Here is a 118,178-nt window from a genome sequence, read left to right on the forward strand (position 1 = left end):
TGTTTGTCACTCACTAAACTTGGAATCATAAAATGTTCCTGCACTGATATTGGCCAAGTCGACAATTGCTGTTACCTACTTGAGCAACAAAAAAAAAATATGAAATGCTAAGAAATCAGGCAGTTTTAACAGCAAGATAATACTGGTCAGTCTTTGTTAATAAGTTGTGTGTACAAAAAAAAAAAAAATCTCTAGTTCACATTTTCTACTTCTTTCTTCTTCCATCATTACCATATTTAGATTATCTCACTAGTAGAGCATGTGTCCCCTGGAAGGCAGGAAATTTATTCTTTCTGAATGCCCAGTATCTAGCCCAGTGTGTAATACAGAGCTTAGCAGATACACCTCCTAGAGAACATTACACAGTTTCCCATATCCTGTATCCACATAGAAACAAGGAAACTCAGTATTTGTATTGGGCCAACCTCAGAATGGACAATTTCCATCTCTCAACCAAAAGAGTAACACTCATTCGTTTATTTCTTCATTCAACAAGTGTATTAAAAGCCAACCATGTACTGATAGAGGAATGGCAAGATGGATAGATATTCTATGAAGAAAGCATCGTAGAAACTAGGTGGTAGGTATTCACATGTTTGTTGTAAAATTCTCTCAACTTTACTGCATGTTTGAAAGTTTTTATTGAGAAAACATTGGAGGACAAGTCTACCATGTGCTAGTTGTTGAGCTTGCCACTAGGAAACAAAGATAAATGAGACAGAAACAGTAACATTCCCAAACTCATGAATCATACAATCTGGTAGGGAAGATGACACAAAGAAAAAAATAAGCAAACAAAATATTTACGAGTTGTGGCAAGGTCTTATGAAAGGAACAGCAGAGTGCTAGAGAGGAAGAAAACAGAGGGTTGAGGCAAGTAGAGCAATTGGGGGACCCAGTGAGACTTAAACCCAAACTTCTCTTACTGTAGGAGGTTAAGCAGGGGGACGATGTGGGAAAGAGGTGATCTTACCTTGTAAGATGGGGACACCTGGCTGCTGTGTGAGGGCAGATGGGATGGGCAGGGGTCAGAGCCGGGATACCCCATGCAGGAGAGAGCTGGACTAAGGTGGAAGCATCAGAAGCAGAGAGACAGATGGTCTGATTTCACATGTATTTTGTAGCTAAAAAGCCAACACGCCTTGATTATAGGTTGGATCAAAGGAGTAATTCCATGAAATACTCACAACCTTTTTCTTCCTTTTTTTTTTTTAATTTTTTAAATGTTTAATTTTATTTTTTGAGAGACAGAGACAGAGCATGAGCAGGGGAGGGGCAGAGAGAGGGAGACACAGAATCCGAAGCAGGCTCCAGGATCTGAGCTGTCAGCACAGAGCCCCTTACAGGGCTTGAACCCACCAATGTGAGATCATGACCTGAGCCAAAGTTGGATGCTCAACCAACCTGAGCCACCCAGGTGCCCCTCAAGACCTTTTTCTTTAAACATCTAACCTACCCAAAAGAAACTTCCTTCTCATTTTGGTAATTTCCGGAAATGATAAACTGTCCTAAGAGAGACTGAAGGAAACCAAGTTCATGTATTTTTACTATTTTTTCCAGCTTTTAAAGTTTCACTATATCTCATCAAGAATCCTTATCCTTTTTATTTTTAAGTTTATTTTGAGACAGAGAGAGAGACCATGAATGGGGGAGAGGGGCAGAGAGAGGGACAGAGAATCTCAAGCAGGCTCCACGCTGTTGGCATGGAGCCCAACACAGGCTCAATCACACAAGCCCTGAGATCATGACGTCCGCCGAAGCCAAGAGTCAGATGCTTAACCAACTGAGCCACCCAGGCACACCAAGAGTCTATACTTCTGATTGGAAGAAAAGACTCCTATTTTCCACCATGAAACAGAATGTTATTCTCTAGGTACTTTGCATCATCAGACTAAAACCAAAAAATCAGTAGCATGGTTCTTCCAAGGGATTAAATTATCCCAACACTAATTCTAGAGCTTGAAAAGGCTTTGAAAGAAAACTTCAGGGCTTGGGGTCTCTTTGATTCATTCCTGAATTATTATGCTGACAACAGTGAAAGTAATAGTACTGAGAAGATTTAATGGCGGTCTTATCACACTGGGCTGACCAATTTTTAATTTTAGCTATTTGGTTGGAAATTATAAAGAAATAGGGTACAGAAGGAGTTCCAAAATAAAATGACAGTTGCCTTTACTATTATGGCAAAGCCTATTTCTGTAGCTTTTTTGTGAACAAAATGATGATGTATTCCATTAACAATATTCACACTTCTCATCATTTCCAGATGGAATTCAAAATTCAAATTGCTGCTTTTTATTATTGTACTTTTGTTCCTAAAAGAGGCAGCATTTAACCCAGATGTCTGATTATGGGGGAGGGGAGATTGAAAAATAGAGGAGAGAACCCCAGGTTCCACCCTCCCAGCCTCCACCTGCCAAAGCCACACCCACACCGAGCAGCCAGTAAAGTCCCTGGATGGCACCGACCTGATCAAAACGGACAAAAAGGAAGGAGAGAGAGAGAGAGATTGGGGGGAGGGAAGGGGAGGGAAGAAGGTTTATCCTTTTGTTCTTTAAGTTTATACTGGGAAAGTCTCACTTCCAAGCAAAGGGCAATCCTTCTCTGTCCTCATTCCTAAAAGAACTTCCCTGATCTCATATTTTTTCCTAACGTGAGCAATATCCAAATGTTTTACATCTTGTTCCTATTAATATTTGTTTCTTTTGTCACAATAATTCTCCTTTTCCCTCAGTTAAAATAAGCCTTCTGAATAATCAGGCAATTGATCCTCTCTCCATCCTCCAGTGGGTCTTATGTCTTCCCTCCTCTATAGCCTGGCTTCTAAGTTTCACTCTGCCTCACCCTATCCCAGGCCTATTGTGTCACTATTTTTCAAAGTTCAATAACCTCCTTAGAAAATTAGAGAATGGACTTGGGTCTCTCCAGGGATTCTTCAAATGAAAGTCTACAGTCCATGAAATTCTAGTGACTCTCAATATTTCAGCTTCTTGAAGCTTCCCCTGGTTATTTTTTAAATTTTTTAAATATTTATTTTTTGAGAGAGACAGAGACAGAATACAAGCAGGGGAGGGGCATAGAAAGGGAGAGACACAGAATCGAAAGCTGGCTCCATGTCCCAAGTTGTCAGCACAGAGCCCAATGTGGGGCTTGAACCCACAAACTGTGAGATCATGGCCTGAGCCAAAGTTGGACACTTAACTGACTGAGCCACCCAGGCACCCCATCCCCTGGTTGTTGATAGGAAATTCAGAATTTCTCTGAAATTCTATGATCTCTGTAACCTTAGCACTGACCATCATTGTTGTGGGAGAAAGGTAATATAATCCATACATAAAAACAAACAAGCAAACAAACACACAAAATCCCAAAGAGTAATCGGTCAGTCCTTCACCTTAGATTCAATTGAGAAAATCTAGTTCATTGAATGGATGGTGGGTTTATAGGAGAGGCCTTCCTGGGGGATTCAGCTTGCATCTTGCATTTCAGTAGCCACCCCTACTGCACAGACCTTCCCCATCACCTCCCAGACCTTCTCAAGGTCCTCCTGCCTACGCCTACTTGGAGCCCCAGGAAAGTTTACTGTCATTCTCAGCAACTTCCGTTTTCACCACTGGATGAACACAACGGACTGGGGATAGGCAGGGCAGCTCTGAGGAGAATCCAAAAAGAGAGAAGAGGTTCATGTCTATTGGTCTAGCCAATAGACAAAGTGTCCAAAAAATCAGCTGTCAATGTAACCTCTGGTAGCTTATCTTGTGCACCTTATTATGCAAAGGCACTACCAACCTCCTAGCCCTGAATTGTATTTCTTCTAGCCAGAGAAAGTAAATGGCTCCAAGGGAAAGGGGGAAAAAGGAAAGTCCATTACTCACATATGCATATTCCATGCCTCTCCTATGTCAGTTCCCACAGAGGTATGTGGGTGTTGCTTCTGGAGAGCACAGACCACGTGTTTTGCGTGTGTGTTTGGTTTTTGTTGTTGTTGTGGTTTTCCTCATGTAATTTTGTAAAAGCTCATTGAATGAACTGATGAATAAATTAAGTCCTTTTTACAATTCCAGGTTGAAAGGCATAGAGTAATATTCCAGATATGATTTGTCATTAGAGTTTGTATTGAGTGATTCACATATAAGGAGAGTTTCTTTTTTAAAAAAAAATTTTTTTGAGAGAGAACACGCATGTGCACTTGAGCCGGAGAGAAGGGCAGAGGGAGAGAAAGAAAGAATCCCAAACAGGCTCCATCCCAGGCTGGATCCCATGACTCCAGCTAGATCCCATGACCTGGGGGATCATGTCCCCAGCAGAAATCAAGAGTCGGATGCTCAACCGACTGAACCACCCCAGGTGCCCCTATAAGGGAGAGTTTTAAACTCTAAATAAGGAGGTGAAGGTTTTGAGAAATTACTGACCCTTCCTTATATTCTCCTACCTGTTGCTCATCTTCTGCTCCTACATTTCCTTTCGTGGCAATCCCCGCATGTGCATTGCTATAAGATAGAGGGTTTTTAAAGGTTAATTGATGAATTTCCTCCTCAAGTACTACACCATTGGTTCTCATCTGTGGCTATACATTAGAATCATTTGGGAGCTCTAAAAACCACCGGTGTCTGGCCCCACCCCCAAAATTAAATCAAAATCCCTGGAAGGAGCCCCAGCCTGGTAGTTTAAAAAGCTCCCCAGGTGATTCTCATATTCAGCCCAGACTAAGGACCACTTTACCAGGTCATCATGAAGTGCTAATTAAGTCACTAAAATCCAATTTAGAGCCGGATTCTCCATTACTCTCTCCCACTTGCCAGGTTCCTGAATATGTCTGTGATAGGGTCAAGGCTCCACTGTTTCTCTAGATACAGCTTGAATTGCAACAAATACTACTTCCCTACAGTTTTTCTGTAAAAGTACTTAACACTCCCTTTAGAGCTCGAAGTGCGAAATAGTTAAGAACATCACACTCCCCACCGGGTTTGGTTCCACATAATGATGTCTTCAATCATTTCATCATGCATAATTTAGAAGCAGTAAAAGATCACAATTTATGCTTAGAGGCTTGAAGCTCTAAGTACACTCAATCTGCCACTGATGGGCTTGGTGGAGCTTTTTCATTTGCAACCTGAGTACAAGATCATGTCACAAGAATTTGGTTAAGCCAGATAGATAGTGCCATCAACACCGCAGCAGAGGGTGGAGCAAGGCTTAGACATTTCACCAGAACGTTGGAAGGCATCAAGGCATCATGTGGATGAATGATGGTACCTTGGCTTCCTTTTGTTTTCAATTACTTGTAGTTACCTGTCTTTCATGTAATATACACATAATAGAAGATGTTGTTAAACATCAAAAACAAACAGAGACCAGCCTTGAAAATTCTCTGAGCAGACAAAACCAGTTGAGTAATATAAGCAAAGCTTAATTTAGCTTTTTTTTTGGCAAGACTAACTTGACCAGGTCATTTCTTGCTTGTGCCTGTGGAAATCATAAACAAGTTTCCCAAAGTTGATATGAGGTAACCACTAACTAATTCCTTATCGTTTAAGAAAATTATAATATTATAAACCAATCACTGTGAAGAATAAATAGTCACTGCCTTTCTACGATATAAATTGCTTTATAACGATACACGTCTGAGTGGTTTGGTTTGAGGGTTCTCAGTTTGAGGACTTTCTGGTGTGTGCACAATAAACTTTTACTGGTTACTATTTAGGTGATTCCTGGTTTTACTTCTGCTATTTACGAGCTCTTGACAATTATACACACACACATTTTTAAACCACCTAAAGCTATAGCAGTGTGGGTGGTAACAGAAGCCATTTTAATTAGAAACTAAGTTAACCAAGTGAAAATGTGTAATTGAAAAATAAATACGAGTCATGGATGGTGAAAGGATAAATACCAACCAGAGAGTAGAAAAGCCCAAGTTCTAGTCCTTGCTCTGGTAGCTGTGTGTCACCTTAGGCAGGTCACTTTCCTCTACGCTCCAGGTTTCTCTGCTGTGAAATGAGGGACTCACCTGGGGATGGCATATATGTTTTTTGTCTTTTTTGGTTCTTCAGGCACTGGCAGGGCCTTCCTGGAGAGGGCATTGAGAAGCATTCTGAGGCTGTATCAGCTCACTGGAAAGAAATCCATTATCAACATATCAGTGTCTGTCACGAGGTCAGAAGAAGGAAAGTGAAGCTCAAGTTCCACTGGGCCAAACACCAGAGAATTACTTTCCCAACTCTACAATGGATGGAGGGGCGCCTGGGTGGCTCAGTCGATTAAGCATCCGACTTCGGCTCAGGTCATGATCCCACGGTTCGTGAGTTCAAGCCCTGTGTCGGGCTCTGTGCTGACAGCTCAGAGTCTGGCACCTGCTTCAGATTCTGTGTCTCCCTCTCTCTCTACCCCTCTCCCACTCACACTCTGTCTCTTTCTCTGTCAAAAATAAATAAACATTAAAAAAATACAGTGGATGGAAACCAGTGGAAATAAAATGAAAACAGCTATTTACACCACCTTACTGCTAATCTTTATAGCCATATAAAAATGCGTACACACATACTGGCACATAGTTGTCTTTACCCAGTCACACTTACCCTTCAGCTCCAGTTCAAATCTATCTCTTCTAGAAGAGGTCAACCGCATGCCATAATAATAAATGATAACATTTGTGTAGCATGTACTATGTGTCAGGCACTTAATTCACTTACCCCTCCCAGCAATCCATTTAGGTAGATATTATTATTATCCCCATTCTACAGATGGATGAAACTGGGGCACAGGCTGTTTAAGTGACTTGTTTAAGGTTACACAGTCAATGAGAGAGCTGGAATTTGAATTGAGGCAGTCTGCAGTGGAGAAAATGTGGTTAACCATTGGATGAAATGGTATCTTCTTCTGAACATCTGTATCAACCATTCTCATTCACCATATTGCATTCTATTATTTATTGATTCCATGTGATTACCAGAGATCAATCAATGTGGTAAGCACTTTGAGATTTAGACAGAATTTTATAGAGGGTAATCATACATCCTGGTTTGTCCAGCCAGTGTCTTCGGGTGGAGGTGGGAAAATTCAGAGGCTTTCTACCTGAGATCATATCTGAGTTACATATTAAAGAATAAATAGCAATTGGGCCACATTAAAATCAGCAATTAAAATCAGCTTATTTTCTAATATAAAAATTCTTCCATTCTAGTTGGCTATATTGCTTGGACCCCAAAATACATTATTTTATAAATGGAGTGACCACCCCTCCCCAAAACTCAAAAAGAAGAAAACCCACACCATTAAGTTACATGCAAGACTAAAGTGCATTCCTATCATAATTGTGGTAATTTGCTTTACATACAAAAGGCTTAAAACGTCATTTCCAGGTGATGTTCTGGGTTCTTAGAGTAGAGAGGGAGGGAAAGATTTAATAAAATTCTTGATTCAGAAAGGAGAAAAGATTTCAGGGCACCAGAAAGTGAGGAAAATTGTTCCGCTTAAAGCCAAGAGCTTCAGAATCTCCAATAAATCAAAGGTAATGAGCTGGTAACTCCATGAAGATGTGAAGGAAAAGATGCTATAGTTTGGTGAGTTTCAGACAAATAAAGATTTGTTCCACGTATACACTCTGAGCCCTAGTTTAGGGATGGTTGGGCCGATAGGAAAGCACACTGATCAGAGAGAATAAAAAGGGACTTCACTGGAATCCTGTTTTTACTTATTTCTGGTTTAGTGATCATGCCTTTTATTTAACAGCCATATTTTTCAGATTAATTATAATAATGAACAACTTTCAACCTGACCATGACGGTGACTTTATTCCACAGACATGCAAAGATACAAGCCTTATAAGATACATTTACCTGTAGCACCTGAAAGCATCGAGAAGCTCAGGGAAGAAATGTCAAGGAGGACATGGTTGCTTCTCACCTCTTCAAAGCCTGGGTTGACTCTGGGTTAATTATCATAATGGGACACTCAAACGGAGCTAAAAAGTTGATTTAAAGATAGTCATATATCCTCTAAATTCCCAGATGGGAAGCAGGAGAAAAAAGGATGCAATCTATCAGGGTGGTGGGAGCCGGACTCTTCCAGAGACAGAAACCAACTTAGAAAACACAAGAAATCATTCAGAGGTGATCTCAGTCTACTGGGCCAGAGTGAAAAACCAAGATCAAGATCTGGGCAAAAACAAATAATAATCAGGAACCAGGAGAACAGAAATAGGGTGTCAAGACCCAGTGAGAAACACCAGAAGCTGGAGGGGGAATGCTGTCTGGAAACCCCATGGTTTCCACTCTTGGTGAGGCATGTCTGGGGTTCTAAATTTCACACTGCCCCTGGGAGGCTGGGGTGGAGGGGACATTTGGTCATCCTGATCCCGCTTCCCAGGCTCAATGCTAAACACCAGCTCCACTCTTTCAGAGCACACACAGAGCATAATTCTTGACTTTGATAAGTTGCCTCAGATGAGTCAGAAGATTCAGGAGGGCAGCAGAACAAGTTTCCACTTGAAGTCACCTAACATCAGTGCCCACAATCAGAGTTACAGCAAACCCAGTGTGCTCATTTGCACACTTCTCTGCAAGTTAGAGCATTTTTCATAAAGATGTGTCATGGCCTTTCCTTTATTAATTTGTTTAGCAAAATTTTTGTTCACAGTACAAAGGTGAACTGGAACACAGCCCTGTTTGATTACAAGTCCCATAGCAAGTACACCTTGTTTCTTTTTCAACTTTTCATACCGCGTGACATGATTTATTTAATGTCAGTTCCCCCCTTAGAGAGTAAGTGCCAAAGGGGCAGGAACTCTGTCTATTTTTGTCCACTATTATATCCGTGTCACAGGAAACACTACCTGGCACCAAGTAGCCCTCAATAAATGTTTGTTGAAGAGACACTACCCACTCAAGAAGTTGTGAGGGCTAAAAGAGAAAATATATATGAAGCACCCATCACTGTGCCTGGCAACCAAATCAACATTTTTTTTTTAATGGAGTGAATGAACGGAGGAGTTTTTACTTCACTCTCTCTTTGTGCTCTTTCTGGTTATCTCCCTATTTTTTAGGTTTCTTTTATTACCATACTTTTCACATAAGTGCTGAATGCTTTCACTTCCTCTCTAGTTCCTCTCCAACTTCTGCCATTTGAGCTCTGCTGAAACCATCCCCTTAAAGCTCAAAGCTGTTTCAAAATCTGAACAACTGGAAAACTCCTTGAAACTCTCTCTTTAGTGTCTGTGACACCACTACATATTCTCAGGAACTTTTCCAGTACTCTCTCCCTGTCACTGACACTCGACTTTCTCCTATTTTCTCTGTGTCACAGCAGGACTCACACTTTGACATCCTGTTTTTTGGCTCTCATTAAAATTGGATCTAGCCAATCAAGGCTTCTACTTATCACTTCTTGCAGATGACTTTAACATTTTCAGATCCTCCATATTTTGTCTGACCTGTCGTCCCGTATTCCCAACACCTTGAGAAACTTGCCCCTCCTTGATACCCTTAGAGCCTTTTCATCCTCTCTACAATCACAGCATGTATATCTGTCCCTACCAGACTCCCTTAGAATAAAATGTGCAGCACCTAGCATAAATCCTGGCACAAAGCACATGATAGTTTTTTGAATGAACGAATGAGTTTATAAAACTATTACCAAAATGTTTTCATTTGACTCTCTTACAATATGTCAGACTTTACACCAAAATGATGTCCTTTGCCTCTGAATTCTTTTGCCTCCTGAATTTCCTGTTGTCAATAGTACTGACATCCACCTACCTGAGCCTAATTTTCAAGTCCTCTATGACTCCTCTCCATTTCCCTCACATTTATCAAATCTTGAATGTTTCCTATGATATTCTAGGTCCATTCTCCAACCCCACTATCAACATGCAAACCTCACAAGGCCTCAGGTCCCATCTGGATCGTTACGACAGACTCTGTGTTCCCAAATGTGCAAAGATTCTGTATTATCTGCTATAGGCTTGTAATCTAATATTCTTGACCTGATTTTCAAGAATCTACATAATCCAGTCCTCCTCCTTCCCCTACTGTTGGCTACTGCCACTCCAGACAGGCTGTGCTTGTCATTGATCACTCAAGTGGTGGCTTGCTGGCTTATTCTCTCCCTGTCTGAAATCCTTCCCTTCTCTACCATCTATGGAATTCTGCCCACAATTCAAGACTGAGATCAAATCATGCCTTTTTATTAACAGCTCTATTGAGATATCTTTGACATATAAAAATTGTATATACTTAATCTGTACGAATTGATGTTTGGATATTGAAATAATTTCTTCTGTAGGAAAGTTATTGTGACCATTCCAACCCTCTGACCACCTCTCCTAACACAGCACTTAAATTCTCTACTACAACCTCACTCAGGGTTTCATTGAGGGTTTTTTCCTGCTTTCTCTGTGTTCACCTTGTTTCTCCAAGGAGATTGTGAACTTACTGAGGACTGCAGCTATGTTCTGAGTTCTCAGCAAGTGGTAAGTGGACATTTGCTGATTGATTAATTTTATCAGATTTGGATGCAACTGTGACTCATTTAAAAGATGAGATATAGTCACTAAAAGCAGACTACCACAGATAACTGTGGGAAGCAAAACTCATTTTATTTCCCTATAAAAGTTTGAGATGAGTTCCCAACAGGAAAAATTGTGTGTTCAGAATTTTATAATGACAACTACAAAATACAACACAATTTTCAAATCACACTTATCAAGGAAAAACAGGCTATTTTGGCAGAAAAATGGGAAAGGGAGGACAAAATCAAATCAGTACAATTCCTCACACATCTTCACACAAACTAAATATACAAGTGTTCTCAAAGATCTTTATCTCCTCAACCTGCCTGACACTTTAAAGATGGTCCTAAAGATTGAATTTTTTCTTCCCTTCTCAAGAAAGACTCTCTGTTCTGAGTATTTTTTTTTCTTTTGTATTTAACTTTTTATTTTGAAATAATTTTAGATTTACCAGAAAGTTGCAAAAACAGTACAGAGAATTTCCATATACCCTTCACCCACCTTCTTTTACTGTTAATATGGTGTATAACCATTGCACAATGATCAAAACCAGGGGCTCGATCTCACAGAGAACTGTGAGATCTTGACCTGAGGCAAAATCAAGAGTCGGATGCTTAACCAACTGAGCCACCCAGGCCCCCCTAAAACTTGAGTTTCTTAATTTACTTAATAAATTGGGATTTTGAGGGGGCACCTGGGTGGTTCAGTCAGTTGGGCAGCCGACTACAGCTCAGGTCATGATCTCACGGTCTGTGAGTTTGAGCCCCGTGTCAGGCTCTGTGCTGAGAGCTCAGAGCCTGAAGCCTGCTTCCTATTCTGTGTCTCCCTCTCTCTCTGCCCCTTCCCTTCTTGCTCTCTGTCTCTGTGTCCTTCAAAAATAATAAACAATTAAAAAATTTTTAAAAATACATTGGGATTTTGATATGACATCATGAAAATGAATGTGCAGTAACATACTCAAATGCAGCAAGCTAATGAGGAAAGAATTCAAACAGACCTAGAATGGAAATGAGAAACCAAGTTCAACAGGAGGTCAAATTACCTCATCTTGTGCTATGCAAAAGCTTAACATCTGGAGAATCAAGTCAATCTATCCACAGCAGTTTAGATGTAATGGTATGATTGTTAGCACCACTCAAGAAGCAAGATGATTTTTTGTATGTATCCTCTTCTATACCAATCAGCTTGCAAAAGTTTGTTGTCAGATCGTGTAATTGAAGAGATACATGGAAAATATTTTTGTTCAATTGTCTTTTGTAAAACAGGCATGCTTTATTACATTGATTGGTCATATGATCAAAAGAGAGTGTATGATTTATTGTTTAAAAGAAAAAACAGGTGTGCCTGGGTGGTTCAGTCGGTTGAGTGTCCAACTTCGGCTCAGGTCATGATCTCACGGTTGACAAGTTCCAGCCCCGCATCGGGCTCTGTGCTGGCAGCTCAAAGCCTGGAGCCTGCTTTGGATTCTGTGTCTCCCTGTCTATCTGCCCTTCCCCTGCTCATGCTCTGTCTCTCTCTGTCTCAAATATAAATATAAACATTAAACATTTTTTTAAAGAAAAAATAAAAATGATGATGATGACATAAAGAATAGTCTACCATACTCAGAATCAAAAGGATCAAGCCAACAACTCAACAACTGAAAGATAAAGAGTTACCTGGGTGGTTCAGTCAGTTAAACAACCAACTCTTGATCTCGGCTTAGGTCATGATCTCACAGTTCGTGAGATCAAGCCCAAGTTGAGACTGGTGGGCTCTACACTGACAGCACAGAGCTTGCTTGCAATTCTTTCTCTCCTCTCTCTCTGCTCTTTTCCCACTTCCCACCGCCCCCCACCCCTACTTGTGTGCATGTGCGCATGGTCTCTCTCTCACTCCAAATAAACTTTAATAAATAAATAAATAATCAAACATCTCCCTGTTATTCAACCCAACCATCTTTATAATGTAAATTACATTAAACCCAAACATCTATATCATTTAAGTTACATTAAACTGCATTACATCAATGCTGATAATTTTTTATTTTTGTGAAATTTTGTTGGTCCTTAATTCATTTGGGTTTTATAGTTGTGTACCACTTAGAAGCACAAGGTGCTAGGGGCGCCTGGATGGCGCAGTCGGTTAAGCGTCCGACTTCAGCCAGGTCACGATCTCGCGGTCCGTGAGTTCGAGCCCCGCGTCGGGCTCTGGGCTGATGGCTCAGAGCCTGGAGCCTGTTTCCGATTCTGTGTCTCCCTCTCTCTCTGCCCCTCCCCCATTCATGCTCTGTCTCTCTCTGTCCCAAAAATAAATAAACGTTGAAAAAAAAAAAATTAAAAAAAAAAAAAAAAAAAAAAAAAAGAAGCACAAGGTGCTTATATAATTTATACCTAATTATATATCTGTATGTATTGAAGCCACTACATAAAAAATTCAAGTCACTATGGTATGAAGGGGTCCAAAGTTGGGGTGGGGGGGTAGGCAGAGTAAAAAAGAAGTTACCAAAATGGGTGCAGGGGAGCAGGAAGTACAATCTTCCAGTTATGGAATGAGTAAGTCACGGGGATGAAATGTACAGCATAGGGAATATAGTCGATGGTATTGTAATGGTTTCATATGGTGACAGACGGCAGTTACGCTTGTGAGCATCGCATAATGTATAGAGATATCAAACCACTATGTTGTACAACTAATACAGCATTGTGTTGTCAATTAATTATATATCAAAAAATTCATTAATTTCTTTAAAGTTGAAGAAAATTATAAACAAAATGATATGATTTATGTAAAACAGAGGAGCAACATATGTACATGTATATTTGTAAATGCATCAGAAATGTTTGGAAGGAGACATACCACACCATTAACAGACTTCTGAGATCCGAGGAGGTAAGTGTTTTGAGGGATAGAGATGGGAAGGAGCAACCTGAACTTTGACTTTATAATTTCTCTATTGTTTCAATGTATATGTAAATTTATTCATCTGACAGAGTAGAAAATAAGTAAATGCATAAATAAAAGGGATCGGTAGATTACTCAAGTGATAAAAAGGGCACGGACTTTGGTTTCAGAAAGCATGGGACTAAATTTTGATTCAGGTGTTTCCTTTGAACTATGGTACTTTGGACAAGTCAACTAATCCTCTAAAGCCTCAGTTTTCCTAATCTGCAAAATACCAGTGGTAGTGACTATAGGAATATTGTGAAAATTAAATGAATTAAAGCATGCAATGTGCTAAGCACAATGCCTGGCATAGCACAGTGCCCAATAGATAAAAGGCATGTTTTTACTATACCAATTATTACTATTAATATTAATCACAGCTGTTTTATGAGATTATGTTAACTCTGAAAGTAGCAAAATGCGCTGCTTGGCCAATGCCATGGTTTTCTGTTTCTGCTGGACATCCATTATTTGCCCCTTCAGGTTCATACCTCTGTGGACTCCACCTGCTCTGTGTCTTGGGAAGGATGACCTTTATGGCAACATCAGCAGATCCCTGTGTCTTTCAGCCTCCAGACAGGCTCTGACAGTGGGTGCACTGGCAGAGTGGGGAGTGTGGGGAAGTACAGTATTCGTTCTCACAGTTCACTCCTTACCAGAGAACCACGGGTTGGGTGCCCACTGTACCAAAGCCCACAGCTTCTGTCCTCAGCCCTTTCTGGGTTCTGGTAAGCTCTACCTCCCAGGCCTAGGGTGGTCAGATCTTCCCAAGTTTGCTCGTCTTAGAGGTCTGCACTACCTTTGCTTTTTTTTTCCTGACTCTGTAAAATGGTCCCTTTCTTACCCTCTTTTCAAATTATGCAGTTGGAATGTAGCACCTGTTTCTTCCCAGACTCCTATACATTCACTGTTCTGTAGTTTGGCTCCAAGGGGATAATCTAGCACAACCCAGACAACTCAACTGCAGGAAGCATCCCGTGGCAATTCCTGCAAATCTCAATAGATCAGGGAACAGAGGAAGATTCTTACACTGTGCCATTTCAGTAGGATGGGAAAAAAAAAAAAAAATCCCTGTTCTGCTGGTCTGAAATTCTACCTCTATAACTATAGGTTGTTCACTAACTGATGGTTATAAAAGATGAAAGTTTTCTAATTACAGGTTATAACTCCAAAGCGCCCATTCACAGCTGTCTGCCGAGGCAGAGGATGGAATCTTTGCAATGTAGTCTTGTCATCCCTGTTTTCAAGTTTTTTCTCTGCATGTGATTTGCACACTTATACAGGCAACACCCCTTGGGTCAGTGACAATCAGCTTCCTGACAAAAACAGTACCTTTCGCTGGACCACTGGTCCTGCCTTTTATTTATTTATTTTTTTAAGTAGGCCTTATGCCCATCATGGAGCCTAACTCAGGGCTTACACTCATGACCCTGAGATCAAGGCCTGAGCCGAGATCAAGAGTCAGATGCTTAACCAACTCAGCCACCCAGGCGCGCTCCTCGTCTTGCCTTTATTACAACCTCTCAGTTTGCTCCAAGAATGCCACTTCCCTGTTCAGAAACCTACAGTGGACCCTCCTCCTACTTACCAATTACTGCTGTAGAATTCACTATGTGCTGGATCCTGGTCCAAGTAATGTATAACTATTAACTCATCTACACTTCACAATCTCCTTAGATAACTATTACTTTAGATAAGAAAATTGAAGCATAGAGATACTAGGTAAGTTGCTTCGGGTTACACAGCTAAGCACTAGTAAGTAGAACTGACCATTAAATCCAAATACTCTGGCTCCACAGTTCATGTTTGTTTGTTTGTTTCCTAAATAAAACTCCAAAGCCAACATGGGGCTCGAACTCACAACCCCAAGATCAAGAGTGGCATACTCTACCAACTTAGCCAGCCAGGCACCCCCATAATTCATGCTTTTAGCCCCTTCCCCCTAAACCTCTTGCTGAAGAAATTGGTGCAGACTTTTACAGACTTTTTACCAGACTTTTACATTTCTCCAAAAAATGGCCCTATTGAGCTTTTCCAGTATGATCTCCCATCACCTACTCAATTTCCACTCATCCAATAAAACTGTTTTGAACGCTGTGTGGAGATGCAACCTAGTGAAATGTCAAACATTTAAAAACAATCCAGCAACAGTGAAGTGGATGGATAAATTGTGGCACAGTCACACAATGAATGCTATACAGCAATGAAAATGAGCAAACTATGACCGCAGGCAAGAGCAGAGCCCAGCTAAGACTGGGACTGCACACACTGGGGCAGGAGCAGCAGTCTCAGCTAAAGGTAAATGTTCTCCCGGGAGGAGCTAGAGAACGGGGCCTGAGTGGGGGAGGTGCTGCTTCCTGTGCGTCTTACGCCACCTCCACCCCTGGGAACACAGAGGCGTCAGAATGTCTTTACTGCCCTTCCTTGGTTATTACAGCTCATCCATTCCTCCTGGAGAAAAAAAACACCAGGAGGTTAACAAGATCCGTCTCAGAAGGAAAGAAGGAAAAGCCCAGTAAATGATATCAATATTGAAATCCTGTGTTTCACTAAAGCAGCCTATGGCAGCCTATGGCAGATGTTGGCATTCAAGACCTACCCTGCACACATGCCTGCATTATGAGTGAGGTAATAATCTTAGTGAACTGACAGAAAATAATGTAGGTCCATCACCGCTGAAGAAGAAAGAGGTATTAATGATAATGAATTAGCATCTAAAGCTTTTTTTTTCTTTCTTGTTTTAAATTTATTTTTATTTATTTTTTTTATTTTAGAGAGAGAGATTGAGCATGTGAGCAGGGGCGAGGGGCAGAGAGAGAGAGAGAGGGAGGGAGAATTCCAAGCAGGTTCCACGCTCAGCATGGAGCCTGGCAAGGGGCTCAATCCCACGACCCTGGGGTCATGACCTGAGCCAAAATCAAGAGTCAGACACTCAACTGACTGAGCCACCCATGTGTCTAAGATCAAATGCTTTTGTATGCTTCAAAGTCTTATAGCAATATTTGCCCATTCTTTGTGTATCTAGAATCCTTGTATGTATCCAGAATCCTTGAAAAGGTAGTCTGAATTATTATTACTGGTTAATTTTTTTTCTTGTTTCTAGTTCGATTGAGGCGGTAATTAACATCATTGTATAAGTTTAAGGTGTACCACAAAATGATTTGACTTACATATACTGTGAAATGATTACCACAGTAAGTTTAGTTTAGCATCCATAATCTCACATAAATACAACAAAAAGAAAAAGAAAAAGAATCATTTTCCTTGTGATGAGAACTCTTAGGACTTACTCTCTTAACAATTTTCCTATATATCATACAACAGTGTTAACTATCGTCATCATGTACATTACAACCCTACTAATTATTTATCTTATAACTGTAAGTTCTGACCACCTTACTTCAATTCCCCCTACTCCTCACCCCCCACCTCTGGTAATCCCAAATCTTATCTTTTCTTTTCTATAAGTTTGGTTTGGGATTTTTGTTATTTTTTTCTAGATCCCACATATAAGTGAGATCATACGGTATTTGTCTTTCTCTGTTTGACTCATTTCACTTAGCATAATACCTTCAAGTTTCATCCATGTTTTCACAAATGACAGGATTTCCTTGTTTTCTTATGGCTGAATAATATTCCATTGTGTATATATATACCACACCTTTTTTATCCATTTACCCACCAATGGAGACTTAGGTTGTTTCCATGCCTTGGTTATTGTAAATAATGCTACCATGAACATGGGGGCACAGATATCTTTTCAAGTTAGTATTTTTGTTTCCTTTGTATATATTTCCAGAACTGGAATTGCTGGATCATATGGTAGTTCTATTTTTAATTTTTTGCAGGAAGCTCCATGCTGCTTTCCATAGTGGCTGTACCAGTTTGCAATCTCACCAACATGCACAAGGGTTCTCTTTTCTCCACATCTTCTCCAACATTTGTTATCTCTTGTCTTTTTGATGACAGGCATTTTAACAGGCATGAAGTGATATCTCAGTGTGTTTGATTTGCATTTCCCTGATGATGAGTGATGTTGAGTATCTTTTCATGTACCTGCTGGCCATTTGTATATTTTCTTTGGAAAAAAATGTCTATGTAGATCTTTCACCCATTTTTTAGTTGAACTATTTGTTTTATTTTGTTTTGTTTTGTTTTGCTATTGAGTTGTATGAGTTTTTTATATAGTTGGAATATTAACCCTTTATCAGATGTATGATTTGCAAATAATTCTTCCTGTTCCATTGGTTGTCTTTTCGCCTTGTTTTTTCCTTTTGCTGTGTAAGAAATAATTTATGTCCATTTATTTTCTTGGTACACTGTTTATATTTGATACATTGTGTAGCAACCATTCATGTAGAAACTAAGTCTCAGTTAAGACTTATGAGGATGAATATTTCTTCTAACAATAAAATCAACATTTCTGGTTTTAATTAATTGTTAAAATATAATTTAAAAAATTGATACAAACTATTTCTTTGAATATCAATATTTTCAATAGAACATATACATTTTTTTAATTCCCATATCATTAAATGTATCATTTTCCAGGGGAAAAAAAAGTACAAAGGGGTATATACCTTATGATGTAATTTATATAAAATTCGAAAAGCAGACAAAATCATTCGCTACTGTCAGAAGTAAAATAATAAGTACACCTGAGAAGTGACTAAAAGGAAGCACAGTGGGGTTCTGAGGGTCTGAATCATATTATGTGTCTTGATCTGGGGCTGGTCACATGTGTGTGTTTTATTTATAAAAATTCACCAAGCTGTAGACTTTGATTTGTGCTCTTTCTTGTATATGTAGCAATAAAAAGTTTACTCACTCACACAAATTTACAATTACTAATTTTAGTTCTACATGCCAGTCACTCTATTTACCTCTTTATGTATATTATCTTTATTATCATCACAAAATCCTCTGAAGTAGGCTCTGTTATTTACAGAGTTTATCTCCTCCTGCCAGCCCCCAGGTGTCTCCCAGATTACCCTTGTTTCCTTCCTAGCATTTAACAGAATACATAACAATTTTATGTTTCTTTATCATCTGTCCCCTTACCCGAATGTACAGACATGAGGTTTGACTTTTTTATTCACTAATATAACTACTAGGTGAGGCCAATGCCTGGAACACAACAGGCCTTCAATAAATGTTAACAATTGCTAAACAAATGAGTACCTAAATTTTGTAAAGCCAAAGAATACAGTACAAGAGAGAATGGCAGATGGGACCTACTTGAGTGTGGCTACCCAGAGACGTCCTCTCTAAGGAAACCATATTCCCAGATGGCCAGCATTCAGGAGAAGGAAGAGCAGAGAGTGGGAGGAGGAGCACTTGTGAGGGTACAGAGCTGGGACTGGCTTGCTCACTGGAACAAGTAGAGACCAGGGGGCCTCGAGTGTGGGAGCAGGGAGCTGCGGAACCCAAGCTCTCCAAAGCGTTCTACACATTTCTGCCACCATGCCTTTCCTCCTGCCAGCCCCACTTCCTGGAAGGCTGTCCTCTAAAATTTTATCCAACATTCAAGGTTCATCTCAAATCCCACCTCCTCTAAGAAATCTCTCCTGACAACTCCAGTCTGGAAGTAGGTGCAATGGCATTTATGTCACTTTGAACCCTCCATATCAACCTGCACTTCTCCCATGACATTGTCCTTATTGCACTTTGTGTTGCAATTATGTGTGCATGTATCTAATTCTCCCTTCTAGAGAACAAGGTACTTTAAGACAAAGAACTTGTCTTACTCATCTTTATAGGACCCCCATTCCAAATGCTAGCATCATACCTTGCAAACATTGTCTAATAGGAACGGAATCAGGGTGTTGGCATAATTTGGCAGATGTGGGGAGTACAGAAATAGTGGGAAGCATTGTCCAAATATGAATGGAGGGGAGGGAAGAAGAATGAATCAATAGGAATACCTATACCTGCAAGTAACAGAAAAGCTAAACAACCATGACTTAAATGATGAAGGATTTATTTTTCTCATATAATCAATCCTAGGCAGTTACTGGCAATTGGTTGAGCTACTCACCTGTACCCAAGGCCCAGGCTCTTGCTTTATTTCTGCTTAGTATCCTTCACAAATTGGCTTTTGCCCCTGTGGCTGTCTCCTTGTGGGTACAAGATGGCTTTTGCATCTCCAGAGAACTTATCCATTTTCAAAGTGGGAAGAAAGGGGTAATAGTAAGGGGCCAAACTCGTTGCACCTGTTCCCTTTTACAGGGAAATAAAGTCCTCAGCTCATCAGCATGTTCTGCCTACATCTCATTGGTCAGAACTGGGTTACATGGCTAGCAACAAGGGAAGCTGAGAAGAAAGGGTTAAATGTGGTTAAAATTTTTGGCATAGACCCAGCTGTGGGCACTTTACCTTCATTAAAAAACTCAAGAGTTTTGGGGCGCCTGGGTGGCGCAGTCGGTTAGGCGTCCGACTTCAGCCAGGTCACGATCTCGCGGTCAGTGAGTTTGAGCCCCGCGTCAGGCTCTGGGCTGATGGCTCAGAGCCTGGAGCCTGTTTCCAATTCTGTGTCTCCCTCTCTCTCTGCCCCCTCCCCCGTTCATGCTCTGTCTCTCTCTGTCCCAAAAATAAATAAACGTTAAAAAAAAAAAAAAAAAAAAAAAAACTCAAGAGTTTCACTGAAAAGAAAGAAAAAGTAACTGTCTCTTGGAATAAGAAACATATTATTTTAGCCTCAGGGGTGATCTGTGCCCAAAGATGAGATCACAAGTACAAAAGTTAAACCAGGCATTTTAAACCCAAAGTCTGCAAGGGAACAAATGAGTAAAACAGGCAGGTGATTTCTATACAGATTTATTTTATATGCATATGAATCCCTAGGGTACTCTTCACTTCCACAAGGTAATTTGCTTTCTCCCATCTTTCTCGAATTATGTGGCATCTTGGTCTATATCACACTTTTGATATAGACAAGGTTACAGGATATATTCTAGTATCGTATTAATTCTACCATAAGACAACTGTGCAATTACATAGATGGATGGCAATTGACAATCAGCCTCCATGTCTGAAGAAAACAGAGGGGTAGGAAGAAGATGGACAATAGGGAGCAGCCCTGTCCCCAATGAGCAGCAGCGATTTAGTGATAGTTGCTATGGTGAAATGCTACCAGATTTTTTATTTATTGTTATTATTTTTTAAGGCTTATTCATTTTTCAGAGACAGAGAGACAGAGCATGAGCGGGGGAGGGGCAGAGAGAGAGACACACCAGAATCCAAAACAGGCTTCTGAGCTGTCAGCACAGAGCCCGACGCGGGGCCCAAACTCACAGACAGTGAGGTCATGACCTGAGCTGAAGTAGGACACTCAACCGACTGAGCCACCCAGGCGCCCCTGCTACCAGATTTTTTAAAAGAAATCAGAAATGTGGATTTTTATTTGAAATCTCATGATTAAATGTTAATAACAACTGTAGAAAGTTTTAAATGGGCTAAAGGTTTTGTGCCCTCTGAGAGCAGCTCAAGGATGAGAGCTCCCACTACAGTCAAGCTCACCCAACCCCTTTGGAGCTTCTTTTAAACCCACATCTAAATCTCAGCATTATCCATAGGCACCTCTCCCACCTCCCAAATATGGGTTTTTTTTTCTACTAACTTTGACCAACAAAAACGTTTTAAATGAGGACACTTCATTTTAAAACTGGAGTTCGGGGGCGCCTGGGTGGCGCAGTCGGTTAAGCGTCCGACTTCAGCCAGGTCACGATCTCGCGGTCCGTGAGTTCGAGCCCCGCGTCAGGCTCTGGGCTGATGGCTCAGAGCCTGGAGCCTGTTTCCGATTCTGTGTCTCCCTCTCTCTCTGCCCCTCCCCCGTTCATGCTCTGTCTCTCTCTGTCCCAAAAATAAATAAACATTGAAAAAAAAAATTTTTTTTTAAAAAAATAAATAAAAAAAAAATAAAACTGGAGTTCGTTTATAAGAGCATTTTTTTTTTTTTAATTAAAGGTTGAACTACCTTTGTTTAACCTTTAGGAAAAATTTAGAAAATTTTACATCATCAGGCTTAAAAAGCAAAACCAGATATTTCTGGTCACCTTACAGAGCAAATACTGACTCACAGAATGATGAGATGATTGCTTCTTTGTTGACTTTTCTGTTTATTTGTATCCATTTAGAAAGTGCTCTTTGCTTTATAAGTCAAACCAATGGTCTGCTTTCAACTCAAAAACAAAACAAAACAAAACAAAACACTTAACTTTTTTTACTTTCTTAAATTTTCCAACGTAAAACTTTGACAAATAAAGCTCTGCCTTGTCATCAAGCATTTTGATTTTTCTTTTTTTCCTGTTGCTTCATGTTTTCCCATTTCACTCTGGCCCTAGGCTTTCTGGTAAGCCTATATAACAAAACCAAGAGTAATTTGACAGAGAATATCCTCCTCACCTCACAAAATAATATTCTTGTTGATTTATGTCACTGTAACTAGCCAAGGCAACTATTCCCCAATCTCAAATGTAATATTGTTTTTCTCTCCTCATGATTGAGGTGCACCTTTCAGACTCTGTCTGACCTTGGTGCCTGTATCTTACATCTGCCTTTCTCATGATTGGACCACAGAGCAGCTTTCTCACCAGGTCTATAATATTCCTTTTCCTCTGAGAAATCCTTTAGATTTTCTATGTCCCTTTCTCTTTCTCCTAGATATTAAAAGAAAAAAAAAAAAAACTATTAAAAACTGAAATAAATTTTTCTTTTTTTTTTTAATTTTTTTTTTCAACGTTTATTTATTTTTGGGACAGAGAGAGACAGAGCATGAACGGGGGAGGGGCAGAGAGAGAGGGAGACACAGAATCGGAAACAGGCTCCAGGCTCTGAGCCATCAGCCCAGAGCCCGACGCGGGGCTCGAACTCACGGACCGCGAGATCGTGACCTGGCTGAAGTCGGACACTTAACCGACTGCGCCACCCAGGCGCCCCTGAAATAAATTTTTCAACATGATTCTTCTAGCTACATAATATCCATCTGTGCCAGACAACTTTAGCAACTCTCCTCATGTAAATGTACCTGTTTGAAGTTTATACATCAGCAGTAAATTCTTTGAATGATCCCCATTGGTCCTTCCTATTGATAATCACAATACATACCACCTTCCCATGTTTATCTAATGCTTATTGCTCCGTGATTTTTCTCAATGTTACCATCATGGTGATTAGGTTCAATATGGTGAAAGGCATTGGTCTTCCTTAAACATAAATCCAAAATTTGCCAAGTACGTTATTTATAATTTATGTTCTTTGTAGTTCTAAAAAGCATTTGGCATTACTTACAATAAATCTATGTAGTCAGGTTAATTTAAAGAAAAATAAAAATGGAAGTAATATATCTTTCAGAATGAGGATGACATAGTTATTGTCACAGAGCATAAAATCTGGCTTGAAGTCTTCTGGCATGCAAGGGAAAAGAAAACCAGAGTATTATATAAAGCTCTCATCATGTAATCAAAAAAGTGTATGAGTTCTTCCTTCAATAAATGAATCCATTTAACAAATATTTCTGGAGGACTCATAATGCCTCAGAAGCCATGTTCACTGTGTTGGATACAAAGATTGAAGATATAAAAATGACCTGAAGAGCCCAGCAATCAGTGGGGTAGACAGACACATAATGATAATAGAATGAACTGAATTTAGCAGTTGAAATATGTGCAAGATATTATAGAAGCACTTACTGGAGTCAGTAGTTCTCTCTTCCGAAGAAAGAGCAGGTAACCACCTAGGACTGAAGTCACAGAGAAAGTTTCCATGTACTAGATACCCAAGCTAGAGGACAACACAAGATAGAGGAGCAAAGAATTCCGGGGGCTGCAGCTGAGAAAATCAGTGTAATTTGTATTAAGTAAACACAATCCATTTGTGTAAAATTGTGTTTCCTCTTTGGTGAGTGACATTGTATTTGAGGTATTTCAGGTTCAAACTTTAGTAAATTCAAGGATATGTACCTAGAAGAATAAAAACCTATTCTGGGCTATATAAAATAAAAAATGTGGGCCATTCTGCCTTATTTAAAAGCAGTTCACACAACCTGCAGTTTTAAGACCGTGCATCACCAATTGACATTTGGAGCAATCTGACCAAGAGGGAATTTGGTCAGTAGAAACTCAGCAATTATCCTGGATTATGCAGGTTGACCCAATAGAATCACAATGGTCCTTACAAGAGGGAGGTGAGTGATAATGAACTTTACTTTATATAATATATATATTAGTTCAAGTGGGACTTGAACTCATGACCCTGAGATAGAGTCACATGCTCTACTGACTGAGCAAGCCAGGCGCCCTATGGAGTGATGAGTTTTAAAGATAAGGAAGGGCCACAAGCCAAGGAATACAGGTAGCTACTGAAGCTGCAAGGAGAAAGTTGGTGGATTCCCCTGCCAAGCTGTCAGAAGGAATCAGCCCTGCCAGTACCCTGACTAACCCAGTGAGACTGACTTAGGTCTTCTGACCTCCAGTACCATAAAGGATAAAGTTGTGTTATTTTAAGGCACTAAGCTTATGGTAATTGTTACATTTAGGAAACTAACACAAACACTGTCTTCTCCCTGTCTGACACTGTGGACTACCTTAGGCTTGGCTCATTTAGGAACAGACAAGGCAGCAGTGACACAAATTTCTGTAGTAGCACACGTGAGGAAGAGCAAGCCATCCACTCGGCACCTGTGATAAGAACTGAACTGGGAATGTAGAAAATTAAAAAGGCACTGTCCTCTGAGTTGAATGTGTGCTCAGGGTAGAAAGCCTAGTTTCAGCAGGTTGATTCACAAGCCGGGGATGAGGAAATCAGATGGCAAGTGAGTGCAGACCATGTGTTCACACTGCTCGTTGTGAAAGGGAACTAATTTAGCCATACATTTTAGAACCAACAAAGCATTGGATTCTTATACGAAGGGAAATTCGTAATGTAACAAGTAATGTCCTCAAGCAGCAGACTTATAATGATGTTCTTAAAACCTCAAGAAAACAAGAACATATTCTTTGGGTCACAGCCCAGGAGAAGCAAATTTTATAGTAGCAACACAAATTGAGTCAGAATACATTATTTGTGGCGATCTAACTTGATAAAAAATCTAGCGAGTTGAGAGCACCTGGATGAATTACAAACAGTGATTCAATGGAAATGGTCTCACACCTTTAGAAAAGTTGGCTTTAAAAGTATATATTAGTTTATTGTCTTCGAGAAAGAGAGAGAGAGAATTGGTGGAGGGGCAGGGGGAGAGGGAGAGAGGGAATCTTAAGCAGGCTCCATGTTCAGCACGGAGCCCCCAGTGGGCTCCATCCCACACCCCAGGGATCATGACTTGAGCCAGAATCAAGAGTCAGATGGTCAACTGACTGAGCCACCCAGATGCCCTGAAAAGTTAGCTTGTAAAACCAACAAACATATTAGCAGTGACTTCTAATTTGTTTTGTTTCGTTTTGTTTTTTAACAGAGAGAAACTGAACAGGACAAGACCTGCCTCTGTTTATGCAACCACCAAGTGTCTGCATTCTAACAAGTAGGGTAGATTTGAAAATCTCTTCCCAGCATGGGTTGCTGGGGGCACTGTCTCCAGGCAGTTCGATTCTACACTGCATACTGCAGAATTTACACTCTACTGCAGATCCTGGTTTGTGTTTTGTGACAGAATCAAACGATTGGATTGATGTATTCATACTGACTAGAGAGTAATTATATTGCACAGTGTGCATTTTTTAATGGCATGTCGATAGGCACGCAGAATATACCATACCCATGTGGAATTCCAACAACTCGTTGCTCTGTAAAAAAATGAGTGAAAATGCTGACTTGAAGAATTTCCATCTTAGCAATCATGAAATACGAGTCCCCCTGTGCAGTACCTCAATTCCAGGTGGGAATGAGTGAAGGGACTGGGATTTTTAACTCCTCTCACTAGCTCCACATAGCTTTCTCTAAACCCCACACAAGAATATATAGCTGGATCGGGGCGCCTGGGTGGCTCAGTCGGTTAAGCGTCCGACTTCAGCTCAGGTCACGATTTCGCGGTCCGTGAGTTCGAGCCCCACGTCGGGCTCTGGGCTGATGGCTCAGAGCCTGGAGCCTGCTTCGGATTCTGTGTCTCCCTCTCTCTCTGCCCCTCCCCCGTTCATGCTCTGTCTCTCTCTGTCTCAAAAATAAATAAAAAACATTAAAAAAAAAAAAGAATATATAGCTGGATCTTAGTCTACAGATTCAGGATTATAAAAACATTTATTCTCTTTCTCTGCTTATTTTTGGCCATTTTTTTTAATTTGGATTCTTTTAATTCAGCTTAATTTCTGCTTGGGCTTCCATCCTGCAGGACAAGGAGGCAAGGGCTTTTCCTCTCTGGTCATGCTGGCATCCCAGAATTTGGAGCAGTGGAACACAGTGAGAGGAAGATTGGCTCAGAGACATCCGCCATCACAGGTAGCAGCCCCTAGAGTTCCAGGTTCTTTTCACTTCTGCCCTAACCTACCTGGGACATGGGAGTCTCTGTGAAACTGCCCCAAGCAGATTTCTCAACACTAGTGTCTTGCCACCCTCCCAAAGCCCTGCCTAAAAATTAAGCAAGCAGTTAAGAGAAATGAATCCAGCTTGTCTGGGTTCGACATTCAGCTCTGATACTTACTAGCTATGAGATCAGCAAATTATGTAACCTCTCTATGTGGTAATTTCCTCAGTTGTGAGCTGAGAATATAGCATCTAATTCAATGGGTTGTGAGAAGTAAATACATGCCATGCACTAAGAATAGTGTCTGGCATATAGGAACCCCATATGTTTTGATATTCACTAACATGTAAGCTCCACGAGAGCAAGGGTCTATATGTATCTGTCCAGCAATCTTAGAACAGTGCATGGTGTGTACAAGAGTTGAGTGAATGAGTATTGAAAGATTCAGGGCATGTTTTTCTCTGTCCCAGGACTTCAAAGCTCTCTGTTCTCCTCCTGCTTTCTCTTTCTAGTCCTGGGAAATCTCTCTCTAGTCTTGGTGAAATCTTTTTTCTTTTGGGTATCTGGCCAGTATGTTGTTTCTGTGCTTTTTGACCCACACCTTCCCCACCTCTGCTCCCAAAGCCAGGGAGACAAGCAGACTGGGCTTGCTCTTCTCTCAACCATATCACCCCATGGAAGCAAAGAACAGACTTAATTACCTGCTTCAATGGAAGGAAGAGAAAAGAAGAAATACAGAAGAGCAAAGGTTAAAAACCTCAAAATAGTACCATCCCAAGAGCTTTGACTCTTTTTAAACTTGCAGTTGCTCCTGAATGAATCTTAAGGTTGTGCAAAATTATAGGGCTTTATCGTATAATCATTACATGAAATGTAACTCACGCCTGCTCACACGTCAACTGAATCTAACCGGGTATGATTCACAGCTTCGTCACCATGTCGCATTACCGGCCAAAACAGAGCTTCCTCCTGGATCCCCTGGACGGGATGGGGCTGGCTGTGGGGCGGCCATGTCATTGGAATCATATCAGTAAGCAATTTTCTATCTTTGGTAAAAGCTCTACTCTAGTTGTTAGGTACACATGCAGCCCACACCCAAGCACTCCGCATACACTTTCTAAACAGAGGTGGGGCAAACACTGTAATGGCAAGTTCCCTGCCAAGTCAGACTTCAAGTAATGTTCTCCTTCTCCACCCTTCTTCCCACCTCGTCCTCCATCTTCAGCTCTAGGCAGAACAGATAGTTACCAGCCTCCAGTGTATTTGCCAAAGCAGTCTGGGCTTCGTGGCCAAAAGACACACCCAGAAATACATGTTTGCCCCTATCTAGTTACACCAGCCCTGATATCAGCTGGAAGCCTCCCCATCCTTCACTTTCAAGAGCCCAGAGATCTGGACCCAAAGTTAACTGGGCTTCCTCTGGGACAGCAGGACAGGGCCTACAAATTTTCACTAACATTTCTGGTGAGATTGTGAAAACTCCATTTCAAAACGGACCTGAAGTTCGTTTAAGGTTTTATTTCAAGGGAGATGTATTTCCTGGTGCTTTGTTTGCCCAGGTATGGCTCAGATTAGTCTAATATGTGCACTGCCTAAAGCTGAAGATGGTGAAACTATCCTACTAGCAAAGACAGCTCTCCCTCAGCCTAACTATTATCCAGGGCTCACTATTATGCCATAGCTACAGGGTAAATATTGATGAGCATTTGAAATGACATAAAATGGAGGTAAGAGCCCTTGACCAAAGTCCAAATATCTGTATCCCACATTATGGCTTTGTCACTCTTTACCCTTGGAAAAGTCAATGACCTTGCCTGGATCCACTTTCCCCATCTGTATGAGATATGTTTGAAATATTTTCAGATCCTATAATTATCTTTGCCTACATTAGCCTACTTACTGACTCTGTACCATCCATCCCTTTGGGAGGACAGATATCCTCTACAACAATGGGTCAGCATCCAAGCCCATAGCTGCTTCTTATTAAAATACATAATCATGCAATAAGTCTAAAATCCCTAAGTATCTTCAGTTTCAAAACAAACCTTGGAGTAGGGTGACCAATTCATCTCAATTTGCCCAGGACATTCCTAGTTTTAGCACTGAAAACTCCACATCCTAGGAACCCTCTCAATCCTAGGCAAGTCAGTATAATTCGTCATTCTACCTAGAGGTCTGGACCTATGGCTTAATTATGAGCCATAGTGTACAGATTACTTAAGGAAGAAAAAGCCTGGTAAGAATGTGAGCTCCAGGAGGAGTGAGTACTCCAGTTATCTATTAACAAACCACTCCAAAAGAGTGACTTAAAACAAGAGAAATCATTCGTTTTCTCATAAATCAGAGCATTGAATGAGCTCAGTCAGGTGATTCCTGCTCCGGGTGTCCCTTGAGTTTGCAGCCAGATCGTGGTTGAAATTGATATCCACTTGAAGCCTTCTTAACTAGCATGTCGGCACCTGGCCTGGCATACTTGAACAGCTAACAGCTCAAGCTCCTCAGATTTCTCCCTCCTCTCTTTTTCCCTCTTTTACTCTATCTCATCTCTCTACATAATCTCCCCAAATGGTGCCCTCAAGGTAGCTGGGCTTCTTACATAGTGGCTAAAGGCTCCCAGAAGCATAGCATTTTCTAATCCAGCCTATGTCACACTGCATCACTCATGTCATGTTCTTTTCATTAAGGAAGTCACCGATGTGCACCCAATTTCAAGGGAAGTGACATAGACTATACCTCTTGATGGAAAGAGTATCAAAGATTTTGCATATGTTTTAAAACTACCATAAGGAAAGGTGCTTACATGGCTCAGTTGGTTGGGCCTCCGACTTCAGCTTAGGTCATGATCCTTCAGTTCTTGAGTTCAAGCCCTGTGTTGGGCTCTCTGCTGTCAGCACAGAGCCTGCTTCGGATCCTCTGTCTCCCTCTCTCTGCCCCTTCCCTGTGCACTCTCTTTCTCTCTCTCAAAAATAAACCTTTAAAAAATAATAATAAAACTACCATAAGAAGGAAGAAAGATACCCTTTCTAGGTCAGAGAATTTGCTAGAAAAAGAAGAGAGGTAGAGAAAGCAAGTTATCAGATGGATATGTGTTATGGATCACCACCACACCTCCCCAGACCATGAGATCAGGGCGGCGGGGGGGGGGGGGGGGGGGGGGCGGGGTATCAGATAGGACAAGGGGCAAGAAGAAAGTTAGGAGTGGAGGAGCTGCTACGACTTTCCATTGAACGACCACAACAAAGTAAAGATGGTAGCAGAGCTCAGTTAGCTAGTGAGAATACTTAACTACTCAGAGACTGCTTTGGTTGCCATATGGCCCAGAAGAGCCCCAGATGTTCCTGCCAGCCTCATGAAGGATGTGAGGTGATGGTGGCGGTGGTAAAGATGCCACAGAGCAACAATGACGTGATTCTGAAGTGCCTTATGTTGGGATTCATAGGCACTCTCCAACCTTAGAGAGAAGGAACTGTGGCATCAGAGAAAATGGAAGTAGGGGTGAGTCTGCAGGAAAGGACTTTGGGCCGACTGAGTCCAGAGAATAGACTAAGAGCCCTCCCAAGACACATCACCCGACTGGATGGACAAGGACAAGCTTTGGCCCCTGTCAGGATGGAGACAAGGGGAGCTTGAAGGCAGTAGACAACTGGTGTGTGGACTCAGAGCCTCTCTCCTCCCCACCACCTTGCAAAGGCAATGGAGTTATCTGAAAGCAATGAATACACCACACATTGGCAGGTTTAAACTTCTGGTCCTTTCTTTCAGTCTCCACTTCTATTCAGGGTAACATCTGTGAGGAAAATCAGGTCAGTGATAGAGGGAGAAAAAGCAATATTTCTTTTGCACCTCTAAGTTACAGTGTTAAACTTGTTCCTGAGCAATACAAAAAATAGGAACCACTCTTTTGATTATCTCATTCCCTGCCCTGCAGTCACAATAGCTCCTCTCACTCATATCTGACTTGCCAAGCCATTTCTTCCCTTGCACCTTTTCACCTGTGGTTCCCTCTGTCTGGAATGTTCTCTTAGCTGGTTCTTTGCACCTTTTAGATTTCACCTTAAATGTCAACTTCTGAGTGAGGCCTTCATTTACTGCTCTATCAAAATGGATCTACTCTTATTTTTCCCATTCTCAAAGACTATTTTTTTTTTCTGATAAACAATTCCTCACTCCTGTCCCTCTCCCCAACCTGCTCTTCAAGGGCGTCTTTTCTCTACAGATAGCTGAAAGGACTCTAAATCATCCTCCTAAAAAAAATTTTTTTAATTTTAGAAAGAGAGAGCACATGTGAGTAGGGGAGAGGTCAGAGGGGAAGAAGAAGAGAATTTCTTTCTTTCTTTCTATCTATCTTTCTTTCTTTCCTTCTTCTTTTCTTTCTTTCTGTTTGGTTTTGTTTTGTTTTTTTGAGAGAGAGAATTTCAAGCAGGCACCATGCTCAGAGTGGCTCCCAATGCAGGGCTCAATCCCACAACCCTGGGATCATGACCTGAGCTAAAATAAAGAATCTGATGCTCAACTGCCTGAGTCACCCCGGTGCCCCTCAATCATCTTTCTTAAGTACAAATTCATATTTGCAAAAATAGAGTAAAACTTCACTATGTAAATAATACAGTTAATACTTGCCAATAAGGTAAGGCAGGGCCAAGTAAAATGTAAGTTCCTCATTACAACAAATGATAGAATAAATTGCCTGTGCTCTGGGTCTATTTATAGCTGGCACTTAGCTTTCCTCTGGAATTGGGCTCCTCTGGGCTGGAGCCCAAATTTAAGTCAATGCAAGAAAATACAGAATCAAGACTCTATTTAAACTGCAAATGGTCTGTTGTGTCCCTACCTGGGGCCATATTCTTTATTGTCAGCAGTGCCTGGCTTTTAATTTTGATTCATTTTTCAAGTTCTTCTTGATAAAAAACTATGAGGATATAAGACACGCTCTTTTATTTTGGCAGGGTTCCCAGCTATGACTGTGGCTTGGTGCCTCCAGGCAAACAGCTATAGGACCCAGGACTTCAAGTTCTCTCTCAAAGTACTTCTATTTGAAGAACTATAAAGTGATGTTAAACACTCTTTGAGCTTCAAAATAAGCACATTTCAAGCCAGTCTCTGTGGTGCATTTTTACCACATATAAACTCATTGAGTTTCATAGGTTAAAAGCATAAAAGAATAAGTTTGGGGGGAAAGCAGAAGTTCAGTTTTAAAAATACTAACCAAAGGGGCATCTGGGTGGCTCAGTGGAGGAAGCGTCTGACTCTTGATTTCATTTCAGGTCATGATTTCATGGTTGTGAGGTAGAGCCCCGCATTGGGCTCCATGCTGAGCGTGGAGCCTGCTTGGGATTCTCTCTCTTCTTCTCTCTCTGCCCCTCCCCAGTCATACTCACATGCTCGCGCTCTCTCTCTCTCTCTCAAAAGAAATAAAATAAAATTTTATTTTATTTTAAAATAAAATAAAAATAAAAAATAAAAATAAAATAAAAATAAAAATAAAAATAACCAAAACAAAAAAATTCTAAGATGTACATGAAAAATACACGTATTTCTAAGCTTTTTACAAGTATTTTTATTCACTACTTAGTTTTTTTTTAACCTTTTAGTTTGAAATACTGATAGGATCCTTCATCCAGCTTCCCCCAATGGTGACATTTTACATATAATAGCAAAACAGGAAATTGACATTTGTACAATACTGTCAACTAGACCGAAGATCGTGTTCAATTTTCAGCAATTTTTACATGCACTCATTTGTGTGTTTGTGTTTCTATGCAATATATGCATATGTAATCCCAAGTACATATATTTATGTAGCCACCACCACAATCAAGACACCAGAATATTACCTCATCACAAAGGAACCCCCTCATACTCTCCATTTATAATCACATCCCATCCTAACACCTGTCCCTGCCCCATCGCAAACTTTAATCTGTTTTCCATCTCTGTAGTTTTGTCATTTTGAAAACGTTACACAAAAAAAAAATCACAAAGTATTAACCTTTCGAGACTGACTTCTTTCACTGAGTATAATGCCTTGAGATACAGCCAGGTTGTGCATGTATTAATATTGTATTACTCTTTATTACTGAGTAGTATTCTACGGTATGAATGTACCAGAGTTTTGTTGTTTTCATTTTGGAGTGATTACAAAGCTGTTATAAACACAACATTCATATACAGATGTTTGTGTGAATGTAGTTTTCATTTCTCTGGCATAAAAATCCAAGAGTGCAATTTCCAGGTCATTATAGTAAGTGCATGTTTAGTTTTTAAAAAAACTGCCAAAGTATCTTTCCAGAGTGGCTATGCCATCCCCATCAGCAATGTCTGAGAAATCTGGTTTCTCTGCATTCTCTCCAGCACTTGGTGTTATCACTATTTTTTTACTTTAGCTCATCTGATAAGTGAGTAGTGATATCTTGCTGTGATTATAACATGCATTTTCCTAATGGATAATGATATTGATATTTTGTGATATTTTGTGTGTTTGTTTGCCGTCTGTATCTCCTTTTTTGGTGAAATATCTCTTCCAGTCTTTTTCCCATTTTCAAGTTGGATTGTTTTTTACTGAGTGTGGGAATTTTGTTGTTGTTTACTCTAGATACAAGATCTTTGGCAAAGACGTGGTTTAAAATGTTTTCTCTCAGCCTGTAGCTTATCTTTTCTTGCCATGAACAGGGTCTTTTGCAGCAAAATTGTTTTTCATTTTAATGCAGTCCAATTTATCAACTTTCCCTTTTGTGGATGGTACTTTTGTTGTCATGTCTAAGAAAGCTTCACTTAGCCCTAGGTCTAAAAGATATTCTCCTGGGTTTCCTTTCACAAGTTTTTATAGCTTTACATTTTACTTTTTTTTTTTAATTTTTTTTTAACGTTTATTTATTTTTGGGACAGAGAGAGACAGAGCATGAACGGGGGAGGGGCAGAGAGAGGGAGACACAGAATCGGAAGCAGGCTCCAGGCTCTGAGCCATCAGCCCAGAGCCTGACGCGGGGCTCGAACTCACGGACTGCGAGATCGTGACCTGAGCTGAAGTCGGATGCTTAACCGACTGAGCCACCCAGGCGCCCCGTCTTTACATTTTACTTTTAACTCTATGGCCTATATTGGATTAATCTTTGTATAAGGTAATGGGAGGTAAGTCATGGTTTATTTATTTTATTTTATTTTTGCTATGGATGCCCAATTGTTCCAGCACAATTTGTTGAAAAGACTATCTTTCCTCTATTGAACTGCTTTGCCACTTTGCCAAAAACCAGTTAGTAGTGTATGCTGGAAAGATTTGAAAACAGGTACTCAAATAAGTACATTTACATGGATATTCATATCAGCATGATTTATAGTAGCCAAAAGGTAGAAATGGATAAATAAAATATGGCACATACACACAATGGAATATTATTAAGCCATAGCATGATACATGCTACAAGGTGGATGAACCTTGAAACATTATGCTAAGTGAAAGATGCTACAAACAAAAGGTCACATATTGTGTGATTCCATTTATATGAAATATCCTGAATAAGTGAATTCATAGAGATGGAATGCATATTGGTGGTCGCCAGGAGCAGGGGAGAAGGATGAACAGGGAGCAATTGCTAAACAGGTATATGGTTTGCTTTTGGGGTGTTAAAAGTGTTTTGGAGCCAGATAGGCGTGGTGGTTGCACAACATTGTGAATGTATTAAATGTCACTTTAAAATGGCTAATTAAAAAAAAAATTTTTTTAAATAAAAAAAATAAAATGGCTGATTTTATGTTATGTGAATTTTAACTCAATTTCTTTAAAAAAAATCAGTTGAATGTATTTGTGTGGGTCTATTTATTATCATCCAGCCTTGATTACTATAGGTATATAATTAAAATCACGTTTCTCACAGGAACCCTCTTGCACTGTGGGTGGGAATGAAACCTGGTGCAGCTGCTCTGGAAAACTGTATGGAGGTTCCTCAAAAAATTAAGAACAGAACTACCCTATGACCCAAAAATAGCAATGCTGGGAATTTACCCAAGGGATACAGGAGTGCTGATGCACAGGGGCACATGTACCTCAATGTTTATAGAAGCACTTTCAGCAATAGCCAAATTATGGAAAGAACCTAAATGTCCATCAACTGGTGAATGGATAAAGAAGATGTGGTTTATATATACAATGGAATACTACTTGGCAATGAGAAAGAATGAAGTCTGACCATTTGCAGCAACGTGGATGAAACTGGAGGGTGTTATGCTAAGTGAAATAAGTCAGTCAGAGAAAGACAGATACCATATATTTTCACTCATATGTGGATCTTGAGAAACTTAACAGAAGACCATGGGGGAGGGGAAGGGGGGGAAAAAAGTTACAGAGAGGGAGGGAAGCAAACCATAAGAGACTCTTGGATACTGAGAATGGACTGAGGGTTGATGGGGGTGGGAGAGAGGGGAAAGTGGGTGATGGGCATTGAGGAGGGCACTTGCTGGGATGAGCACTAGGTGTTGTAACAATAAGTTATATTTTAAAATAATAAATTTAAAAATAATAAAAATAAATTTTAAAAGAAAAAAATAAAATAAATAAAATCATGTGTCTCAACCACTGGTGAGCTGAATGAGTAGACACTTGTTTTCACTAAGCTCTTTCTCTCATTTGTGCTGGAAGCTTTCCCCAGAGGCACAGACTCTTCTGCCCCAACATACATTCACAGGTCCCCTATTATTTCTCTCCTTATTACATGCAGGAAGTAGTTGGCTTTGCTGACACAAATTATCATAGGGTCTCAAGAAACTGGTAAGTAAGTCAAAGTTGATTCATATTATCACTTCTATCTTCTGCTTACCCAGCTAATTATTTAAATAAATCTCCTCCAAGTATTAAATGTAATATTTGTATGTATTATTTAAAATTATGTGCATGATTGAAATGGGGAAAAGAGAGTTATTAATCTTTCTATTACTCTCTAGAGTTATTTAGAATGTGAATTACTAGCTCATCAAGATATTTAGATGTTTACAGCTTAACTTATTTCTGGGTTTTATCCTAGTGAGAAAGCTCCCGGCAGGCATTTTAAAGACACCCATGCACTGTCACCAAGAGCTGTACTGGGCTTGAATGTCTCCACAGAGCCATGGAACATTCCAGCCTGCCCACTTACAGAAGGCTGGGCCCGTAACTGGGTTTCTTAACCAGCCAGGGTGGAGACTAATTGGGTTGTACAGTCCTATCTTATGCCTGTGCTTGACAAAGTGAAGAGCTCAGTTGTTGGGTCAAACCTAAAATTTGCTGACTTTGTGGATCTGGTATGAGGATTGATTTTTGCTGCCTTGTCCTTCCTTTCAAATGCTACAGTGAGACAATAAAGAGAATCTGCTCATGTCAAATCCCTGCTTAAAATCTTCCACTAACCTCAGAATAAAGTCCAGCATCCTGGCACGTCATACAAGCTCCTCAGCTTTCCAGATTCCTCTGACCCCTTCTCCTCTAAACGCAAGTCCCAGTCTTAAATATTTGTACTCCCAACACTTTGCCATGTTCTTGTTTGACCCTTTGCATATGCTGTCACCCTTCAAGCTTGGTTCAAACAATCCCTCCTGGAAAGTTCTCTGTGACCTCTCACAATCAGGATCAGGTGAGGGGTGTCTCCACATTTCTCCCTTCCATGGAAAAGCTTACTTGTGTTGCAATTCCCTGTTCACTTGTTTTTCTCCCTCATAAGATTAAAGACAGACCGTGCCAGGTGTTTTGTAGGTGTTCCATAAATGTTTCTTAAATGAATACATTTATTAATTTATTATCTTTTTTAATATTTCTTTTTTTTAAGTTTATTTATTTATTTGGGGGGGTGGGCAAAGAGAGAGGGAGAGAGAAAATCCCAAGCAGACTCCACACTGTCAGCACAGAGCCTGACGCGGGTCTTGACATCACAAACCATGAGATCTTGACCTGAGCTGAGATCAAGAATTGGTTGCTTAATCAACTGAGCCATCCACCCACCCCTTAATTTATTATCTCATCAGAGATATTTCTTGGACATCTTTTATGTACCAGATACTGTTTTTTATGTGTGGATATAGCACTTTATAAGACAGGAACAGCCCTTGCCTTTTTAGAGCTTATACTATAGTAAGGTAAAGAGACAGACAATAAGTAAGTAAATGAATAAGTATATAATAAAGTATGTGAAGAAAAGCAAAACAGAGGGAATGAGGAATGAATGAAAACCTCTGAGCTAGAAATCAGGCTGTTCAAACTACTGCCACAAAAGCCAATTGTGCTACTATAAGTTCAAACTTGACATTACATGTATTTATTTTTTAATTTGTGTGCATCCTACAAATTTTATTGTCTTCTATACACCATCCATTGCTCTAGGTTTAGGATACCACAGGGAACAAAACATTTTTATTAGGAATTTTTATTCCTGTTCTTGTGGAGCTAACAAGCAAGTATTAGCAAATATATAATGTATCAGACGTGATAAGTGGTTGGAGGAAAATAAAGCAAGAAAAAGACAAATTATTTTTATTTTTTTATTTTTTGTTATTTTCATGTTTATTTATTTATTTTTTAACTTATTGTCAAGTTAGCTAACATACAGTGTATTCTTGGCTTCAGGAATAGATTCCCATGATTCATCACTTACATACAACACCCGGTGCTCATCCCTACAAGTGCCCTCCTCAATGCCCATCACTCACCTCCCCTACCCCCTTAATCACCACCCTTATCAACCCTCAGTTTTTTTTTTTTCTGCATTTAAGAGTCTCTTATGGTTTGCCTCCCTGTCTGTAACTTATTTTTCCTTCCCTTCCCCTATGGTCTTCTGTTAAATTTCTCAAATTCCATATATGAGTGAAATCATATGACATCTGTCTTTCTCTGACTGACTTATTTCACTTAGCATAATATCCTCCAGTACCATCCATGTTATTGCAAATGGTAAGATTTCATTCTTTTTCATTACCGAGTACTATTCCATTGCATATATATACTACATCTTCTTTATCCATACATCAGTTGATGGACATTTGGGCTCTTTCCATAATTTGGCTATCGTTGCTAGCACTGCTATAAACATTGGGGTGCAGGTGCCCCTACGAATCAACACTCTTGTATCCTTTGGATAAATTCCCAGTAGTGCTATTGCTGGGCTGTAGGGTAAATCCATTTTTATTTTTTTGAGGAATCTCCACGCTGTTTTCCAGAGTGGCTGCACCAGTTTGCATTCCCATCAACAGTGCAAGGGGGTTTCCCTTCTTCCACATCCTCACCAACATCTGTTGTTTCCTAAGTTGTTACTTTTAGCCACTCTGACAGGCGTGATGTGGTATCTCAGTGTGGTTTTGATTTGTATTTCCTTGATAATGAGCATCTTTTCATGTGTCTGTTTGCCATCTGGATGTCTTCTTTGGAAAAGTGTCTATTCATGTCTTCTGCCTATTTCTTCATTGCATTATTTGTTTTTTGGATGTTGAGTTTGGTAAGTTCTTTATAGATTCTGGATACTAACCCTTTATCTGATATGTCATTTGCAAATATCTTCTCCCATTCTGTCAGTTGCCTTTTAGTTTTGTTGATTGTTTCCTTTGCTGTGCAGAAGGTTTTTATCTTGATGAGGTCCCGGTAGTCCATTTTTGCTTTTATTTTCTTAAGGCAAAGAAATTATTGAGTATGTGTTGGGGGTGGATGTTGGCGGTAACTGGCATTTTAAATAATCAGGGAAGAACTCACGAAGAAAGTGGCATCAGAGCAGAAAACGGAAGGAGGTGAGGGAACAAGCCAAGTGGTTATCTGTGGGATGAACAGTCCAGACAGAGAGAATGGAAAGTGCAAAGATCCTGAGGCCAGGGTGAGGCCAGGGTGAGGCCTGTAAACCTAAAACCTGCTCCTAAATATGTAGTAGAAGTCCAAGTTATATCTGAGAGCATAGCTCTGAACTAGACTGAGAAATCAGACAGAGCTGGGTGTGAGACTCAGGGACACCACTTACTGGTTGTGTGGCTTTAGCCAAGCTTTAATCTCCTTGGGTCTCCAATTCTTTTATATTTTTTTAAAGTTTATTTATTTATTTTGAGAGAGAAGGAGAGAGAGAAAGAGAGAGAACAAGTGGGGGAGGGGCAGAGAGAGAAGGAAAGAGAGAGAATCCCAAGCAGGCTCCATACTGTCTGTACAGAGCCTGGGGCTGGATCTCACAAACCGTGAGATCATGACCTGAGCTGAAATCCAGAGTCGGTCACTTAACCAACTGAGCCACCCAGACAGGCTCCCCAGGTCTCCAATTCTTCATTTGTACAATCAATGTCTACTGAAGAGTATGTTCGTGCTACTCCAGCAGGATGATAGACTCCATATACTGTGCTCTATAAACTGTAGAGGATTACAAATGTCCGTTTCAACTATCTTCTCATATACCATATCTTCTAAGATTGCCAGAAATGTTATTAACTAGATAATTTGATGATCTAGTTATAATGATCTAGTTATGATGAAGAAGCACTTGTTGTTTTTAATGTTTATTTTTGAGAGAGAGACAGACAGAGCACAAGTGGGGGAGGAGCAGAGGGAGAGGGAGATACAGAAACCAAAGCAGGCTCCAGGCTCTGAGCTGTCAGCACAGAGCCTGATTCAGGGCTCGAACCCACAGATGTGGGATCATGACCTGAGCCAAAGTCTGGTGCTTAGCTGACAGCCACCCAGGCACCCCAGCACTTGATGTAACTAAATGCAACATAAAATTATAGAATTTTCAGCTTCTTATGGTATATTTGCATTATGTAGTCAATTATTTATATAATATGATTTTGACAAACTTTGGATCTCAGTATTTCTTGAAAGAACTATCTTTTTTTTTAATTTAAATTTCATTAAATCCAAGTTAGTCAACATATAGTATAATAATGATTTCAGGAGTAAAATGAAAGAGCTATCGTTTTTAATCACTAACAGTATCTGGACTTTCTATGCCATTCAAAGTTAAATGTTTTTAAAAACTGATATTTAGGTTTGTTCTTGATACCTATATCTATATATCTATCTATACCTATATCTATGTCTAGATAGATAGATAGATAGATAGACAGATAGATATTCTTTGTCGAATTGATTTTGATTCCTGATTCTAGACATTGGCCAGATTATTCTTGTCACAATTTTATGATTTAAAATTGAATTCAGCTCTTCCTTAACTGCTATGTGGAAAAGAGCCTCTATCATTTTTAGTTTAGATAAACATAGTACAAAGGAAGTTTAAGTTCAAGGAAGTTGAGGTCTGAGCCTCTTGAAGTCTGGGACAGCCCTGACAGGGATACATGTGTTTTGTTGGTGACTGGAACAAAGGGGAGGATTCATTATGATCCCTCATTAGACTTTTATACTATACATTATTACATACATTATATGTATCATCACACAGCTCCATATGCAAAGCTACATTTGTGTGTGCTATGGGTAATATAAAGGATTTTTAAGTATAATTTTGTTCTGTATGAGTCCTTCAGGAAACAATGCAGGCAAACATAAAAAGAGAAATCACAGCATGTGACAAATGACAAATGAGTGGCATAGACAATAAGGGTAGAGGAACTTCAGAGACAGAAAGTTAGTTTACTGATTGGACAATCAAGCAAGGCTTTGCAGAAGAGTTGGGACTTGAATTAAGGAAACATCACTCAGAAATGAAAGAAGAGGAGGAAGACATTTCTAAAAAGGTATGGCAAAGGCCCAGAGAGGGTACCTGTGGAGAATGTTTGAGAGACACTGAGCAAAACGATGTAACTAGAACTGAGGGTGGATCTGAAGCAAAGGCTTTATACAGGAATGTACTAGGAATAAAGGTGGAAAGAAAAGTCTGTTAGGAGAAAATGTGGAAGGTTTTGAATGATTTGATCACTGATACAAACACTGTTGGTGGGAGTAGTAAATTGACACAACTTTCTAGGGGGCAGGTCAGCAATATTTCTCAAAATGCACATTCCTTTTGACTTAGCAATCTCTCTTCTAGGAATTTTTTAAATGTTTATGTTTGAGAGAGAGAGAGGGAGAGAGAGTGCTTGGCAGAGGGGAGAGAAAGGGAGTTAGAGGATCTGAACTAGGCTCCAGGCTCTGAGCTGTCAGCAGACAGCCCGATGTGGGGCTTGAACTCAACGAACCCCAAGATTATGACCCGAGCTGAAGTCCGACACTTACCCAACTGAGCCAAACAGGTGCCCCTTCTAGGAATTTATTTTTAAAAATGTATTCCATTTCCAGGAACTTATTTTAAGGAATTTACTTATGAGGTAATTTAATTGATATAATCAGATAAGATCTCAAAGACTTGTGTAAAATGATGTTTATCCTAGTGTTATTTATAATAGGAAAATAAAACTAACTGTCCCACATACCAAACTGGTATTAAATAATAGTATCTTCACAGATGGAATCCCCAATGCAACCATAAAGGAGTATTTTTCAGCATTACCAAAGATATGGAAAGACAATGTAAACATGAAGTGAAGAAAGCAACCCACAACACCTAAAACTCATGTAATATTGTATGTCAACCATAATTCAATTAAAAAATATATATCTATGGGGGCACCTGGGTGGCTCAGTCAGTTAAGCGTCCAACTTTGGCCCAGGTCATGATCTCACGTTTCGTGAGTTCAAGCCCCACGTCAGGCTGTGTCCTGACAGCTCGGAGCCTGGAGCCTGCTTCAGATTCTGTGTCTCCCTCTCTCTCTGCTCCTCCCTAGCTCATGCTCACTCTCTCTCTCTGTCAAAAATAAATAAACTTTAAAAAAAATTTAAAAATATATATCTATGGAATAGTATCACCACACTGATCCCTTGTGTTGCCATTTTATAGCATATTCCCCACCCTCCTCTGTTCTTGACACCTGGCATCCAGTAAACTACTCTTCATTTCTATAATTTTATCTTCTTCAAGAATGTTATTTCAATAGAACCATGATGTCCATGACCTTTTTAGAAAGGCTTTTTTCATTCAACATAATATCCTTGAGGTCTATGCAAGTTATTGTATCTATTAATAGTTTGTTCACTTTTAATGCTAAGTATTATTCCATCGTATGAATATATCAATGTAACCAATCACCCATTGGTAAACATAGTTTCTTTCCAGTTTTTGTCTATTACAAATAAAGCTGCTATGAACTTTAAAAAGAAAAGAAAAGAAAAAAGAAAAGAAAAGGAAAGGAAAAGAAAAGAAAAGAAAAGAAAAGAAAAGAAAAGAAAAGAAAAGAAAAGAAAAGAAAAGAAAGCACACCACAAAAAATCTTTATACAATATGAACCTGCAGGGGTGGAAATATTTTCTCTTTTCCCCTTCTACGTGCTTTGGTTGGTCTAATAATTAAATCAGCATAAGATCGATTAATAGGAGGGAAAAAATTTTAATTTCATACATACAGGAGCCCTATAAAAAATATGAGATTCCAAGAAGGAAACAAAGCAAGCAGCTTTTATAACTTTCAGACAAGGAAATGATAAATTTGTGAAGAATTGACAAGATAAAGGGGTTTGGGTTTGAGGTAGTAAATTAGTGAAGAAGTAACATGTTTTGTTTATCCAGTCTTCTCAACTCTAAATCCCCTGTCTCCAGTGATAAATGCTTCTTCCTTTCTGGTACAGGGAGAATACCTTTCACATGATAGATTTATTTTCTACTTTTGGAGTATAGAGGAGGGTCAGAGCGTTCTTATACTGGCTGTTTCTCAAGTAACTTTAGTTCAAAATCATCAAAATGCCAAAGTGGCATATTTTGGGGTGGCACTATTCTGCCCCATCTTTGAAACTTCAAAGAAGTTTCACAATTCAGAAGCTGATTGGCAAATTTCTCCCTTATCTCATTGAACAAGTCTCTTGTCTTTGAAAACAGGTCAGTTCATTTAAACAGTTGTGTCTCATTTCAGGAGGCGGTGTTGCAGGTAGGCTCCCAAGGTTAGGCTTACATGGTATGAGCACCTGCACCAAGTATTTAATAGGATACGTTTCTATGGAAATAAAATAAAAACAATAGTTAATTATTGGAGCAGACTATAATTGCAGTGTCTGAGTTCTGAAGGCAGCTAGTCAAGAAGATTTTTAGATGTCAGGCTCAAAACATCTTCCGATGGAGTGAGGACAGGCAGGGACACTCTGACAGATTTTCCTGGTTTGCTGTTTGAATATCTCTGGTGATCCTTCTGAGTGATCACACAGCAGCCAGCAGTCATGAAGACTGTCCACATGTGAACTATTATGGTGATTTCTCTGAAGTTTATATCAAGTTGTCCAACTTCAGCACTCATGGCTTTGGGAAAGGGCAGTTTCAGTTCTCAACGATTACAAGTCAAAGGGATGGGAGATGTTAGTTTGGAGAGTTGTAGTTACAAATGGGAGGAAATTAGACACGTTCAGTATCCAGTCCAATTTACTGGTAGACAAAAAAAAACCTCAAAGACAATTAACAGGACTAGAATCTGATATCTATAATGCTGTACTACGGTTTTCCATCAAACATTATTTTTCTCTCTATAGACAACCCCATTTCTCTCAGAGATAATCAAAGTAAGATGAATTTGCTTGCAAATAAGTCTTGTATTAATAAATTTGCCTGATTATTTACATAAGTGCAATAAGACTAGTGATTAACTATATAAACTCTTTTAAAGTCTGCTTTGCTGGAACTTTTCATAACAAATCTCAGATTGGATTATTAAAAGCCTCTTAAGGCTAAGAAGTCAAACCAATAATTGTAATCAGATTTTTACCTGCAATGTCTATAGATTTGGGTGAATTCCTTTCTTCGCAAGGTCCCCAAAATATTTTGAGGTTCCTGGGCCTGCCAGGAAGTGACCTTCCTTACTTGCCTCATAGGGTTTTGGGTACCCTATAAGTAAGGCATCAGGCTGTTTTTGATAAGGGGGCTTTAATGACCCCAATAAAGTCAGTATGATTCATTAACCATATTTTTAAGGAACAATGTGATTAGTTCCTTAAAGCTGCTTTTTTTGTATTTTGTTTTTTTTTTTTTAATTTATTTTTGAGAGAGAGAGACAAACAGAGTGCAAGTAGGGGAGGAGAGGAGAGAGAGGGAGGCACAGAATCCAAAGCAGGCTTCAGGTTCTGAGCTATCAGCACAGAGCCTGACATGGGGCTTGAACCCATGAACCTGTGAGATCCTGACCTGAGCCAAAGTTGGACGCTTAACCGATTGAGTCACCCAGGCACCCCAAAGCTGCTTTTAGTTCTTTAAAGCTGCCCGGTCTATGGACATCTCTCTCAAATGTAAAAGCCAGTTAAAGCCTTAATAATATAACCACTATTTCCAATTATGTTATGAGAAGATAGATTTTTACTGAACTTATGCAAATAACTATATTGCCATGAAAATAAGAGTACTCACTAAAAGTTTTCAAATACTGGAGGGATCAGGTAAGGAGAAAAAGTAATTGTTTCATCTTTGTCACAAAGGTATACTTTACCAAATTGCTGATAGCTTAGGAGAAAAGAGAAAAAGGTTTCCTTAAATCTGGAAAAACAAAACAGTAAAGAACCAGCAATATTTCAAACAAAAGTCATAAAAAGTTATAATCATCTTCATCAGTTTATTCATTTCCATATAATTAATTTTGTTGATCTTGATGTTTTGTTAGCAATTTTACGAAGCCTCTAGTTTCTCCATTAGAGTTCTATAAATTCTTACCCAGTTCAGTGGTATTATCTAAAAGTAATCAGAAACCTGTAATTGTTAGAGTCCTTTCTGTGAATCTCCTTGAAGATGAAGCATTTTTGCAGGAACACTTTTGCAAAAGCATCTGACTAACATAATAACTGTCTATAAAGACAGAAGGCTTTTAAAAGGCCATAGTAAAAGATCTGATGAGAATTTTTTATGATGTAATCAACAAGGTAATTTATTTCTATGACACAACATTTTAAGATGATAAATGCAATTATGACTAATAACATTACCTATCATATTTTTAAAAATTTTATACAATTTCTGGAACATATATGTATATATTTTTAAAATTTTTAATGTTTATTTATTTTTTTTTTTAATTTTTTTTTCTTAACGTTTATTATTTATTTTTGGGACAGAGAGAGACAGAGCATGAACGGGGGAGGGGCAGAGAGAGAGGGAGACACAGAATCGGAAACAGGCTCCAGGCTCTGAGCCATCAGCCCAGAGCCTGACGCGGGGCTCGAACTCACGGACCGCGAGATCGTGACCTGGCTGAAGTCGGACGCTTAACCGACTGCGCCACCCAGGCGCCCCTAATGTTTATTTTTGAGAGACAGACAGAGCATGGGCAAGGGAGGGACAGAGAGAGAGGGAGACATGGGAGACACAGAATCGGAAGCAGGCTCCAGGCTCTGAGCTGTCAGCACAGAGCCCGATGCGGGGCTCGAATTCATGGAGCGCGAGGTCATGACTTGGGCTGAAGTGGAACATTAAACTGACTGAACCACCCAGGCGCCCCTGCAATTTCTGGAACATATATTAATATCTATCCATACAGGGGCACCTGGGTGACTCAGTCAGCTAAGCATTGGGACTCTTGATTTCAGCTCAAGTCTGGGATCTCATGGTTAGTGAGTTGAAGCCCTATGCCCGGCTCTGCATTGACAGCATAGAGCCTGCTTGGGATGCTCTCTCTCCTTCTCTGTCTGCTCTTTCCCCACCCATTCCCATGTGTTCCCTCTCTCATTCCCTCTCTCTCTCAAAATAAATAAACTTTAAATAATAATAATCTATATCCATACAAATACAACACAAAGAAGATTTAACATCACTTCTGATTTAATAATGCTTCCAATGTAATTTAACATATCAAATAATTCCAATTAGTTTATCAACTCTCTTCTTTACAAGGAGAGAGAATATATCTTTCAAGATGGTCCAGGGACCCTCTACAAAATCCCAAAGTAAGCTCAAGGTCAAAAAGACTTCGCTTAGAGTTTGATTGGGGCAGGGGTGCCTCAGTGGGTTAAGCATCTGACTCTTGGTTTCAGTTCAGGTCATGATCTTGAGGTTTATGTGTTCGAGCCCAGGCTCGAGCCCCATGTCAGGCTCCATACTGCAGATGCAGAGTCTGCTTGGGATTTTCTCTCTCTCCCTCTGTTTCTGCCTCTCAACCCCCCTGCTCTCCACGCCACTCAAAATAAATAAATAAACTTAAAAAAAAAAGGAATTTGATTTGGGAAAAGTTTGTCAAAAATATCAGTAGGTTTTAAACATTTGATTAAAGTATCACAGGTTAGTGTGGAACAATATTAAGTTATTCATTTAACCAAAGTGACAATTAAAAACAACTAAAGACTTTGCAGGAAAATACAGCAAGTTACATAGTAGAAAAAAATTTAGTTCTTTTAATAGAGAAGACTCTGTTTTAAGTAATCAAAGACCTCATAAAGGGAACATAACGTGAGGAAATTAAAACAAAACACAAAATCTTTGCCTTCTAGGCAGATTTCTTAAAGGATAAAGAAAAACCTTCTACAATCTTATCAAAAGCAGACCAATAGTCCAAGAAAACTGTCCTGTTAGCAGACAAAAGAAATTTAAGTGTTTTTTTACATAAGTACACTACTGATACACTATTGATATTAGACCTTATTTCAAAAAACGCTTATAATAAATATATTCAATTTTAGCTAGCATGACCATACAGGAAAAAATGTCTTTCCTTCTCTCTATTTCTCTCTTTTTCTCTTAAGCAACGAGCTATTATACTACTCTTTCCCTTAACAAAAATACATCTCCATGTCTCATACCTTTTCTTAGCCAAAACACATCTTTCTTTGCTCGCATAGTTTTCTTTTCCTTACTATTTTATATATTAATTAGAATTCTTAACTGTTAGAAACATTTATTTTTAGTGAAAACTAAGTAAGCAATTGTGAACTATTATACCAGTATTCTGTAGATTGTCAAACCCATTAAGGCATTTCATAACCTCTAGAAGCATATGTTTTCTTGAAGTACAATTTTTTTTAATGTGAAATAAGACATGTTTATTGGTAGATCCAAATATGTTTAGTATCTCTGCAATAAGAAGCCAAAAGTATATAAACCTATGCTCAATAATTAATGTTTCTGTATTTTACCTTACTTAGAAATGACCTAGATATTCAATGAATTTCCATCATTTATACTTAACTTAGCAAAACTCTGAGGGTTTAAGTTGCCAAAGAGATTTAAGAAAATTTACATAGACATATCATTAAAAAATGATTACTGTTGGGGTGCCTGGGTGGCTCAGTCGATTAAACATCCAACTTCAGCTCAGGCCATGATCTCACAGTACGTGAATTTGAGCCCCGCATCAGTCTCTGTGCTGACAGCTCAGAGCCTATAGCCTGCTTCAGATTCTGTGTCTCCCTCTTTCTCTGCCCCTCCCCAACTCACACTCTGTCTCTCTCTCAAAAATAAATAAATATTTTTAAAAATTTTAATGATTATTATTGAAAGTTCACTTAAACATTTTTATCTTCCTTACATTTATTTAATTCACTTATTCTTAATAATCATATTTAGATTACTGAAAATTTCATAAGACTTTAAAGCAGCTAGCCATCATCTTAACTTATTTTTCTTGCTGACAAATTTTGTAACAGGGATAACATGAGCTTATTTGACTTTTAGTAAACCTAAAATACAGTACTATTAACTGTTTTTAAATGCCAATAACTCTAAAGACATTCATTTTTTTAATTACACCAACTAACTTAAACTAGGTTTTATTTACCAAAGCTACCCCAGATGACATGAAATTGAAAGTACGTGGGTTGATTTCTATTACACTTCTGAGAGTTTAGAAATATTTAATTTGATAAGTGCTTATCTTTCTTTAAGCCAATTAAATAGGGTTTTACTACAAATTAATTTTGGTAATACCATTTGCAGACAGGAAACATCAATCACACATTTATAACATATGTGGATAAACATACATAAATTAACACACAGGGCAGACACAAACTGAGAACTTAGAGCTTTCACTCTAAAACTTTAGCCATGAATCAGGAACAATAATACAAAACTCACTAGTTTACAAATAACAGTTGAATCCAAATTGTATTTCTGGCAGTTGGAATAAGGTAAGTTTACCCACTCATGTGGCTAATTTTTTTTACTATTTGTGGAGAAGACTTTTAAGATTTGTATTTGCCCTAGGGGCGCCTGGGTGGCGCAGTCGGTTAAGCGTCCGACTTTAGCCAGGTCACGATCTCGCGGTCCGTGAGTTCGAGCCCCGCGTCAGGCTCTGGGCTGATGGCTCAGAGCCTGGAGCCTGTTTCCGATTCTGTGTCTCCCTCTCTCTCTGCCCCTCCCCCGTTTATGCTCTGTCTCTCTCTGTCCCAAAAATAAATAAACGTTGAAAAAAAAATTTTTTTTTAAATAAAAAGATTTGTATTTGCCCTTGACAAGTAATCTTATGAAAGCTGTAGACTAGAATTTGAACAAGGGAGATTTCATTGCACATTGTATTTTTAAAAACCTCCTACACACACTTTATTTCCTTCAGTCTCACGTGATTATGGACAGTGTTTTAGTTATCTCCTATGGTGTTTACATTTCAAAGATATGGTAAGACTCACATCTTCAAGGGACAGAGAAAGAATGCAAGTTTTATCTCAGGAATTTTGGGGTATCCTTGTCTATTATCTGAAATTTAAGGTAAATACTATTTAAGTCGACTTCATGCCAAGCACAGAGTCCAACAGAGGGCTTGAACTTACAACCCTGAGATCAAGACCTGAGCTGAGATCAAGAATCAGACACTTAACTGACTGAGCCACCCAGGTGCCCCTAAGGTAAATACTACTTAAATTTTTCTCTCTTTTTTGAAATTAAAAAATATATACATTTTTCATTTTATTTATTTGAGACAGAGAGTACAAGCTGGGGAAAGGGGCAGAGGAAGAGAGAGAGAGAGAGAGAGAGAGAGAGAGAGAGAAAATCTCAAGCAGACTCCATGTTCAGCATGGAGCCCAATGGGGTGCTCCATCCCATGACCCTGGGATCATGACCTGAGCTGAAATCAACAGATGCTCAGTTGCTCAATTTGAGCTCAAATAAATACAATTTTAAAAAATATATTTTTTTAATTTAAAAAAAGAGAGAGAAATTTAAGTAGTATTTACCTTAGGGGCACCTGGGTGGCTCAGTCAGTTAAGTGTCTGATTCTTGATCTCAGCTCAGGTCTTGATCTCAGGGTTGTGAGTTCAACCCCTCTGTTGGACTCTGTGCTTGGCATGAAGCCTACTTAAATAGTATTTACCTTAAACTTCAGATAATAGACAAGGATACCCCAATATTTGCCACCCAGATGACTCTAAATTTCTTTTTTTAAAGTGCAGGACAATTGCATTTCCAGGGTCCTGATTTTTTACATTTGAAAATGTCTGGAGGCAAGTAGGAAAGACTCTCTGTGGACTTTGTTGTTCTCAGAGTTATGCTTTTTTTCTCTAAATATCCAAATTGCAAATCAAGAATTGTTAATTTCAACTCCTTTTTTTCTCCTTTCCTGATGGCTATCTTCAAAGAATTGGATAGCTTCTCCCATTATAATGCTTAGAGGTTGACTAGCCCACCCAATCACATTGTTTTGAATTTGCCTTTTTGATATCAGGGAGGAATTTTCCTACCAAGGCAGAAACTAAAAGATCTCTATGTTCTAGAGCTTCAGAATTTAGTGCAGTATGCCTTTGAAAAATCTGTATAAAGTGCTCAACAAAGGCCTTTGGATGTTCTCCTTCCTTCTCAACATACAATTCAAACTTAGACCAGTTCCCCCTAGTGGGAAAAGTTCAACTACTGCTTCTATCAGCCCCTGAACAGTAGCCTTCAGCTGCTCCATTTCCTGATCATTCATAGGAGGACTTGAGAGAAATTCTGGTCATGTGTTTCCTCTTTGAGAGGGGTTTTCTCCAGGGGTCCATCTGACTTGTCTGTTAACTACAGTACAATCAAGGGTGAAAAGAACACCTTTGCAGCTAATCAAGGCTCTTGTGAGTGAAGTTGTAAATGGCCACTAATCTAATTTCTATCGAAATTGGGTAGTATTTTCTGAAAGTGGAGGTAAAAGGGCTTTATAGTTTAAAAGATCAGTGGCTGTCCAGAGGACATGAATTCTTCAGGTGGGGCTGGAGGATTCCAAAATACATCTGCAAAGGATATTGCATAGGAAGGCCTGAGCCTGGCAGAGCCTGATCATAGAGACCTGGAAAGCAGGGGCAGTTTGAAAGGACAGCAAAACAAGTCTGCTAAATTTACTTCCTGCTGCTTTTGCTAAATATACTTCCTGGCTTTCAGCATTTACATGAGAGACCTGTATGCCCTGGACCTAAAGATTAGGCTGGAGTGTTCTCTATAAATCTTGTAGGGGAAGAGAAGTTGAAACAGGTAGCCAGGTGTTTAAGGGATTTTGTGGGGAAGGTGGAGGAGTTTGGCGAGTTAAGGGAATTTGCTGAAGAAATAGAGCTAGATTTTAAGAAGGGGCATTTATGTTGAATGTGGATTTTAACTTTTTCCTAAGTCTAATTTCTGTTCTTCCATCTTGTTAAGGAAGTCCCTAAGGCTAACCATTATACTTCTTTGTATCCACTTTTTAATTTGATATTTCCATAGGTACGAATAGGACAATTTTTCGGAACGAGAGCTCTCTAAAACTTTTTTCAAATACAGAAGTTTTCCAATTCCAAGGACCCATCATTGACAAGTAAGCTCTTATATCCATCTCAATAGTCACTCAAATCAATAACAATTTTATGGCACACAAGACATAAGAGGCGTCCCAAAAGAGAGTACAAAAGATGCAGCACTCATCAGACCCAGAAAGTTCACCCCCAGAGTTAGCCTAAGAAAGCAAAGAGTCAGGGTCACAAGCAGTAAGAATGGTGTAATGAAAATGGTGTCTCCAGTTTCCCATGAGAACATGAGATGACTCCAGCTACAGACCTATACAAGCGCTACTAAAATGAGACTTTTCCAGCACTAACAAGACAGCAAAGGTTCAGACAATAAAGGCCCCTTATGGGCTGGAAGCTCTTATGACAAACTCCCCTAAGAACTGGCATGGCCAGACAAAGAAAGTACTGCTTGTAACTGAGTGCCACAGGACCCTAATATTCAACTGGCCACCAAATGCAAGCTGGTATGTGTATCTTCTGGCTGGCAGTGACCAAACAGAATAGTCTCACTAGTTACAAAGCCAAGCTCTGAGGACATAGAACAAGATGAAAGAAAAACTTTATCTGGTGACCCCCAGCAAAGCTTGTCTAAAAAGATGCTGGTCTGGTGAGAACTGTGAACTCACCAGTCTGTGATGCTGGCTCAAATAACAGGCTTATAGGACTCATGCCTGTGTTCTGCTCTATGGTTTTCTTTGTTGTGACAAATGACATGAAAGACAGAGACAAAAGAAAACAATGACCATCTCTGGGAGAAAAAGGATCAATAAAAGACAAGAGTGCTCACAACAAACTTTTACCAGAGTTGCTATACCCAAGGAACTAGTTCACACAAATTTTCTCTCCTGCTAATCTAAATTTAGAAAAAGGAAAGAACTCTCACCACTCTAGAGTCGTCACTTACCAGACTCTGCAGGCAAAGAACTGGAAGACTGGCATGGTAAGAATTCTTACCTTCTGCTGGCTCCCAGGACCTCTCAGCGGCTGCAGCCAGTGGAGAGCTCCACATTAGGCACCGAAACTACACGGGTAAAAAAACTTTTTCCTTCTTCCCTTCTTGCTGCTTTGGCTGGCCTAATAACTAAATTGACATTAGATAGATTAACGGGAGAAAAAAATTAATTTTGTTCATATGAGAGCCCCATAAAAAATATGAGACTCAAAGAGGTGACCAAAGCAGGAAACTTTTATACCTTTCAGACAAGGAAACGATAAATTTGTGAACAATCGACAAGATAAAGGGGTTTCAGCTTCGGATATTAGTGAAGAAACAACTAGTTTTGCTAATACAGCCTTCTTGGCCCTAAATTCCCTATCTCTAGTGATAAGAGTGCCTTCTATCCTTTGGGTACAGGAAAAGTAACTTCCATGTGGCTTTCAGGGGGACAGAGGAGGTTCAGAATGCCCTTCTTGTACCAGCTAGCTATCTTTTAGGTAACTTTAATTCAAAATAACCAATATGCCAAAAGGGTATTTTTGGGGGTGGCATATTCTGCTCTCCTTCAGCTCCAGTTTCTTAAAGGTTATACAAGATAGACAAAGAATATACCAAAATGTTAACAAGAGTTAATGGGTGATTTTTTTTATTTTTTGGAAATAATCAATAGATTAACTGTGATAACGTGGTTGAGGATGCTGAAGATGCTCGGTGCAGTGCAGGGCAGGTGCCTATGAAAAATGGTTCTTTTACAACAAAGCCCTCCTGAAACCAATGCCTGAAGTCCAAAGCATAGTGAAAGGCCAGCTGTGCAGACATTTTGTTGGAAGGTAAGCTTTCACTTTCTCTGATCACACCAAGTAGGAAGAGGGGCTTTAGTTAACATTCATTTGGGTGTCAGGCTTTGTGCTAGTGTTTTTCATAGATGGTCTCATTTAAATCTCCAATACTCCTATGAGTTGGGTATCAGTGTTATTCTCATTTATATATGGAGAAACTGAGGCCCAGAGTGGTTAAATAATTTGCAACAACATAATTAACAAGAGATGGAGCCAGGATCCAACAATGACTCTAGAGTCCACATTGACTATGACACTCTCTCACCCATGTAATGGAAGACAGGGAGACAAATCCATCGTGTATATCTCATGCCAGAGCCACCTGCTAAAATGCCCGTGGTGGAGAATTAGGCAGCACACTATCCAATGGGAAAATTCTGGATGGGGCCTGTAGGAGCCATTTGATACTGGGCCTGGCACTTGCTAGGTTTGTAACTTTGGACAAGTCATAACCCCTCCAAGCCTTGACTTTCTCATGCATAAAAGGGAAATAATATGACCTGAACTGCAGGCCTCCTAGGATAGCTATAAAGATCAAAGGAGACAAAACACGTGGAAATCCTATGAAAACTGTCAAGCGCCATGCAGGTAAAAACTATTATTAGTCATAATACAAATATGGAACCCTCAGAGTGTTAAGACGGGACACCAGATTGCTCTGAGAAGCTCCCAAAGGGTTATTCTCAAGGAATTGTATCATAGTGTCCCACAGACATTTGCCCTCACTGCGCCCTGATAATAGTGCTGTGCTGTTTGGAACAGGCGCCTGATTTGCACCACAGGCAAAACACACTCTGTGGAAACACCAACCTGTGAGTAATGGACTCTGAGGGTGAGCTAAGTGATAGCATTCCCAAAATGCAAACCCTGGCCTGGAAAGCCATTCAGAGAACTGACTCTGATATTCTAATAGGAAGGTCTTTCTTGGTTCATCAGAAAGAACAGAATAAGCAAAGAATGATGGTGTCCACAACATGCCGAGCCTTGCCTGTACTAGGCCCCTCACAAATATCTTCTCTGAGCCTCATATTATTATAACCCCATTTTGCAGTTAGAAAAACTGAGACTCAGAGTGGGTAAGGAGCTTGCCCACGAGATTGCTAAAAGATAATGAGAAAATTAAGGGATGAAAACACATTTACTCATCAATTTCTGTTCTGATAAAGTTATCTAAACTTTTTTGGTTTAGTCCCTTCAAAATGAAGATAATTAATAAATGATATGATTTCTTAGATTTCTGTTGACATGTTAGGTAAAACTTACATTGATGAAAAATATTTTATTATAATATATGCCATTATTTTGAGACCAATGCATTGCTGCCAGACTCTCATGAAAATCAAATTAATTTAATAAGGTGAAAGATTTATGCGATCTGGTAGAATCATGTTAATTTAATAGGAAATAGTTTTCTCTAATTTTTTCTCAATTAAGAGGGAAAGGTTTTTGATTTTTAATTAAGAGAAATGAAAGTAATACTTATAATGAATGATACCTTATTATTGTCAGTAATAAACAGACTTATATAAATTTATGTTTAACACATAAACAAATGGCCCACAAAATGAGCAGTTCCCAAAGAAATATATATTTTTATCAAACATATCAAAGTTCACTAATAATCACCTACATTCAAAGTAAAACAATGAGATCTCACATTTTACATATTGAATAAGTAGAGATTTTTAAAATTTCAATATTTATTTATTTTAATTTTTTTTAATGTTTATTTATTTTTGAGACAGAGAGAGACAGAGCATGAACGGGAGAGGGGCAGAGAGAGAGGGAGACACAGAATCGGAAGCAGGCTCCAGGCTCTGAGCCATCAGCCCAGAGCCCGATGCGGGGCTGGAACTCACGGACTGCGAGATCATGACCTGAGTCGAAGTCGGACGCTTAACCGACTGAGCCACCCAGGTGCCCCTAAAATTTCAATATTTAATGTTGTTTCGTGTGATGATGGGCATTCTCAAGAACTGCTGGTGGAACTGCATACCATTACAACTTTTCTGGAAATGATTTGGTGATGCGTATAAAGATCCTTCGACAATGTGTTCTTTGACTATGATAGATTAAATATGACCAAAAATTCTTTGTCACTCCCCTCAGAAAGAGATGTGGTCTAACCACTCTCTGGAAACTGGCCTAGGACTGCTCTGACCATGAGAGCAAGCTGGAAGAGACCCTGTGCCAGTTCCATGCCCAGCCTTTAAGTGGCCTGGCAGCTTCTACCTCCCCCATTTGGAATCCAATGGAGAAGACCACCTAGGTCAGGGCAAAGGCCCCAGCCAACAGCCAGCACCAACTTGTCAGTCATTCGAGACAGTCTCCTAGGCAGTAGATCCTCCAGCCCCAGTCAAGCTACCCAGCCAGGTAACATCATGTGGGGTGAGGCAAACTGTCCCCAGGTGGCAAAATTGTGTGCAAATGAATGACTGCTATTGTTTTAAGGGACTGGGTTTTAAGTTTTGAGAACACGTTACATAGCAATAAATAGCTTAAGATTGACCCAATAATTTTACTTCTAGAAATTTATCGTCAGGTACTAATCAGGAATGCAGACAAAGGCTTACATTCCAAAACATTTCTTGCAGAGTAGTTTTGGAGCATTTTAATATTTTAATTAGGAAAATAATTATGAAGATCACAGTATATCCATTATGGAAGTAATTTAAATCTTAACAATGCAGGAAAGACTTATGATATACTTTTAGGTGGGAAAAAGTCATATAAAGAACTATGCATATAAAAAGGAAACAAATTAAGGGGTGCCTGGATGGCTCAGCCAGCTGAGCATCCGACTCTTGATTTCGGTTCAGGTTGTGATCTCATGAGTTTGTGAGATTAAGCCCTGCGTCAGGCTCTATGCTGACAGTGCAGAGCCTGTTTGGAATTCTCCCTCCCCCTCTCTCCTTGCCTATCCCCCAATCACACACATGAGCTCTCTCATGTGTAAATAAACACTTTTAAAAAAGGAAAAAATTAAAAGTTAGTAGTGTTTTTTTCTAGGCACACATGAGCTCTCTTATGTGTAAATAACACTTTTAAAAAAGGAAAAAATTAAAAGTTAGTAGTGTTTTTTTCTAGGCAAAATAATTATGAGTGATTTTATTCTATCTTCATATTTTTGTGATCACTGCAGCATCAGAAAAAAATAACTCTTAAAATTAAGAAAACTATCAACTTGCAAAATCTGTCCATAGATAAAAAAAATAAATTTCCATTAACTATAGTTTCAAAGTTTTTCATAAAATCATTCTCCTGAGGCATTTGGCAATATTGATGTTGAATCATCTAGTTTGCATAACTGACAAGCCAACAGGCAGTTACATTGTAATTTTTAAAGTCAGCAAGAGACAGACCTATTAGCGAAGGGCTTTGATAATCCACAAACTAGATGTAAAAATCCTGAATAATTAAGCAGTTCTAATGATGTGGCACAAAGTAAAATAATGAAGAAAAGGCTTCAGAAAAAATCAGACTAACATCTTTGAAAGTCTGTTACCTGCCAGATTTCCCACAGCCATACCACTTAATCCTGTCAACAGCCTTGTGTGGTAGATAATATTTCCATTTTCAGATGAGGACCCTAAGGCCTTGACTGAAGTTCTTAAAGCCTGCGACTGCACAGCTGGGAGTCAGGCCCAATGCATATGTTCTTCCCACAGCACCACATCACTCCACAAACAGCATGTAAGGCTGTTTGAAAAAGTCTTTCTTTTATTCTAACACAATTAATGAAATATTTAATTGGACTTTTTAAGCCTCTTTCGTAGAATCACTTTCTTCTTGCAGAACTTGAAGTAATCCTAAAAAAGTCAAAGCCAATTTTGTGATAAGCCTTGACTTTTCTTGAACAATCGAAAGGGGTTTGGGGGAGAACGACCGGCTTACAAAGCAGAGATACTTATGACACAGCCCCTCTCCTCCTGGTGCTCTCTTCTCTGGCATCTCTTCAAAGCCCTATTTTTTTTTTAAATTTTTTTTTAATGTGTATTTATTCTTGAGAGAGAGAGAGCACACACGCATGAGTTGGGGAGGGGCAGAGAGCGAGGGAGACACAGAATCTGAAGCAGGCTCCAGGCTCTGAGCTGTCAGCATAGAGCCTGACATGGGGCCCGAACCCATGAACCATAAGGTCATGACCTGAGCCAAAGTTGGACACTTAACCGACTGAGCGACACAGGTACCACCAAAGCCCTATCTTTAGTATGGCTGAGGCTTTTAGTAAGCTGGAATCTGGCTGTGCTTTTTAGTTTCATTCACTATTCATATTTGTTTTGGTTTCCAACAGGCCGTATTCATTTTGGGATCCAAGATGTGAGGAGCCAGTACCACAGAGAGGCCCCACGGGGCATTTGACAGGATAAAATGGAGACAGATGTCAACCAAGCCCAGTGGTGTTTTGTTTTTAAGGGAGTAACTAATAGTAATAACAGCTAAGATTTCCATAGAGCTTATTTGCATCAGCCCTGTACTATGCACTTTACATGTGAACATTATCCTATTTAAATCCTCACAACTCTAAGAGGTACACACTAATTTTGATCTACATTTTACAGGTGAAGATGCTAAGGACCCAGCTACCAGACAGGTGGTGGTCAGGGTATGAACTGTTTGTCTGATCTCAGTCCCTGCTTCTAACTGCCACATAGACTGCATTCGTCAGGGCTGTGGTTTCAGAGAGAAGTCTGCATCTTTACTCTTCTGTCAGCTCCAGAGGGAACCCTGAGTGAGCACTGGGAGAAAGGCCATGGCTGGGAGAATGGAGAAATGGGAATCCCAGTTTTGCAAGGCCAAGCTGGAAGGTGGCTTTTCCCAGGGTGCTTCTCAGTACCAAAGTGCTAAGTACCTTGAGCCTTCTTTTAAAGTGTATTTCTAGGGGCGCCTGGGTGGCTCAGTTGGTTAAGCATCCGACTTCAGCTCAGGTCTGATTTCACTGTTTGTGGGTTCAAGCCCTGCATTGGGTTCTGTGCTGACAGCTCAGAGCCTGGAGCCCGCTTCAGATTCTGTGTCTCCCTCTCTCTCTGACCATCCCCCGCTCACAACGTGTCTCTCTCTCTCAAAAATAAATAAACATTTAAAAAATTCTAAAAATAAAAAAATTTTTTTAAATAATAAAATAAATGTATTTCTATTCATTCACCATTCCCCATATCTAAAAGGATATAAGGGGGGCCTGGGTGGCTCAGTCGGTTGAGTGTCCAAATCTTGATCTCGGCTCAGGTCATAATCCCAGGGTCATGGGATCAAGCCCTGTGTTGGGCTCCATGCTCAGTGTGGAGCCTGCTTGAGATACTCTCTCTCCATTTGCTCCTCCCCTGATTGCGCACACACTCTCTAAAATAAAATTTTAAAAAGTCATAAAAAACTAAAAGGATTTAAGGTAGTTTATTATGGTAGAAAAAAATACAACATGAAGAAAGAAAAAAAAAAAAGAATGGACCTTTAAATATTCAATGGCTAACATAAAATCATGAGCAGCAATTGTCACAGATCACCGTGTTCATTAAATTGAAATAAACCAGTGGCTCAAGACCAGCATAACTAATGCCACTATTAAGATTGGGAAAATATTTTATCCTGAAAGCAAAGTGGCACAGTACAACGTGATAAGCAGCGCCCTCACATCTGCAAATATATGCCTAAATATCAGGCAGCAGAACAGTGTGGCTGAGCACAGAGACGCTAGAGCCAGACTTCCTGGGTTCCACCACTTTCCAGCTAGGTAATCCAGGGAAAGTTATCTAAACTGTGCCTCAGTCTCTTCCTTTAGAAATGGGGACTAGGGAAACATGGAGGATTAAATGAGATAATGGATATAAAGCAGCGTCTGGCATGCATACAGCCCTGTGCCTGTGTGTCCTAAAGTTACCATCAGCCTGGCTTGAAACGTAGCAGATACTTCCCACCATAGGACCCTTGTACCCACTGCATCCTCTGCCTGGCACACTCTTCCCCCATCACACATGTGGCTCACTCCTAACCCTCCTTCAAGTCTTTGCTCTAATGTCACTTTCTCAGTGAGTTTCCAAACAACACTATTTAAAATAAACTGAGATGTTTTCCCTATTCTTCTCCCACAAACTTAGTAGCCTTTATCTCCTGCCCCAGTTCATTTTTGTCCTTCTTCTGAACATTCCTCATGCTCAAATAACCAATCACATTATTTCCTCTGTTTTTTGTCTATTTTCCTCCACTAAATGAAGGCAGGTTTCTGTTTAATTCACTGCTCCATTCCCAGCATCTAGAACAGAGCATGGCAGAGTTAACTTCCAATAAACACGTGTTGAATAAAATCAGTGAACAAATTAATCACTGTACAGTCAATTGCATGATCCCTATGAAACACCTGTAACGGTCAGTCAGTCAAAAAGTGAACCTGTAAGTTGTCTGGACTTTTCAATCATCTCATAATAATTTGAGAAAGAGTTTGAAAGTCTTATGAATTTTTTTGATAACAGAGGTAATTCCACTGAGATTTTAGGTGACATGTACTGTTTTATACTCTTCGGTGAGTTCAGAATTAGTGATTAAGAGTCACTTTCAGCAGGGGCGCAGCTAGATAGAAAAGTCAAAACATGGAGTAAGAATAAAGCATTACTGGAATCAAATCATCATCACTCTGTCAGTTCTTAATGGAGCCAGTCCAAATAAATCATAGGTGTTATCATCCAGTTCTCTCCTGACAGCAAAGCAAGGACAGGGAAGCCAGTTATTAATGAGAACATCTTATTTTATGCATCAAAGGAACTCCATGCTTCCTAACATAAAGGCAAGTGTTAAATGTGCAGAACTTGGGGAGAGACACCAGGACACGTGGGGCTCTTGCTTAGTACTAACAGTTACGTGCCTGCACAAGCCTCAGTGGTGAGCAACCATCTTTTTAGTCAGCGAAAGGCAATCTAGCAGAACGGAAAACATGCCACAAAAAGAGCAACAGAGGTCAATGAGGTGAGTCAGGCTCCAGGTGGAGCTGGGAAACTCTCCCAGTCCCAAAGGCAGATTGACCTGTGTCATCCATTTGTGGTGAAATGCCAACATCAAAGCAGCTGACATTACTATACACGACTTTTAGGCCAAACAAAAAGCTTTGGGTAGCTCTTGGCTTTCCCATGGTTGAAGTATGAGAGCTAAGAATATTTCTATGATAAATGAGATTTCTTTATAAGGTATTTTAGGGAAAAAAAAAAAAAGTTGAATGGACTAAAGCTGCATTCTGAGCATCCTACTGTTAACCTTATCTTTCTTCGTGTAAATTGTGGCCTGAGCACAGACCTCACTGAGGTTCCCAACATGAGAAAGAAATGTGTGGCATAAATTGATGGCTGTGAATGAGCCTGTGCCTCAAGGCCCATAAAGCCATCCCATGCCCTCAGCTCACACCAGCCCAGCCACTTTCCACTTGGGTCTCTAGTCTTCTGATTCTTAATTAAATTCAACCCCATCTTACTCCATTCTTTTTTTTTTTTTTTTTTTTTTTTAAGTGTTATTCTTTTCTCACAGCTAAGCAATAGGTTCCTTAAAGGACAAGGGCTATGCTTTACAATTCTTCTCTTGCACCCATAAGACTGGGCACCACTGAATTGACATATAACATTGTGTAAGTTTAAGGTGTACAACACGTTGAGTTGATACACTTATATACTGTGATTACTAAGGTAGCATTAATTAACACCTCCATCACTTTTCTTTTTAAAAAATCAACTCAGTTTCACTGACTTTTTTCTATTATTTTTCTAGTCTTTATTTATTTCTGCTGTTCTTTGTTATTTCCCCTCTTCTGCTAACTTTGGGCTTGGTTTATTCTTTTTTGTAGTTGCTTATGGTGTGAAATCAGATAAAGATATTTCTTTTTTCTTTTTGGGGTGGGTATTTTCTGCTTTTTTTATTTTATTTTTTTAAATTTTTATCCAAATTAGTTAGCATATAGTGCAGCAATGATTTCATTAGTAGATTCCTTAATGCCCCTTACCCATTTAGCCCATCCCCCCTCCCACAACCCTCCAGCAACCCCCAGTTTGTTCTCCATATTTACGAGTCTCTTATGTTTTGTCCCCCTCCATTTTTATATGATTTTTGTTTCCTTTCCCTTATGTTCATCTGTTTTGTCTCTTAAAGTACTCACATGAGTGAAGACATATGATTGTTGTCTTTCTCTAATTTCACTTAACACAATACCCTCCAGTTCCATCCACGTAGTTGCCAATGGCAAGATTTCATTCTTTTTAATTAACAAGTAATACTCCATTGTGTATATATACCACATCTTCTTTATCCATTCATCCATCGATGGACATTTGGGCTCTTTCCATACTTTGGCTATTGTTGATAGTGCTGCTATAAACATGGGGATGCATGTGTCCCTTCAAAACAGCATACCTGTATCCCATGGATAAATGCCTAATAGCTCAATTGCTGGGTTGTAGGGTAGTTCTATTTTTAATTTTTTGAGGAACCTCCATACTGTTTTCCAGAGTGGCTGTACCAGCTTGCATTCCCAAAATCTTTTTTCTTAATGTAGGTCTTTATTGTTATAAACTTCCCTCTTAGAACTACTTTTACTGCATCCCATAAGGTTTGGTATGTTGTGTTTCCATTTTTGTTTAAAGATATATATTTTTTAATTTTGCTTTTGATTTCTTAGACCCATTGCTTGTTCACAAGCATGTTGATTTCCATATGTTTGTTAATTTTCCATCTTTCCTCCTTTTATTATTGATTTCTACTTTCATATTATTGTGGTCAGGAAAGATACTTAAGATTTCAATATTCTTAAATTTGCTAAGATTTGTTTTGTGACTTATCACATAATCCATCCTGGAGAATGTTTCATGTGCACTTGAGAAGAATGTGTATTGCACTTCTGTTGGGTGAAACATTCTGTATATGTCTGTTAGATCCATTTGGTCTAAGGTATAGTTCAAGTCTGGAGTTTCCTTACTGATTTTCTGTCTATATCCATTGTTGAAAGGGTACTAAAGTCCCCTACTATTAATTGTATCATTTTGTCTATTTCTGCCTTCAGATCTCTATTTGCTTACTGTATTTAGGTGCTCCAGTGATGAGGACATAAATAATTGTAATAACATGTTGATGAATTGACCTATTTTCATTATATAATGACCTTCTTTGTTTCTTGTTACCATTTTTGGCTTAAAGTCTATTTTGTCTGATAGAGGTATAGCTACTCCTGCCCTCTTTTGGTTTCCACTTGCACAGAATATCTCTTTCCATGTCTTCACTTGAAGCCTATGTGTGTTCTGAAAGTGGAAAGTCTCTTGTAGGTAGCATATAGTTGGGTATTGTTATGTTATCCACTCAGCCACTCTCTGTCTTTTGACTGGTGGATTCAATTCACCTACATTTAGAATAATTAATGGTAGGTAAGAACTTACTAATGTCACCTTATTTATTGCTTTCTGGCTGTTTTGTACTTCCACTGTTCCTTTTTTCCTTTCTTTCTGCCTGCCTTTGTGAATTGATTTTCTGCGGTATTTGCTGATTCTCCTCTTTATCTTTTGTGAATCTACTACAGGTTTTTGCTTTGTGGTTAGCAAGATGTGTGTACATAAGACATCTCGTAACTAAAACTGTCCATTTTAAACTTATAGCAACTTAACTTCAATTACACATAGTAGAAGGTCCACCTTTCTACCCCTCCCATTTTTGATGTTACAATTTACTTCTTTTTATATTGTGTATTAACAAATTATACTAACTATACTTATTTCTAGTTCTCTTGTCCTTTGATCTTATACTAAAGTGGTTAACACACCACCACTACAGTATTAGTCTGAATTTGACCATATGCTTAGCTTTACCAGTGTGTTGTCTATTTTCATGTTACTAATTAGATCCTTTCACTTTAGCTGGAAGAACGCCTTTTGGCATTTTTTATAAGGCAGGTCTAGTGGGGATTAACTTCTTCAGCTTTTGTTTGTCTGTGAAAGTCTTTATCTCTCCTTTTCTGAATTTTTTTTTTTTTTTTAATGTTTATTCACTTTTGAGAGACACAGCACGAGCAGGGAAGGGGCAGAGAGGGAGATACAAAAACCAAAGCAGGTTGCAGGCTCTGAGCTATTAGCACAGAGCCTGATGTGGGACTCAAACTCACCAGCCCTGAGGTCATGACCTGAGCTGAAGTCAGACACTTAACTGACTGAGTCACCCAGGTACCCTTCTGAATTCTTGATTGACAAGTTTTGTTCTCTCACCACTTTGAATATATCATACCACTCTCTCCAGGCCTGTAAGGTTTATGCTAAGAAATGCAATCACAGTGTGGGGCATTGAGGCAGTGGGGATACCTATGGGCCAATTGAGGGAATCCACTAGCAAAGAGTCCTTAGTGGTTCATGGGCAATCTTCTTGGCGGAATCTGTGACACAGTAGGATCCACATCTCTTTCATGCTCTCCAAGAGTTCAGACTGTTGCTCTTCCAAGTTTTCCTGCCCCCCTCAGTCATGGAGCTCATGACTCAGTACTCTGGATGGAGAAGAGAGAAATGAGACTCTTTGGCAGTGTCCCACACAGCTGAGGAAGCCAGATGCTCACCCACACATTCCTTTTCCTCTATAGGAGAGATCAAAGGCCAAGAAGATTTCTCTTGGCCCTAAGCTGTGTTGCCTTGGGGTAGAAGTGATACAGATAAAATCAAACTGTTCCTCTCACCCCTTCCAATGCATCCAAACTCATGCTTTTTTTGTTTCTATGGTGTGCTGGAACTTCTCCACTGGAAACCTGGCTCTTTCGTTTGTGGGTGACTGTTGAAGACTGTTTTATGGGGGCTCTTGGACTGCAGCCCAAAAGGGGCTAGAGCCAGTTCACAGTCCACAGCTGGGACCAACATCTATATGCCTATTACGTGATGTATGGATGGGCAAAGACTCCTCCCAGATCCTGTGGCATGTGGTACTGGATCCCACAGCTTCTACAAAGGCACTCTGATGCATGCTACATTGTTGTTGTTGGGAGAAGGACACAAACTATGGGCATCTTATTCAGCCATAAAGCTGACATCACCCTCCCAACAGCCCAGCCCTTATCTCTCAGCAAGCTGAGAAATTCAAGAACAGAAAATTATTGACATCTTACCTCTTTACCGCAAAACTCTTGGATACATCAACCAGCTCTTAACCTCCAGCTCCATTCCTACCTTTCAGCTTCATCTCTGTCCAATATTGCCTCTAAACTTTGAACTCTAGTTTTCTAAACTAAAACAGCCCCCTGTTTTCTATCCTATGCTTGCCCTTTGGATTTGAAATGGAGTTGGCTTCTTGGATTTGATACCCTCCTTACTCTCTGGCTCCATCCACCCAGAGTTTTTACTCCAGGATGTCAAGCCTAGGCTCCCAGGATCCAATCTGTCATTATCCACTGCTACGGAGCTTATCTAGAGTTCCCTTTGGGGAGAGCAGGCAAGAGTAGATGATGATTGGTCATGTCACAATTATCATAAACACAGTCAGAAGGGGAGGGTACAATTCTGCTCACTGTCTGCTGCTTCTACCACCAGCATCAGAAACACATGTCCATGTCCTGGATGAGTGAGAAGGAACAGTCTGGCTTAGCTCACCACCACCAGAAGCAACAATTGATTTATCAGGGACAACAAGGTATGAAAATAGAGAAGACTACCCAACTATAAGCTCCCTGTAAGGGAATCATATGTGCATCTTATTCATAACTGCTTCTTCATGGCAGGCTGGTGTATAACATGTTAGTAGGTTTTGATAAATGTGTTGAAATAATTAGACACTATGTGTTAAGAATTCCACTACAAGTATGGATAAAGTACTACGGGCACACAGCACTGTATGGTATAGTTTGTATATATGTATGTAATTTATTATGTTCATATTGGGAGCCTATAGGAAAAGAAAGTGACATTTGAGCTGGGCTTTGAAATATGAAGTATTTCAAAGAAACTTATAACAAGAATGAGACTGACCATATTAGGACTCTATGAGGAAAAGCCCCAGCCTGACAACAGAGTCAGGTTCAGGGCTGCTAGTGCCTCTCTGGTAGACAGCAAATTGTGAACAAGTAGTCTCTATCACACAGAGTCCAGTATATACTCGAGATGTCCTAGAAGAACCCTGGGGTCATATATTGGGAGCACAAGGTTTATGACAATTGCAACTCTCCCCCAAAGTTGACTAACGATCCGTGCAGCTCAGCCTGGAACATGTCTGACACTGATCAGTTTTAAGGTTCCCTCAGCTGTTTCGGGGCTATTCTGCAGGCCCTGGGGATCTAAGCCAGATGAGAATTCTGGTTCCTCAGAGAGGGCCTGGAACCATTTGAGCCATTAGAGCATGGCTGGCTCTCTGTGGTCACTCCAAGAAGATACCTCCTATGGCAATTTCCTCAGCTCCTCAGACCACCAGAAATAGAGCCTCCCTGAAGACCTAGGCTGGTCTGTACATACGGATGTAGACATAAACTAGGGGATACCTTTTTACCTGCAGTACCTATAAAATCAGTAGGATATAGGTTGGGACCCAGATACTGATGCCCATATGAGAAGAAACAGTCCATGACCAGTAAAAATGTGGTGTATTAAAGCCAGAAAGTTATCTCTCTTGACTAGTTAGAAAATAGTAACTCTACAGAGTAAGAAGCCAGTTATACATAATTAAAGAGGAAGTGAGACCCCAAGCAGCTAACCTGAAGACCCTAGGAAAGTACAACAGGCTGTGAATCAGGATATTCATAGATCTCCCCAAACTTCATCAGGGCCCCAGCTGCAGCACTGCTACTTGCTGTTTGTCTGTGGACAAATCACATTTCTGTTAATTAAATAAGTATTATCCATTTAAAAAAATAAAATCTTTTTTTTTTTCTTTTTTTTTTAAAGGAGGGGTTTCTGGCTGGTTTAGTCTGTAGAGAATGCTGACTCTTAATCTTGGGGTTGTGACTTCAAGCCCCATGTTAGGTGTAGAGATTACTTAGAAAAATAAAATCTTGGGGCGCCTGGGTGGCTCAGTCAGTTGGGCGTCCGACTTTGGCTCAGGTCATGATCTCGCGGTCCGTGAGTTTGAGCCCTGCATCGGGCTCTGGGCTGACAGCTCAGAGCCTGGAGCCTGTTTCGGATTCTGTGTCTCCCCCTCTCTCTGACCCTCCCCTGCTCATGCTCTGTCTCTCTGTCTCTGTCTCAAAAATAAATAAATGTTAAAAAAAAATTTTTTTAAATAAAATAAAATCTTTGAAATATATAAATGTTATCAACAGTATTATCATAATAGAGGAAAGAATCCATTTGCAAAGAATAAATGAGCCTCGTTTAAATTATATTATGAACTAGGGATGACCAGGTGGCTCTGTCGGTTGAGTGTCAGACTCTTGATCTTGGTTTAGGTCTTGATCTCATGTCATGAGTTTGGGCCCCACCGTGGGCTCCATGCTGGTCACGGAGCCTACTTAAGAAGAAAAAAAAAATTATATTATGAACTAGAATTAACAACTAACAACGGTATCTTAAATAGTACAAAGTTTCAATTTCCAAGATACTTCCCCATTCATCATTATATATAATGCTTGTTATCCCTGGTGAGATGGGCCAGTGAGATACTATCAGAGAGGCTAACATGGACCTCCCACTGTTTCACAGCAAAGCAGGAGTCAAGCCCAAGAAGACTAATTCCCAGTCCCATGGTTTCTTAATCCTGATTGTGTGGCCACCAAGAAAACCACTGTGATCCACTCATTTTACTTAGCCATTTCCAGATTTTATCTGCAAGGTGCTTTCCAGCTGAGTTTCCCTGGTGACAAATTTCTATAGCTAACTGCTCAGTACTCAAAGCACCTAACACCTTAATACCTACTACATACTTTATGAAAATGTTTAGTGGTAGCATTTGGAACAAATAATCATCTTTCTTCTCTTTATGATGTGTGTTTCCTTTTGTATGTAGTAAGAGGAATATAAAACAAATGAACTTTACATCAGGCTTGTCTGAAATCACAACTTGGTAAGTGTATGTTAAGGTTGGTAAGACATGCTGTTAGGGAGTTCTGAGGAACAATTCATCACAATAGAGACTTTTAGAAAATTCCATATATTGCCTTATTTTAAAATCTGAATTCAGGGGGCGCCTGGGTGGCGCAGTCGGTTAAGCGTCCGACTTCAGCCAGGTCACGATCTCGCGGTCCGTGAGTTCGAGCCCCGCGTCGGGCTCTGGGCTGATGGCTCGGAGCCTGGAGCCTGTTTCCGATTCTGTGTCTCCCTCTCTCTCTGCCCCTCCCCCGTTCATGCTCTGTCTCTCTCTGTCCCAAAAATAAATAAACGTTGAAAAAAAAAAAAATTTTAAAATCTGAATTCAGGAATCAGGAAGGATGCCAGCGAGGTCTTTAATTTGTTTGCCACTGTATGCAAAGTGCCCAGTGCCCAACCCTGAGCAAGCAGGCACTCCCTCAGTGCGTGCCCACTGGTCTCCAGTGTTTCCTGGGCCGGTCCCACCCACTGTACCTCACCTCAGGTCACCAGCATACTTACCATTATCTCCAGACATGATATGTGCCCCCTTCGCCACCCGGTGTTCCGTTTGCAGCTTTGTCTTGTCCAACTTCCAGCTCTGGTTTCTGTTATCAATTAGCATAAGCTTGAAAAGAAGCACTGGCCCACATGTTGGCTGGGTAATAAATTTACACCAAAATCACAGAGGAATAAATGGAAAATCCAGCAAAACAGCTTAATGAAACTTGGCAGCAAGCATGAAATAAAAATGTCCTGCTCCTCTTTTGAAATCTATTTTTTGAGGACACTTACAAGCTGCTGGTATTACTTGGAGTGCAGCCATAAGCAAAACCAAAGAACAGAGGAAAGGAGTAGGGAAGGAAAGAAGTTAGCTGGCCAGTAGGCTCTAGGTTCACGTGGTTAGTTTTGCTCAAAACTACTAAGTCACTGACCTTTGTCATTTAGTTTAATACATTAGTCTTTTAAGAGTCTCGGGTCAAAATGGGGAACTGGCCTGCGGTTGCAGCATCAAGCCAGTGGCTGGAGGGTATTTGAAAATGGTATTACAATGCTGCAGGGTTCAATAAACTGGGACTAATGCAAGATGATACAACATATGAGAATGATGATGTGAAAGAGGCCATAAGAAGGCTTCCTGAGAACCTTTATAACTACAGGATGTTTCGCATTAAGAGAGCACTGGACCTGACCATGAGGCACCAGGTCTTGCTTAAAGAGCAGTGGACAAAATATGAGGAGGATAAATTCTACCTTGAACCATATCTGAAAGAAGTTATTCGGGAAAGCGAAGAATGGGCAAATAAATAATCATGGAGTTGATATCTGTGGTTGCAGCTGCCCTCAAATATTTTTAAGAAGTTGGGTAAACCCGAAATGTACCATTTGGAACTATTTGAGCTGCAAATGTTATTACTTTAAATAAATGTCTATTGTAATTATTAAGAAAAAATACATTAGTCTTTTAAGAATATATCTAACAGTTGAACCCAAAGAAAACTCAAAGGTTTGATATGTTAATGATAGAATTTAAGAGAGTATGACACTTGAGACTTACAGGTAGGAACTTCCTTGTAAGACCTCTTATACCCTGACACTCCTTTTAGATTTAAAATACAAAGCTCAAACTTGATTGTAAGTTTTCAATAAAAGTTCTCCCAACACTCATTCTAAAAGAAAACCACAAGATTCCATCTGTCATATTCTGACTTTACCACAGTCCATTCCTCTTTGGTAATCCGTAAGCTTTTCTCTGATGCCAGACTGTGCAGACTCAAATCTCAGTTCTGCCACTTACTAGCTGAACCACTTGGAGCAAAGTACTGAACCCTTCTTTTATCACTTACTAGCTGTATAACCTCGAATGAGTGATTTAAACCTCTTCTGCCTCAGTTTCCTCATCTAAATGGAGATAATACTATTACCTACCTCACAAAGTTTTTGTTAAGGATTACATAAATTAACGTATATTAGGCACTTAGAATGATGCCTGACATGTAGTAAAAGCCGTTTGCCATTATTATTTCCTCTTTAGAATAGACATCCTGTAGGTCTGTAATCTCAACAAGAGTTGGTGATGCAAATACTAACCATAAGCCCCAGGAAGAACAGAAGATAATGAGAAAGCAATGTTAAATCACAAATTCCACATTCCATCCAGCAGTTTTAACCAGTGAGCTGCAGTTTCACTTTTTCTCCTTTGATCACCCTTTTGATCTAGAAATACAAGAAAGGTGGTGAACTTGAAAGGCAAACAGCAAGAAGGAGGAAGCGGGGGAAATAAGCTGGTGGACTTTAGACTGGACAGTCAGCTCCCTTAGTGTGGAAAGCTTCACCTGCCCCAGTGCTGCTCTGGCATGGTTCCACCTTTTCCTTCCCTACTTCCTGGCCACAGAAGCGTGGAGAAATGGAGAGAACCCTACGCTGGGACTGGCAAACTCCCAGAGCCATCAGATGTAGAAAAAAGGGCATGAATCGGAATCAGGCCGATGGCCTGTCTGTCTGTGGCTCTGTCACACACCTTTGAGTGTCCTAGGGTGGGTCACCTGAATTCTCCTGGTTTACTTCGTCTTCAGAACGAATAGAGAAAACCTATGCTAAGTACCTCATGTGAAAATAAATTGAAATAAGGCATGTGAAAGCATTATGAAAAGTATAAAGTACTATAAAAAGTTTCATTAATGACAGGATTTGAATTACTATAGCTTTCTCTAATGCTAACAGATACTATGCACAAAAAAAGGTTCTATTATCAAATTAGCTTAGCAAATGCTGGGTTAAGAAAATTCACCAGATTTCTCTACTTAGGATAGTGGTCCCGAACCCTAGATCTAATATGCCTTTGGTATAAACGTCTATCTTTGTAACACCTCCTTTACACCCTGAAACAAAATTCATAGACATATCCTACATAAACAATTTCCAAAAGGACCACCACCAACAAAATATGTATTTTAATATATAAATTCTTGAGAATAACTAAACCAAAAGACATAAGTCAGACACTTGTATGGAGAATCACGTGAATATGACAGTTCAAATGGGGCTACAAAGTTGTGCTGCATCAGTGACTCAAATACAACCAGTTGTGTTTGCTCACCATGTGCTTTTCTGAAATAGTAAATAATTCTTGGCAAGGCTCCAAACAAAATACAATCTTCCCTTGACTGACATGGTCATTCATTATACTCCTAAGACATTCAGTGTCTATTATAAAATCACTACTTTGTATTTATATGTAAAATGGAGGTAGGTCCTCAGCTTAATTATAAACAGATTTTTCAGCTATATGACAATAATGACAAGAGTAAGTCCCAGACAGCCAGAGATAATTCTTGCTTTTGTGGGACTGTCTGTGCAATGCAAGCTAGCTAGTGTCCATAACCTCTAGGCCAATCAGTATGACAATAAAACACTCCCACAAATTTATAATTTATAAAATACTCCCTAGGGGACAGTACCACTCCATTGAGAATCACTGTTACAGTCTTTAACATGACAATGTGACCTATAAAGAAGGAAACAGCAGAATATGTAACAACAGAACACTTTTTTTCTCTTGCTTAACAACAGAACACTTTTCTTTCCCAAGAAAGTCAGTCTAGGAAGACTATCGTTTCACTAATCACACTTTGGGAAATATTGGTATCGATCATTTTTTAAAAAGAAGATTCAATAGAGAAAGCCTATGAAGTAACCTGCCACAAGTGAACATCAGTAAGAAGGCTCTGGAGATATGTTTTCCAGGAAAGTCTGATGCTTGGCTGGACCTCTCAATATGTTACACACTTGGGTCCTTGGGCTTTCCAAGCAATAGTAATAGACTGGCACCAAACAGAAATTTCAGGAAAAGACTTTTATTGGGGCTTATGCTCTAGCACAAGGGAGATAGCACAAAGGAAAGGGTCCTTCAGGTTGAATTCCCAAACAAAGGCCAGGGAAAGTTTTTAAAGCGGCTAAGACAGAAAAGGAGTGCAAGCTAAGCATGTAGGGGCAGGGCGAGATACATAAAGTTGGGCGCCAGGCACAATGGGTAGCATATGCTTCCTCATGCATCTCATGTCTCATTAGCATTTTAAATCTCCACCCCGGGGTGTGATTTTTAGTATTATAAAGAGGGAAAAAATTGGTGAAAGGTTAGCACTGGGGCCCACCTAGGTATAGACTGGTTTGGTAGTCACCAGTCTTCACATAGTCAAGTCTCTCCTTTGGTAAGCATCCTGTTTCCACATTCCTGCAAGATGTACTGTCAAAGGGCATAGTGTTTGCGCCATCAAGGAACCTGGGTTTTGCAGTCAGTATAGAGGGAAGGTGAGTCCAGTCCCTGCTCTATCTCAAATGTATTGATAATACAGGAAAAAATGTCATCTCTCCAAAAACAAGAGGAGCTCATGGAAACTTTTCTAAGACACCCAGACATCACAGACACAGAGCCTGAGTTTCATTACTGCCATTCAGGATAAATGGTATGAAAGTTTAATATTTGGAGTCCAAGCTGTTGCTTGGAAGTCACTTTTATGGTGCTTGGGCATATTAATTCATAAATTTATTTCTCAAGGCTTGTAAATTTCTCTTATGTTCATTTCCCAAAAGGAAATGGGATTTCTAGCTCAGTCCAGTGAATGAGATGGATAATGATTGCTATTTTTTTTCATCATCAATTCAATATATACAATTAAAACAATGAAATATTTACTTCCATTATTTTCCCAAACTGTAGATTTTGTAAGCATTGAAAGGTATGTTTAAATTGTAGTCTACATTTTAGATTTTACTTCCCAAACCTAGCTCTAACTCATAACTTAATGACTATTAGAAAAATAAATGAAAGCCTCACTATTCAGGGCCTACTAAGGCTAAAAATGCCCCCATCTCTACCTAAAGTGGAAGAAACAGACTCCAGTAAATAATTCTAGAGCAATTAGGTAAATGCTATTAGCTATAGGACCACACAGCAAAACACCTCACCCAACCTAGAGCCTCAGAAAAAGTTTCCTGAAGACTAATTAGTAGGGAGTCAGAATTACCTCCTTAATTACATGGACAATACATTTTTAAGATTTTAAGAGAAGTGTGAGAATAATGCTTCCGATTTTATAAATACTTAGTGTGCACTGGTGCCATCTGGTGGACATTAACTAAAGCTAAAATTATTATTTTAAAGAATTTGGGGCTTCCCTCATTTTTTTTTTTAAAAAAGCAGAGAAATACATTTATATTACTTTGCAAAAAAATACGTCTTATAGTTTCTGTAACTTGGGGACCAATATATCAATTCACTCCTAGGTTTTCCCTATCAACCTAATTCAGGTCACTGACTACATGACCACACCTCATCTTCATCCAGATTTGTGAATGGGCTAAGTTACCACATTATAGGTAAAATAAGTACTTGACAGTGGTGTAGCAAAAGAAATTCAAATGAATTGGGCAACAAAAGAGCACAAGTTATTTCCATATTTTTATTTTTTATTTTTAATGTTTATTTTGGGAGAGAGAGAGCAAAAGAGAGAATGAGTGGGGGAGCAGCAGAGAAGACAGGGAGAGAGAGAATCTCAAGCAGGCTCTGTGATGTCAGTGCAGAGCCCGACGTGGGGCTCAAACTCAAAACCTGTGAGATCATGACCTGAGCCAAAATCAAGAAAGAGTGAGACGCTCAACTGACTGAGCCACCCAGGCACCTCTTTCCATATTTTTAAATTCATCCAAAGGTTTTTAGAGAAAAGACTTACTTAAAAAGTCTAAATTATGGGGGCACCTGGGTGGCTCAGTCAGTTGAGCATCTGGCTTTGGCTCAGGTCATGATCTCGCAGTTTGGGAGTTCAAGCCCCACATAGGGCTTCCTATCAGCATGCAGCCGGCTGCAGATTCTTGGTCTCCCTCTCTCTCTGCCCCTCCCCCACCCTTTCTCTTTCAAAAATAAATATTAAAAAAAAGTCTAAATTACGGATATCAATGGTCCTGCTAAAACAAGACCCAGAGAAGCAAACCTTAAGGAGAAAGATATTATAACTACATCAGCGTTAAATATTTCTGCTTAATGAAGGACACTGTTTGCAAATTTAACAAGTAATACAATGAGATACCTGTAATGTCTGAAACCAGCAAGGGCTATTTACACAAGACCTTTCTTTAAATCAACACAAGGCAGAAAAACCAAAGAAAGGAAAGAATATGAATAAGCACTGACCAAAAAAGAAACAAAAGTATATTCAATATATATCAAATAAATATAATTAAAATGAGATATCACTTTACACTTATCAGACCGGCAAAAAAATATTTATAAAGGATATTAGCAAGGGCTAGTGAAAATGTGAGGAAACAAAAGCCCTCAAGTATTCTGTTGGAAAGAAGTCTGGCAGTACTTAGTTAAGTATGCATATATTCTTATTCATTATTTTATTTATTTTGAGAGAGAAAGAAAGAGAACAGTGCAGGAGGGCAGAAAGAGAATCACAAGCAGGCTCTGAGCTGTCAACATAGAGTCCAACGTGGGGCTCGATGTCATGAACAATGAGATCATCACCTAAGCCAAAATCAAGAGTCAGAAGCTTAACCACTGAGCCACCTAGGAGCCCCTACTTATTTTTATTTTGAGACAGAGAGACAGTGTGAGTAGGGGGGAGGGTCAGAGGGAGAGAAAGAGAATCTTAAGTAGGCTCTCAAGGTGGAGTCTGATGCAGGGCTTGATCCCACAACATTAGGATCATGACTTGAGCCAAAATCAAGAGTAGGATGCTCAACCGAGCCACCCGGGTGCCCCTAAGTATGCATATATTCTATAACCCAACAGTCATGTGCCTGGGTGTATCAGTTACCTATCGTTGTGTAATAAATTACCCCAAGATTTAGAGGCTTAAAATGACAAACATTTATCATCTCAAAGATTATGTGGGTCAGGAATCTAGATGTGGTTTGGCTGAGTGCCTCTGAGTTTGAGTTTCTCAAAAGACTACAGTCAAAGGTGAGGTGGGGTTACAGTTATCTCAAGTTAAGTGGAGAATTATGTTTCCAAGCTTGCTTACATAGCTGTTGGTCAGAGACATAAGTTCCCTGCCACATAGACCTCTCCATAGGGCAGTTCACAACATAACAGCTTGTTTCCCCCAGAGAAGAGACAATGAGAAATGGCAAGCAAGACAGAAGTCACAGATCTTTGGTAAACTACTCAGAGGTGACATCTCATCACTTTTGCCATATTCTATTCATTAGAAAAGAATCACTTGGTCCAGCCCGTATTAAAGGGGAGGAATTTAAACAAGGACATGAATATCAGGGGGCAAGGACCATTGGGAGCCATTTTAAAGGCTGCCCACCACACTGGGTATATATCCCAGAAACTCTCAACAGATCAATAATGAAACAGGAATGAAGCTGTTCACTGTAGTACTGTGTGAAAGTTGTAGGCAAATTAGATGCCCATCAATGAGAAAATAGATGAGAAGAGAAAATGTGATACAAACATATGGAAAAATAACATGCAAATGAGGAAGGATGAACCAAATTTCTATGCAGCAACATGGATCCACTTCAAAAACATAATGCTGAGTGTAAAAAAGTAAAGCACAACAGACTTTATTTAAATTTAACCCATGGGGGTGCCAGAGTGGCTCCATCAATTAAGCACCCAACTTCAGCTCAAGTCATGATCTTGCAGTTTGTGGGTTCAAATCCCCATCAGGCTCTGTGCTGACAGCTTAGAGCCTGCAGCCTGCAGGCTACTTCAGATTCTGTGTCTCCCTCTCTCTGCCCCTCCCCTACTCGTGTTCTTTCTCTCTCAAAAATAAACACTTAAATAAATAAATAAATTTAACCCACAAATGATATTATATATCTTTCAAGAATTTCAATGTATCTACATAAGAGTGTGGGAGGTAGGACATATGAGACATGGGTGACAAAGGGAGAAAACAGTGGACATGATGATTTCCATGAACCAAAATAAACATGCCACAAAATGAGTATAATCAATGCAATTCTGTGGTTCTAAAGGCATTAAAAAACAAAGCCCAAAAGTAAAGACAGAAGTAAAACTAATGCATCCCTCCGTGGCTATGCTCCAGTCTCCGGTTCTCCTTCCTACAGATACCCAGTTACTGATTATAAAAGGTATATATATATGTGGTTGAGACACCTGGGTGGCTCAGTCAGTTGAGCATCTGACTCTTGATTTCTGCTCAGGTCATGATTCCAGTGTTGTGGAATCAAGCCCCACGTTGGGCATGGAGCCTGCTTGGGATTCTCTCTCTCTCCCTCTGCCCTTCTCTCCAGGTCATGCTCTCTCCTAAATACATACATACATACATACATACATAGTAATGGCTATTTAAAAAAAAAAAATCTATGCAGTGCATATGTATCAAGTCTTTGTATACATTAGTTACCCACTGTTTTTCACTTTATCTACCCTTCTATATGCTACTCTGAACATCAAACTATATTTCTATGCTCTCTTGCCAGGTGGCTTCCGTTAGACAGACATGAAAGGAACTGAGGAAGCTGAAGGAAGTGAAAGGTTCGGACTCCCAATGTGTGACAGCTGTTGGCAGGCACTCTTGCTGCTACGGGAACGGAGTGATTCCACATGAGCAGCTGGGGCAGAGGCAACATGCTTTGGTTAAGTGTCATGTCTTCAGCAGATCCAGGCCTACCTCTGAGTACAGCAAGAGGTCAACACAAATGGCTGCAGCATGTGATCTTCCTTTTCACCACTCCAGCCCCACTTGTCTTCCTTTTGGCACTTCTAGCCCCTTTATGTCAGTACACAGTACAAACCATCTGAAAAATACCGCTTTTCTATTAACCTCATAATAGGACTCTCTAGTTTTAAACAACTGAATTCCCATTTTACAAATGAGAAGATTCAGAGAAATGACTTACTTGCCTGACTCACAGCTGGGATATGAACCTAGGATGGATATCTGGCTCCTGAGCCTATACAATTTCTAGTGTTCTTGCTTGACTGGAAATTCTAAAACCATAGACAATGGAGGAAAAAGTAGAGGAAATTGGTGATGTTATCATCACATAATTAGGTTAGAGTCCAAAGCCAGGGGCTATTAGATGATTTTATTCCTCAAACCAGTAAGTCTCCACCCAACTCCTCTGAGCTTCAGTTTATTCCCAAATACCTGACAGCAAAAGAAAATGCTACTGCAAATGTGAGCACATTCACAGCTCTGAACACTTCTATTAGAAAGAAACTGCTTTTAATTTCCTGACACAGAAATTTCTCTGGATTGTCAAAACTGAAAAGCATTAGCTCTGTTAGTTGCCTTCTCCCTCAAAATAACCTCCCATAAGCTGAGGCCCCTCTTCCCTTTTGCTAAATCAGCAATAACAAAAGAAAAAATGGGTTCTTTTGTGAGACTTTTCTAAGTAAGTTCCACTAGACAGAACTGAAACAACACACACACACATACTCTCTCTCTCATCACTTTAACTTTTCTCTAAGGACCATCTCAGATTATCAAAGATGAATAAATTGCCCAATAAAATATGTGAACATCCCCTCAAACAAATGACCTGATAGCAGCGAAGAATTATTTCTTTTCCTAATATTAGCTCTAATACATGGCAATGCTTTTGATCCTGAAATTTTAATTCTGAAATAATTATATACTCACAGGAAGTAGCAAAAACAAAAAAAGTACAGGCAGATAATGTGAATTTTTCACCCAGACTCCCACCATGGTAACATCTTGCATAATTTTTAGAAAATTACAGGACGAAAACCAGGAAACTGATGCTGACATAATTCACAGAGTTCATTCAGATTTTATAAGTTTCATAAGCATTTGTGTGTGTGTGTTCACATGTGTACAATTTTATCACGTGGGTAGTTTCATGTAATCATCACCACAATCAAGAACTGTTTCATCACCAAGAAGCTCTCTTGTGCTACTCCATTACAGCCACACCCAGCTCCACACACACACACCCCATCCCTAAACCCTGGCCATCACTAAACTGTTCTCCATCTCTATTAATTTGTTTCAAGAATGTTACCTAAATGGAACCATACAATATGAAACCTTTTGAGATTGTTTTTTTTCACTCAGCATAATTCCCTTGAGATCCATTCAGGTTGTTCTATCAATAGTTCATTCCTTTATACTGATAAATAATATTCTATGGTATGAATGTACAAGTATGTTTATAGCAATGATATTTAATTTTCTAAAAAATGCTTTTCCTAACAAAATACTGCATGAAAACCAAATGTCTAAATAAAAATGAAGCTGCTCAGCCTGGCAACAGAGTCAGGAAAAACTGGAGCTAGATCATCTTAACCTTCCCCACCTGCCCAAGGCACCTTCCAGAGCACTATTTAAAACCATTAAAACCTATAATACAGAAAGGAGAATGTATATGGGAATGAACCCAAAATAGGTTTTGTACCCACTCAGATTAAGCGTGAAAATAGGAGTGAAAGTCAGTCTGCTCTAAGAGAATCTATAAGAGTACATCTACTGTCACCTGAAATCTAACCCTAATTAAGCAAGTGGGAAAAAGGAAGGTTGCCTATTCCTATAAGAAAAAGTATTATCCAGGGCACCTGGGTGGCTCAGTCGGTTAAGCGGCCGACTTCGGCTCAGGTCATGATCTCGAGGTCTGTGAGTTCAAGCCCTGCGTCAGGCTCTGTGCTGACAGCTTGGAGCCGGGAGCCTGCTTCAGATTCTGTGTCTCCCTCTCTTTCTAGCCCTCCCCTGTTTGCGATCTGTCTCTTTCAAAAATGAATAAATGTTAAAAAAAATTTTTTTTAAAAAGAAAAAGTATTATCCATCAACAACTGCTTAGTGAAACAAATTTTAAAGATGCAAAGATTATCAGTTAGTTACTGCCAATAATGCTGCATAAGAAACCACTCCAAAACTCAAAAGCTTAATAATAATCACTTAATCTCCACTCATGGGTTTATCAGCCATTTAGGATGACACTGCCTTAAATGTTCGATTCTGAGCCAAGTTGGGGAAGGCAGGGACTACTACCCAGGGCATATTCTTCTCATGGTGATGACAGAAGGACAAGAGCACAAATGCAAATAAGCTAAAGCATTTTAATCTTACCTTCTTACCATGTCTGCTAACATCCCAAGTCACAAAGTCAAATCTAAAGTTAAGGGGCAAAGAAATACATTCCACCACCATGAATAAAGGGCAAGTATAAAGCTGTATTATTACTACAGAGGAATTAAGAATTGTGACCAAGAATTCAATGTACCACACACACAAGACTTGCTATCTCCCAAAATATTTCCTCCATCAGAATATGCCTTTGATTAAGACTCTGATCCCCAACAAAAGTGAAAACACTGTCAGGGGTAACACTTTATTTCCTATGAAAAGAGAAATGGCAAACATGACCACGGAAGGCAGAGTAAGAGATTGGGGGAACAACCCCAAACTTCTTGCTATTCTACATATTTACCTAGGATCAGAGTTTGTCTATCTATTTTCACAAAGTAAAAAGACAAAATGCCACAGTGAAACTCTACAATCAAAATACAAACTTTTTTTAAAGATCCTCTTTGAAGTCACAACTCCACATTCCAGACCATTCGGAGTATTTACCACCCCAGAAATCTGGTAACATTTCAGGGAGACCTGTACAGTACTTGTTTACACTGACACCCTTAAAGCCAGATGAACATTGATTTATCTTAGCCTCTATTAAGTAGTCAGCCCTTCAACATTATTCTGATCCAAATATACAAACACAGGAAAACTACCACACATATTTTGTACTTCTTAATTACCGCCCAATAAATTTCCTTCTGATTACAGTATACCTTCTCTGTACAGGTCCTGTGTCCACATGATTATTTACAGATACCATTTGTGCTATTATATACAATGAAATACCCTGGAGGAAGAAAATTTACTGTGTGAAACTGAACAGTCTATGTTAGCACTATAAAATCAGAATTCTGTGGCTAATTAGCACTATACACATAAAAATTTACCAAAGTTTAGAATTAGATGCAGGTCCTACTTGCATAAATAAAATGAAGTCTTTTTTTTTTTAATTTTTTTTTTAATGTTTTTATTTATTTTTGAGGCAGAGAGAGACAGAGCATGAGCAGAGGAGGGGCAGAGAGAGAGGGAGACACAGAATCCAAAGCAGGTTCCAGGTTCTGAGCTGACAGCACAAAGCCCGATGTGGGGCTTGAACTCACAAACTGCGAGATCATGACCTGAGCTGAAGTCGGACGCTTAACCGACTGAGCCACCCAAGCGCCCCAATAAAATGAAGTCTTGAACAACATAAACAACTCTCCCTACAAATCCCATTTACCATCTCTCCAATGCCATTAAGATCTGGTTTCCTATTTTATGGACAGACTTGTAAGGAATTAAAGCCAAACGATACCCAACAAAAATTTCTACCCATTTTTCAAAGTATTCAAAAATCAGATAGTATTAACTATGTACTTGAGGACCTATGCATTGTGCTATATCTGCACTGCACTAAAGAAATGTAGTCTAGTTAGAAAGACAAAATACATACATAAATAGTAATAAAAACTTAGGAAACAAATAAAAACTAACCAAGTAGGACAGATAGTAACTGCTACAAAAGTTCAACAAACAGATCAATGTGAACTGGGCCTCATCTGAGTTAACCTAGAAATCATTAAGTGAAAAGAAAGAACATGTAAAACATCAAGAATAATATAAAAGAGATACTCTCATAAACTGTACCCCATGGAAGGTATATTTCTGGAAAGAATTTTGTAATATGTCTTAAGATTCTTATATACTCTTTGACACAGTCATTTCCTAAGAAAATAATGAGTAAAATGGACAGATGTTTATGGGGGGTAGGCAGAGAAAACCAACCTGGAAACGCCCAACTTCAAAGACTAACTAATCAAATGGTGGTGGTATCATCAGTCTATCAACTGGCTAATGCCACAGCAATGCTGTACAATGACCACAAATCCTGGGGCGGCTGTTCTCACAGCTATGATAGAGGCCCAAGCCCTCTTGAAGCCTAAACTCAGAACTTCCACCTCCTTCTAATCACCAAAGCCCAGAGCAAAAGGGCACTATCTACGAAGTTGCATCAGGGGTCAGCAAACTACAGGCCATAGGCAAAACGTGGCCCACAGCCTTTTTTTTTAAGTTTTATTAGAATATAGTCATTCCCTTTTATTTACATATTGGCTATGGCTCATTCATGCTACTATAGCAAAGTGATTGTGACAGAGACCATTAGACTGCAAAGTCTTAAATGTTTATTATTTGGTCCTATGCTACAGGATAAAAGTTATGAGTGAAGAATTAGGACTATTTCTGCAATCTGGCAGTGGAGTATTGGTTTATTATTATATATATTTAAGAATTTTTAATGGTGAGGATGCCTGGGCGGCTCAGTCAGTTAAGCATCAGACTTCTGCTCAGGTCACATTCTCACAGTTCATGACTTTGAGCTACATCGAGCTTTCTGGTGTCAGCACAGAGCCCACTTTGAGACACTCTGTCTCCCTCTCTCTCTGTCCCTCCCCCACTGGTTCTCTCTTTCTTCTCTCTCAAAATAAATAAATAAACTTAAAAAAAAAAAAAAGGCAGTGAAATATGCAATTGAAATAAACATTGGAAACATTCTTTTAAAAAAAAAAGAATTTTTAATGGCTTAGAAAAGACATAAAATAGTTAAGAAGTAAAAGAAGGTTTAAAAAAGTATATAGACAGTATGATCTCACCTCTACATAACCATGTATAAGTAAAGTACGTGTATTACATATAAATAATTCATATACATATATTATTTTCATATATTTTTTAAAGACAAAGCACAGATTGGGAAAATACTTGCAAGACACATATCTGATAAAAAGGACTTGTATCCAAAATACACAAGAAGTCTTAAAACTCCACAATAAGAAATCAAACAACCAGGTTTAAAAATGGGCCAAAGATCTGAATAGACAACTCATCAAAGATACACAGATGGCAAATAAGCATATAAAAAGATGTTCATCACATGTCATCAGGAGACTGTAAATTAAAGTAACAATGAGACACCACTACCTATTATAATGGCTGAAATAAAAAAAACTGACAATACCAAATGCTGATAAGAATGCAGAGCAACAAGAACTTTTTTACATTGTTGGTGGGAATGCAGAATGGTACAGCCACTTTGGAGGACAGTTTGGCAGCCTCTTCCAAAACTCAAGATAGTGTTACCACAAGATCCAGCAATCAGGCTCCTAGGTATTATCCAACTGATTTGAAAACTTATGTTTATACAAAAACCTGCATAGGGAAATTTATTGCAGCTTTATTCATAAGCACCAAAAGCTGGAAGTAACCAAGATGAATGGATAGGTGAATAAACAAGGTATGGTACATCTATACTATGGGACATACTCAACAATAAAAAAATAAACTAGCAAGCCACAAAAAGAAAGAACATTAAAGACATACTGCTAAGTGAAAGAAGCCAGTATGATAGGCTACATGTTATGTGATTCCAATTATATGACACTCTGGAAAAGGCGAAACTACAGAGACAATAAAATGATCAATGGTTGCCAAGGACTTGGGGTTCAGGATGAATTGGTAAAGTACAGGGGATTTTTAGGGCTGTAAAATTATTTGGTATGATATTATAATGGTTGATGCAAGACATGAACTTCTCAAAGCCCACAGGACTTCATAGTACAAATAATGAATCTCCCTATATGCAAATTTTGAAAAAGCATTTAAGTCTGGGGATTGAAAGACTGTGACAAATAACTGTATTACAAATATATGAAACAAGCTCACTGAAGGGGATGGGGAGAAGGTGCTGATCTAAGTAATCCTTAAAAATGAGTACAGTCTGTAAGACTAAGGCAAGGGAACCATACATAAAACACAAGGTTTTTTATGGGACACAGGTGTATAGTAGAATTGAGTAATTAAGTAAATGGATGGCAGATGATGGGAATAATGGCCAAAGTTATAACAATTCAAACAAAATAAAGTAGCATCAGATAATAACCCAAAATATAATAAAGGTATTCATGAATCCATATTGCTATAAATAAATGACTGAACAAATTAGTACATGGGAGAAAAGAGACAAATCTTCCATACAGAAGAGTTCCAAATAATTTATACAGATATCCCACCTTCAAGGAGGGGCAGTATGACTCACTACTTCTTAGGTATAGGCCGTGCAGAGTGACTTCCTTCTGAAGTGCACATTATGGAAAGGGGGGAAAAAGAGTATAGCGGAGAAATGACAAGCACTACCTCAGTCAGGTGATGAAGGCCAACATCAACAGTGATAAATCATGTTGCCAGTACATGCCCTTGATAAAATGTCATGAAAATAGCGTTTTGCCTGTGGTCTTCCTCCCAATAACCCATAATCCCAGTCTTGGGGGGAAAACATTAAATTCCAATGGTATGGTATCCTACAAAATATTTGGTGGAATACTCCTCAAAACTGTTAAGGTCCTCAAAAACAAGGGGAATCAAAGAAACAGACACTGCCAAGAGGAGACTAATGAGGAGGAAGTGTCTGGGTGGTTGAGTCAGTTAAGCGTCCAACTCTTGATTTAGGCTCAGGTCACGATCTCACACTTTTGTGAGTCCCATATTGGGCTCCACGCTGAGCGTGTGGCCTACTTGGGATTCTCTCTCCCTTTCTGCCCCTTTCTGACTCGTGCACATATGCACATGCATGTGTGTGCATGTGTGTGTGTGTGTGTGTGTGTATCTGTATCCACCCATTTCTCTCTCCCTTTCTCAGAAAGCAAGAAAGCAAGAAAGCAAGAAAGAAAGAAAGAAAGAATAAAGAAATAAACATTAACATGGTATCCTGGATGGGATCTTGGAAAAGAAAATGTATACTGAATAAGAACTAAAGATATCTAAACTACAGCCTTTAGTTAATAATAATGTAATAGTACCGGCTCATTAAATAATAAAAGAAGCTGGGTGTGGCACGGGAACTCTGCACTATCTTCTCAATTTTTCTGAAGATCTAAAACTACAAAACATAAAATCTATTTAAAAAAAAAAAATGTTAACAGTGATGATCTCCCTATAAGGGAAACGTTGGAAATTTATGCTTTTGTTTTTCTAATTCTCTGTACCACACACATTTTCTAAGATAAGCTCTATGCTGCTCTAAAAAGTGTATACATACAAGAGTTGGGTTTTTTCCAACTTGTTTCAGTACAAAACACTAGAACTGTGATTATAAATTTTAAAAGCAGATACTATTTATTAAATAGTTACAATTTGCTATGAATTGTATACGAAGAATTTTAACAATTATCTGTGTAATGAGCAGTATTACTCCTTTTTAAAATGTGAAGAAATATGGGGTGCCAGAGTGGCTCAGTTGGGTAAGTGTCTGACTCCTGATTTCAGCTCAGAGTGATCTGTACTGCACAGTGCTTGGACTCTCTCACTCCCTCTCTCTCTTCCCCTTCCCTGCTCACTCACACTGTCTCAAAACAAATAAACTTAAAAAATAAAATAAAGTGTGAAGAAACAGAACATCAGAAAGTTTAACTCATATAGTTAATAGGTGGCAGGTAAACAGACTCCAAAACATCCTTTTATTTCTATATAATATAGCTTCCCCAGAATTACTTGTGCAGTACTTCATCAACTAATGCTAGTATATATACTATCTGAAAGCACTTCACAACAATGCTATGAAGTGAATTATAAAAAGCCATATTTATGTGTAACTGTGTCACAAGAAAAATGTGTGACAGGCACCACTGCAGTACTAACTCCACCAAAACCAGAAAACAAAATCTCCATCAGATTACACAACAAGCTGCATTACTATGTAAAAAACACAGTGGCTACCAAACCTACACCAAATAACTTTTAAGCACTACAGAGTTCTTGTTTTACCAGAAATTATCATGAATCATACCTTTTTCCTAGGTAATAAAGCAGTTCTTTCAAAATGTGTCGAGTCAAAGAACCAAAATTGAATATTCTCCTCACACTACTTTGAAATTCAAAGAGATACTGAGGCTGACTTCTTGCTTTCATCAAGGCTTACCACCCCACTGCTCAAATTATTTCAACATGTGACAGAATTGATAAGCAGAATGAATAGCCTACATCTGTGCTTTTTATGATGCCATTTCATGATTCCTTAATTCACAGGGTGATTCAACTGAAGCTGAAGAATTTTAAGTAAATTGGTTTATTTTTAGGTAAACTGGTCTGTATCATGAAAATAACCCAAGAGCAGACTGCATGTGGGGCCTGAACAAGGGAAACCCAAAACCTGCCCAAAGAGTTACGTTATAACATCAATATGCATGAACAAGATCAAATATATATGGACAAGAGCCTGTCAAAAGGACACAAAAGCCAGATTGATGGGGTACCCACTGGCCAAATCTGGGACAACGCGAGCATCAAAGTAAAAAATTCAACCAATAAAAAACCAAACAACCCAACTTCCAAAAACAGACAAAGGATCTGAATGGCCATTCTACCAATAAAGATATATGGGTAACAAGTACATGAGAAGATGCTTAACATAATTAGCCATCAGGGAGACGAAAATTAAAACCACAGAAAAACACCACCATCCACCTATCAGTCTGGCTTTAAAACAACCTGACACCACCAAGCGGTGGTGAGGATGCAGAATAAATGAAATGTTCATACACTGCAGGCGAGAAAGCAAAATGGCACAAACCACTTCAGAAAAAGTTTGGCAATTTTTTATAAAGTTAAATATATGTATACACTTATAATAGGATCCAACAATCCCATCCATACTTATTTACCTACGTAAAAGGAAAACCTAGGGGCGCCTGGGTGGCGCAGTCGGTTAAGCGTCCGACTTCAGCCAGGTCACGATCTCGCGGCCCGTGAGTTCGAGCCCCGCGTCAGGCTCTGGGCTGATGGCTCAGAGCCTGTGCCTGTTTCCGATTCTGTGTCTCCCTCTCTCTCTGCCCCTCCCCCGTTCATGCTCTGTCTCTCTCTGTCCCAAAAATAAATAAACGTTGAAAAAAAAAAAATTTAAAAGGAAAACCTATACAGAAATGTTCACAGCAGCTTTACTCCTAATCATCAAAACCTAGAAATTCAAATGTGCCGCAACAGGGGAATGGATAACTGGAACACTGTATTACTCAAAATGAAAAGAAACAAACCTTGGGTGAATCTCAAGTGCACCATGCTGTGAAAACAGACTCAGAGACTACATACTGTATAATTTCATTTACGTATTTTGGAAAAAACAAACCATAAAGTCAGGGAACAGAACAGAAATTGCAGGGGTTGGGGGGATGGTTAAGGATGAGGGAAGGGCTTGAAAACAAAGGGGTAGCAAAGGGAATTTGCGGAGGGGGAAGGTTGGAGGAATGATAAAATTGTTCTGGAATTTGTGGTGGTAACTGTGTGAATCTACATGTATTAAAATTTATGGAACTGTAAATGACAAGACTGAATTTCATTGTCTTTAAGTTGAAAATAAATTTAAAAGGAAAAAAATCAAGAAAAATCGTGATTAAAAAGGAATAAATCCTCTAACTCCTTAAAACAGAAAACCAACTAACAACCTAAGAATGCTTAGGGACATCTGGACTAATCAACAGCACAAGTCTCCAGATACAAATGCATTGAGAATTTGGTATTACTTCTGGGAACTTGGTATTACCTCTAGTCCTGCTAAAAGGGTTTACCCTAAATCTAATCATGAGAAACCATCAAACAAGCCCAAATTGGGGTCATTTTACAAAATAACTGGCTTGGACTCTTCAAAAATGCCAATTACATAAAACGTAAAAACTCAAGAACTGGTCCAGATGAAAGAAGTCTAAAAAGAGACATGAGAACCCAGTGCAATGCACAATCTTAGATTTATTTTTTCTATAAAAGACTTCATAGGTGGGACAACTGACAAAATTTCAATATGGCCCACTGATTAGATATCACTATTGTGTCAATGTTAATTTTATGATTTTGATCATTGTCCTATGGTTATGTAAGAAAATTTAATTAGAAAGAAAGCAAATGAGGTAAGCGTTGGCATTTGGCAAATCTAAGGAAAGGGTATCCAGGAATTCTTTGTACTATTCTTGTAACAGTCTGAAATTATATCAAAACTGAAAGCAAATTATTAAAAAAAGTAACATCCCTTGGACTAAAAATAACAGATCAAGTAATCTAAAGGATGGAATCAATATGAACAAATTTACTAATAAAATAGTCTAGAGAAAACACTGGCACTTACTCAGTATTGACTACAGAGGAGTGTCTAGTCCTGACACTCAAGCCTGGAGTTCTAGATTCTACTATGGCAAGGATAAGCTTGATGCTGTTAAATTATACAAGCAATTCTCCCTTAACTCTTTGCATGCTCATAAAAAGACTTCCACCTATAAAACAACACCTTCAAGTGGAGATCGGGCTACAAAAGAAGATAATTCATCATACTGACTTAGAAATTAACTCATATTTATAAACCGGGTTATAAATCAGCTTCTTGAAAATTTGATTAATACCAGCCTTCCCAAATTGTATCAACTCCGGGACATGAACAAGAGTATTTGGGGACCCATAGCCTGGGAACCATACTCTTAAAATGGTAAGTTTATCAAGGCTGTGTAACTGTGAGGGCTCCTGGCTATCACCTTTTCTATTAGCTACATTCCTTCACCTCGTCATAGCCTTCTTTCAACCAATCAAGAAGTTTCATTACTCATAAAGACAACATCAAAGAGAATAAGACTAAATAAATTCAGCAGGAAACTGTATTTTTAGTGGGAAAATCATGAAAAGTACTCAAATAATTTCACCTGGGAAAACTGCATAAGATACTATCATTTAAATATGACACTAATACAATCACTTTAAGGACACACAAAAAAGGGGAAAATGTTTTTATTTCATGCTTCTTAAAGCCTTGACATACAAGAGGTAAACCAAACCACAAGTGAAAACTTTAAATATGCAGAGAAAACAGGAGCCACTATAAAAACTTCAGGCCTTTATCCATAACTTCAGAACTGGGGAGTCTAATCTTAAAAAAAGGAAAATGCTCCATTCAGCACTCACTTAATTGCCTTATTTAGTGGTATACCTAGAGTTTATGAATTAGCTCTTGGTTCTGGCATACTTAGTAAGTCTGATATTGCTTATAGAAATAGGATCTTAATACTTCATTCTCAGAACACTTTAAAATTCAAGCCAATGTTTTTCTTTCAAAGAGTGGAAGGTATTTCTCATTCAAGTCTGATTCATGGTTTTATAAAGCATAAAGATCATTTTCATTATTTCATCATGTATATGCTGGATTCAAATATTCTATTTGATGGTGATCTACTCAATGACAGAAACTTAATATGAAGAAAATTCCTTCCTTCTCAATTTGTAAACCAAAATTTTAAAAGCAAAAATGTTTGAAGTGATAGGAAGACATTTTTATGACATAAGCTACTGCTCTAAGCTGCTGGCCTGAGCAAAAATAACGAAAGTACACATTGTTAACCTTTAAGTAGTCTATGTTTGCTACAAATCCATACATATTTTAAACATATTTTCTTCTGCAATAAAAATCAAGATAATCCCCAATTTAACAGCTTTTGAAGATATTAACATTTTGAATAAAATAACTTCTCCCGAATGTCCAGGAATAAACTGAACCACAACTTACCTACCCCAATGACATAAAAATGATCAAAGTGCATAAAAAGTTCCTATTAAAAATGATTCTTCATATGCACTTTTACTAAAGCAATCAATGCAAAATGAATGTAAAGCTTGTTTTATGATTTAAGATTTAAGTAACCTCCAAATAATCACAACTTTTAAGATTTGAAATCCAGTGCTACAGTATGGAAAAGAGTAGGGTCTCCTAAAAAGGCAAACTTATAAATTCCACACGCAAAATGGCCTAAATATCTGTAATAATTACATTCTCCATAATCTTTTATCTAAAACTTCAAAGCCATCAATCTCTTTCAGTGCTCTGAATGAGCAATCAAAATAGTCCCATTTATTCAAGTTTAAAACTAAATTTCTCCTCTCTCAATATGGAAGCACAAATGGAATAGACAATAAAAGTTATTTTGTCCAACATCCTGAGCCTACAGATATGGAAATCATCTACAACCCAATCTCATTGTGTCATCATCGATTCACCTTCTTCACCAGTAGCATCTTGGGAAATATGAAGGTCTTCAAGCATTTCAGCCAGACTAATTCGAGGTGCTCCTTCATCATCCGTGTCACTTTCCACAGGAATGGTTGAATCTAAAAAAATACAAGGAGGATTTCAAATACAAATATGAAAATATACAAAATGCCTGCCTCTACCATCTTTACTATCATTTAAACATACTATATTAGCAGTTCTTGTACCATATCCAGAGCAGGCGTTTATATTCACTGAATGACTGAACTGCATAAATATATAAATAAATATCCACTAGTATAGAGATCAGGAACTTGAAAGGTCATGCTCGGATACAATGATATCAAATGTGATAAGGCAAACAACATTTTAATAAGTCCTACTGTTCTGCAAGTGTTTTTATTTTTTGTAAATGTTTAATTAGAGGACTTTTAAAACCACACAGTAAAAGTCATTTATGGAATGAAAGTTTAAGATACCAAAATACTTATACGGGGTTAACATATCTATACAAAAGCAAAAGATGCAACTTAAATCAAACACTCGTAAAACACTAACCTCTATAAATGTTTACATTTTTTCTAATTGCCTCATCTTCTTCAAGATCTTCAAGGAAATCTTGGTATTGCCTACAGAAGAATAAAGAAACATTTAAATATTTCATCTTTACCAAGACAGTATTGAGTTGTTTTCTTCATTTTCAGCACTGTAAGATAAATGTGTTCCATGTATGAAAATCTTTAAAAATAATAACTGAAGGTCAAATATGGATGTTAATTAAATAGTCTGACAAATTTAAAAAAATATTTTCTTTCAAAATTACATGATACATACACAATTGGGGTGCCTGGGTGGCTCAGTCCACCTCTTGGACTTAGCATGCAACTCCTGATTTCAGCTCAGGTCATAATCTCACAGTTTGTAAGTTTGAACCCTGCATTAGGCTTGCGCTGACAGCACGGAGCCTGATCATGATTCTGTATCTCATTCTCTCTCTCCCCCTCCCCTGCTTGCACTCTCTTTCTAAAAATAAACTTTAATGTCCCTCCCCTCAAGTCATATGGCTAAGTTAAAATACATGCACTTTTAAGTCGATAGATGAAATAACCAAATATGTACTTATAATATCTAATTTAACATTATATATTTATAAATACTTACTTTAAATTACATTATGAGACCATATTTTGCTATTTACCACTCACATTTCATGACACAATTTTATTTAAACTCATTTTTTTAGACAGTGTCTTACCATTATTAAAACCATTTTTCAATCATCCAATATAATTTTCTAGAACCCAACATCTTCATTTCTCCTTAAGTTGTTTGAAAAACAGCATATTTAGAACAATCTGAGGGTTGATGGGGGGTGGGCAATGGGTACTGAGGAAGGCACCCGTTGGGAGCACTGGGTGTTGTATGGAAACCAATTTGACAATAAATTTCATATAAGAAAGAAAGAAAGAAAGAAAGAAAGAAAGAAAGAAAGAAAGAAAGAAAGAAAGAAGGAAGGAAGGAAGGAAGGAAGGAAGGAAGGAAGGAAGGAAGGAAGGAAGGAAGGAAGGAAGGAAGGAAGGAAGAAAAAGAAAAACAGCATATTTGATATTAAAGGGCTATTTTCTTTTCATCTGGAGTCGTAAGTACTCACTTGCTATTTGCGATATCCACAATGTAATTACTAATGTTAACTTTTCAAATGTGTTGTTTACAACAATGTTGCAATTCTCAGGTCAAAACCCAGAAAATAATAATCAAATCTGTTAAATATCATTATATCCTCCCTACATTGATTCGATATCCTCTTACACTGATTCAATTAACACAATAAGAATACAAAATTAATACTGAATGGAATAATCATTTGATGACTATATAAAATATAAAAACTATAAAGATTTATTGTAAGGATTTCCTTTGAGACAACATATAAGGTTTAAAGAAAAGTAGGACCTTTCATCATCTGTATCCATGTTTTCTCTCTCTCTTGCAAGCTCTTTCAGTTTCCAGTTTCTACGACGCTGACGTTTGGTACGGTCATAGTTCTTCTTGATTAATACCTAAAAGTAAAATAAATATTTGCAAAGTTACAAAAAAATGGAACTAAATAACGGGGCCTCAAAGTCCAATAAAGTTAAAAAGAGAAAGATTCTGAGAATGCCAAAAAGTCACCAAACTGATGAGTGGTTACATCTTAGGGAAAAAAAAAATAGGGATCAAGAAGCAGGGTCAAGAGAACTTTTAACATTTTTCTTCATGTACTCAGTATTTTATGAAAATGCAGTCAGCCATCGTTTGCATAAGTGTTATAATTTACTAATGAAATTTTCCAGTGACTAAAAATTAAACTGCTTTTTTATACCCAAAACTTCAAATTTCTGATGTCTTAATCATCCTGAAATATTATCACAGGCAGGCATTTTTCCTTTTATTTCTACTAATAAGCACTTATAGAAGTACATATATCTTTCACAAATGTATGTCCTAGGGCAGTTTAAAAAATTGTGGAATAAGTGAAAATAATTTTACACAATGCAAAATCTTGTATGACTGTCTTAATCTCCTCTTACAACCTTGTTAGACTTTTATCTAAACTATGCTTCTATTTCCTAATTTACTAATCAATAAAAGCACAACTGGGTGGTGAGAAGGGGAGTCCTTATATCCTGACTTTATTTTTACCCACAGCTAAAGAGATTAGTGTTTATTTTAAAAGATAAGTCAAGCAGGAGATAAAGTTTTTCCCATTTCATATTCACTCTTGTTCATGATTCTAATAAACTCATGTTAGTATTTAACAGTTTTTTTTTTCAGAAGTAACATTCTTTCTCTAAGACTCAACACTGTAAAGATTATTTTCAACTGCAATTATAGTTAAGCCTGAATAACCTGAATAACGGTTTAAATTCTAAACGCCTTAACTGAACAATATATGAAATAAGCTAAGCCTAAAAGAATGAACCTAAATTAAGTTCTAAAGGTCATCATTTTTAGCTGCAAATTTATTTTTGCTCTACGGATGGTACCAAGCCATTCTGACAGAGAGTGAAAATTCGATTACAAGATTATAAGAGCAACAAAAAAAACTCAATAAATCTTGGATTTTCTCCTCAAAGACACATGATTAAACATGAAGGCTTTTGCCATTACACCTTAACTCCAATTTCAAAAGAAACCTCTAAATAGATTTTATTTTCATAAATGTGAACTCGTGCATCTTACCCATAAGAGTTATCAATCCTCTTTAACACAGGAAAAAATCTAAAGCCTTACCACATCTGGGACTCTATCTGAGTTCATTTTGTTGACATGCTCATCATTTAAGTTACAGTTGGCCAAATCAAATCTGAAATAAAAACAATTAAACACTTAAGGACAGAAACATTTATGCTTTCCACATTACTTTTTACTTTATTTTAATTTTATGGAATTTAGAGTTCCTAAGATTAACATTTAATATGCTTTTCCACATTAAAAGTTTTGCAGTTTACTATACAGTGAACATGCCTTTATAGATACTGGTAAAGACAAAATGCACTGCTATCTGTGAGTTTCACGTATTACTCATCACTGTCCACCTTATATTGCAAAAGAATCAAAACAGACATAGATCAGTACAACATTAAGAATTCAGTTACATGGTTCCATTTAGTTTACTAAAAAAATGATTCTTTAAAAAGATGGTCAAAATGGAATAACTATGAGCTTTTATCCAATCCAGTTTAATTTAGCTACCAATAAGCAAACTGTAACGCTCCTAAACTCTTAAATTCTTTTTGGAATAAACAGCTTTAGTATTTTAGATGGCTTTGCTGGATCCCAAAGAAAATTTGCAATGTCAATCGCCAGTTTAAAATACTATAGTACTTATAGGAGCCCCAGGGTGGCTCAGCTAGTTAAGTATCCGACTCTGGACTTCAGCTTAGGTCATGATCTCAGGGTCTTGAGTTCGAGCCCCATATTGGGCTCTGTGCTGCACTGGGCATGGAACCTGCTTAAGATTCTCTCTCCCTCTCCATCTGCCCCTTCCCCACTCATGTGTGCATGCTCACACTCATAAAAGAGAGAAGGGGAGGGGAGAGGAGGGGTGGAGAGGGGAGGGAAGGAGAGGAGAGGGGAAGGGAGGGAGGGAGGGGAGGGGAGGGGAGGGGAGGGAAAAGAAAATACTATAAAATAATACAAACCCCAATACCAGGTCTCCAGGATTTAGAAGATGTCCCAAATGAGTGCGACAGAAGTACTGTTTATCTGTATTCATTTCGGATGTTTTCTGTACCCAGACTTCCCCAAGCATATGCTTGACAGGAAAGAAAATGCACTCTTCAATAATCCAGGCATAACTCAAAATGCATCTCACAAAAACTATATACAATGTTGATTTTGGTTTTCTAAATTTTCATTTTAAAGACAGCAACTGTTTTATTTTTCAGATCTCTGAAACATTGTCAAAATTAACAAATTACTGTATTGAATACAGAAAAACTCAAGGAATACATAAAATAAGTATGTTTATTAAGATTTTATTAAAGGCTTTATAAAACATTAAGAATATCACCTAAATACAGATATCATATATAGAATTTTCAAAGCAAATGTTTTCACAGGGAGATAGGCAATACAAAGAGCAAAAAGAATAACTAAAAAAGTACAAGAATCTTAACTCTAAAAAATATCCTAAGCAACCCCTTATTTTATACATAAGGTTCAAAAAACCAAGGTTCAGACAAAACATTCTAGCAATCCCAGTGGCGGCACAATCCCAGTAGCTGCTGCTGCTGCTGCTACTACAGAACCCAAATCTTTATGAAATTAATTTTTTAGACGTCTACTATTTGAGCTATAACCCTTTTTTTCCTTATACCTATTGCAGAAACAACATTCCAAGTTTGAAATTTTAAACTAGAAACAATTAAAGTCCCTTTCCAAGATGGGATTTTACAAGCAATTATAATTGACATTTCAAATTTCTAGGCTGAATTAAATATAGCATTTGCCAATACTTTTTACTAACAAAAAGAGACCTAAGTAAAATGGGATCAAGAGGGAAAAAACTAGGAGTAATAGAGGAATTAAGGAATCTCAGGCGAAAAGAGACAGAGGGAGAAATGAAAAATGACAGGTCCCAGATTTAGGAAAGAACTGGAAAAAAAAAAAGTGAATCCCTAGTTTCTTCAAAACTAAACATTCATTACCAAATGATATGACAAAACATGCTCCTTGGTATTTATTTACCCAAAGGAGTTGAAAACTTGTCTACACAAAACTGAAAACACAAGGATGTTAATACAACTTTATTCATAATGGTCAAAACTTGGAAGCAGCCAAGATGTCCTTCACTAGGTGAATAGGCAAATAGGCGTGGTAAATCCACGCAATGAAATATTATTTGGTACTTAAAGATTATACGATTCTAACTATATACAATTATGGAAAAAGCAAAACTACAGAGACAGTAAAAAGATCAGTGATTGAGATTAGGAGAGAGGGGAAGGACAAACAGGCAGAGAGCACAGAGGATTTTGAGAGCAGTGAAAATCCCTTTATGACACTATAGTGAGGGACACATGTCATCATCAAACATTTGTCTAAACCCATAAAATGTACAATATTAAGAGAGAAACATAATGTAAACTACCAACTTTGCATGGTTATCATGTATCAATGTAGATTCATCAATTGTAACAAATGTATCACTCTCATGGATGGATACTGATAATGGAGGAGGCAACAGCATGTATATGCCCTGCATGTATATGCAGGGAGTATATGGGACATCTCTTACTCCTCATAATTTTGTGGTGAACCTAAAACTGCTCTAAAAAAGTACAAGACTTTCAAAAACATTTTTTTAAGAACTCAGGAGCTCCCACTGGCTAAATATGGGGCAGTCTGAATGAGAGGAAAGAAGGAAGACAGGAAGGCTAATAACAATGAGAAAAAAGTCATAACATTATTATGAAGAGATCTGGCTATCAGTGAAACAGCCAAACGCTACTATGACTTGATACGTCATAAAAGATGCACAGCAACACTTCTGAAATGTTCTGGCCAAAAATAACCTAAGTTTAAGAAAGCCTCTTAGATCCACTTTTCATTAAAAGAAATTAAAAAGAAAGCTAAATGACATCATGAGGAAACAATAAGAGATCCATAAGATAAATGCCCCCGTTGCCTTAGGAAGTTATTAAAAAAAAAAAAAAAAAAAAAAAAAAAAAAGAAACAATGGAAGGGGACTATTATTAAGTAAAAGATTTAAGAGGTATAATATTCACATTCAATATATGGTCCCCAACTAGGTACTACTTTGAATAAAACACAAGAGACATTTTGGGACAAACAAGGAAATTTGAATATAAACCATATAGGAATGATAATACTTTGATTATGTAGAAAAATGTTCTGTTTTAGAGATGCATTCTGAAGTATTCAGTAGTGATAACATATACTTAAATTTAAAATGTTTGAAACTTTTTAGTCAGAAAAAGTTTGCTTGTCATTTGGTCCTCCTATATAACAGTAAAGCAAAGAAATGCTTTTTCATAATAAACATTTTTTAAAATGTTCCCAACATTAAAGAGAAACATGAATTTACCAGAAAAATTAAGTCTAATAAATTTCACCACAATGACCACACACTAAAAACAAATATGGAATGCATTTGTAATCTAATGAGGTGTTAGCTTTATCTGGAACCACATTTTGGAATTATACTAACTAAAAAAAATACAAGAGAGGGACCAAAATAATGAATTGGGGGGAAAAAAAAGATGGGCAGGACGGAACTTACCTTTTTTGATATCATTCCAGCCCCGGCACTGCGTTTTAAATCTCGGACTATGCTGCATTCCATCACAATAAATTCCTCTAGCTGTTTGGGATGGCATAAACTATTGAAAGGGTTACTCCAGAAAGTGCTTCCATCAATATCTGCAACTAAGTATAAACATAGAACATCAAAGAACAACAGAAATGAAGTATTTCAAATGTGTTAATTAGGAAGAAGTTGATATATATGAACTGAGAAGCATGAGGTCAACAGAACCACAGTGGCAACTTTCTAGAGTCATCATTTACTCCTATAAATCAGCCCCAAACTTTTCACAACACAAGAGAAATTTCAGGTGTCAGTTATATCTTAAGTAGTTACTATCATCAGAATCCCACAGAGGTAAGTGCCTTTAAAATAAGATCAGATCCATTCAGTTGTATAGTTGTTCCATGTGCTGGCACGTTAGAAATGTTATCAATCATCTTAGCTGCTTAATTTATGGTAAGTAAAGTCCTACCTGACAGATGTTCATCCCAATACTGCAAACATACCTTTGACTTATGAATCTAATTGACAAGGATAATAAAAGACTCTAAAAACTATAAACTCTATTTTTATAACAGAAAACTACATTACAGGAAATACATGAAAAAGATCAAGAAGTAGAAGATGAAAGCAAGTACTGAGACGCCTATCAATGTGAGATCTTTAAAAATTAGTTTTTATAAAAGGAATGTTAAAAATTATGTGTGATAATAAGAATTAGTTAAAATCCATATTTAAACTAAATGTTTTACTGCACTGCAAGAAGTCAAATATTCCAAACTTTGAAATATTTGCTAAACATGGAACTTGGCAATGAACCCAAATATTTACAAAAACTAAATGACATAAATAAGTCAATTTCAGTAAAAATATATGAACTAGAACTAGTAAATTTTTTTAAAGTTCACAGATTTATTTCTTCAAATAAAAAACATAAGGGTTACTAATCAAAAGCAGTGTTTTGTAAGAACTAAATAGCAGTAAAACTCTTATCTAGTTTTTCGTAACAAATATTAATGAGAATGTTTGATAAAATTAGTAACATAAGTTATTACTGCTTGCTGGACAAAACTGTCAAGGCAAATATTTCCTAAAACTCACCTTGAAGGGTATTTGGATCTATGAGATGGATGGCGCTGGTTACTCGAATACATACACAAATCTGGTTCATATTTCCCAGGCTTTGTGCCAGTCTTGGAGACAGACAAACAACATTATCCTAGGCATAAGAACTAACATTTAGAGTGAAGCAAATCCTAAATAACTGTCTTCAGTAAACACTCATCAATATAAGCCTGACCCAGGTGTATATGCCCAAACCAAAATGTGATTTTTAATTCTATTTATCAACAACAGGCCTAAAGAAAAGAATCAAATCTTAGAGAAACAAAAAATAAGCTCTTCCTTCTTAAGATGGGAACATCAATTGTAATAAACATGCTTTAAAAGTATTTTTCCAGATCTTACTCACCAAGCTATTAAGTTTATTTCAATTTTACTGAAGTGTGAATGCTTACTGCTCTATGGTAGTACAGTGTGAATTCTAAAGTATTATAAACATCAGAAGGAGAGTGATTTTCTAAATCTACTTGTGATTTCTTTCAATTTCCATAAAGAACAAATATCAGAGGAGCTACATGTCTATCATGGCTATATGCACCAGTATGTAATCAAAGACTTAATGCATGAAAAGCACATATGTCCATGTGTACACTAGAAAATATCAGCAATGTAGTTACCTGTTTTTAAGCTACATTAAAATACAAAAGAGTTATGTTTTAAGCTATATCTATTCTTAATCATAGGCTCCTCCACTGAAGGAGCATTCTGTGCATCCCTAATAGAACCTAGTCCAGTACTTTGTTTTTAACTTAGTAAGCCTCCAAATATTAATGAAAATACTCTTTTATGTTGTATAAAAATATTCATTATCTGGCCCTTTAGAGAAGTTTGTTAACCCTGTTTTGCGGGGTTTTTTTTTTTTTGTTTTTTCTTTAAGTAGGCTCCATTCCCAACAGGGGGGGGGGTTAAAATCACAACCCTGAGATCAAGAGTCACATGCTGTACCAACTGAGTCAGCCAGGCACCCCTGCTGACCCTGTTCTAGGCTATCATTTCATTCCCGTTACTACACACTACACCATAAATTAGTGAGAAAGTATCTTTATAAAAGCTTTAGAATCACTGACTTAGGCATAAATCCTGGCTTCTTCATTTTGTAGTCATGTAACTTTGGGCAAGTCATCTAACCTCCCGAAGCTTCAATTTTCTCACGTTCAAAATGATATGATTTACCCCAATTATAATGAGATGTGAAGAAGTGAAATATACTCAAATATATTAACTTTACATGGGATGGTCACAATAAATTATGGCATTTATCATTATTAGTAGATATTGATATAAAAGTTCCTAAATGGTATAGACCTTTAAACATATAATCTTTAATACACTGCCTTCTATTTAGTAGATCCTCAGTAATTATTTGTTGAATTTTAATTCATTTATATTTTTGAAGCAGGGTTCTTTAATGCAATTAAATGAAATGATGGTCTACATTTTTCAGATGTTTTTAAATCACAAAAATGATTCTATGATCTCATTTTCACAATACTGTTTAATTTCATCATGCCAAAATCCATTTTACACACATTTTACAAAGTGGTTCACTGATAATTATTTTAATGTCATTTCCTGTATTCAAACTTTCATAAAACTTTTCATGTGTCCAATAGGATCAAAAATTTTAAGGAATATGAACATTAAAAAACTGCAAACAGGCCTTTTAGTTAGTACACCAAAATGATAGGTATGCCAATTTATAATTTAAGCGTGATTATTTTAATATCTTTTTAACATGACTGCATATGTCAGAAAGGAATCCTTTAAGAGTTACTCTAAATTTTTAACCAATCCCAGAAGAAAATCAGGAGTTAATAATAATTACATATAAGCCAATTAATTACTTGTACTCTTTTATCGACATAAATTAAATGAGAAAAAGTACCTTGCAAATTGGAACAATTTCCACAGAAAAAGTGCTTTTGTAATTGTATGTGTTACTATGGATATCCTGAGAGATCAGTCTCTGTGAGGCTTTGTGTCTGTTAAGAAAAAAAGTTTATAATAATAAAAAGACAAAGGTCCCTTCTTAGATAGTCTAGAGAATATCAATTTTTATCAAATCAAACCATCACTATCCAAGGTCTGAAATAGCTCCCTGATGCCTGTATTATGGCAAAGCCTAATTTCAACCACTTACACTTCAAAACCTTCACCAATCAAACTGCACTCTACCTCTTTTCAACTTTACCTACTCAAAACCTCTAAAACATGCCCTTGGCTCAGACCAATGTAGTCTATATATATAGTCTATATATATATATATATATATATATATATATATATATATATATATATAGGTATATAGTCATATATATATATATATATATGTAGTCTATATATATAGTCTACTTCCTCTTCCATGAAGCTTCTCCCCAAAGCTCTCTACCCCCATCTTTCTTTTGTCTTATTTAAATACATTCAATCAGGGGCGCCTGGGTGGCGCAGTCGGTTAAGCATCCGACTTCAGCCAGGTCACGATCTCGCGGTCTGGGAGTTCGAGCCCCGCGTCAGGCTCTGGGCTGATGGCTCAGAGCCTGGAGCCTGTTTCCGATTCTGTGTCTCCTTCTCTCTCTGCCCCTCCCCCGTTCATGCTCTGTCTCTCTCTGTCCCAAAAATAAATAAACGTTGAAAAAAAAAATAAATTAAAAAAATAAATAAATAAAATAAATACATTCAATCAAAGGTTTAGCACTATACTACTTATCACAGGGTGAGGTCTAGCTCCCCAAAGAGATTCTTATGTACTCTTTGGCTCATAATTCCCTTAAAGTGGCTAACCCAAACAGATGCTTACTAATTATGTAAGTATTCTTACTACAGCTTTTTTTTCAATTTTTTAAGTTTATTTATTTATTTGAGAGAGAGAGAGGGAGAACAAGCTGGGGAGAGACAGACAGAGAGGGAGGGAGGGAGAGAGAATCCCAAGCAGGCTCTGCCTTGTCAGAGTGAAGCCCAACTTGGGGTTCAATCACAAGAACCATGAGATCATGACCTGAGCCAAAATCAAGAGTCAGACATTTAACCGACTGAGCCACTCAGAAGCCCCTTCGACTACAGTTTTAAATATTTTAATGTAAGAGAAGTAGTCTAAGCCTGAAGAATGGATGTGACCTATGTCCATTACCAGCTCCTTAGACTTACTCACATTTAGGTTCAGAACATACCTACAGGGAACTGTACACTGAAGAAATTCTACCATCTTCTGAGCATGCTGTTTTGAGGAATAATAGAAATCCAGCCCATCTTTAAAAAGAAAAGAAAAGAAAAGTCACATGAAAATCATTCTGCAAATAAAATTTTGCTCTACTAACATGACGATATCACAAATTAAATGTGTAGTAAAAAACTAAATTATGAGAAAACATAAAGATTCACAATTTTAGGGGTGCCTGGGTGGCTCAGTCAGTTAAGCGTCCAACTGCTGATTTCAGCTCAGGTCATGATCTCATGGTTCCCAAGTTCAAGCCCCACATCTGGCTCTAAGCTAACAGAGTGGGGACTGCTTGGGATTCTCTCTCCCTGCCCCTCCCCCCATCTCTGTCAAAATAAATAAACTTTAAAACAAGCAAACCAACAACAACAAAAAGATTCACAATTTTAATTTCAGACAAAGTAAAATTCAAGGTCAAAAGGGGAGAGAAAAACACTAAACAGAAGAATATTTTATATAATCAACAATTTACTAAGAAGATAATAGGAATGCACCTGATAACATAGAAGTAAGATGCAGAAAAAAAACTATTAAAAAGAAAAAAGAAATTAATAAATGTTAACACATGTGCAACATTGTGGGGGACTAGTATGAGACTATCAAAACCAAAATGACCAGACTAAAAATAAGAAGGATACATAGAACTTGAATAATTAACTATCAAAGTGGATTTAACTGAGATTATAGAACACAGTCCCAAGAATATATATTATTTTTTAAATTCACAGAACATTCATAAAACAATCATATCCAAATATTTTTAAGACTTCAATAAATTCCAAACATTATTAATTAGACAATATTATCTGATCACAATGAAGTAGCATTAAAAATCAGCAATAAAGGGATAATTAAAAGTAGACCTGCTATGAAATGTTTATAGAGATATTCTTCCAAACGACTCAGCTAATAGGAAACTGAAATAACTCAGAGTAGACAAAAACAATTTTGAAGATGAACTAAGTTGTTGGGAACATATACTTCCCAATTTGAAAACTTGGTAACTTTAAGTAGTCGAGACAGCATGGTACTAGCATAGGATAGATATATAGATCTATGGAACAAAATTGACAATCCAAAAATAAACTGTGACATTTATAATCAATAGATCTTTGACAGAGGATCCAAGCAATTCGCTGAGGAAAGGATGGCCTTTTCACTGGGAAAACAGGATATCCACATGGCAAAGAATGAAACTGGACTTTTGTTTTACACCATACACAGAAATTGACTCAAAATGGACTAAGGAATCAAACGTAAGACCTTGAATACACAATTTCCAGAAGAAAAGAGAGAGGGAAAAGCTTCATGACACCAGTCTGGGCAATGATATCATGGATATGACATCAAAGGCACAGGTAACAAAAACAAACAACTGGCACTACATCAAAGTAAAAAGCTTCTGCACAGAAAAAAGAAACATCAACACAGTGAAAACACAACCTACAAAATGGGAGAAAATACCAGCAAATCATATATATCAGATAAGGAGTTAATCTCCCAGATATATTAGGAACTCCTATAACTCAAGAGCAAAAAAACTAATAACCTGGTTGAAAAGTTTGAATTTTTTAAATGGGCAGAGAAACTGTATAGACATTTCTCCAAATAAGACATACAAAAATGGCAAACAAGTATATGAAAAATGCTCAAGGTCACAAATCGTCAGACAAATGTAAATCAAAACTACAATGAGCTATCACTTCGTACTCTTTAGGATGGCTATTATCAAAACAACAACAGGGGTGCATGGGTGGCTCAGTCAGTTAAGCAACTGACTTCGGCTCAGGTCATGATCTCACAGTTTGTGGGTTCAAGCCCCATGTCGGGCTCTGTGCTGACAGCTCAGAGCCTGGCGCCTGCTTCAGATTCTGTGTCTCCCTCTCTCTCTCTCTGTTCCTCCCCTGCTCGTTCTGTCTCTCAAAAATAAATAAACGTTAAAAAAAAATTAAAAAACAACAACAGAAAACAAGCATTGATGAGAATATGGAGAAAAGGAACTTTTGTATACTCCAGTGGAAACGCAAAACAGTAGAGCCACTATGAAAAATAGCATGGAGGTTCTTCAAAAAATTAAAAATAGACCTACCATATGTTCCAATAATCTCTAAGTATTTATCTAAAAGAATTGAAATCAGAATCTCAAAGAGGTATCAGCACTCTCATGTTTATTGCGGCATTATTCACAGTAGACAAGATGATAGACATTTGGGTTGTTTCCACAACAGAGGAAAACATAATGTATATGTACATACAATGGAATACTATTCAGCCTTAAAAAGGCAGGAAGTTCTGCAATATGCAACAAGATGAGTGAACCCTGAGAACATTATACTAAATCAAGTAAGTCGGTCACAGAAAGACAAATACTGCATGATTCCACCAATATGAAGTACCTACAATACTCAAATTCATGGAATCAAAGAGTAGAATGATGACTGCCAGGGACTGAAAGGAAAGGGAAATAGGGAGTTACTTACCAATTAATGGGCATAAAGTTTCAGTGCAGCAAGATGAATAGGCTCTAGAGATCTGCTATATAACATTGTACTTACAGTCAACAATACTATATTATACACTTAAAATTTGTTAAGAGGAACATCTCATGTTAAGTATTTATATATCACATTAAAAAAAAAGATAACATTAAGAAAATGAAAAGACAGCCTATGGGTTAGCAGAAAATATTTGCAAATCATATATATGTATGATGAGGAGCAACTGGGTGGCTCAGTCAGTTAAGCGTCTGACTTCAGCTCAGGTCATGATCTCACAGTTCCTGAGTTCGAGCCCCACATCAGACTCTGTGCTGACAGCTCAGAGCCTTGAGCCTGCTTCAGATTCTGGGGTCTCCCTCTCTCTCTGCCTCTCCCCTGCTTGCACACTTGCTCACTCTCTCTCTCAAAAATAAATAAACATTAAAAAAAAAAAAAAAAAAAACTCCTAAAACTTAGCAAGACAAACAATCCAATTAAAAAATTGGCCAGGGGCACCTGGGTGGCTCAGTCGGTTAAGTGTCTGACTTCAGCTCAAGTCATGATCTCACAGCTCGTGAGTTCGAGCCCTGCGTCAGGCTCTATGCTGACAGCTCAGAGCCTGGAACCTGCTTTGGATTCTGTGTCTCCCTCTCTCTCTCTCTGCCCATCCTCCGCTGTGGTCTCTCTCTCTCTCTCAAAAATAAACATTAAAAAAAAAATTTTTAAATGGGCCAAAGATCTGAATAGTTATTTCAGATAAATTTCATCAAAATTTATTTTGATAGTTATTTCATCAAAAAAAGATACAGGAATGGTTAATAACCTTATGAAAAGATAATCAACATCATTAGTCATTACGAAAATGTAAATTATAACCACAAAATGAGATACCACTTCATACTACCCTCTAGACTGGCCATAAACAAAAAGAGACCATAATATTGGTGAGGCAATGTAGAAACTAGAACCGTCAAACACTGCTGATAGCAACGTAAAATGGTACATGCACTTTGGAAACTCTTCCAGTTTCTTAAAAGCTAAACATAAAAAAAAAAAGATAAACATAAATTATAAATTTACCATATGACTCAGCAATTCTATACCTAGGTATATACTAAAGAGAAGAAAACAGCTGAAACTCTTGCTGAAAATAAAAGAAATATGCAATATATTGTGGAAAAAGGTAGCTATAGCTATAAACACCAGGTACATAGAATCAATATGTATTCAAGAAAACTTATTTTTATATTTATAGATTTTTATATTTATATATATGTATAAATATATATATTTATATTTATAAATAGATTTATATTATATTAGAAAACAAACTTTCAATTAATTCAAGCAAAATAAAATTTTAAAAAGTAGAAAAAAATTTTGTAATATTTATGGTGATGAAAATTAACTAGACTTACTGTGGTGATCATTTAGCCATATATACAAACATCAAATCATTATGATGTACATCTGAAACTACTATGTTACATGTCAATTATATCTCAATTTAAAAAATTTTAAGTAGAAGAAATGAGTAATTAAAACAAAACTTTAAAAAGTGTATGCAAGAGGGGCGCCTGGGTGGCGCAGTCAGTTAAGCGTCCGACTTCAGCCAGGTCACGATCTCGCGGTCCGTGGGTTCGAGCCCCGCGTCGGGCTCTGGGCTGATGGCTCAGAGCCTGGAGCCTGTTTCCGATTCTGTGTCTCCCTCTCTCTCTGCCCCTCCCCCGTTCATGCTCTGTCTCTCTCTGTCCCAAAAATAAATAAACGTTGAAAAAAAAAAAAATTTAAAAATGTATGCAAGAGAGGAGATATTTCAAATCAGTGGGAAAGGCTAGATTAACCTAGGAAAAACTCTAACTGGTTAACATTAAAAATCCCCCCAAATAATTTACTTTTAAAAATGTAACTGTGGGAGTATACAAAGCTTTCCTATGTCAGGCCCAAAATTTATAAGCCAGAGCTCTGTAACTAAAAAATAAAAAATTTAAATGATAAAAGGCATGTGACAATGCAAAAAAGTATCTGCTCTCTTAGGCTCACATTCAAATGTACACTAGCTCTCTCTAAACATACATACATAATATACACATACATACAATGAGATTAATATCCAGAATAAGACACAAAATTAATGAGGAAAAAAGACAATTCACATAAGAAGCAAGAGATAAACATAAATGGCTAAGACATATATAAAAATATTAATCCTCATTAGTAATCAAGGAAATGCAAATTAAAACAAGATACCATTATTTTACCTACTAGAACAGCAAAAATTACAAAGACCAATTTGATAGTGGTGGCAAGTGCTGAGACTGCAAATTGGCACTATTCTGAAGACAATCTAGCAGTACATGTAAAAATTTAGTAATTGCATACTCCTGCCTAGTCATTACTTCTTTTTAAATTTTTTTTTAAGGTTTTATTTATTTTTGAGAGAGAGGAGAGAGACAGAGTGCAGGCAGGGAAGGGGCAGAGGGAGAGGGAGACACAGGAACTGAAGCAGGCTCCAGATGCTGAGCTGTCAGCACAAAGCCCGACGGTGGGGCTCAAACCCATGAGATAGTGATCTGAGCTGAAGTTGGATGCTTAACTGACTGAGCCACCCAGGTGTCCCCTGTCATTTCAATTCTTGAACTCAATCTCACAGAAAACCCACCAAATATGCACAAACATTAGGATATTTAATACAGTGCCATTTGTAGCAGCAAAAAATGGAATATCTTGTGGACCAATAAGATATAACTAATTATACAAGGATTAACAAATATATATATGCACACACACACAGTGGTTAAAAATAATGAAATAGAACCACGTTCAAAGACATGGCAAGGTTTCCAAATACATTAAGATGGCAGATCACAGAATATTATAGAATGATCCCCCATAAGGGGAAACAAACGCTACCACAATTTACATACAGAACACATTATTATATGATCTTGTTTTAAAGGACTAACACTGGGGATAACAAAGGGATAAATGGAACATAGAGGTCTTTTATTCATAGATATTTTTATCTCTGAATTTTTAATATTATTATGATTTTAAAAACAAAGTTACAAATAAACCACATTCAAAAAATTTATTTAAATCAAATCAAGAACTAGTAGGGAGAAAAAAACAGATTAAATCCTCTGGATGAACAAAGGGCTGTTAAATTTGCAATATTTGGGTTTTGAAAATGAGTGCAAAAGTATGACCCAGAACTGGGGCGCCTGAGTGGCTCAGTCGGTTGGGCATCTGACTTCGGCTAAGGTCATGTTCTCACAGTCCATGGTTTGAGCCGCACGTCAGGCTCTGTGCTGACAGCTCAGAACCTGGAGCTTGCTTCTGATTCTGTGTCTCCCTCTATCTGGCCCTCCCCCTGCTCATGCTCTGTCTCACTCTCTCTCAAAAATAAACATTAAAAAAAAAATTTAATAAAAAAAAAAAAGTATGACCCAGAACTTATCCAAGTCTTTTGCTACAAAACAATTCTGTGAATACATATCTGTCAGGGTGATGAGAAATAGTGTTTTGCTTTCTTAGCTAGAATATTTGGATCTCCTCGTCCCCAAAAAAGTTACTCAAAACCAAGTTAGTCAAAACAATGATGTATTTTTGCCTGGTGACTAGCCACAAACAACCAGGCACTATGTTACACAGACAAGAAGGGACCTTACCTTAAGTATACCTTAAGAATTCCTTAAGAATACCTTAAGTATTCATTAAATTGTGTTTTACCAATTTAGACTATTAACCTTACATCTACTGGTAAAGCATTCAGGTCAGACACAAAGCTTAAAAGATGTTCTCCAGGTGACATCACTACATATATTCTTTCCCCCATGTAAGGACCCAAGACCACACTTCTCAAAAGTACTTTCCCAAGACATACAAGATATAAGCAACAAATCAGTTAGTCACAGTGGAACTCAAAAATGAGGATATGATATAAGAATTTGTTCATTCCTTCAAGAACAGGTATCTCTAAGCCTATACTTTAGAGACTAGGAAAACAACATACGTACATGTTCACCAATAGCAAACAAATATTAACCTTTAGCAAGAAACTTCAAGAGTCTGCTTAAGAATATTTATGTTTTCTACTATCAATCAGAGAAATATTTATCCATCATCTAATATGTATACTAACTATATCAACAGAAAGTGCTAAGACAGAACATACTCTAAGGAGCCATTATGAAATCATACAAAAAATTTTAAATTCCACCTTTAAGAAATCTAAATATATCATTTGTATATCAAAAACAAAAATATTACAGGGGCATCTGGGTTGCTCAGTTGGTTAAGTATCCAACTTTGACTCGGGTCACGATCTAGCAGCTCATGGATGGGTTCAAGCCCTGCGTCCGGCTCTGTGCTGACAGCTCAGAGCCTGGAGCCTGCTTTGGATTATGTCTCCCTCTTTCTTTCTGCCCCTCCCCTGCTTGTGTGTGTGCACTCATGCTCTCTCTTTCTCTCTCTCTCTCAAAAATAAACATTTAAAAAATACTACAAAAGAACTTACAAATCTCAAAAATAATTTTTTTCCAAACAGAAATCGATCTCTGCATAAAACAAGATTTCGATGAATTTTCCATCATAGCACTTTATATTATATTAATGCAGCTACTGACTTACTCATCTGGTAGCTACTTAGTGTAAATTTAAATTAAAATAGAAAAAAAATTAAGAATTTAGTTCCTCAGTTGCACCAGATACATTTCAAGTATTCAATAGCCATATACAGCTAGTGGCTACCATAATGGACAATGCAGATAAAGAACTAAGATTTTTTTCCTTCCTAACAGAAGAAACTATTCTTTTGGACAGTACTATTCTAGCCATTGTCAATAAAGAGAAGACTTCTTACATTAGTTGAAATAAATTTTGACATCATTTCAAATGTTTTCAAATTTTAACTCACCATGAATTTCTTTGATACGAAGTGTATTCTGATGCATTCCGTATTTCAAAATCAACTGTTCCAGATAGTAGAAGGTTTTTTTGTGCAAAGTCTAAACATAAATGCATTATTAGATTAATAGATGAAATGCAAACAAACAAAAAAACCATCTATAGATATAGCACACTGATTTTTAAAACAAAACAACCTCTAAAGATGATCTTAAATGTGATAGTGACCTATTTTTAAAGATGAATGTTGCAGAAACCTAGACCATCCCTGGTGCCTGAGGATTTGGAAAGAAAAAGGAGGAGGTTTTACTAACTGTTTATAACCGACAAAGATAAAATACAAGATGAAGGATTCACTCATCATCTTTCTGTCAATACCTTTTGCCTCACTTGAACCACAGCCTTCCAGAAATCTTTAGCTTCTACTCTGTGGCAATCTCCACACATCTGAGGCTGAACAACATAATCCACCACAAACACTTGCTGAAGGATAGCACCATTCATTACCTGGTAAGGGGGAAAGAAAAAAAAAAAAAAAAAAAATCACTCCTTCATTCTTTCCTTTTTATTTAGTAACATTTTTCTTAAAAGAAAATAATATTTCAAATTTAAGAACTTTAACATTTAAAGTTACTGTGGGGAGCCTGGGTGGCTCAGTTGGCTAAATGTCCAACTCTTGATTTCAGCTCAGGTCATGATCTGACTGTGAGTTTGAGCCCCACTGTCAGTGCAGAACCCCCTTGGGATTCTGTCTCCCTCTCTCTCTCTGCTCCTCCCCTGGTTGCTCACTATCTGTCTCTCAAAATAAATTAAAAAAAAATAAAAATATAAATGAAAAATAAAAATAAATTAAAAAAAATTAAAAAACAAAGTTACTATTTAACTTAAAGTCTTTTTCCATGAATGCTTTGAGGACATCAATAATAAACCAATTAAAAAACTATAAAAATAAGTTATAGTATTAAGAAAAACACATAAATTTAATTTGTAGGATTAAATTCGCATTTCATATTTACTTTTAAAGTGGCTGTAAACATAGTCTTTGAAGAATCTATGTATCTATATACTTGTGTGTGGTATTTGTGTGTGTGTGTGTGTGTGTGTGTGTGTGTGTGTGTGCGCGCGCGCGCGCGCGCAGAATTCATCCTTAGAAGAAAAAATAAGACAAAGAAAACTCTCAAAAAAACAAACGTTCCTTACTTAAATTGTTACCAAACATGGTCAATCACCAGAAATCACCTGGGAAGTTTTTAAACATAGATTTCTGGGTGTCACATCCAGACGGATCCAGTTGGATTCACTTAATGTGAATTACTGTGATGATTAGCCAAGTTTGAGAAATACTGTCTTAGCTCATGCTTTTACTTCAATCTTTTTCCTAACTTTTAAAAATTACTTTAGCCCACTAATCATTAGCAATAGCTGGTCTTACTAGCAACCTGATCATCTGTGCAGATGACCCAAAAGAAAACAAAAGTTAAAATTAAGATTACTCTTTCCCTTTTAAGCTATTCAAGCCAAAAGGTAACTTACCAATATCTCCTCATTTTCACTACCTACAATTTAGACATGCTGAGAAACTTTGTATAGCTTACCTCTTTCTGAATAGTCAGTTTAACTTTAAGTCTCTTAGAATGGGGCTCAGTCCAAACAAAACCTGCATCTACAAGCCGTACCTTCAAAAAAAACACAAACAAAAAGAAACCTAAATTCCCACCAGAGAAAAAAGATGAAAGAACTCATTAATAGATTTCATAAGATGTTTAAGGAATCTGATTGACATCACTACTCAACATCATCAGTAAAAAAAAAAAATTATCATTAGAGGTATGGCAACAAAAAGAGCAAATAAAAGGACGATCTAATGACTTCATCATTTACAAGAAATCTCACGAACAAGTTTCTAGTTGGATTATTCTCTCTACATTAAATACATTGGTTTTTAAAAAAATTCATTAAAGGGAGTCTCATATTGAATACTGAATCCACAATGGTAACTTACCGCTAAATCAGCAGAGGCCAAAAAAGTTTGCTGTATGTAAAGAAATGAATGTAGCTCAATATGGCTAAAATGGGTGTTTCAAGGAAGAAGAGGATTGGAACAAAAATGGAGGCTGTTTCAATAACTTGGGCAGAAAGTGCAGGTGACCTGAACTAAGAAGTGCTGGAAATAAAAGAAGCAGAAAGACCCAAGAGTTATTTAGGAGATAAGATTTACAGGATTGAGTGATACTGTATATGGGAAGGATGAAAAGAACAGATTCTAAAATGATGCTCAAGTATCCAGCTTGGGCATCCAGGTAATAACTATTTTTCTGAAACAAAGGATAGATTTGATGGAGAGAAGATACTATTTTTGGTTTCAGACATTTAAGAGGGTTTATGTATGAGATACCCAAATAAAATTGTTCAGAGGATAGTAAGATATATATTTGGTTTGGAGCTCTATGGAGAAAACTGAGCTGAAGAGAACAGATTTGGGAGACATCGGTGGGCAGATGATGATTTTGTCAACTCTTATCTGATGAGAACTAGACTTGCTAGTGTAGATGAAGCACTCCAGAGTAAAACCCTCCTCACATGACTGGTTCCCCTAAAGCAAAACCCAGGTACAAGAGGGTGACAGGCAGTGTTTAATTCCCTCAGTCTCCATCTGCAAGGGTCAAGAAGGCAGCCCAAAGGCTCTAAGACTGCCCTTCCCTCAGCTTCCAAACTCATCCACAGGAATGGAGAGAAGACCCTTGACACCTACTTCAACATTCCCTAACACAGCCTCACCACACTATCAGTCCTCAGACAATCAGAACTGATCAACCTAACTGGGCCCTTTATTCTTCTTTACCACATCCCTAAACATTTCAGTCACCCCTCATCTCCCACACTCCAATTACACATATTCCCTATTCTGTCCCATCTAACACTCCTCCAAAAATTCTGAAACCCTTTCACGGCGCCCTCTGGAACTCAACATTCACTAACACAACAAAGCCTCCTAAATGCTCAATCTTTTTGCTAAACATTCCCTTCACCTTCTAGATCTCGTTACATAGAATGCTCCCCTAAAGCTAATTAAGGACTAATTGTTCTGTTTTAATTCTTATCACTGGACCAAGAGCTAGACAGGTGTCCTTCTTGCTCTTAACTGCTAATTCCAAACCACCTCCCTGCCTCCTCCTTAAACACACCCAGTTTTGAATCTGAAGGCTATGCTACCTACTCTATTATAATCATCTGTTAACCCCTGGGTCACCCCTCTCATTTCTCAAAGACTTTAGCTCCTGGCTCACTGTTAATGTTTCCAACAATATTAGTACTTAGTGATTTCAATATCCTTACAATACCCTAGCATCTCCCTTTTTTGAGTTCCTCTTACAAGATCTCGTCCTCCTTCTATCTCAGCTATTCATATCCTTTTACCAGTAAGTTTTACCAATAACTGAAACCTCTCCAAAATCTCAACTCTAAACATCCCGTCTCCCACCTCTTATCTTTCCAGCTCATTTGCTCTAGCTTCTGGGCACTAAAACCCCTGCAACCTATTGCAACCCACGATCTATTCACCCTACAACCTTTTCACTATCTCTCATACCTCTTTATCTACTCACTTCCATCATATCCTAGCTTAATTTCAAGATCAATCATCAAAACCATTCCCATGCATACACTCAATTCCCTTGGTCCCTCTCTCACTTTACCTTAGTCATCTGGCTAATCACAATCTTTATTAAATTCAGTACACTGCCTGTTCTATGCCTTACCTGTACAACTGATGGGGTTACAGAAAGAAATACACATCATGCTAGTCTTTAAATTTTTAACAGTAACCTTTGTAACCATACATCATTCTAGTACATTCTCTCTCTCCCATTCACTGGAGGACTATTTCACAACTTCTCCTCCACCCTCAAACATCTAATAGTTTTTCCCTCATAACTACTGCCCAGACTTCATTTCTCAATTAGAAAAGTAATCAGAAGATTTTCCAGAAGTTCCCACTTACCAATACATTCTCTCCTGTTACCACATATGAACTGTCCTTGCTCCTATCAAGACCAACCTTAAGAATGCACCATTAGAGAGCAGAGATACTTGTTTTGTTCCACAAAAATGTTCCAGGTTCCCAAAATGGTGCCTGGGAGAGAGTAAGTGCCAAATATTTGTTGATATTCTTCCACAAGTATGTTATATCCTATCTCTTTTCCACTCTTCAAGGGCATGACCCAGGCAATTATTCTGTCTCTGTGCAAATTGTTCCCTCTGTACTCTACAACTCCTAGATAACTTACAAATATAACTATAACATCTCACATCTTGAGAAATGGGTCCCTTCCCCTTATTTCCCTCTACCCATTGCCCCATTTGTTTCCCTTTAGAGCAAATCTCAAAAAAAAAGGAAAAAAAAAAATTACCTATACTTGTCACCTCCAATTCCTCTCCTGTTCTCTCATTTCCATTCAAATCAGGTCTTTTATCTCCACCACTACACATAAATTGCTCATTAAAGTCATTAGTAATCTTCACATTGCTAAATCTACAGAACTCATGACTTGACCCATTAGTTGTAAATTACACAATCACTTCCTTTGTAAAATACCTCCCTTGTGTTCCAAGACACTACACTCACCTAATTTTTCATCTATTTCATCTAGCAACTCCTTTTCAGTGTCCTTTGATTTGTCACCTTCCCAAGCTTTTATCAGTAAAAGATCCCAGAATTCAGTCCTCAAATTGCTTCCCTTCTCTAGCCAAACTCCCTAGGAAATATTCAAGTTCACAGCTGTAAATAGCATCTATATCCCAAATTCATTACCTCCAGTCTGGACCACTCCCCTGCTGATTTATCCAGCTGCCTACTGTTTCTACTTCCATGTTTAATGGACATCTAAGTACCACTATGAGATAGCTCTAATCTCTCCCACCCTGACCTGCTCCTTTTGAAGTCTCCACTACCTACTAACAGCAACTCCCTTCTTCTGGTTGCTCAAGAATCATGGATGTCAAATCATACTTATACTCATCTATCACATACACACATCCAGCTTCATAAGTAAATCCTACCGACTACCTTCAAAGTAGATGCAGAAACCATCCATTTCTTACCACCTCTACTACTGACCCAAATACCACCATTACTTATGGTTACTACAATCACTCCCCATAGGTCCCTACTTCTACCTTCACCCCCACCTCCATCACATGCATTCTAAACACAACGGCAAAGGATCCTGCTAAAACATAAATCATTCACCTTGCTACTACTCTACACTATACCTACTCTACCCATTACATTCAGAGTAAAAACCTGACCTTCCATGACTTTCCATGATTGCTGTTTTCATCCCACACTTTTCCCCTCCTCACTCCACTCTCTCCACACAGGGATGCTCCTGCCTCTACTTGTTTTCTCTACCCATTAAGTCTCTTCTCCAGATTCCTGCACAGCTCCCTCTCATACTGCTTTTACGGTTTACTCAAATGTCACCTTATCAGTGAGGCATTACCTAACCACTCTATTTCACTTGTTTGAATATAGATGACATACGATGCCAACTGCTCTAGTTTAAATTACAACTCTTCCCTGTGTAGTTCTTAGCCCCTTCCTGGTTTTTCCTCCCACAGAATTTAGACCTTTTAATATACCGTATAATATACCGACTTATTTTGTTCAGTGCCTACTCCACACCCTCTCCTCCAACTAGAATGAATGTTCCCTAGGGTCGCCTGGGTGGCTTTGTCAGTAGAACGTCCAATTCTTGATCTCAGGATCAGGTAGTTGAGTTCAAGCCCCACCCTGAGCATGGGGTCTACTTAAAAAAAAAAAAAAAAAAAAAAAAAAAAAAAAACATAGAATAAAAGTTCCCTAAGACAGACATTTTGTCTCTGCTATATCCCCAAGACCAAAAGCAGACTGGCACAGAGCTGACACTTAATAAACACTGAATGAACTAATGAATTATTAAGGCTCATCAGACATTTGACAAAAGCCTGAAAGCGAGAAGTACAAAAGTGAGACCAAGTTACACAAAAAACTGACTCCAGAGCCAAATTAGGAGAAAAGAAGGAAATTTTTGAAAAAAATTATCAAACCTTCAGAAAAATTGCATTTTTCTGCAATTTTGTGAATGCAGAAAAATTGCATTCACAAAATGCATTGCTGTTGGTAGGAATGTAAATTGGTACAGCCACTGTGGGAAACAGTATGGAAGTTCCTCAAAAAATTAAAAATAGAAATACCAGGGGAACCTGGGTGGCTCAGTTGGTTGAGCCACCAACTCTTGGTTTCAGCTCAGGTCATGATCTCACGTTTCGTGCATTTGAACCCTGCATCGGGCTCTGCGCTGACAGTGTAGAGCCTGCTTGGGATCCTCTCTCTCTCTGCCCCTCCCCCCACTGTCTCTCTCGAAATGAATAAACTTAAATCTAAAACAAAACCAACCAAACAAACAGAAATACCATATGATCCAATAACGCCACTACTATTTACCCAAAGGAAAAAAAATACTAATTGAAAAAGATATATGCAGTCCTATGTTTACTAGAGCATGACTTGTCATAGCCAAGATACAGAAGGAACCTAAGTGTCCCTCAGTAGATGAATGAATAAAAAAGATGTGTTATATAGAGAATGGAATATTACACAGCCAAAAAAGGATGATATCTTGGGGCACCTGGATAGTTCAGTCGGATAAGTATCTGACTCTTGTTTTCGGCTCAGGTCATGATCCCACGGTTTGTGGGTTCAAGCCCCGCATCAGGCTCTGTGCTGGCAGCGTGGATTCTCTCTCTCCCTCCCTCTCAAAATAAATAAAAATAAGTATTAAAAAAAAGGATGGTATCTTGCCATCTACAGCAACATGGATAGACCTAGAGAACATTAAGCTAAGTGAAATAAGTCAGAAAAAAAGAAGTCAGACTGAGAAAGACAAATACCATATGATATCATTCATATGTGGAATCTAAAAAAACAAGTGAACAAACAAAAAGCAGAATGAGACCTATAAATACAGAGAACAAACTGATGGTTGCCAGAAGGAAGGGGACTGTGGGGGCAAGCAAAATGGAGAAAGGGTAGTGGAAGACACAGCTTCCAGTTATGGAATGAGTTGTAGGGATAAAAGGTACAATACGGATAATATAGTTGATTATATTGTATTACTGTTGTAAAGTAACAGATGGTAGCTACACTTGTGGTGAGCACAGCATAACATATAAAGATGTCAAATCAGTATGCCTTACACCTGAAACTAATGTAACATTGTGTGTCAACTTATATGCAAATTTTTAAAAAGTTTAAAGAAAAATTAAAAAAAAAAATTTTTTTAAAAGAACAGAATGCATAGGGGCGCCTGGGTGGCGCAGTCGGTTAAGCGTCCGACTTCAGCCAGGTCACGATCTCGCGGTCCGTGAGTTCGAGCCCCGCGTCAGGCTCTGGGCTGATGGCTCAGAGCCTGGAGCCTGTTTCCTACTCTGTGTCTCCCTCTCTCTCTGCCCCTCGCCCGTTCATGCTCTGTCTCTCTCTGTCCCAAAAATAAATAAACGTTGAAAAAAAAAAAATAAAAAAAAAAAATAAATAAAAGAACAGAATGCATAAAAAACATTAAGACTTTGGTAAAGATTCTGGAACTTAAAAATATCACTGCTGGAACAACAAAAATCAATACAGAGACTGGAAGATAAAGCAAAGGAAATCACTAAGAACAGAAAAAAAGACAAAAAGATTAAAAACATCTCAAGGAGAAAAAGACAAACTTTTAAGCCAATAGGGACAACATTTGACTAACAGAAACTCCAGGGATGAAAAAAAAAGAAAACAAAGGAAAAAATTTCAAAGAACTATTCCATGTTATTTTATCAGAGCTTAAAAGAGAATTTGAAGGGGTGCCTGAGTGGCTCAGTCAGATGAGCATCCAACTGGATTTCAGCTCAGGTCACAATTCCAGAATCATGGGATCAAGCCCATTGGGTTCTGTGCTGAGCGTAGAGCCTGCTTGAGATTCTCTCTCTCTCTCTCTCTCTCTCTCTCTCTCTCTCTCTCTCTCTCCCCCCCAATAAAAATAAAATAAAATAGAATCTGAAGACTTTCAAACCAAATCCATTTCAATTAAAAATATATACCTGGTGTCAAAGTTTAACACAAAGAAGACTGAAAGTGTTACGCAGAGAGAGAGGTAAACTGGACTAAAATCCTGTTTGTTTTTTTGGAGACAATGATGCACTCACTTTAAATAACAGGCATAAATATTTTCTTTCTAGAGCAATAATGAAAATAAAAAGAAACTGAATACCATAGCCTTAATACTATAATCTCCTAAATTATGTTTAGCAATGGTATATTTTTTTAATGTTTTATTTTTTATTTGAGTGAAAGAGACAGAGTGTGCATGCACAAGCAGGTAAGTAGCAGACAGAGAACCTTAAGCAGGCTGCATGCTTAGCGCAGAGCCTGCTGCAAGACTCAATCTCATAATCACGAGATCACGACCTGAGCGGAAATCGAGAGTCAGACACTTAACTGACTGAGCCACCCAGGGACCCCAGCAATGCCTTTATATAAATATTTTCAGAAAAACTACTGCACATAAGAGGCTGGCGATAAATAATGAATGAAAAAAACACATTTCACATTAAGTCTTTTAAAGCAAAAAGATTTTCATTTCCATAAAAAAAGAATATATATAACTTTAAAAATGGACACAGTTTTGTAGTAGGGTGCTTACCAACAGTAACATTTAAGTTATTTTTGGAAAACCTACTGGTAGGATTTTCTGAAAATAAGAGATTAAAATATAAAAACAGTAACACATGCCTACAAAAACCAATTTTAACTAACTGACCTACCTTACTCAGAGGGCCTTTGATTTTTTTCAAACACAAAGCAAGAAGTTCCCTGGATTCTAATGCACACTGTATCCAAGTTCCTGGTGGCTGGAAATATCTGAGAAAGAAAATACACTGAAACCCAGCATTTCTCAGGAAAGACAAAAATTTCAATGTGAATCTGCAGACAATCCACTGATTATTAGTAAGATATAATAATACCCAAGGTTGATATGAAGCACTTAACCCAAGTATATTTAACAGTTCCAGAAAACTTTCAATTAGATCAGTAGCTTCAGTTTAAAATGTGAAATCCTAAGTATATTTGAGAAAGCCAATCTCAATCTATTAAAGAAGTCTTAATACTTCAAGCACCAGCAAAGAATTCCAGTGAGGACTGAAAAATGCCTAAAAGTTCTCTGAAGCTACACTCTGAAAAACAGGTAAGAAATCATCTTAAAATGGTATCAGCATGGTTTATAATAAGCATCTAAGATGCTTGAGAACTGCTAATTTCTCACACACAAAAAAAGATAAATTAGCACCTCATACTATGTATCAACAGTAGTTCAGACTTTTCATGTATTTCAAGTCCATTCCCAAATGTTAAATTGTAAAACTCATTATTAAATCTTACATAAAACCTAATTAAATTAAACCTTAAATCCTTTGTGCACATGCTTTAAGATTTTTAGCCCAGTCTGCTCAGGACTTAGGAGAGTGCCAAGCACATAGTAAACACTCAATAAGTATTTGTTAAATACATAATACTTCTAAATATGTTATGTGAATGCTTGTTTTTGCCATACTTAAGTGCATATTCTGATTTTCACCTTTAAAGGTTCATTCAATAACCTTATACAGGTCCATTTGTAAAAAGCATGCTTCTGAAGTCAAAGGGCTTCATATATCAATTAATAAAGCCTTTCATTCTGATGACAAAATTAAGGTTTAAAGAGGTTAATTGGCAGAGTTTCAAAAAGCTCACTTGTGAGAAATCCAAGACAAACTAGGTCTCCTGATTCTTTGTCTCAGGCTTTTTCCACTCCACCATGCTTTCAATAGCAAGTATCTGTAAATGATCAAGCCTCATACTTGCCAAACTTGCAAACTATAAACTCCCTAAAATAGTACAGAAAAGTTTCATGTTTTTGTACATATGTAAATTTTAAGTATTTTTCTGGAAAGACAGTTTTCAAATTCCCAAAGGGATTCATGAGCCACCTCCCCCATCCCTAAAACAGCGAAGAACCACTACTATCCTAACCCATTTGGGAAATCAGAGGCAATTAGTTTTATATGGGCAGTGTCACTGGGCAGTTTTGTGTTACTTGATAGCTTACTACAGTCATTTAGTTACATGGGAATTTTAATAGAATTTTTAAAACACTTTGCTCAAATACTTAAAACATTAAAACTTAGGAGGGTTTTTGTCATACATAGCGTCTGGTAACTAAAATGAAAAAAAAAAAAAAAAACCTCATGATAATAACAACAGTATGTCCTTAGTAATCTCTTTCACTTACCCTTATGAACATCAACTCATATCTGTTCACTGTTTACAGCAAACCTATTAATCTCTTACAAGGAAAAAAATTTAAAAAAACAGCCAAGCACCTTTCCACTAACTTTACCAGATTAGCAGGGCAAACCAGAAAAGTACATTACAAAATTGCAAATCCTAAAATCTTTGGCAACACCAACATAAGTAAAAATTGAATGTCAGTTACATGCACTTTATTCTATGTATGTCGGTGTCATCTCAGCATATGCCAGTGGCTCTCCTATCTACAAATCTCAACTTCAAGTAGGACAAAATAAGTAGTACACCATACCTTTGACATTGCTTGCAGAAAGACACACAGACCTGCTTCGGAATGCCTTGGCTGATGTCTACTTTACTTCGCAAACAGGCCACACAAATATTGGCAGGATTTGGACTGATTGGGACACCACACTCGCAGCACAAGCTTAAATAAATAAATACAGCATAAATTTTTCATGTTAGGTTTCTTAAATGCATTTGATGCCTTGATAAAGGCTATCAAACAAAAGCCTTCCAAGTTAGGCCATATTATCTCTACGTTAAAAAAAGAAAAAAAAAAAAAAACTTGCAGAGCAATCTTCAAAGATGCTATAAAGCATCACCTTGGAATACTGCACCAAAAAAACAAGGATGGCTAGAATTTCAAAAATCCTCAAACTATGGTGATGTTCAGAAGGTCTAGAGAGTGTAAATTATTTCTAATAATAATCATCAGACAGCTTTATAGTCCAAAGGCATTTTTTTTTAAGGTGCCAGTATAGGACTACCAAAATGTAAACATTTACCCAGAGCAGAAAATTTTTCAAAGGATGGAAAGAGACTCATGTCTAGTGATTCGGTAAAATGGACGGGGGTCTTAACTCCAGGTGTACTGGGGACAGAAAATGTTTAGGAATCATTGATGTTGTCCCAAAGAAATGTTCTATAATCCATAATATTCAAATATAGTAGTCACCAGGCACATGTGGCTCCTGAGGACCTGAAACATGCCTAGTAATGATTGAAGAACTTCATATTTAATTTTTCATCTTAGTTTCTTTAAATTTAAATAGCCACATGTGGCTAATGGCTATCACATGGACATCCAGAAGAATGTACAGTGAATATTTTAATACTCTTAAAGCAACTATTTTAATTTTATTTTAATACTCTTAAAGCAAGTATTTTACTACGACAAACTTTCCAACTAAAACTGAATTCAATTTTCTCAAGAAATAAAGCTTTCCACTTTCCCCACTTAAGACAAAGAATTCCATCTCAAAAAACAAACAAACGAAAAGCTTCCCTCACAGGTAGTGAGTTTCAAAGACTCACTTGAGCATCTTTAAATGTAAGGGGGATGGGGAAGAAGGAATATGACTCACATGTGTCCAGGGGTGCGGTCGGCGGATTCCGTCATATACTCCATGTTTCTGTATCCCTTGATTTCAAGAGAGAGAATGAATCGTGGGATTTAAGTCACTTGCCTATTCACCTCTATACAAATCTTCCTTCTCTTTCCTTCTCTTTCTCTGAATAAGTCAGACAAGCCTCGTGAAGCAGCAAATAACCAATTCCATCTAGCTACTTCGTAAGAAGTCACTTCCTTTAATATCAGAACCAAAGAAATTCCAGAATTCCAGAGTTTCCCTGAGCCATTAAACTCGTCTACTGACCGCAAGCATCACCACGGCGCTAACTCCCGCGGGAGGAGAAGGGCGCTCAGACGGCCAGGGCCGCCACCCCCACCCTCACCCTCACCCTCACCCTCACCCTCAAGCCTGCAGCTACCGGGCCTCAGCCCCGCGCCGCAGAAATCGCCGGCGGTGTCACGGCGCCGCGGCCCACCCACCCGGACCCCGCACACGGCGGGTGGAACCTCACGCGGGCTCCCGGAGGGCAGCGCACACGCGGCACGCACGCGGCCTGAGGCCGGCCGGAAATCGGGGAATCCGCCCCACTCTCTCCTCAGGGACCCCGCGCGACCGCTAAGCCGGGTCTCCGCCCAGAACCTACTTAACGCCTCTGGGACAGACCCAGTTTTGCGGGAAATCTGCGACAAAACAGCCCCTGTCACCTCCAGGTGACACCTCCAGGCTGCCACACAGCCAACGCCAGCGCGACGAAAGTCTCGCGAGACAAGAGCTCGAAATCCCGTGGACCGAGAACGAGGAGTTAAAGGGGCGGGTGGGGGCGGAGGAAGGGGAGGGCACAGGCGAGCCGCGCGGTGGGGACCCGGCCCAGAGGCGGGGCAAGCGGGAAGGAGTGGGGAGAGAAGGTTCGGCCTCTCTCCTGCAATAGTGGGTGGTACTTACATAGACTTTACAACTCCTCTATTGGGTTATCATCTTTCCCGATTTTCCCTGGCCAGAGTTCACTCCACGCTAACCTCGCCCTTGTATATAAATCACTTTTCAGATATCCTAATTGGGAGCTTGTGTGCTTCATGATTATATAAATGATTATATAAAAGTTGTATGTAAACAGTACCACAACACACAAATTAAACTACATCGAGGACAGTGTCTCTTTGTTCATCATCATATGCCTAATGCCTGCTACATCCTGAATACTCAAATGCAGACTTGTTGAATAGATGAAAGAAAGAAACGTAAGACACAATTATTTGTGAAGAAATCTGATAGTTTTAGTCCACTAATTATTAGAATGTGCTTCCTGATAGCGCACTTCATATCTCCTTATGACTTTATACCTTGATCTTAGAACTGCACAGACCATGGCTAACCAGTTTTTCATGACAGAATCTCAAATATTTGAAGAGCACATTTTTTTCCGTCTTCTCACCCCAATTTCAAGGACTAAGCAAGGTCATCTAATAGAAGGTGATCAAAGAAACCCTCTCATTTCTCACCTAGAATACTTAAGTA

General features: G+C 38.3%; 2 protein-coding genes across 3 annotated transcripts; one reads left to right on the forward strand and one right to left on the reverse strand.

The window, feature by feature from the left end:
• Positions 1-66,259: 66,259 nt before the first annotated feature.
• Positions 66,260-66,730, forward strand: LOC123611302 (cytochrome b-c1 complex subunit 7-like). Its single transcript, XM_045503096.1, has one exon. The coding sequence runs from the start codon at positions 66,368-66,370 to the stop codon at positions 66,596-66,598; it is 231 nt and encodes a 76-aa protein (XP_045359052.1). The 5' UTR covers positions 66,260-66,367; the 3' UTR covers positions 66,599-66,730.
• Positions 66,731-85,145: 18,415 nt separating this feature from the next.
• Positions 85,146-117,468, reverse strand: NMD3 (NMD3 ribosome export adaptor). 2 transcript variants are annotated; one of them, XM_045503074.1, is made up of 16 exons: positions 117,307-117,468; positions 116,676-116,731; positions 115,601-115,735; positions 113,787-113,883; positions 106,544-106,624; positions 105,327-105,455; positions 104,959-105,049; positions 97,517-97,595; positions 96,235-96,331; positions 94,329-94,446; positions 93,201-93,346; positions 90,598-90,710; positions 89,687-89,759; positions 88,367-88,473; positions 86,972-87,042; positions 85,146-86,532 (listed from the first exon to the last, which is right to left on the reverse strand). In XM_045503074.1, exons 2-16 carry the CDS (start codon positions 116,717-116,719, stop codon positions 86,399-86,401), a joined length of 1,515 nt encoding a protein of 504 aa, XP_045359030.1. In that variant the 5' UTR covers positions 116,720-116,731; positions 117,307-117,468; the 3' UTR covers positions 85,146-86,398. The 2 variants fall into 2 exon arrangements, with proteins under 2 accessions (XP_045359030.1, XP_045359031.1); XM_045503075.1 differs by having other exon boundaries at positions 117,327-117,443.
• Positions 117,469-118,178: the final 710 nt, after the last annotated feature.

Source organism: Leopardus geoffroyi, chromosome C2 (genome assembly GCF_018350155.1).
Source record: "Leopardus geoffroyi isolate Oge1 chromosome C2, O.geoffroyi_Oge1_pat1.0, whole genome shotgun sequence".
NCBI classification, from domain to species: Eukaryota; Metazoa; Chordata; class Mammalia; order Carnivora; family Felidae; genus Leopardus; species Leopardus geoffroyi.

Excerpts from the sequence above, each read along its gene's own strand:
- NMD3 (XM_045503074.1), bottom strand. The coding sequence starts at position 116,719 with ATGGAGTATATGACGGAATCCGCCGACCGCACCCCTGGACACAT. Across the intron at positions 97,596-104,958 it reads TCGTATCAAAGAAATTCATG|ATGGGCTGGATTTCTATTAT; the intron begins GTGAGTTAAAAT and ends TTCTTTTTAAAG. Across the intron at positions 90,711-93,200 it reads CTGGAATGATATCAAAAAAG|CATATGCTTGGGGAAGTCTG; the intron begins GTAAGTTCCGTC and ends TTTCCTGTCAAG.
- LOC123611302 (XM_045503096.1), top strand. The coding sequence starts at position 66,368 with ATGCAAGATGATACAACATATGAGAATGATGATGTGAAAGAGGCCATA.